Genomic DNA, 144179 nt, shown 5'->3' on the forward strand with positions numbered 1-144179 from the left:
CAAACTCTGATTGCTTCCATGAGATAGCCAGTTTGTTAGTGGCAAAGCTAAGATTGGAACCCAGCATGCTGAAATTTCTTTCACTATATATGGGGTTTTAAAATGAATATGATAATCTAAAAATTATCCCACTAGAATAGAATACAGTGACAGACTTAGCCTTATATGCCATTCTCTTATTTGGATAATGCAGTATTTTATTAACTTTTAGAATTACAGTGACACGCTGCTAACTCCTACTTAACTTGTGGTTTTTATTTGTCTGGATGGATTTTATGCCATACATTTGCAAAGTAAGTTCTGTCCTAGCATGCATTTGTATAGATTTCTTCTTTCGTGAGTTACTTCTTGTACTCTGCATGTGTCACTATTGAATTAGTTAAATTTGTAGTCCTCTTGGAGGCTGTTTAACATGAGAAGCTTTAAAACATCAAACCCGGGGACTAAATAAAAATTTTACTAAAGTTAATATGCATTATACCCATTCTATAAATATTTTAATTTACTATATTTATCACTACTGTAAAGAATACATTAAATCATCATTTATTCCTTTAGAAATTATATCATTTTCCATATTTTGCTATTTTGACTATGTATTCTAACATTTTCTCTGGAAGTACAGCTTGTTGGTCTACAATTCTAGACTTGTTCTCCTCTGAATGTGGTTCCTCTTTTCACTTTTAAGCTTTTTCATAAATACTTTTATCTTACATTTGTGTGTAGAAATATATTCTCAAAGCACTTCTGCAAAGTTTGTTGGTCCCCAAGACCACCCTCATTTCTGACATCAATTTCTGAGTTCCGGGGTCTCTAAGACCACCTTCAGTTCTGACACAACTATCATTTTGGGAGGCCCCCCAAGAAAACTCAGAAAAGCTGTCATATTCACAGTTTATCACAGGCAAAGGATACAGATTAACATAAGCCAAGGGAAGAGGAGCACAGGGCAGTGTTCAGGAGACATTAAGTGTTGAGCTTCAGTTGTTCTCTTCAGTGGGGTTGTGTGGACAGGTTCTATTTCTCCCAGTAATGATGTGTGACAATCTACACTGCGTAGGGGCAACTGGGGAAGCTCATCCAAACCTTGGCGTCCAGAGTTTTTACTAGAATTTTGTCTCGTAGACATGGTTGAACACTTGCATGGCTGACCTTCGTCTGCAGCCTCTCCAGAGGTACTGATACTGTATGATCCAAAGGCCCCAACATAAATCATATTGTTAGCATAAAATATCTGCCATGGTCCAAAGCCCCCAGGTAAACAAACTCACACTTAGCAAGTAGAACATTCCAAGGCCTTAGAAGTTATCTCCCAGGAGTCTGGGGCAAGGCCAAACCTCTGTTTGAACAATGTTAATATTTTTCTACACAACTTTCATGTCAATAATGTAAGCCTTGTAAATCCAGACATTCTCAGGGTTCAGTCCCATAACACTGCTACAATCAAGAAGGGTAGTTTGACTCCTGAAACATAATTAAAAAGAATTCCATCTTTTATAAGATACCTCTCAAAGGACAGTCAAGGGGATTCAAATACATACTCGACATCCACTCTTATTAAAATCCCCTTTCCTTTTCTACTCCTCTTAACTTCAACTCCAACACCCTACCCCTACAGGCCCCTTGCCTTCTCTTCTCTTTCTCTTCACATGATTTAGTAGATTGGCTTAGGTTTAAATTTAGCACAAAATTATATTTATCCTTTAAGAGGTGAGAGGAGGTGGGAAATTGGGCTTGTCAATGCAGACTTTCTTTGATGGGTAGGAAAAGGGGGAAAATCAAAGGTACGCCCATATTAATAATGTTTTGACATCATTGTAATTCTATTCACTGGGCACCAACTGTGTTACAGGCACTTTACATACTTGTGTTTCTGGTTCTAATATCACATTTTAGAGATGTTACAACCTGAGAAAATTTTTGACAATCATTAAGTGAAGGCAGAATTGTTCAAGAAATGCTAGAGAACTGATGCTAGAGTACCGATGAAGTGCCTAATTCCATGATATTTTAATATGGTAAAGGAAATGTATACCACACATGAAGAAAAATGAAAATGTATAAAGATCAAAATATTTAGCCTCAAAGATTCTTTTTTTCTTTGGGCTTTATTTTATTTTATTTTATTTTATTTTATTTTTTTATTTTCATGGTTTTCTTCAATACTGGATGGTTAATGTAGGTGAAAAAAGGGAAAAATCTAAAGGTTCTACTAAATTTCAACAAACATAAAATTCTAAAATGGAGGCATATGGATATATACACACACACACACATATATATCTTTTTCATAAGATATTGAGACTTCTGTCAATTCTAATATATGTTGAATACTTGAATTCATTATAAACTTTTCTCTTTTTTTTAAGACAGGGTCTCATTCTGTCACCCAGGCTGGAGTGCTGTAGCTTGATCTCAGCTCACTGCAGTCCTGACCTCCAGGGCTCAAGGGATCCTCCCACCTCATCCCCCAAGTAGCTGGGACTACAGGTGTGAACCACCACGCTTAGTTAATTTTTGTATTTTTTGTTTGTTTGTTTAAAGAGATGCGGTTTTCTCCATGTTGATCAGGCTGATCTTGGATTCCTGAGCTCAAGCAATCTGCCTGCCTCAGCCTCCCAAAGTGCTGGAATTACAGGATTACAGGTATGGGCCACCATGCCTAGCCACTATGAACTTTTAATGTACTTTGTTTAGTAGAGAAAAATGAGATAGAAAGAAACTTATTCAATGATCTTTATGCCTTAACAGGTCACCAATTCATTTGTTAAGCTGTTCGTATAGATGCTTCAAGTGAATTAAAACCAAATTTGACATGCACTTTATAATTTATTCTCTGGCTAAAGAAAACAACAAACGTTCATTTCCCACCTCCATCACCCTCCACTCTCCCATCCCTACTCTACTGCCACGGGAGACTGATGCAATGGCAGTTTATATATATATATATATATTTTCCATAGTATACTTACTATCTGTATGTTTTTAGAACAGGGCACAAATATCACCAATATGTCTCTTAAATTAGCCATCTTTCCTTAATCTCCTCAGATATCCAGATAGTGCTCACATTTCACAATTCATTTATGCTGCAAATGTTTTCTCCTTATTTAAGCTTATTTGAATTATGATTCAATCACTACACATTGTTGATATGTCATCTCTTTTAGTATATAGGTTCCTTCTCTGTCTATTTTTTTTCCTCTTGCAATTTTGTTGTTGTTGTTGCAGAAGAAAGAGGATGAGTGGAGGAGGAGGAGAAGGACGAAGAGAAGCAGGAGGAGCAGAAGGAAGTTGGGTCACTCGTCTTACACAGTTTTTGCTGATTGTATTTTTTGTTTTGTTTTACATATGTTTCTCAGTGCCTGTATTTCCATGTCATGAGATGTGATCAAATTCAGGTTTTGTGTTGGTGGTGGCGGTGTGTGTGTGAAGACCACTTAATCAGTGATATTGGGTACTTTCATTAGGGGTACATAATATCTACCATCATTTTGTGAGATTAGCAATTCATTAGATATTGCTAAATGTGCTGTTTTCATTTTATTTTTCCCTTTTCATTTATTAGCCAAAATACATCTATGAAAAGATACTTTCTTTCAAAATAATTAGGTTATCTTAAATTTTTATAGAAAAGGTAGAATAAGAGCTTTATCCTTCATCAGTTTTCAAAATCATAAGTCAAACTTTAGTATCCTCCAAAGGTGGTTTATGTATTTAAGTATCATTATAAACTATGGACTTAAATATATTTAAGTTTCCATCCATGACAGTTACTGTTCTTACTGATATTGAAATGGTCCCATCCCTGGACAGTTGGGAGCTTACTTAAGCTGGCTCCTCTGTCCTTTTGACATAATTCTACTAGTTTTTTATAATACTTTTCAGGGTCATCCGGTAAATTTTCTACCTTAGATCTCTAACAAGTGACGTTTACTTTTTTCAAGAACACTGTTCTTTTAGTGTAATAGTTAAAGGACCACAATATAACCACCAGGGTTGCTCACTGCTATTGGATTGATCAATATCTCTAGGCCATTTCAGTGGATAATAGTAAAAATATATTTTTTTTTCTTAAAAAAGATAAATGACCTTACACTGATATTCCAATTCAATTTATTTCAGGACTCTAAGGTCAAACTCATTGATCTTAGTGGATATCTGTTTTTTTCCATGCTATTAATACCAGTTGTCAATGACACAAACATAATGCTCATTTGCTTTATTCCACAGTGCACATATCAGCACATCAAAGTAACCACACCAACCCCACTATCGCCAATATATTTATGTACAAGTCAAAACCAAAATGAGATACCATTCATACCAGTTGGAATACCTATTCTTAAAAAGACAAAAAATAACAGATACTGGTAAGGTTGTGGAGAAAAAGGAATTCTTATACACTGTTGGTGGGAGTGTAAATTAGTTCAACGGTTGTGGAAGACAATGTGCTGATTTCTCGAAGACCTAAAGACACAAATACTGTTCTACCCAGCAATTCTATTACTGGGTATATATCCCCCAAAATAGAAATTGCTCTATTATAAAGACACATGCAAAAATTCAGTAGGGCATCACGGCAGACGGGAAGCAGTACTAGACTGCAGCTTCCCCTCAGATGGACAGAACAGTGTATGAAGGTTCGCATTGTTAATTTTAGCTCCAGAATGACGGCAAGAACAAACCAGGAACCCCAAGAAGACCCACAGACACTCTGAAGGAAGCAGATTGCTCCTGCAGGACCCAGGAGACACCTCAAATACTGTGAGTGCCCAAACTGTGGAAGTGGGAAAGGGAAATCCTCTGCTCCAAACACACACCCCCAACTAGGAAAACTGATGATCTAGTTTGTAGGAGAAGCTTTTGACCTTACCTGGAGCTGAGTCAATTTAGAGAGCTGAGTGAAATGCAGGGGTAGGGGAAGCAGTGGGAAAGGCCCTGGGAGATTGTTGCAGCCACAGCAAGACCCACCCAAGGAAAGTCTGAGATCAGACTTGCCTAGCTGTACCCCCTCCTGATGGTCCCGCTCTATCCACCCTGATTGCTGAAGACAAAGGACATATAATCTTGAGAGTTCTGGGACCCCACCCATGGCCGGCTCCTCTCCATCCTACCACAGCTGATGTTCTCTGAAAAGTGCCACCTCCCCACAAGAGACCAACCAGCACAAAAATAGAACATTAAACCACCAAAGCTAAGAACCCTCAGAGAGTCCATTTCACACCCACCATCTCCACCAGAACAGGTGTTGGTATCCATGGCTGAGAGACCCATAGACAGTTCACATCCCAGGACTCTGTGCAGACAATCCCCAGTAGCAGCCCAGAGCCAGGTAGACTCGCTGGATGGCTAGACCCAGAAGAGAGACAACAATCACTGCAGCTTGGCTCACAGGAAGCCACATCCACAGGAAAAGGGGGAGAGTACTACATCAAGGGAACACCCTGTAGGACAGAAGAATCTGAACAACAGCCTTCAGCCCTAGACTTCCCCTCTGACAGAGCCTACCCAAATGAGAAGGAACCAGAAAACCAACTCTGGTATTACGACAAAACAAGGCTCTTTAACACTCCCCAAAAAAATCACACTAACTCACCAGCAATGGATCCAAACCAAGAAGAAATCCCTGATTCACCTGAAAAACAATTCAGAAGGTTAGTAATTAAGCTAATTAGGGAGGCACCAAAGAAAGGTGAAGCCTAATTCAAGGAAATAAAAAAAGAAATTATGCAAGAACTGAAGGGAGAAATATTCAAGGAAATAAGATAATATAAAGAAAAAACAATCAAAGCCTCAGGAAACATTGGATGCACTTACAGAAATGTAAAATGCACTGGAACGTCTCAGCAATAGAACTGAACAAGTAGAAGAGAATTCAGAGCTCGAAGATAAGGTCTTCAAATTAACCCAATCCAACAAAGACAAAGGAAAAAGAAAAAGAAAATATGAACAAAGTCTACAAGAAGTCTGGGATTATGTTAAGCGACTAAACCTAAGAATAATCGGTGTTCCCGAGGAAGAAGAGAATCCTAAAAGCTTGGAAAACATATTTGAAGGAATAACTGAGGAAAAATTTCCTGGCCTTGCTAGAGACCTAGACATCCAAATACAAGAAGTACAAAGAACACCTGGGAAATTCATCACAAAGAGATCGTGGTCTAGGCACATTATCATCAGGTTATCTAAAGTTAAGGAGAAGGAAAGAGTCTTAAGAGATGTGAGGCAAAAGCACCAGGTAACCTATAAAGGAAAACCTACCAGCTTAACAGCATATTTCTCAGCAGAAACCCTACAAGCTAGAAGGAATTGAGGCCCTATCTTCAGCTTCCTCAAATACAACAATTATCAGTCACGAATTTTTTATCTAGAGAAACTAAGCATCATATATGAAGGAAAGATACAGTTTTTTTTTTCAGACAAACAAATGCTGAGAGAATTCGCCACTCTTAAGCCACTACTACCAGAACTGCTAAACGGAGCTCTAAATCTTGAAATAAATCCTGGAAACACATCAAAATGGAACCTCCTTAAAGTATAAATCACACAGGAGTTATAAAACACAAATACAAGTTAAAAAGCAGAAATGAAAAAACCAAAGTACACAGGAAGCAAAGAGCATGATGAACGCAATGGTACCTCACATCTCAATACTAACATTGAATATAAATGGCCTAAATGCTCCACTTAAAAGATACAGAATGGCAGAATGGATAAAAACTCACCAATGAACTATCTGCTGCCTTCAGGAGACTCACCTAACACATAAGGACTCACATAAACTTAAAATAAAGGGGTGGAAAAAGGCATTTCATGAAAATGGACACCAAAAGCAATCAGGAGTATCTGTTCCTATATCAGAAAAAACAAACTTTAAAACAACAGCAATTAAAAGAGACAAAGAGGGATATTGTATAATAGTAAAAGGCCTTGTCCAACAGGAAAATATATCCTAAACATATATGCACCTAACACTGGTGCTCCAAATTTATAAAACAATTACTAATAGCCCTACGAAATGAGGTAGACAGCAACACAGTAACAGTGCGGGACTTCGCTACTCCACTCACAGCACTAGACAGTTCATCAAGACAGACAGTCAATAAAGAAACAATGGATTTAAACTATACCTTGGAACAAATGGACTTAGCAGATATACACAGAACATTTCATCCAACACCCACAGAATACACATTCTATTCAACAACACACAGAACTTTCTCCAAGAGAGACCATATGATAGGCCATAAAACAAGCCTCCATAAATTTAAGAAAACTGAAATTTTATCAAGCATTCTCTCAGATCACAGTAGAATAAAACTGGAAATCAACTCCAAAAGGAACCTTCAAAACCATTCAAATACATGGAAATTAAATAACCTGCTCCTGAATGAGCATTGGGTCAAAAACGAAAGCAAGATGGAAATTTAAAAATTCTTTGAGCTGAATGATAATAATGGCACAATCTATCAAAACCTCTGGGATACAGCAAAGGCGGTGCTAAGAGGAAAGTTCATAGCCCTGAACACCTATATCAAAAAGACTAAAAGAGCACAAACTGACATTCTAAGGTCACACCTCAAACAACTAGAGAAACAAGAACAAACCAAACCCAAATCCAGCAGAAGAAAGGAAATAACCAAGATCAGAACTAAATGAAATCGAAACAAACAAACAAATGAAACAAAAAGCTGGTTCTTTGAAAAGATAAACAAAATTGATAGAGCATTGGCAAGATTAACCAAGAAAAGAAGAGAGAAAATCCAAATAACCTCATTAAGAAACAAAACAGGAGATATTACAACTGACACCACTGAAATATAAAAGATCGTTCAAGGCTACTATGAACACCTTTATGCACAGAAACTAGAAAACCTAGAAGAGATGGATAAATTCCTGGAACAATACAACCTTCCCAGCTTAAATCAGGAAGAATTAGATACCCCGAACAGACCAATAACAAGCAGCAAGGTTAAAATGGGAATTTTAAAATTACCAACAAAATAAGCCCAGGATCAGATGGATTCACAGCAGAATTCTACCAGACATTCAAAGAATTGGTACCAGTCCTTTTGACACTATTCCACAAGCTAAAGAGGGCACCCTCCCTTATTAATTCTATGAAGGCAGCATCGCCCTTATACCAAAATCAGGAAAGGATATAACCAAAAAAGAAAGCTACAGACCGATATCCCTGATGAACATATATGCTAAAATCCTTAAAAAAAAATGTTAGTTAACAGAATCCAACAACATATCAAAAAGATAATCTACCATGATCAAGTGGGTTTCAAACCAAGGATGCAGGGATGGTTTAGGATACACAAGTCAATAAATGTGATACACCACATAAACAGAATTAAAAACAAAGATTACACGATCATCTCAATATATGTGGAAAAAGCATTCGACAAAATCAAACATCCCTTTATGATTAACACTCTCAGCAAAATCAGCATACGAGGGACATACCTCAATGTAATAAAAGTCATCTATGACAAACCCACAGCCAACATAATACTGAATGGGGAAAAGTTGAAAGCATTTCCTCTGAAAACTGGAAAAAGACAAGGATCCCCACTCTCACCACTCCTCTTCAGCACGGTCCTGGAAGTCCTAGCCAGAGCAATCAGGCAAGAGAAAGAAATAAAGGGCATCCAAATCAGTAAAGACGAAGTCAAACTGTCACTGCTGACAATATGATCATTTAACTCAAAAATCCTAAAGACTCCTCCAGAAAGCTCCTAGAACTGATAAAAGAATTTAGCAAAGTTTCCAGACACAAGATTAACGTACACAAATTGGTAGCTCTTCTATACACCAAGAGTGGACAAGAGGAGAATCAAATCAAGAACTCAACCCCTTTTACAATAGCTGCAAAAATAAATAAACAAAATACTTACAAGTATACCTAACCAAGGAGGCAAAAGACCTCCACAAGAAAACCACAAAACACTGCTGAAAGAAATAATTGATGACACAAATGAATGGATACACATCCCATGCTCATGGATGGGTAGAATCAATGCTGTGAAAATAACCATACTTCCAAAAGCAACCTACAAGTTCAACAAAATCCCCATCAAAATACCACTATTATTCTTCACAGAATTAGAAAAAGCAATTCTAAAATTCATACGGAACCAAAAAAGAGCCTGTATAGCCAAAGCAAGATTAAGCAAAAAGAACAAATCTGGAGGCATCACAGTACCTCACACTACTGGTACTAGTATAAAAATAGACACATAGATCAATGGAACAGAACAGAGAACCCAGAAAGAAACCCAAATACTTACAGCCAACTAATCTTTGACAAAGCAAACAAAAACATAAAGTTGGGAAATAACACCCTTTTCAACAAATTGCTGGGATAATTGGCTAACCACATGTAGGAGAATGAAACTGAATCCTCATCTCTCACCTTATTCAAAAATCACCTCAAGATGGATTAAGGACTTAAACCTAAAACCTGAAACTATAAAAATTCCAGAAGATAACATAGGAAGAACCCTTCTAGACATTGGCTTAGTCAAGGATTTCATGACCAAGAACCCAAAAGAAAATGCAATTTAAAAGAAGATAAATAGGTGGGACTAGTTAAACTAAAGAGCTTTTGCATGACCAAAGGAGCAGTCAGCAGAGCAAACAGACAACCAACAGAGTGGGAGAAAATCTTCACAATCTATACAGCTGACAAAGGACTAATATCCAAAATCTAAAATGAACTCAAACAAGTAAGAAAAAAAACAAACAATCCCATCAAAAACTGGACTAAGAACATGAATAGACAATTCTCAAAAGAAGATATAAAAATGGTCAACAAACTTATTAAAAAATGCTGAACATCACTAATGATCAGGGACATGCAAATCAAAGCCACAGTGTGATACTATCTTACTCCTCCAAGAATGGCCATAATCAAAAAATAAAAAAAACAGTAGATGTCTACATGGATGCAGTGATCAGGGAACACTTCTACACTGCTGGTGGGAATGTAAACCAGTACAGCCATTATAGAAAACAGTGTGGAGATTCTTTAAAGAACTAAAAGTAGAACTACCATTTGATCCCACAATCCTACTACTCGATATCTACCCAGAGGAAAGGAAGTCATTACATGAAACAGATACTTGCACACACATTTATAGCAGCACAATGCACAATTGCAAAATCGTGGAACCAGCCCAAATGCCCATCAATCAATGAGTGGATAAAGAAACTGATATATACTCAGCCATAAAAATAAATGAATTAATGGCATTTGCAGTGACCTGGATGAGATTGGAGACTATTATTCTAAGTGAAATAACTCAGGAATGGAAAACTAAACATCATATGTTCTCACTGATGTGTGGGAACTAAGCTAGGAGAATGCAAAGGCATAAGAATCTACAATGGACTTTGAGGACCTGGGGAAGGATGGGGGGGCGTGGTGAGGAATAAAAGACTACAAATAGGGTACAGTGTATACTGCTCAGGTGTTGGATGCACCAAGATCTCACAAATCACCACTAAAGAACTTACTCATGTAACCGAATATGATTTGTACCCCAACAACCTATGGGAAAAAATTGAAAATTTTTAAAAAGACACATGCACATGTATGTTCACTGCAGTCCCATTCACAGTAGCAAAGACATGGAATCAACCTAAATGTCTGTCAATGATAGACTGGATAAAGAAAATGTGGTACATATACATTATGAAATACTATGCAGCCCTAAAAAAGAATGAGATCATGTCCTTTGCAGGGACATGAATGGAGCTGTGGGTCATTAACCTTAGCAAACTAATGCAGGAACAGAAAACCAAATACAGCATGTTCTCCCTTTTCAGTGGAAGCTAAATGATGAGAACACATGGACACATAGAGAGGAACAACACACACTGGGGTCTATTTGAGGGTGGAGGGTGGGAGGAAGGTGGTGGGAGGAGGGATCAGAAAAAATAACTAATGGATACCTAATACCTTGATGATGAAATAATCTGTACAACAAACTCCCATGACACACATTTACCTATGCAACAAACCTGTACATCCTGCACATGTAACTCTGAACTTAAAAGTTAAAAAAAAATCAATGTATTTCTGGTAATTTCTCCAACTCAAAAGTATCTCAAGAAAACAATGGAATCTGTGAACTGGATCATTCTTTCTTAATCAAAGACTAATTGTTTGACTTAAACGTATTTACTTGGTGTTATTTAAGACCTGCCATAAAATGTTGAAATACTGTAGTTTGCATGGAGGTTCACCTTAAGAGGTTGGTAGAATTTTCTTCTCAGAATTAGCACCTTGTAATTCAAATGGCTTACAAAAATGTCTATAGCTAATTCTTATCTCTGCTGTGCAGTAACCAGAAGGCTAACATATTTGCAGGGAAACTCCCTTTTAATGTGATGAGACTCACAATAAGTTGGTCTTCCTCCATGAGAAAGGCACAGTAGGGGTCAAGTCATACCCAATTACACCATGGTTCTGTCTGGTATCCCTGAACAGTTACCATAGACACTTTGAAGTATTGAAGTAACAGATGGTAAATTTAAAAGAACAGCTTCTTAAAATTTAAAACAAGTCCAAATGTAAACCTCCCTCATCTTCTCAATTCCATTCTTTGCCAAAAAAAGGGAGAACAACATCACAAGTATGATTCTAAGCTGTTTATTTTTAAAGTATCATTTATCTTAGATTTCAAAATCCATTATAGTTCCTATTAAACAGTGGGATTTTTAGTGGGGAGGAGGGTAAGCCAATGCTTTATTTTTATAGGCTTTTCCTAGCTGATGACCAGTATGTGGAAACAATAGTCACGAGGCTACAACTTTTAGGAGGCAGTAGCAGAGAGGCAAGCTGCAACCTCTGCCCAGTTCATTCTTCCAAATTGATTCAGGACATCAAACCACTATACCTGATTGAATGTGGAAAAATGTAATCTTTCTTTTATGTGAAAAATGTCTTATGTAATTTATCTTTTTGTTTTTGTATAAGAGGGAGAAGTTTAAAGCCATTGTAGCTTCCTTTTATTCTTTGAGTGAGGATGAGGCATGCTGATTAAGTAGTGTATGGTGTGCACTAGAGGCTAATGTTGAACTGAAGCTGTAACATGGAAGAAAACACATAGTCTGACCTCTGCTGTGGCATGGGGTTAGGATGCAATGTTTAGCTTGTTTAAAAACAGATAATAAAATAGTGTAGACTTCCCATCAAAATGACATTCAAAGTTTACACTTTGAATCACTCACAGACCCCATGTCCAAACGTAGAACTATGGGAGCAAAGCATAACATAAAATTTTAAAAAAGGATAATATGCTTTATAAATGAGGAACTTAAGAGAAATGTTGGACTGAAGCCCCAGGACGGCCATTCTCAGTATCAGAAGCAGCAGAAGCAGCAAGGATATCAGTTTCCAGGTCCGGGGAGAAGTAGGGTGGAGAGACAAGCCTCTTTCCTCCCTTCTTTCTTTCTCTCCTACCCCAGGAAGACAGGCAGAAACAAAAAGGTGTTGCCAGTTGCTGGCCAGAGGTATAGCTTGTAAGAATCGGAGTACTAGGAAAAACAGCAGGACAGACTCAACCTTCAAGACCAAGCCTAGCCAACATGTCATCTAGCTCCAAACTATCCCAGTATCATGGTGGATAAGACCACCGAGCCATTAGAAAAAGATCTGGTTTTGGACTACGAGTCCTAGGGGCTGGGTTGAGGCAACCACAAAAACTGTAAACAGAGAGGAGGAAAAGAGATAAGAGAAAAATATTACCGAGTCAAGGTGGATCTAAAAAGCAACATTCTAAAATACATAAACAAAATTAACACCAAGAAAGTTAGAAAGTAAAATAAAATCTTAGGAAATACAATAATTTTAGACAAAATAGAAATAAAAGTGCCATTTTAAAAATGCTTTAGAACATGTATGTTTAAAATTAACAAAGAGATACATAAAGTGATAGCATAATTCAAGGAAACAGGGGAAATCATACAAAAGTAATTTTTACAACTTAGTAGGCTGGACAAACTCTAAACTGGAATTATCAAAGTAATACAAATAGATCGAGTGGTAATACCAATGAATTCACCAAGACTTTAGCAGAGAGAATAAGAGGAAAAAAATTTGAAAGATTAATTAAAAGATATAAAGATATATTGATATAGAGATAGAAATAAATTAATGAATGAGTGAATAAACACAGACACAGCCATGAAATTCCACTCGCCTCCCAACTGCCACAGAAAAGAATGGAGAAAAAGGCAGAAGCAACAAGAAGTGAAATAAAAACTGAGAATTTTTAGAGTAGATGAAATATATCAGCAATCAGAAAATACACTCTGGAGTTTTGTTTTTGTTTTTGTTTTTCCAAGATGGTAGATTAGAGGCTTTTCTAGCATGCCTCACTCGGAAGAAGCTAAATAGTGTGTAGAGATTCATACTGTGAAATTTCATTCAAGAAGAAACATGGGAATTCAACAGAAAAGCGAAAGACAATTTCAGATGCTAGGAAAGAGAAAGTGGGCAGGCTGCCTGCATGGTGGGGTCTGGCTAAAAACTGTGAGTGAATCCCCATTACAGGAAAGGGTGACTGAGTGTTTCTCTGTGATTCATCTCTCCACTGGAGAACTGCACAACCCTGGCCATGGGAGAGGACCTTGACTCTCCTAAACTCTAGGTCTAACATGGGAAGCGGCCAGAAAATTGTGAGAAGAAATGGCCTTGGTACGCCTCCCAAGCATCTTCCCAGGCCTGGGTGCTGACAGGACAGTGCCATTCTTGATGCTAGCTCATAGCAAGCCACGCAGGATCCTGGAATTTAGCAGCAGTAGCAGCTGTTGGCATAAAAGTCTCAGTCAGGATATTGGAGTACTGGATTTCAAGCAGAGGAGGGGTCCCATGACCTGAACTGAGAGATGAGTGAAGTGTGGGCTCTAGCCATGGGCACTGCAATTGGGCACCCTCTCTTTATGGAACCAGAGCAGAGGGAGATTTGCCTGAGAGGCATGGTTTTGACTCAGATGATGAGTATTACAGCTTTGGATGGCCTTGAGGACTGAAGGCAGACTGCGTGTGACTAAATGTCCCAACTGGCTCCATTGGTAGGGAAAGGAGAGTAAGCCCGATTGGGTCTAGAGAGGGAGGGAGAGACCTGTCTCATTCCTGTTCATCTGACCTTGGTGGCAGCGTCACTCTCTGTTCCTGTGCCTGGGACCTTGGTGCAGCAGTGGTAGCTCTGCTCCTTGCCTAGGCATTTCTCCAGCAGCATATTGACTGTCCCTGGATACCCCCAGCAGGGCTAGTGCTTGCAACCATCACTGGGGCACCTGAGTGCAGACTTGCTAAGATCAGATCCATCCAGCATCAAACTCCCCACCATGGCGGAGACAGGACCCAGACCACTGAGTGTTGCATGCCCAGTCCATTGCCTGGGACACCCAAGTACTTCTCCTGGTTAACAAAAATCAAGCATAAACCATATTGCTACCACTTCAGCTGCTCTTACCTGCAAATACCCACTGCCTACTGGCTTGGAGGTTGACCTGCACGGCCCATCACAGCATGTGCTGACACAAATGCACAGCACTTGAGAAGGAGATAAGCTTCTTGTGACCTCTACTATCACCATTGCCCATGCCACCCTGGCTACTCAAGAGTCGGTGAGGCTGCTCACCTGTCTAGTACTCCATTACTACAACTAACATTTGATAAACCACCACACTGATAAGGCTATTTATAATCAAGGAAATAATACAGAATCTTCACCACTGAATACACCCAGAAGCAATGCCAAATGGCTCCTCTACTCAACATATATCATAATCACATCCTCAAGGAAAAAAGGTCCCACCCCAATAAAAGTCATTTCAAAAATAAGAAGCAACTGTTTAGATGAAGATAAATCATCATATTAAGAAGTAAGGTATCATGACATCCCTCAAAGGACACAGTAATTCTCCAGCAATAAATCCTAACCAAAAAGAAACCCTAAAAAATGCCAGATAAAGAATTCAAAATAGTGATTTTAAAGAAGTTCAGTGAGATGCAAGAGAAATCTGAAAAACCATTACAAAGAAATCAGAAAATCAATTCAAAATATGAACAAGAAATTTACCAAAGGGATAGATATCTTAAAAAACAAACAAAACTCCCGGAAATGAAAAATTCATTGAAGTAATTACAAAATACTTCTAAAAGCTTCGACAATAGACTAGACCAGGCAGGAGAAAGAGACACAGAACTTGAAGACAGGTCTTTTGAATTAATCCAGTCAAAGAAAAATACATAAAACAGTACTTCAAAGAATTTTTTAAAAACCTTCAAAAAGTATGAGACTACATAAAGTGACCAACTTACAATTCTTTGGTATTCCTGAGGGATTAAAAAAAAAAAAGCAAAAAGTTTAGAAAAACTACTTAAGGAAACAATTGATGAAAATTTCCCTAGTCTAGCATGAGATTTAAACATCCAGGTACAGGATGCCCAAAGATCACAAGCAAAATACATTGCAAAATAGACTTTGCCGGGACATACAGGCATCAGACTGTCTAAGTCAATGTGAAGAAAAAATTCTAAAATTGCAAAAGTGTCTAGTTACCTACAAAGTTTGTTACCATCAAACTAACAGCAGATTTCTCATTAGAAACCTTCCAAACCAGAAGAGAATGGTATGCTATTTTCAAAGTGCTAAAAGCAAAAGGTAAACAAAACAAAACTATCAGTCATGAATTTTATATCCAGCTAAAACAAGCTTCGTAAGTGAAGGAGAAAGAAGGTCGTTCCCAGATAAGCGAACACTGACAGAATTCATAACCATTAGAGTAGACCTACAAGAAATGCTAATGGAGTCCAATATATTGAAACAAAAAGGTGATATTTGCCATTATAAAAATACGCAAAAGTAAAAACTCTCAGGTCTTATACAACAATTACAAAGCACAGGAGGAAGACAGAGGAATCAAATGGCACCATGACAGAACTCCACCAAACCACTAAGCAAACAGAGAAAAAAAAATAGAATTTACCAGACAACTAGATAACGATGAACAACATGACAGGAATAAAACTTCACCTATCAATATTAACGTTGAATGCAAATGGATTAAATGCTCCACTTAAAAGATATATATTGGCAGAATGAATTTAAAAAATATGATCTAACTATATACTACTTATAAGAAACTCATCTTATTGGTAAAAATATAGAAACATTGAAAGTAGAGGGACGGAAAAATACTTTAATACATATGGAAACCAAAACTGAGCAGGAGTAACTATACTTATACAGATAAAACAGACTTTCAATCCAAAACAGTAAAAAACAAACAAACAAACAAAAAAGAAAGTCATTAGAAAATTATGAAGGATATATTAAATAAGAGAATAAAATAATCCTAAATATGTATGCTTCAAACACCATAGCACCCAGATTCATAAAACAAATATTACTAGACCTAAAGAATAAGGTACAATAATAGTGGGGGACTTTAATACCTCACTGACAGCACTAGACAGATCATTGAGACAGAAAATCAACACACACTCTATTTAAATTAGACTTTTGACCAAATTGACCTAATAGATATATACAGAACATTTTCCCCAACAAGTATAGAACATACATTTTTCTCATTGGCACATGGAACATTCCATATGTTAAGACAGACCATATATTAAGCCACAAAAGTCTCCATAAATTGAAAACATAAAATAAAATAATATCAAGTATCTTCCCAAACAACAGCAGAATAAAACTAGAAATCAATACCAAGAGGAACTCTAGAAACTATATGAATACATGAAAGTTAAACAACATACTCCTGAAGGAACTTTGGGTCAATGACGAAATTAAGACAGAAATTTAAAAAAAAATTTGAAATGAATGAAAATGGAGACACACAACATATCAATACCTCTAGGATACAGCAAAAGCAGTACTAAGATGCAAGTTTATAGTGTCAAATGTCTACATAAAAATAGAAAGATTACAAATTAACAACCTAATGTTGAACTTCAAGGAATTGGAAAACTAACACCAAACCAAACCTAAAGCTAGCAGAAGAAGAGAAATCACAAAGAACAGAGCAGAACTAAATGAAATTGAGACAAAAATTACAAAGGATAAAAAAACCAAAACAGAAGTTGGTTCTTTGAAAAGATAAACAAAATTGATATACCACTAGCTAGACTAACCAAGAAGAGAGAAGATCCAGATTAACACAATCAGAAATGAAAAAAGAGACATTACAACTAATACCCCAGAAATACAAAATATTATCAGTGACTACTATGCACAACTACATGCTCATAAACCAGAAAAGCTAGAGAAAATGGATAAATTCCTCCCAAGATTGAACCAGGAAAAAATACAAATTCTATACAGACCAATAATGAGTAGTGAGATTGAATTAGTAATAAAAAAAATCTCCCAACAAAAATGAAGCCCTGAACCAGATAGATTCACAACCAAATTCTATTACACATATAAGGAGAATTGGTACCAATCCTGCTGAAATTTTCCCCAAAAAATACATAAGAAGGGAATTTTCTCTAACTCATTCTATGAAGCCAGTATCATCCTGACACCAAAGCCAGGCAAGGATACAACAGAAAAAGAAAACTATAGACCAATATCTCCAATGAACACAGATGCAAAAATCCTCAGCAAAATACTAGCAAACTGAATCCAACAGCACATCAAAAGATAATACACCATGGTCAGGCAGGGTTTATTCCAGGGATGCAAGAATGGTTCGGCATACACAAATCAATAAATGTGATTCATCTCATAAACAGAATTAAGAACAAAAAGCATATGATCACCTCAATAGATGCAGAAAAAGCATTTGATAAAACTTGGTATCATTTTGACACCAAATTTCATGACTAAACTAGGCATAGAAGGAATATTCCTCAAAATAATAAAGGCCATATATGACAAACCCACAGCTAACATCATAATTAACAGGGAAAGGTTGAAAGCATTCCCCCTAAGAACAATAACAAGACAAGCATGTCCACTTTTACCACTCCTATTTAACATAGTACTAGAAGTCTGAGCCAGAGCACTCAGGCAAGAGAAAAAAAACAAAAGACATTCAAATAAGAAAAGAGGAAGTGAAGTTATCTCTTTTTGCTGACGATATAATCTTATATCTAAAAAACCTTAAGACTTTACTAAAAATCTCTTAGATTCGATAAGTGAATTCAGTAAAGTTTCAGGATAAAAAGTCAATGTACAAAAATCTATGCACATTTCTACACACCAATAATAAGTAGGATTTCTATACACTAATAATGATCAACCTGAGAAACCAAATGGGCAATTCCATTTTCAATAACTATTAAAAAAAAAAAAAAACGAAGAATATATTTAACCAAGGAGGCAAATGATCTCTACAAGGAAATCTACTGATGAAAGAAATTGTGGATGACACAAGCAAATGGAGAAACATCCCATGCTCATAGATTGGAAGAATTAATATTGTTAAAATATCCATACTGCAGAGAGCCATCTACAGATTCAATGCAATCCCTGTTAAAATACCAACATCATTTTCACAGAATTACTAACAGATAGTCTCACATTCATATAGAACCAAAAAAGAGCTTGAATAAAATCAAAGCAATCCTGAGCAAAAAGAACAAAGCTGGAGGCATCACATACCTGACTTAAATTATACTACATTGTTACAGTAATCAAAATGGCACGGTACGGGTATAAAAACAGACACACGGATTAATGGAACAGAATCAAGAACCTAGAAATAAACGCACATATCTAGAGCCAACTAATCTTTGACAAAGTTGACAAAAATACACACTGTGAAAAGATACTCTTTTTGATAAATAGTCCTGGGAAAATTGGATTGCTATATGCAGAAGAATGAAACCAGACCTCTATCTGTCACCGTACACAAAAATCAACTCAAGATGGATCAAAGTTTCCAATGTAAGACCTGAAACTATAAAAACAATAGAAGAAAACCAAGGAAAGAGTCTTCTGGACATTGGTCTCGGCAAAGAATTTATGACTAAGACCTAAGAAGTACAAGTAACTAAAACAGAAATAGGCAAACTGGACTTAATTAAACTAAAAAGCTTCTGCACAGCAGAGTAAATATTCAACAAGTGAACAGACGACCAGCAGAATGGCAGGAAATATTTGCAAATTATGCATCCAACAGGGGACTGTTATCCAGAATTTATAAGGAACCCCAAAAACTCAACAACAACAATAAAAATGACCCCATTAAAAAGTGGACAGAGAACGAGAATAGGCATTTTTCAAAAGAAGACATAGAAATTACCAATAAGCATATGAAACAAATGCTTAATATAACTAATCATCAAATAAATGCTAATTAAAATCACAATGAGATACTATCTTACATCAGTCAGAATGGCTATCATTAAAAAGTCAAAAATAAAAGATGCCAGCAAAAATGCAGAGAAAAAAATGCTTATACAAAGCTGGTGGAAATGTAAATTAGTAAAATCTCTACAGAAAACATTTTGGAGATTTCTCAAATAATTAAAAATAGAACTACCATTCAGTTCAGCAATCCTACTAGGTATCTACCCAAAGGAAAGAAATCTATCTATATGAAAAAGATAACAATCCTCACATGTTTATTGCAGTACTATTCACACTAGTAAAGATACGGAATCAACCTGAGTGTCCATCAACAGATGATTGGATTAAAATGTGGTGTACAGCTTTCCAACTTGGACCCGGCAGAATGGCTCCCGCAAAGAAGGGTGGCGAGAAGAAAAAGGGCCGTTCTGCCATCAACGAGGTGGTGACCCGAGAATACACCATCAACATTCACAAGCGCATCCATGGAGTGGGCTTTAAGAAGCCTGCCCCTCCGGCACTCAAAGAGATTCGGAAATTTGCCATGAAGGAGATGGGAACTCCAGAAGTGCGCATTGATACCACGCTCAACAAAGCTGTCTGGGCCAAAGCAATAAGGAATGTCCCATACCGAATCCGTGTGCGGCTGTCCAGAAAACGTAATGAGGATGAAGATTCACCTAATAAGCTCTATACTTTGGTTTCCTATGTACCTGTTAACACTTTCAAAAATCTACAGACAGTCAATGTGGATGAGAACTAATCGCTGATCGTCAAATACATCAAATAAAGTTGTAAAATTGAAAAAAAAATGTGGTGTACATATTTACAATGAAATACTATTTAGTCATAAAAAAGAATGAAATCATATCTTCTGTTGCAACGTGGATGGAACCAGAGGCCATTATCTTAAGTGAAGCAACTCAGAAACAAGTGGGAGCTAAATAATGTGTTCACATGGACATAGAGTGTGGAATGATAGAAAGTAGAGACTCAGAAGAGTAGGAGGCCAAAAGGGGGAAGGATGATTAAAAATTGCTTAATGGGTACAATGTACATTATTGGTGACATCACCACTGAACAAATATACACATGTAACAAAACTGCACGTATGCCCATTAAATTTACACACATAAAAAATGTATTCCAGATAAATAAAAGTAAATGCATAACTAGACACATTATGAGGAAATAACAAAACACAGAGATGTTGTTAAAATCTACCAGGGAGAAAATAGAGACTACAATTAAACTTATTATTACCAGTAGATGCCAGAAGAAATAAAATTATGTCTTTAAAATTCTTAGGGAAATACCTATCTATCCAGAATTTTATTTCTAGCTAAAGCACATTCAAGGATGAAGGTAGAATAAATACATTTTCCCACAGACCCTTCCTAAAAACAAACAAACAAACATAAAAATAATTTTTATAATAAGGAAATGGAAACACACCCAGAAGCAAGAAAGAGATAAAAGAAAAAGGCATTTATAAATTGATTTTTTAAACTAGTAATTTAACTACTTACTGTTAAAATAACTATTTGTGTGTGTATGAGTTTCACCTCAAAAGAGGTGAAAGTAAAAATCTAGGCAATAATAAGTATACAGAAAAAAAGTGCCAATGAATTCTAAAATCCCTGTTCTATTCATACAAGGAAATAAATTGAAAATTTGTTGGAAAATTTTAATTCTTGAACATGATTCTTAAAAAATGAAGGGTAGCTACAAATAACAGAAATAAAATTCATAGCATTTGGATGAGTAGAGGGAAAAAATGAAATATATAAATTTAAAAATCCAAGGAAAGGTAGAAAGGGGGACAAAGTGTAGTGAAGAGAAACAAAATATTCTGATAAAAATAAGTTCAGAAATAGCAATTATTACAATAAATGTAAATGCCTAATAACAGAGACATAAGATTGAATGATAAAATCCAATTATATGCACCTTATGCAAATCACTTCTAAAACAAAACAACTTAGAAAAATCCGAAGATTAAAATTACTACCTGAAAGAAAGCTGAAGTAGCAACATTAATATTATTAATATTAGATGGAATATATTTTAAGGTAAAAGTAATTGAACAAGAAACATTACATAAAAACAACTGGGATGCTTCAAAGAATATCTAAATCATGAACATCTATGCATAAAATATATAAAACAACAAATACATATTTTCACATATACATTACCATAATAGCACATTTAAATACTTTTCTTTCAGTAATTGATAGATAATGAGTAGGACTACAGAAGATTTGAATAAGGTAAGTAGGTAATTTGATTACAAACAAATATACCTAAGCTATGTATCTATATAAATATACATTTAGATACATATATTTATATTTATATGAATTATATATGTGTGTAGATACACTGCACCTAACAAATAGAATGTAGACATACTGCTGCTCCAGTACAAATGGAACATTTCCATATATTCATAATCTACTAAGCCACAAAGGAAGTCCCATCAATTTCAAGGAATCAAATTTATACAGACTGTAATCTCTAATTACAATGCAATTAAATTAGGAAACAATAGTAAAAGATTGATTTTTAAAATATCTACACACATATTATGCTGAGCCAAACACACAATAACAAAGAACTCATAGCCAAACAGCCACATAAAAACAGTACAAAATTTATGAGAATCATCCAAAATATTTTAGGTAAATCTTAGCCTTCAGTTTATTCCTTAACAAGAAATACTTATGTAAAAGACCTATTGTAGTAGGCAGTGCTATACACAAAATATTTCCAGTTCTTCTGGCCATATGGTACCATAGCATATCCCTGTTCCCTTGAGGTTAGTTGTAACCATGTCACTTGTTTTGGTAAATGAAATGTGAGTGGAGGAAACTTTTGCCACTTTTAGGCAGCATCTTTATGAGCTACAATACAGTTGGCCAGATCACTTTTTTTAACCTTAGCACTGTCAGAAGCATGGAGATGGAGCCTCTCTTAGCCACGCACAGGAGCAAAGATGAACCCTGAGTCTGTATCATCCTTCTGCCTGTCCACATGTGCAGTGTAGCAGCATCAAAGGGACTGATGTCACCACCTCATTTTCAAGTTAGGCTTCCACAGTAATTCTCTGGATTTCTGTCTTCTAAAAGCTGAATTAGTTTAGATTTTCTTCTTCCAATAGGCATCTACCATTTGTTGGCCTAATCACCAAACAAACATGTAAAAATAATTTTTATAAGGAAACAGACCCAGAGGTAAGAGAGATATAAGAAAAAATGCAGGTATAAATTGATTTTTAAGCTAGTAATTTAACTATTTACTGATTTTTGTTTGTTTGTTTATTTTTTCTGTTTCCAGTCTTCTAGTAGTATCAGAGCTTTCAGACACAGTTTCCATGTACTAATACAAATTGCTTATAAATACCATCAAGTAAAGCCCAGAGTCTGAAAACAGAGACTTTCAGCTGGTTACAAATCTGGAAAACTGTACTCTGTCTTAATTCTCCCTTATCCTACCAATTTGACCATCCCTTAGTTACCAGAACCTTTCATCTTTGAACGTTTTGCATTTTGATTTGAAGACAATGACAGCTTTCATAAAGTATTCTATGACAATTGACACATATCTTTTTTTCTGAAAATAAACAAAAAACATTCCTGAAGATTAAAAAAAAAATCTGTAATCACAATGACCCACTCCTTCTCTGACAGGATTATAATAATTGTTTCTGTGAAGGATCCAGGATGAGATATTGTAGTTGAAACACAGATCACCCCGCTATAATATCATTGTTACTCTTTTCTGAAAATTCATTATGTGCACAGACTATGAATATGCACTAATTGAAGGTTTGTTTTGAATAAACTTGCAGCAATTTCTCTGAAACTGACTTGTAACTTCCAGAATGTGAGGATTTGGCGAAGAGAATGGTGTACTATTTTCTGTGGGCTGCGTTCCATTGCAATTTACTTAGATTCCAAGAGTCATGTCCTTGCACCTGTGTCAGATTCTGTTATGAGAACAAAAAGATCCACTATCAGGAGGCCTTGTTGCGCTGCCATGTCACAGACTTACAAACGACTTCTAGCTTTTGTTTGTAACACTTAGGTGTGATGGCAATTTTTTTTTTTAGAGGAGTTTTATAAAACCTCTGTAAATTATCAAAGAAAACTAACCATTTTCAATTAAAGAAAAAAAAATCGACCACTTTGACTTTTATGATGAAAGAAACATTTGAGGAAAATGAGAAAATAAATAATTCAAATCCCAACAGTTTCAAAAGCTTTAGAATAGATAGCCAACGTGATGGTAGGATAAATTACCATATTTTTCCAGCTAGATTCAAATTATACCGAATTCATTCTTCTCTGTAAAGTTAAATTTTGAAAAATAAAGGTGCTTTTATGTAAGATGTTATTTTTCAAAGTTTAAGTAATCTTGGGCACTTATTTTTAAGAAAAGCAAATCTTGTTCAAAAATGTCTATTTGCTTTGGGTAAAAAAGTTTCAGATTTTTAAAAAAAGTCCCTGATGGGCTTTTTTTTTTTTTTTTTTTTTTTTTTTTTTTTTTTTTTTTTTTTTAATTTTTGAACTTCAAAACATTTCCAAAACCAGTATTGGATCTGTTTGGGTTTGATATAGTTCGTGGCATTGTTTCTTTTACGTATTCTTAAAAGTGGTATTGACATTTGAAGAATCCAAATGGCTAGAAATGCAAAATAGGACAGTGAGAATTTATGCTGTTTTAGTCATCTGCTCAGAAATGCACACTGAATGAATAGCCATTGTACTGTCAAAAATGTTGTACCAGCACTGGGAACTTTGTTGATCTTGGAAGCTTACTGTTTTCTAATCTGTGCTTGGTGACCTTTAAAGTTCCAGTAATATTTGCCTGTTAATGAATCAGACTTTGTTCAAGGCATTCCATTGACTGATTTTGCATTAGTCAATAGTTTTTATTTAAAAGCCACAAGGACCAGAGCAGAGTACTCTGCTTGGTGCTGCTTAAGACCTAAAAAGAGATACCACAGGTTAGGAGCTTGGACTCTGAAATCAGACTGCTTAGCTTCGAAACCTGGCTCTGCCACTTATGGCTGGGTAACTGTGGGCAAACTGACCACTCTGTGCCACAGTTTTCTCATTTATAAAATAAGTATCTCAAGGAGTTGTTTGATCATTAAATAACTTAATACATGTAAAGGGTTTAGAGCAATTCTTGGCATTTAGTAAGCACTAGATAGCTTCTAAGATAAATTGTAGAAAGTTTCTTTCTAATGGCAGTAGTACATATGTGAGCTATTCATAAAAACAAAACAAATCGACCACAGAGGAAAGGATATTAAGAATTAGAGCTGGGTACTATATCCTAGTTTTCATCCCATGCGGACTGATAAATGAATATCACACTTGCCCTGATGCCTTACCTAACAGCTTGATGAGGAGAACCAAATGAGATAATGAATTCTCTTAAATGAGGAGATCCAAATGAGATAATGGATTCCTTCCTTCCTTCCTTCCTTCCTTCCTTCCTTCCTTCCTTCCTTCCTTCCTTCCTTCCTTCCTTCTTTTCTTTTCTTTTTTCCCTCTCTTCCTCCCTTCCTGCCTTTGTTCCTCTCTCTTTCTTTTAGAGATAAAGTATTATCTTTATCTCTAAGGTGGCCTTGAATTCCTGGACTCTAGCAATCCTCCTTTCTCAGCCTCCTGAGTAGCTGGGACTACAGACACATGCCTCCGTGCCTGGTTGAAATAATGTTTACTTTCTACTCAAAGCCTTCCCAAAATTTTTAGCCGAATTGCTCCTTCTTGATCACTCCTTATGCTGTTCATTTATATTTTCATTATGATACATAACACTATTTTTTGTGTTATAATTAGTTGTTTATATGCTTTTTTCTTCAACTAGATAAGTTCTTGATGGTGGAGACACTGGTTTCTTACTCACTTCTTAAAACTCATCTAGCACCTGAAAATAATAGACATGTAATGAGCGTTTATTTAAAGGGGCTCTTACAGGTATAGCTTGACAAATCAACAGAATGATTATTATTACTATTATTATTCCTGTAACTACCACCACATGTGACTTTATAGGGTATAATTATGTGGGTTTGGGCATGAATATGAGTAGTAGAGTTGGGTGGGGTTAGAATGGAACAACTCATACAGGGATTTTTTAAAAATAAATTCTGACTTCTTGTATTTCTGTTTTGTCTTTCCATAATCTCCCTACATTAAAATATAACACATTAGGTGCAGCAAGTATTTTCCTGGCTATTAACGGGGTCAGATATAAAATAATTGATTATTATGGGATCTGCAAAAAGCCTCTAGTCTTCCCATGTTGTTACCTTATGATAAATGAGGTTTATGGAAATAGCTAATTATGTGTTTGTCTAAATTCCAGCTAGAACTTGGGGATTTATTTATTGATTCATTCATCCTTTAAAATTTTTTGAGTATTTCTTTGCCATGTGCTAGACACTATGCTAGGCACTGCACATGGGCAATGGGACCTGCAGTGTTCAAGTCTATTCTGTATGTGTAAACAGGAATCTCCATGAAGAGGCATAAGAATCACTCAAACTTGTGGTTCAAATCGACTTGAAAATACAGTTGGGGATCTTTGATCTTAGTTTAACACATTAGGTTATTTTCTTTTCTTGCAGTAAATGGATCTATAAACTTAAATTAATGTAGTACTCATATTAGGGTATGTCAGCTGTACTGATCACAAAATTTAAACATATGAATCTTACTCTAGGAGAAATTTTACTCTGGCCCACTAGCAACTGCTGAGAACCATCATTTTCATGACTGAACTTGGGCAGTAACATAACCTCGTAAGCTCATCTGTAAAACTGGGATAATAATAGGCTGTTTCTCAGTTTCCTTGCAGAATTATTTTTATATACTCAAGAAGAACCTACGGTGCTTTTGCGATTCTGTTGCTCAATCTATTTAATGTTCATAGACACTATTAGAAATATATGTGAAAAATACAAATTAAAATAAGTTCATGTTCTCTCTTAAAATTCACTAGAGTGATGGTAGTTGTGAAGTGTAATTAATAGAGAGAAATGTGCATTTCTTTATCCAGTTTTGAATGTGTGATATGTGGATGTTTCACATTACCTTATGGTGTATCAAATGTATGCTTAAAGCATAAACTTTTAAATGAGACATGCACTTTCATTTCTCATATCTTCTTTGTAAACCTCTGAAATCACCTACATATTTTATTTAAAATGAAAACACTACAATTGAGCAACTACAGCATGCAATCTCTTTCAAAACACAAAGCTTACTAATTTGCATCAAAATAAAAAATCAAGACTGCTTAATTAAAACCTTGACACCATCAACCTCTTTAATTATATGTTAAAGAGACTGGCAGCCTGGGGACACCAAGTTGAAATTAGTGTGCATTTTGAGTGACTCTGGTGTTTGTACATGTGCAATTCACAAAAGGGAAAAAAAGACGGGCATTAAGAGAAAGCAAAAACATTATTTAAATTTTGTTTGGACATAAATAATTTCACACTTTTAAAACAGGTAGGAAAAGGGCAAATTTGTCTTTTCAGAAGAATAATGCAGACTAGAATTGTTAAACGATGTTTCATCTCTTTTCTACATCTAAATTCCAATGCATGCTTTCTTTTTAAAGAACAAAGATTTTTATGATAATTATTACTTAGAAAACAGGGTTCAAAAGCTTGACTACTGCTTGTTGGATGTATATAGACCATATTGGGTAAATGAACGAGGAGAGGGCTGTCTGTTTCTCTCCTTCTTTAAGGTGTATATAAATTGTGCAGTAAAATGACTGCTTTTCTTTACATCTTAATTCTTGTTGTCTTCACTATTATGTGCCTTTTCCCAATTTCTTTCTCTAGTGTGGGACCCAGCAGCTCTTTGTTCTCATTGTGTCTGTCGTCTCCCTTTCTTTGTGTTGCAGCGATACTGCTACCCGCATCTGCCACTGAGCATGCGGGAAAAATCCTTCAGTAGATTCTTTACTTAGGACTTTCAGTAGTATAACTCCACTTTTCCAGGTTTTGGTAATAACCAAAAAAATCATAAAGATAGACCGAAACTTGGAAAGGTGATGGGTGATACAGGTGGTTAGGTGGTGGGCTAGCAAGCTGGGATACCGGGAAGGTTAAGGGAGTCATCACACACATTTATCTAATTTAGGGAAGGTATCACCAAGCATGTTAAATGCAAAACATCCACCCTGCACACAGAAGCTAGAGTTGTAGATTAACAATTGAGAAGATACAAGTGTTTCTGAGCAGGAAGACACAAAACCGTATCTAAAACCAATAGATACTATGCGTTAGCAGTTCCAGAGAAACGAGGTACATTGTCACAAAGACTGGTATGTAAAGTCCCTAGCAAGGACTTTCACTAGATAGTATATCATCTGAGGATGAGAACCAGTGGTGTAGAATTTTCTCATAATATAATCTCAGGTTTTCCTCTGATTGTGTTAAACACTCAAAATGCTAAGTCAGTATTCATTGAACACAACTCGATTAAATTCTTCTGCTTAAAACCTCTTTTAAAAAGGCAGATTTGCTCATGGTTTCCAAGTGGTAAGAAATAGCAGATTTGCAGGTGAGATTAAAGGGTATTGGGTAGAATTCTGAGGTTTTCTGCTTTCCGCTTTCCCCCCAGCAAGATTGCCTTTAGTAACTCATACATTATTTAACAGAAGGCGCACTAAATTTTACTCATATTTCTCTCCATAACCATTTTTGCCTATTGTACTCACTGCCCGCATCACGAGCTCTTAGAATGGTTCCTGGCACAGAGTAGGTGCTCAAAGATCTTTTGTTTGGAGAATGCGTGAATATACATAACATGAAAAAAAAAAAAAGCAGTTCTTCTTTTATTGTGGCAAACAATGGTGGTAACAGTTCAAATTTGACTATTTTAGAATAAATACTTAAGTAAACACTTGTCTCCTTAGCAGCTGGCCACTCTACCTCTTAGAGAGAGGGCTTTCTTCTCGGCCTCCTGTCTCCCACCATTTTGTTTCTCTATTACCCATGAGTACATGAGTGGCATCGTCCCAAAGCCTTTCTGTTCCCCCTATTCACTTGTCGATTTTCAGAATAAGGATCCCCAGCCTTTAAATTTTATAGGATTCGTTAGTCAGTGACTATTAAATGCTGTCATGGAGCCTAACAGAGAGCTGGGAAGGAAGCAAACCAGCGGGCCCTAGGTGCACTCCTCAAGGGCCAGCACCTGCAGCTGCTTTTTTGGGAACCCCCTGGCCCCCGCACCTGGCTCAGAGACCCGCGCAGTTCGCTGTCCCGGCAGCGGCAGGAGGTGCCTGTGGCGGGAAAGTTCAGGCCAGGTCCAATCAGGCACCTGGGATGAGGTAGCAAGGGTGGGTGCTGCTCCCCGGCCCCCACCAGGGCTGCCGGCCCCGCCCCCTGGGTGGGCTTCCCCACGGTTCTCCACCCCCCCCGGCCCGCCCCCTCGGAGCTCTCGCCCCGCCCCGCCCCGGGGCCGCGGCTAAAACCCGGAGCCGCGGCTAAAACCCGGAGCCGCCGCGACGCCCAGGGGACTGGAGGGACGCACTGAGCATGTGCAGATCAGCTCGGTGGTGGCTGCTGCGGCCGGAGGCGAGGGCCCGGTGCTGATGCGAACCGCCGGCTCGGCCTCAGCCCGCGCGTGGTCGGCCCCCCAGGCTGGGGCTGCAGGGAAGGAGCCGTAGCCTCCCTGTGGCCCGAGGAGCCGGCGCGGCGGCGCGCACTCCCCGGCGGCCGCGGCGCCCTCGGGGCCCACGATGATGGCGGAGCAGGTGAAATGCGCCTCGGCGGGGGTCAGCTCTGGAGCGGGCTCCGGGCCGGTGGTGAACGCGGAGCTGGAGGTGAAGAAGCTGCAGGAGCTGGTGCGCAAGCTGGAGAAGCAGAACGAGCAGCTGCGGAGTCGAGCGGCCAGCGCGGCCGCCGCCCCGCACCTGCTGCTGCTGCCGCCGCCGCCGCCCGCCGCGCCGCCCCCCGCCGGGGCCTGCAGCCCGTTGGGGCCTCGGAGCCCCCCGGCCGCCACGGTCACCACCGCGGCCTCAGGGGGCCTGGGGCTCGGGCTGGCGCTGGGCGCGGGGGGCGGTGGCGGTGGCGGCAGCGGCAGTGGCAGCGGCGGTGGCTCCAGTCCCGCGTTCCCGGGCACCTTCTGCCTGCCTAGCCCCGCGCCCTCCCTGCTTTGCAGCCTGGCGCAGCCACCCGAGGCGCCCTTCGTCTACTTCAAGCCGGCAGCGGGCTTCTTCGGCGCGGGCGGTGGCGGACCGGAGCCGGGGGGCGCAGGGACGCCGCCGGGGGGAGCTGCAGCGCCGCCCTCGCCAGCCCCCACGCTGCTGGACGAGGTGGAACTGCTGGATCTGGAGAGCATAGCCGCCTGGCGGGACGAGGACGACTACACCTGGTACTGCCTGGCTCCGCTCCCTCCCCGAGACCCTGGCCTCGGGGGCTGCGGGCACCGGGGAGCGGGGGCGGGGGCGGACGGGAGGTCCCCTGAGGCAGCCGGTGTGACTCCCCGCCGCTCCTGGAGGGGCCGATCCAGCAGGTGTCGAGCCAGGCGGTGACATTTCCCACGATGAGGCTTCTCACGAAGGCAGAAACCTGTTTTCTAATCGCTCCGACTGCGGATGAACCGCCCCCCCCACCCCGCCTCCCGCCCCCCGCCCCCGATCTTGGGTTCTGCTGTTTGCTGATTGTTGGGTCCCAAGCTCCTCGTTAGCATTAAGTGCAAAATCCATGTCATCTTGTCCTTTTGCTCAGTGCTGCTCTTTCCCCAGTGTTTTCGGAGGGATGACGGGGGATGGTAGGGGTTGGCCTCTGTCTGCGACTGTTACTGTTCTTTCGTTTTAAACGAACGATGGACAGGATTTGCGTGCTCTTCCTCCTCGGGTGGCATCGGAAGCGGCGCAGTGATGGATCTCTCTTTACAGAGAGTTTCGTTCTTACTGTTTGAATTTTGCAGTCGTGTGCCGTTTTGCGCTGCATTTTCATTGAAATCTTATTTTCAGAGACTGACTTGTTTTTTAAAATGGGGTGACCTCACTGGCTTTCCCATAAATAGTGCCAATAAAGAGGACTTTTCTTGGAGTGGAATGAACAGGTGGGAGGGACCTTTTTTTTTTTTTTTTTTTTTTTTTAAACCTAGGCACCAAGGAACTGTCTTTAAGTTTTAAAATTAAACTAGAAGAAAAGTGAGATTAGAGAAGCCTTATTTTCTTATTTCTTGGAAACTTTTTAGCTTGGTTATCAGAAAACTTGAGGCTGACAGCATTTATTCAGTTGACATCTGCTTAGCACTGTCTACTTTCCATGAATGGGTAACTTTAGGGGGAGGCATCCAATTCCTTTATGATGTATTTTTCTTGCTGCTTGCTCATGGGATAATAGTCATTTCACGACTGACTTCTTTTGGTTGGTTCCCATTTTCTGTGGTCACCAGATATATAGGATATGTTTCAGATAAGATGGAACTTGGGTTCCTGCAAGGAAAATGAGCAGCATTCACCTCTACATTGCAGAGGCATGAAGAATAGTTTTAGTCCTTCTTTACCGTAGGTCCTTTTTATGTAGGACCCTTTCCGTTTTTGCAAGCTAGGTTTTCATTACTTTCTTTGTGTCTCTGTTGTGTGATTGCATGGAAGGGATTGGGAAATGGAGATCCTTACTGGTTTCCTATTGGGAAGCTTGCCTTACACTCTATCATGTGAGAGCTCTAACTGTAAAGTGTATTAGTTAATTGGTTTGATTCAAGAATCAAAATATATGGAGCTATAGTAAGCCTTTCAGAGGTGTATTAATCATCCACCTTAACACTTTTTGGCAGCAGTGCAGGTAGCTCAAGGTGTAAAAAAAACCAAACAACTCATCACTTTCTGCAACTTTAAGCCATTCTTTCAAAGCTGCACCCTCATTTCCATAAAGCCCGGGGTGTATTATGATCTCAGTTTCAGCCTGAATGTGGTACTAGAAAATGCTCTCATGATGGTCCTTAGATTTCACTAATAACTCTCAGCCCTTTTGCCACTTTCAAATTATTTTAGGTTGATTTAGTCCTTATTTAGCCTTTTCTTATGGTATGTATGTGAACAGTGGAAGGAAACTTGTTTGTATTTTTGATGGGGAGATATATGGGATCAGTTTTATGCTTAAAATATTTGCATTTTAAAATTTATGATGGTATTGCTTGTATATTAGATTAGTAATCTATTAATAACTTTTCTTCTTTTGAATGGATTTATGTCATATGTAGTTAGCATCCTTCTATTGCTAGCATTTTGATACCTAGGCTTTTTTTTTATAGTTTAATTTTGTCCGAATAGCATTGAAATAACAAACTTTAACAGAAATCAGCTACTTAGTGGTATTAGTATATTAACTCTTCAGATGGTTTGAAGCAAATCAAAGTTGAAGCAGGCTGTATTTCATTCAACAAGTATACAGGTGAATAAATCAAAGCCTTGATGCTTTACAAATGTTACTAGAGACAAATGGCAGAAAATCTTCCTGAAAACAAGCCTGGGATTAGAATTCCAGGTGGAAAAACAAGGAGAGTTCATTAATCTTAGTGGGATGGACTTAAAAATTTTAAAGTTACCTGATTTACATAATTTTATTTTATTAGTACATTTTATGCATCAAGATTTTTTTTTGTATTGCAAATATTTTTGATGATGAAAATATCAACAGGGTTTAATTTTAAAAGTTTAACCCACTTGTTAATGCTTGCAAAGCACTCTGAAGTTCCTTTATCACTGTAGACTGTAGTTTCCCTGTCGTGTGGTCTCACAAATAGAGTGCTGTTCATTTGGATTCCCTGATATGTTTACAGGATGGCAACTTACTTTTATTTCCTGTGTTTATTAAGCAACAACTGGAGTGGGTATATAGTACCTTATTTTAAAAATACTTAAAACTACAAGTTTTACATGTTCGTTGTAAAAAAAACTAAAACATAGACGTAGGTATAAGGTCACAAAAATTCTCTTTCTTGTCCCCAATTTATTACCTGACTCAGAATTCACCCTGTTAATACTCTGTGGATCCTTCAAGATAAAAAATGTAATTACACAAATCAATATACAAACATACACACATCAGTTTTTTTTAACGCTTGCCTTTCATTGAACATACCTTGGATGTTTGTATGTTCATGTGACTTCACATCTCCCAGTAACAATGGCATCATTACTAGAGTAACAATATTAAGGAACAAGTTACTGTTAACTGTATGACCTACAGTTTTTCATGCATTTTTATTATAATTTCATCCTAATGGGTTAAACAAAATTTATTTGCTTATTTATTCAGAATAGTACTTCCTGCTAAAATGTCATGTGTTCAGGAAAGTTTACAAATGTAGATTAATCACTGAATATTTTAACTATTCTTTAAGTATATCTTTTCTAATAAAACCTTAGAATACATTATTTTCCTTTTATTAACAACTTGGACAAAATTTGGGTTAAGAATTACGTGTATAAGGAAAATCGTGACTAACAGAACCAATCTTTTTATGATAGTTCATTAGTTAATGATTAACCAGGTCTTTGAGATCTTTTTCTGAATAATTATTTAACCTATAAAGGAGTATCTTTAAAAAAAAAATCTTTAAAGACAATGGCATGTTATGCTTTCCCTTTTGACAAAAAACTTTGATGAAGCAATATTCTTATTTCTTTGAATATTTATCCTTTTTTTTTTTTTTTTTTGAAACGGAGTCTCGCTCTGTCACCCGGGCTGGAGTGCAGTGGCCAGATCTCAGCTCACTGCAAGCTCCGCCTCCCGGGTTCACGCCATTCTCCTGCCTCAGCCTCCCGAGTAGCTGGGACTACAGGCGCCCACCACCTCGCCCGGCTAGTTTTTGTATTTTTTAGTAGAGACGGGGTTTCACCGTGTTAGCCAGGATGGTCTCGATTTCCTGACCTCGTGATCCGCCGGTCTCGGCCTCCCAAAGTGCTGGGATTACAGGCTTGAGCCACCGTGCCCGGCCTGAATATTTATCTTAATTGAATTTTAAGTCTTGAATGTTGCCTTAATACTACCTGATTATCCTAGCACAGTACTGCTGGAATTAAGTGTCTCAGAAAGTTAAAGATGATGGCAATTCCAGAACCTGATTTCTTAAGTCCTCTTATGGCCCTGTAGTAAAACTCTCATCCTGCTATACTGATTTCTCAGTTATCTTACTAATTTGGTAGACTTAGCTCTCTGGAAGGCCATTGGCTAGAAAGGAAAAGGGAAAAGTCTCAATATCAGAAGCAAATAAAAAGCTCAAAGGGACTAAAATATCCATGCATACATGGGACACAGTGTAATTGGATGCTTTTTCTATCTTTATGGAATAAATGTTTTTAAGAATCATATTTGTCCCAATGTCACCAGACTGTGAAGCACCAGAGGACAAACAGAGTAAGTTAGAGTGGTCTGAAGTGGCAATGGGAGCCATTAGCTAACTGCATACTAGATCTTCCTATGACCTGTTTCAGCTCTCTTATTTCAGTGTCAAGGGACAGGAGCTCTGAGGCGAAATGGCTTATGTAAGCTCTTCTAGTTACTGATGGAGTTCAGACTAAAATTCAGATTATTTGTCCAGATTCAGAAGTGTTTACATCAATTGATATATTTTTTTCCTCCAGAGCAAGCTGTGTAACTCACTAGTAAATTTATAAAGTCAATTTAGTGGATTGACCAGCATTTTCAAGAAGTGAAGTGCAGTAGAATAGAAAATCAGAGTTTATCATATCTTATAATACAATGCTTGCTTTGATTAAATGTGTTTCAGTTTTACGGATGTGGAAATATTAAACGTATTTTTGCATTATGATCAAAGTTAACAAAACTCTCTACTGTTTGAAAGCAAAATGGAGAAAACAGGTGGAAAAGCACTGAAGATAGTATAGTACTCTGAAGGGAAGTTAGGTCTTGCACACCTCAACCAGGAAGATGGTTCTATATGAGAAAATGCCACGATGAAAATAAGCCAGCCAATATAAAATACAGCCATGTAAGAAGGCTTTATTTTAGTAGAATGACAATTAGCAGAACATTGAGACTACATAAACAGGATGTGGCAAGGATTTTAAACTTTCCCAACTGGGAAAGACAATAGAAAAGTTGTTAATTATAAAAGGAAAATGGTGACTTGTACAAATTAAGGGAAATTTAATGAATGAGATATTCATCTTCCACATGTAATACCAAGACCCCAGACAGCTGGCTAACATCATTGCCAATTTTTCATCAAAGCTGTTGAACACCTTGTAGTATACATATGGCACAGCTAAATTAGACCACCTAAACTGTTTTTTGCATAATTGATTTTCAGTGAAAAGACCAGAGGGTGCTTCCCTTTCTGACAGTGCTAATTGAAAATGTACAATGTTTTGTAGGAGCAAATGGAATTGACTGAAGTGTATGACATGTGTTTGAGATACGTAACTTTTAAATGTTGAAGTGAGGTGCTGAAATAGTTTAGTTCTAACTGGGTGAGTCAGGGTTGGGGGTGGAGGGAAAGTTTGTTATAGGACAGCTTAGTAAGTAAAGCTTGAACTTCATGTATCTTTTTAAGAGACTGTTGGAACTAAGTATTGTAGCGGCTATCTAGATTGATCCTAGCAGGTGCCAGTGACTCAAACATTGTTAGAGAGAACTAAAGATTTGTTGATTGTGCTTATTAGTGTTGATGTTTCAGCTTTCCTTAAAATAAAACTTGCACTGATTGAAGGCTCTTAAAATTATTTGTCTGAAAATTACCACATATTACTTTTCAGTGGCAGGTCTAAATATACATATATATACACACACACACAAAATATATACTTGTACATATGTATGGCTATACCATTTGTTGTTTGTACTATCTGCAAAAGGATGACTTTGGAACCAAATATTTTGAGAATAACTGAGACTTTGTTTTCCAGACAATTGTCATACTTCATTGGAAACATTCAGGGTTATCATGGGCTTTGTGTTATTTTTGGTCTCCCAGCGTAGAATGTGATGTGTATGGAAAAGAAGGGGTTCTTTGAGAAGGATAGTAGTTTCTGGTGTGTGTGGTTTGGAAGCAATTGAAGAAAAGTTAAAGAAAATTAGAATGACATTCCAAATAGTAGTTTGAAATGTATATTTCAAACATAATTTGAGGAATTCTGAAAATTTAGATTAGGAGTTTTCAGATATTCTTGCCAGAATTCAATATACCCTTAATGAAACTACTGAAGTTGAAAAAGTCTTTATAAGTCACTAGAATGTATGATGCACTAATGATGGCAAGATAGGATATTGTAAATGTTACTTGCATTCTAATGACAATGAATAAAGTGATTTTTAAAATGACTCTTTAGAAGGTTAGAACTATATAGGAGAAATACAGATTTTTTTTTTTTTTAAAACCTTGCCTATCTAATTTTGGAGCTGTGTTGTACTCAAGGAGTTTTTAGCCACATGATCTGTATAACTAGTTTTTTTGTATTATCTGCAAAAAGATGACTTTAGAACCAAATATTTTGAGAATAACTGAGACTTTTTTTTTCTAGACAATTGTTATACTTCATTGGAAACCTTCAGGGTTATTGTGGACTTTTTCTGTCTTTAAATCCTGCTCTAGGCCAAGCCATAGAAACACTAGGCTCAAAGCTATCCTGCCCACTGGCATTAAGACAGAAGTGAAAATGATCACCTCAACAGTTTTATCACAATAATATAATAAATAACATGTAAGTGGTTTTCAAAACTCCTTTCGTTAGGCTTATTACAGGAAGCAGTCCTCTACTCCCTTCTCCTGCTGAGTCCTTCACATAGGCATCACTTTATACTCTTTTAGCAGTTTCTTTTTCCTAAACAGTCTTTATGCTATTATGATCTTAGACATCTGTGGACTTATTATGAAAAATGAAAACTTAGCTCTCTTCCTCTCACCCTCGACTACCATATCCATATTATTTTTCCTTCTCATGATGGTTTTTATGGTTTTTCTTTTATATTTAATGTCTGCATTATGATTATAATTTACTAGCTGAGTCCTGTTAATTGCATGTTAAACATGTATTTTCTCTGACACCTTTGTTCCTCCAACAGTTAGTAATGGCCCTTCTTCTCCCCTCTTCACTTTCTTTAATTAAGCGTCAGAAATTATTTCCCTAAACACACTAAAGGAGCCATAAAATCCCTCATTAAGGTCATACACATTTGGCAATTTGTTAAATCTGCTTTTTAAAAAATTTATATTGTAGTGCTATCCCCTCTGAAACTCTCATTGCTCTATTTTTTACTGTTTGCCCCCTAGGCTGGATGCATACTGCTATTGCCATGGGAATGCTTTCCGTTTCTTGGCTAATGTGGATTCCCTTCTTCTTAAGTCCTTTTCCTTTGTATTTCACTTATTCTTTTAGGTGGAGCACAGCCTTCAATAGCTTTTTGAGAAAGGAGATCTGCATGAGAGGCACACTTTGAGATCCTGCATATTTGAAAATGTCGTCGTTCTGCCCTTACATAAGATTCATAGTTGGACTGGCTATAAAAGTCTAAGTTAACCTTTCCCTCATGTTTGAAGGCATTTTTCCATTTTGTTCTAGCTTCTGTTATGTTCTAGTTATTGAGTGTACTATGTTTGGGTATCTAATCCTTTTTGACTTTTTCTTTTGCTTCTTTTATCTCTTGTATTCTAAAATGTCATGTTGTACCTTGGTATGGGTTATTTTATTTGGTATACCAGACATTTGTGCACACTTTCACTCTACAATTGCATGGCCTGACTTCCACTCTGGATATTTTCTTGCTTTTTTTTTTTTCTCTTCAGAATAACTTTCCAGTTTCTTTCTTTTCTTTCTTTCTTTCTTTCTTTCTTTCTTTCTTTCTTTCTTTCTTTCTTTCTTTCTTTCTTTCTTTCTTTTTTTTTTTTTGTAGAACTTGTAACAGACAGATGTAGGTCATTCTATCTGGCTTAATCACTTGATTTTCTTATCTGTCTTATCCCATTGCTAATCTGTCTTTATTTTCTTTTCAGGAGACTTCTTCAACTTGATATTCCAAACTCATTTATTGACTCTTTTGTTTTTGCTATGATAGTCTCATTTCCCAAGGATGAATAAACTGTTCTTTTTTCAATATCCATGTGTATGTGTGTGCTTGTGTGTGTGTGTGTGTGTGTGAGAATGTAACATTTTCTCTTAGATGATATAAATTATACTTGTCTTGAAATTTCCATCTGTTCCCTGCATTGTTTTTCTCTTTGGTTCTCTTTACCCCCTCTACTTTTAGTCTCAGTGTTTCATGTAAAAGGAATGTTTCACATATTTGGTGTCACTGGTTGTCTGTTCATACCCAAAGGAGGTATTGAAGCCGATCTAAAGCTCTCCATGGATGGAGCTCCTTGGTGCAGTTTACTAGTGATTGGATGGGTAGCCAGCCCATATTCAAGTATCTCTAGGTCTTCTCTTGGATTCATCTTTTTCTCTAGGCATAAACCTTCTATACTTCTAGGAGATGTAAGCAAGGCAGTCATTTCTAGGAATATAAAGAGAGAAATGGGACCAGAATTCTAACGAGTCAGCATGTGGACTTCCATTTAATGTTTGGTTAAGTAAGGTACCTCATTTCTCCTTCAGCTAAGTTTGGTGTGCCTGAAGTTAGGGCTTCTCTGGATCAGCTTATTCACACAGCAGAGTCTCTGGTCTCAGGTTAAGGTGAAGACGGGGGGTAGGACTGGCTGTATGGAAGGGGATTTGGGATTCCAGTTGCCCCTAGGTAGACTTTCAACTGGATTCACTGCTTTTAGTGTGATGATCATCCCTACCTTCTATGAAATGCAGAGTAGGAATGAGATATAGTACCAGACAATAGGAATTGGACTATGGAGTATGAAAGAGAACATGGCATAGTGGGTCACTTAGAAACTGAATGTGCCTGTAGAAATGAGCAGCTTTTGAATATGGTGTGAGACTATGTGGACAAAGGAAATATTTGTATCACATAGACCCTAAGTAATTGAAGACTCCTTACTGTGGTGTTCTCCTACAAACAAAAAAAGTATTCTATCAAAAAAAAGTGAATGGGAGTATCTGGAATTCAGGGTCAAGCTGGTTGGAGGAAGCTTCCTAGCAGCAGAAGAGATCAGCAGTTCTCCCATAGGATGCTGGAGGTAACAGGCAGAGCAGTGCTTTAGGTAGCAGCTTCAGGTGGTAGCTGAGAGGGATTTAAAAACAACAGGCACAAGCTCAGACAGAAACATGAATTTTCCCAGCAGGAGTTGACAGACACCTCATACAGGAGAGCTCTGGCTTGGCATCTGGCAGATACCCCTCTGGAACAAAGCTTCCAGATGAAGGAACAGGCAGCAATCTTTGCTGTTCTGCAGCTGCTGCTGTTGATACCCAGGCATACAGAGTCTGGAGTGGACCTCAGGAAAACCCCAGAAGACCTGCAGCAGAGGGGCCTGACTGTTAGAAGGAAAACTAACTAACAGAAAGAAATGGCCTCAACATCAACAAAAAGGACGTCCACACAGAAACCCCATCCAAAGGTCACCAATATCAAAGACAAAACGTAGATAAATCCATGAAGATGAGGAATAAACAGTGCAAAAGGGCTGAAAATTCAAAAAATCAGAACACCTCTTCTCTTCCAAAGGATCACAACTCCTCGTCAGCAAGGGAACAAAACTGGACAGAGAATGAATTTGATGAATTGTCAGAAATAGACTTCAGAAGGTGGGTAGTAACAAACTCCTCCGAGCTAAAGGAGCATGTTCTAACACAATGCAAGGAAGCTAAATACCTTGATTAAAGGTTGGAGGAATTGCTAACTAGAACAACCAGTTCAGGGAAGAACATAAATGACCTGATGGAGCTGGTAAACACAGCACAGGAACTTCGTGAAGCATACACAAGTATCAGTAGCCAAATCAGTCAAGTAGAAGAAAGTATATAAGAGATTGAAGATCACCTTAATGAAATAAAGCATGAAGACAATATTAGAGAAAAATGAATGAAAGGGAATTAACAAAGCCTCCAAGAAATATAGGACTATGTGAAAAGACCAAACTTACATTTGATTGGTGTACCTGAAAGTGACTGGGAGAATGGAACCAAGTTGGAAAACACTCTTCAGGATATTTTCCAGGAGACCTTTCCCAACCTAGCAAGACAGGCCAGCATTCAAATGTAGAAAATACACAGAACACCACAAAGATACTCCTCGAGAAGAGCAACCCCAAGACATGTAATCATCAGATTCACCGAGGTGGAAATGAAGGAAAGAATGTTAAGGGCAGCTGAAGAGGGGTTACCCACAAAGGGAAACCCATCAGACTAGCAGCAGATCTCTCTGCAGAAACCCTACAAGCCAGAAAAAAGTGAGGGCTAATATTCAACATTCTTAAAGAAAAGAATTTTCAACCCGGAATTTCATATCCAGTCAAACCAAGCTTCAAAAGTGAAGGAGAAATAAAATCCTTTACAGACAAGCTAATGCTGAGAGATTTTGTCACCAGCAGGCCTGCCTTACAAGAGCTCCTGAAGAAAGCACTAAATACATTGTTGTTGTTGTTGCTGTTGTTTTTGAGACAGAGTCTCGCTCTGTCACCCAGGCTGGAGTGCAATGGCACCATCTAAGTTCACTGCAGCCTCTGCTTCCCAGGTTCAAGTGATTCTCATGTCTTTGCCTCCTGAGTAGTTGGGATTACAGGCGCCCACTACCACGCCTGGGTAATTTTTGTATTTTTAGTAGAGGCGGGGTTTTGCCACGTTGGTCAGGCTGGTCTTGAACTCCTGACCTCAGGTGATCCACCAGCGTTGGCCTCCCAAAGTGCTGGGATTACAGGTGTGAGCCACCACACCTGGCCTCAGAAGCAGTAAATATGGAAAGGAAAAACTGGTACCAGCCACTGCAAAAACATACCAAATTGTAAAGACCATCAACACTATGAAGAAACTGCATCAACTAATAGGCAAAATAACCAGCTGGCATCATAATAACAGGATCAAATTCACACAGAACAATATTAACCTGGGATAAATGCCCCAGTTAAAACACACAGACTGGTAAGTTGGATAAAGAGTCAAGACCCATTGGTGTGCTGTATTCAGGAGACCCATCTCACATGCAAAGACACACATAGGCTCAAAATAAAGGGATGGAGGAATATTTACCAAGCAAATGGAAAGCCAAAAAAAAAAAAAAAAAAAAACAGGGGTTGCATCCTAGTCTCTGATAAAACAGACTTTAAACCAACAAAGATCAAGAGACAAAGAAGGGCATCACATAATGGTAAAGGGATCAATGCAACAAGAAGAGCTAACTATCCTAAATATATATCCACCCAATACAGAAGCCCCCAGATTCATAAAGCAAGTTCTCAGAGACCTACAAGGAGACTTAGACTTCCACACAATAATAGTAGGAGACTTTAACACCCCACTGTCAATATTAGATCAACGAGACAGAAAATTATAAGGATATTCAGGACTTGAACTCAGCTCTGGATCAAGTGGACCTAATAGATATCTACATAGCTTTCCACCCCAAATCAACAGAATATACTTTCTTTTCAGCACCATGTCACACTTATTCTAAAATTGACCACATAATTGGAAGTAAAATTCAACAAAGGCAAAAGAATGGAAATCATAACAATCTCTCAGACCACAGTGCATCAAATTAGAACTCAGGGTTAAGAAACTCGCTGAAAACCGCACAATTACATGGAAACTAAACAACCTGCTCCTGAATGACTACTGGGTAAACAATGAAATTAAGGCAGAAATAAATAAGTTCTTTAAACCAATGAGAACAAAGACACAATGTACCAGAATCTATGGGACAAAGCTAAAGCAGTGTTCAGAGGGAAATTTATAGCACTAATTGCTCACTGGAGAAAGCAGGAAAGATCTAACATCAACACCCTAATGTCACAATTAAAAGAACTAGAGAAGCAAGAGCAAACAAATTCAAAAGCCAGCAGAAGACAAGAAATAACTAAGATTAGAACAGAACGGAAGGAAATAGAGACACGAAAAACCCTTCAAAAAATCAATGAATCCAGGAGCTGGGTTTTTGAAAACATTAACAAAATAGACCACTAGACAGACTATTAAAGAAGAGAAGAATCAAACAGACACAATAACAAATGATAAAAGGGATATCACCACTGATCCCACAGAAGTACAAACTACCATCAGGGAATACTATAAATACCTCTATGGAAGTAAACTAGAAAATCTAGAAGAAATGGATAAATTCCTGGACACATACACCCTCCCAAGACTAAACCAGGAAGAAGTCAAGTCCCTGAATAGTTCAATAACAAGTTCTGAAATTGAGGCAGTAATTAATAGCCTACCAACCAAAAAAAGCCCAGGACCAGATGGATTCAGAACCAAATTCTACCAGAGGTACAAAGAGGAGCTGGTACTATTCCTTCTGAAACTATTCCAAACAATAGAAAGACAGGGGCCCCTCCCTAACTCATTTTATGAGGCCAGCATCATCCTGATACCAAAACCTGGCAGAGACACAATAACAAAAAAGAAATACAGAACCAAAGACAAAAACCACATGATTATCTCAATAGATGCAGAAAAGGCCTTTGACAAAATTCAACAGCCCTTCATGCTAAAAACTCTCAATAAATTAGGTACTGATGGAATGCATCTCAAAATAATAAGAACTATTTATGACAAACCCACAGCCAATATCATACTGAATTGGCAAAAGCTGGAAGCATTCCCTTTGAAAACTGGCACAAGACAAAGATGCTCTCTCTCTCACCACTCCTATTCAACATAGTATCGGAAGTTCTGGCCAGGGCAATCAGGCAAGAGAAAGAAAGAAACAGTATTCAGATAGGAAGAGAGGAAGTCAAATTGTCTCTGTTTGCAGATAACATGATTGTATATTGAGAAAACCCCATCGTCTCAGCCCCAAATCTTAAGCTGATGAGCAACTTTAGCAAAGTCTCAGGATACAAAATCAATGTGCAATAATCACAAGTATTTCTACACACTAATAGTAGACAGCCAAATCATGAGTGAACTCCCATTCGCAATTGCTACAAAGAGAATAAAATACCTAGAAATACAAGAGATGTGAAAGACCTTTTCAAGGAGAACTGCAAACCACTGCTCAAGGAAATCAGAGAGGACACAAACAAATGGAAGAACATTCCATGCTCATGGATAGGAAGAATCAATATCAAAATGGCCATACTGCCCAAAGTAATGTGTAGATTAAATGCTATCCCCATCAAGCTACCATTGACTTTCTTCACAGAATTAGAAAAAACTACTTTAAATTTCATATGGAACCGAAAAAGAGCCCATATAGCCCAGACAATCCTAAGCAAAAATAACAAAGCTGGAGGCATCATGCCACCTGACTTCAAACTACACCACAAGGCTACAGTAACCAAAACAGCATGGTACTGGTACCAAAACAGATATATAGGCCAATGGAACAGAACAGAGGCCTCAGAAATAATCTACACATTTACAACCATCTGGTCTTTGACAAATCTGACAAATACAAGTAATGGGGAAAGGATTCCCTATTTAATAAATGGTGCTGGGAAAACTGGCTAGCCATATACAGAAAACTGAAACAACCCCTTCCTTACACCTTATACAAAAATTAACTCAAGATGGGTTACAGATGGATTAAAGATTTAAATGTAAGACCTAAAACCATAAATAGCCTAAAAGAAAACCTGGACAATACCATTCAGGACATAGGCATGGGCAAAGACTTCATTAGTAAAACACCAAAAGCAATGGCAGGAAAACCCAAAATTGACAAATGGGATCTAATTAAAGAGCTTAGGCAGCCTACTGAATGGGATAAAATTTTTGCAATCTATCCACCTGACAAAGGGCTAATATCCAGAATCTACAAGGAACTTTAACCAATTTACAAGAAAAAAAACCCCATCAAAAAGTGGGCGAAGGATATGAACAGACACTTCTCAAAAGAAGATATTTATGTGGCCAAGAAACATGAAAAAAAACTCATCATCACTGGTCATTAGAGAAATGCAAAACCACATCAAAACCACAAGGAGATACCATCTCACACCAGTTAGAATAGTGATCATTAAAAAGTCAGGAAACAACAGGTACTGGAGAGGATGTGGAGAAATAGGAAAAGCTTTTACACTGTTGGTGGAAGTGTAATTAGCTCAACCATTGTAGAAGACAGTGTGGCGATTCCTCAGGGATCTAGAATCAGAAATACCATTTGACCCAGTAATCCCATTACTGGGGATGTACCCAAAGGATTATAAATTACTATAAATATACATGCACATATACATTTATTGTGGTACTGTTCACAACAGTGAAGACTTGGCACCAACCCAAATGCCCATCAATGATAGACTGGATAAAGAAAAAGTGGCACATATACACCATGGAATACTATGCAGCCATAAGAAAAGGATGAGTTCATGTCCTTTGCAGGGACATGGATGAAGCTGAAAACCATCATTCTCAGCAAACTAACACAGGAACAGAAAACCAAACACTGCATGTTCTCACTCATAAGTGGGAGTTGAACAATGAGAACACATGGACAGGGAGGGGAACATCACACACCGGGGCCTGTCAAGGGGTGGGGGGCTAGGGGAGGGATAGCATTAGGAGAAATACCTAATGTAGATGAGAGGTGATGGGTGCAGCAAACCACTATGGCACGTGTATACCTATGTAACAAATCCTGCACGTTCTACACATATATCCCAGAACTTAAAGTATAGTAACAAAAAAAAAAAAAAAATAAGGAAAATTGGTGAAAAAAGTGTTGAGATAGGGAAACTCCACAGTTGACTAACTAGTGGCTCATTTCTGTCGGGGCTGTGGTGTTCATGGCTTTTTACATACATGGTAGATGGCAGCTATGAGTTTCTCATCTTAAGAACACTGAGGGCTGGTCATGGTGGCTCATGCCTGTAATCCCAACACCTTGAGAGGCTGAGGCAGGAAGATCACTTGAGCCCAGGATTTTGAGACCAGCCTGGACAACATAGGGAGACCCCATCTCTACAAAAAAACTTAAAAAATAAAATAGCTGGGTGTGGTGGTGCATGCCTGTGGTCCTAGCAACTCAGGAGGCTTAGGTGGGAGGATTACTTGAGCTCAGAAGGTCAAAGTTGCAGTGAGGTGTGTTTGTCCCACTGCACTCCAGCCTGGGTGACACAGCAAGACCATGGCTCAAAACAAAACAAACAAAACCACAAAACAATGATTCTTTATCTTGTGACTTTTAAAAAATTGCTTTATTGGAATATAATTAATATGTAAACTGCACTTAAAATGTACAATTTGATAGACTTTAACATGTATATATACCCAGGAAATCATGACCACCATTAATGTGTAGTGAACAGATTTCGACACTTGAGGTTTCCTGTGGCCCCTTGTTTTCCTTATTCTTTCCTTCCTGATCCTTGCTGCCTCCAACCCAGGCAACCCCTGATCTGTTTTCTGTCAGTTTAGATTAGTCACCCAGACTGGAGTTCAGTGGCGCAATCTCAGCTCACTGCAACCTCCGCCTCTTGGGTTCAAATGGTTCTCTTGCCTCAGCGTCCTAAGTAGCTGGGATTACAGGTGCGTGCCACCACGTGCAGCTAATTTTCATATTTTTAGTAGAGACGGGATTTCACCCTGTTGGCCAGGATGGTCTCGATCTCCTGACCTCGTGATCTGCCCGCCTTGGTCTCTAAAAGTGCTGGGATTACAGGCATAGTACATTTTTTATAATTTTATATCAATAAAGTCACAGAATATATACTCTTCTATTTGTTTTTGTCTGGCTTCTTTCAAGCTAGATAGTTATTTTGAAATTTGTGTTATTACATGAATCAGTAGTTCATTTTTATTGTGGGAGCTGTTAGATTTCATCATTGTAACCATGGCTTGTTTATCCAGCCATCTTTTGATGAGCACTTGGGTTGCTTTTAGTTATGACAAATAAAACTGCTGTGGGCATTTATGTTTAAGTCTTCATATGAACATGCTTTCCTTTCTCTTGGGTAAATACTTACAACTTGAGTGTCTGGACCAGAGAGTAGGTGCAGGTTAACTTTTTAAGAAGCTGCCAAACTCTTTTCCAAAGTGGTTTCACCATTTTTCATTTCCATCACCAGTGTATGAAGTTTTCAGTGGCACCAAATCTTCCTTAACACTTGCTATGGCTAGTATTATTCATTTTAGCCATTCTAATAGGTATGTGGTAGTATCTCATTGTGGTTTTAGCTATTTTCCTAATGACTAATGATGAACATCTTTTCATATAGCTGTTTGCCGTAATAGGTCTTCTTTGGTGAAATGTGTAATCGAACCTTTTGTCTATTTTTAAAATTGAGTTGTTTACTATTTGTAGTTTCATGTTTTCTGCATAAAAGTTCTTTGGTAGATAGATGATTTGCAAATATGTCTTTCCCAATTTGTGGTTTATCACTCATTGTTTCAGCAATGTCTTTCAAACAGAAAAGTTTTTAGTTTTGATAAAGTCCAATTGATATTTTTTTCTTTTATGGATCATATTTTCAGTCTTATAAATTGTATCTAAGAAGCATTTTCCAACTCAAGGACACAAATACTTTTACCTTTGGTTTCTTATAAAAGTGTTATAGTTTCAAGTTTTACATTTGTCTGTGCTCTATTTTGAGTTAGTTTTGGATATTGTTTGTTCTGTGGATCAGAGGTTTTTTTTTTTTTTTTTTTTTTTTTTTTAATCCCCGCATATAGATACCCATTTTGTTCCAGCACTATTTATTTAAAAGACTATCCTTTAAATTGTATTTTACTAAAAATCCTCCATATATGTGTGGTTTTATTTCTGGGCTATTTTTTTCCACTGATCCGTTTATTTTTATGCTACACTAAACTGTTTTCATTACTGTCATGAGCTTCAGTCAGTGGTATAGCTCTCCATTTCTTTTTTAACATTTGTTTGGCTATTCTAAGATCTTTGCATTTCCATATGAATTTTAGATCATCTACATTTCTACAAAAAACACCTGCTGGAATTTCGATTGAGATTTTGCAAATTATGTGGACCAATTTAAGGAGAATTGACATCTTAATATTTAGTTTTCTTAGGAAAATGGCATGTCTCTCCAGTTATGTCCTCTTTAATTCTCAGAATATTTTGTAGTCTTCAGTGTTCAGGTCCTACGCATCTTTTGTCAGATTTCTCCTTAAGCATCTTATGGTTTTTTAAAAAAATGCTATCGCAAATGAAAAGTGAAATTTCAAAAATATGAATTTGTTTGTTGTTAATATATATAAGTATACGATTGACTTTCCTACATCAATCTGGTATCTTATAATCTTGCTACTAAACTCACTTATGCTATTATCATTTTTGTAGATTCTTCAGATTTTTTTTACATAGATGATCATGTCATCTGTGAATAAAGACAGATTTACTTCTTTCTTTCCAATGTAAATGTTTTTGATGTATTGCCTGATTGCATTGGCTAGGATCTTCAGCAGAGTGTTAAATAGAAGCAATGAGAGCCAATGTCTGTGTCTGTTTTCTGATATCACAGGCAAAGCGTTCACCCTTTTACCATTCACTATGCTGTTTTTGTAGATGCCTTCAATCAGGTTGAGGATGTTTCTTTCTGTTTCTGATTTGATGAGAATTTTTTATCAGGAGTGGATGTCAAATGCTTTTTTTTTTTTCTATTGATATTATATACTTTTTCTATTTTAGTTAATCTGGTAAGTTATATTGATGCTTGAATTTGTACTGACTTTTTATTTCTGATATAAACCCCACTTATTAATGGTGAAGTATGCTAATGGTGAAGTTAGACTCAATTTACTGAAATATTTAGACTTTTTACATCTGTGTTCATGTGTGATACTGGCTGTTAGTTTCTTAATTTGTAGTGTCTGATTTTGGTATCAGGGTAGAACTGCCCTAATAGGATGTGTTAGGATGTATTCCCTCTTCTTCTGTTTCTTTGGAAGAGTTTGTGAAGAACTGATGTTTTCTTTAAATATTTGGTAGAGTTTAGCAGGAAAATCTTCTGGTCCCAGACTTTTCTTTGTGGGTAGTTTTTTATTTTTATTTTTAATTACTTTTCTAGCTATTTACTTTAACTTACTTGTATGCCCATGTTTAAGGTGCATTTCCCGTAGGAAGCATATACTTGAGTCTTTTGTGACACTCCCCGCTCCCGTTAAATATAAGGAAAAACTTGCCTGCAAGTCCATCAGATGATTTTCCCTCAGTTTCTTTTGGCTAGGATTGTATGTGGGGCTTGGGCCTAAACCAGTCATAGGCAAAGGGGAACAATGAAAATACCATGATTGGCTTAGCCCAGTGCTTCTCAAGATGTGGTCTCCAGACCAGTAATACTAGCTTTACCTGGAAACTTCTTAGAAATTCAGATTCGTTGACCCTATGCATCAAATTTAAGGGATGTGGTTTAGCAATTTGTCTTAACAAGATGTTTGAGTAATTTTGAGACATGAGACATTGAGAATAACTGGCCTAGACTAGCCTATACTTGTGAGCAGGGAGAAGTAGCCTGTACCCGATAGTTTAGGGTATGTTCCTAGGAAGTGGAAGGGATTATTACCTACATAGGTAGGTGATAATTTTGCCATAGTAGGACTGAGGTGGGGCCCAAGAATATGAATTTTTAACTGATATACTCTTGATGGAGTCACGACTGTGCAACACACTCTAAGGAAACAAAATAATATATTGGACTTAGAATTAAATCCATTGAGATCTGTATTTTAGAGTCCTCATCTGTAACTGGAGTGAGCAAACTGTCCCAAGGGCAAATCAGAGCTGTTGCATGTTTGTATGGTGGGTAAGATACGTTTTTACATTTTTAAATGATGAAAAAAAAATAAAAAGAATGGAAAACTATGGGAAATCCAACTTTCAGTGTCTATAAATCAATTTTAAAGGAACACAGCCATGTTTATTCGCTTATATATTGTCTAGGATGCCTTTGGACTGGAATGGCAGTGCTGAGTAGTTGTGACAGAGATCATGTGGCTTACAAAGCCTGAAATATTTACTTGCTGGCCCTTTACAGAAAACATTTGGCAATCCCTGATCTCTAAGAATAATTTACCAAAGAATAGTACATTCCCCAACTGTCTTGGATAACTGATAAATGAATAGGTGAACGTTTTGTCTAGAACAGTAAAAGTGTGAATAATGAAGTATGTTATTTCAAGAATATATGCATATTAGAATTGTGGTAGCTTTGTTGGAAGGAAGATTACTTTAGATTTATAATTACTGTAAGCTTATAATAGTGAGGTGTCATGTATTAGAGCCAGCAGTTTCAGGGAGGTAATTCACCCTTCCCCCTTTTTTAGTTAACTTGCTTATTCCTCAAGAAAAACCTTTTCGTATAGTCCTATCACTGAAAATATTCTAAAATCTACATTAATATGGCATATTAATGAGAGAAGCTTTTTATAACCTGCAGTGCTTCTGGGTAGTTATTTTGCATACTACTCATTATTGTGTAATGGTGTAGGTGCTAAAAGTACTCTTCCTAAAACATATCTTTTAAAGCTCTTTGTTTGGCTTTAATGAAAAAGAAGCATGTACCAAGGTTAGTATAGATTTGAGACAGGAGAAATATGTGATTATGTAAGGGTTCAAAGAATCAACTGACTGGCTTTTACGGGTGTTTAGACTTATTTTTAAAAAATACACAAGATTTGCCTTGTTTGTCACATCATGTTTACCTTCATTAGCCCAAGTTTACCAAAGATTCTGTTGCCAAAGAGAAAGATGAAAATGTTTATTTCTTGACATGTCAATAGAGATAGTAAGATCATGATAGTGCCTTTTTAGGGCTTGTTTAGTAAAAAAAAAAAAAAAAAAAAAAAGAAAAGCCCTTGATCTCTGATGCTGAAACACACAGTTAGGGGAAAAATTGTTAGACCTTTTTTTGGAAGTTTTTCTCACCAGGCTACAGGAAGTGTCATCTTCTATTTGGGGATATTTGCCTGTTAAAAACTATTTCTGATACTTTGAAGTGATCAAATATGAGTTGTGTTTCTATGGAAATTGTTAAATACATGTTGCTTTCCCCAGAGAGAGGTACTCTCTGTGTACCTATATCATACCTATAATGTAGATTTCTTTTTTTAAGGTTATACGTTGGCTCTTCAAAGACGTTCACCTCATCAGAGAAATCCCTGACTCCTTTGCAATGGTGTAGACATGTCCTAGATAACCCAACTCCTGAGATGGAAGCAGCAAGACGTTCCCTGTGCTTTAGACTGGAGCAAGGTAATTGTGAATGTGTGCATTTACATTCTCCAACTCTTGTCACTCTCTGTGCTACTTTTGTTGCTGGTTTTGAAATAAACATTTCAATTGAAAATTCTTACCCTGAGGTGCAGCTGTTGCATGCAATTAGCTTCACATGTATTACACATCAAGCTTTCTCAATGTAGGATGTGTTTAGTTTTGTGCTTATTTTTAGCCATATTTTTAGTTTGCTTTGGTTTATATTGCAGTGTAGGAACACACATTTTATTTTATTTTATTTTTCTGTTGGCAAATATACCAGTCAATAAAATGGTCAGTTTTCAGTGCTCTGGGGTCAGTAACAAGGTTGTGTGGCTGGCTTCTAAGGCAGAAAACAGGGTTTCCTGGGGATCTGAGTACTGACCTTATTGAATGCCTTTAACATTTAGTTGGATGTATAACTGGAAGTGCTAACCTTTAAAAACTAAGAAATCTTCATATTATCTGTAACATTAATTAACTTATGGAGCCTAACAGAAGTTTAAATTTTAAAAAAGGGCATTTGGAAAAACAACAAAAATGAGTGAGTGGTACCTTGCTGTTTGATGTAGGGAACTACTTGAAGCTGTAATTATGTAGGCTTTTGACTTGTCTGTTAACCTCTGGGCATCTGTTTCATCCTCTGGGAACACTGTTTCTATTCCATGGACCACTTGCCTCCAAATCATACATGAGCTTGAAAGTACAGATTCCGGAGCCTCTAGATTAAAGAATCATACTGTCTGAGGGTAGGGTTGGGGAGTCTGCATTGACAAGTTCACCAGTGCGATTCTCATGTACACTGATATTTGAGTACACTGCCCATGAAGCCATTCGAGGATAATGAATAACATATTTGGACATAAGAAAAAGTAGAATAGATAATGCTTCTAGAGCTCTTAATTCTGTAACATTCATTACCTTTACATTCTTGACATCCTTCATCTTATTCAGTCTAACTGAACTCACCTTTAGAGGTGAGAAATAGTTTAGAGAAGTTCCCAGTGTTACAAGGCAGAATGATACTTGGGGACGGAGTCAAAGCCAGGGTCTCTCCATAGACTCCAGGTGTCTTAAGTATGGAGACACCAGAGACTCCATACTTAACCAGTATTCTGTACTGCCGTATTGGCATGGTCATAAGTAAATATCAACAGAAATCTGCTTTAAATACTTGGAAGGTGGGATGAAATAGTGTATCTTATTAACATTTTAACTAAAATGAAACGGGTGGCTTAATAATGGAAAGTTGAAGAGCAGTGTAGGGACAAAGGCATGTTAGGGTTAAAACTTTGGTGATAGATGCTTATCTAACAGAGCAGCCATCTCAGAGTTGGGGGCTCTAGTATTCATTCTGTTCCCGTTTACCTCAGTGACTCTAAGAAAACGGATACGGTTTGGCTCTGTGTTCCCAGCCAAATCTCATCTCCATTACATTGTAATCCTTACATGTAGAGGGAGGCACCTGGTGGAAGGTGACTGGATCATGGGGGCACTTTCTCCCATGCTGTTCTCGAGATAGGGAGTCCTCATGAGAGCTGATCGTATTAAGTGTGGCACTTCCTCACCCTTTCACTTTCTCCCTCTCCTGCCACCATATAAGGACATACTTTGCTTCCCCTTTACCTTCCACCATAATTGCAAGTTTCCTGAGGCCTCCCCAGCCATGTGGCACTGGGAATCAATTAAGCCTCCTTTCTTTATAAATTACCCAGTCTCAGGTAGTATCTTTATAGCAGTGTAAGAACAGACTAATACACAAACCATTAAATCCCTTTGTGCTTAACTCTTTGAAGGGTTATATAGACCATTCCTAAGCCTCCTTACTTAATCCTTGGCTCAGTGACTTATATCTGTATTTTAATATAAGAATTTGGCTCAATAGGCCGGGCGTGGTGGCTCAAGCCTGTAATCCCAGCACTTTGGGAGGCCGAGACGGGCGGATCACTAGGTCAGGAGATCGAGACCATCCTGGCTAACACGGTGAAACCCCATCTCTACTAAAAAATACAAAAAACTAGCCGGGCGAGGTGGCGGGCGCCTGTAGTCCCAGCTACTCCGGAGGCTGAGGCAGGAGAATGGCATAAACCCGGGAGGCGGAGCTTGCGGTGAGCAGAGATCCGGCCCCTGCACTCCAGCCTGGGTGACAGAGCCAGACTCCGTCTCAAAAAAAAAAAAAAAAAAAAAAAAAAGAATTTGGCTCAATAATTTGAAGTAAAATTCAAATTGAATTCAGAATTACAGTCCTTTATGTCAGGGGTTAACAAACTTTTTTTGAAAGAAGACAGTTAATATTTTAGATTTTGTGGGCTACATAATCTCTGTCATGACTGTTCAACTTAGCCATGCCCAGAAAACAATGATCAATGCAGAAATTAATGAGTGAAGATGTGTTCCAATATAACTTTATTTACAAGCACTGACATTTGAATTTTGTGTGGTTTTTCACATGTCACAAAATGTATGTATCTTTCCCAATTATTAAAAAAATACAAAAACCTTTCTTAGCTGGTGAATTATTACAAAAGCAGGAGTGGGCTGGATTTGGGGTACCTTTGGCCTTATCTACCCCGGCCTTACGTCATTTGCACACTAGATGGATTTACATATAAGGTTAGATTCTTTTTTTCTAAAAATAGAAGAGAAACTTTTAAAAAGTATAAATAATCCTAATTGGTGGTTGCTATTAAGATATTAGACTAAGTGCTTCATTATCCGATTTTCCTTTCATTGATGTGGAGCTCAGGCAGGATCGTGAGGTCATGAGGATGTGAACTGGCATACTGCAGTTTTGTTCATGATGTAATTTATTTAAACGACCTGTAAAAGTTTAGAGAACGAGTTTTTCAAAACCAAAATTAGTCTTTTACTTAATTTGTATATAAACTCACAGCTTCTTTTGCTGTGAGACTAAATGTTTTTATTCCAGAGATCCATAATCCATAATCCTGTTGAGATGAGAAGTAACCAATTAGGCTGTTTACTGGAGAAAATTCTCTTTTTTAAAAAATTCAACTTATATTTTATAAAATATGTCTATAGTTTAAAAAATAGTCTTACAACTGTTATAAGACAAATATCAAATTGCTGCCCTAATCTCTCATGCCCCTTTTATTTCCCAGAGGTACTTAAGAAAAGCTCTTTGTTTTGGTTTTACTGTTTACTTCTCTTTTTAAATTCCATGTTTATATGGCTGTTTGCTTTGAATTTTTCATTTTAAACATTATCCATTGGCTTTTGACTTTGGATGGTGAAGATTTAATTCCTTTACACCTTACTCCTATATTTTTTCTCTGCATGTCCTTTCTATGTTACCTTTTACCAACTTTAGGGGACATCAGTATTTATTATGATAGAAAGTTATATTCAAGCCATGCAATATTTTATCATTCCTTTTTCTATCTAACTTTTTTGTTTTTGAGACAGATTCTTGCTCTGTGCCCAGGCTGGAGTGCAGTGGTGCAATTTCAGCACATTGCAACATCTGCCTCCTGGTTTCAAGGGGTTCTCTGGCCTCAACCTCCTGAGTAGCTGGGATTACAGGTACATGCAACCATGCCTGGCTAATTTTTGTATTTTTAATAGAGATGTGGTTTCACCATGTTGGCCAGGCTGGTCTTGAATGCCTGAGCTCAGGTAATCCACCCACCTTGGCCTCCCAAAGTGCTGAGATTACAGGCGTGAGCCACTGTGCCCAGCCCATCTAGCATTTTTTTAAAGAATTAATTGGAAAAAGACGCTTAGTTTTGTTGTTGTTGTTGTTGTTGCTGTTATAATTTATAAGACAAGGTCCTTGTCATTAATTTATCCCCAAACTCCCCTCATGAACCATCCGCAGTATGAGACACATAAATCCAAGAATTTTGTTAGGCAGCGCCCTGCTCTCTTACTCTAACTGGAACTAGTCATCTTTAGCCTCTGAAGAGCCATCATGGTGGGACTTTACTTTCCTTATCCTGGGAATTCCTCTGGCCCCTCTTCAGTGCTATAGTACCTGCTTCTGAGATACAAATACTCTCCTTTCTATTCCATTAAAAGAAAGGAATATTTCTGCATTTGCTTTTTTGGGAGAGTAGAGGGAAAAAGGATATGTGGGAGGTAAATTTTGAGAACCTCCTGTGTTTGAAAACGTTTTTATTCCTACTTTCACCCTTATGCAGGATTGTTCTTTGGGCTAGGTATAGAATTCTAGGTTAAAAACCATTTCCCACAGAGTTTAGAAGGCATTATTCCATTATATTTTAGCTTCGGGGTTGCTTTTGAAGTCCAGCACCGTTCTCATTTCTGATTCTTATTTGTGACCTTTCTACCTAAAATAACATGAATATTTTAGAATATTGTCTTTTATTCTTGGTATTCTGAAATTTCATTTATTTTGTGTGTGCTAGAAACTTTAGTTCTGCAAAATTTCTTGCATTATTTCTTTGTATTCATACCCCTCTGCCCTTGTTTTCTCTATTCTTTCCAGATACTCCTGTGGATCAGAGTTGCCTGGATTGATGTTCAAATTTTATATTTTTCTCTCTCGCTTTCTATTCTTGATTTTGTTGTTGTTGTTGCTCTACTTTCTTGGAGATTTAAAAAAAACACATCTTCTAAACTCTTCTGCTGCATATTGAGTGACTTCTATGTACCAGGTACCATTGTAGGTGACGGAGATGCATCAGTGAACAGCACAGATATTAAGTCTCTGCCCTCATTAAGCTCACCTTCTAGTATTCAGATTTTCACTTAGTCCTCCAGATCTGTAAGGTACTTTTATTTGTGTTTGTATCCTTTCTGTTTCAGTTTATTCAGGTAATGAAGCCTGTCTTTGATAAAAGTAGGAGAGGAGCAGTTGCCTGAGCAGGCAGGGTGGGGAGCTGGAGGGTTTTAGTGCTTTCCTGCAGATTTTCAGTTATCTGGTTTTTTTCACTTCACCACAGAACTCCCTACCCGCTGTGGTACTTCGCACCTGTGATTCCAGAACCTTGCCAGGTCCTTATTAGTTTCTTTTTGCTGTAAGGCCATAGAGCGGAGGATGTCAAAACCCAAGTCTGTTTCCGCTGTTCATTCTAAGATGTTGTGACCATCCCCAGTGTGATAATTGTCTCCTGTCCTGTTCAGTCTTCCTATGGGCTTACACGAGTTTGAGTTTAACTCTTACTGTAGTGTGGTTTTATAAGAGAATAGGGAGGAATTCATAGTTAATCCCCCATATTGAAGAAGACTTATTGGCTTCCAACTAAGGAGGTCCTTTGTCAATGATGGTTAATTGACAGACACCAAAAATTATGGTTTTGTCCCACACTTTATTCATAACATAGTATAAAGATTTAATTGGAATAATACGAGCTTTCTATATTTTTGAAGTTTTAATAATTCTCTAATAAAGCATTTTTCTTTTTGTTTAGACTTAATTTCTCCCTTGGGCAGTCAGCACTTTTGAGTAACAGATATTACTGAGTGTTTTCTTTGAGACTAGGGTTGTTTCTTTTCATTTGAATATAAATTGCCCAAGGGAATGGACTTTGTGTTGTTGAGCACCAGTTCTCTAACTCCTAGAAGGGTACCTGACACAAAATAGATGCTGTTGCTAAAGTAAATGAATGTTTTAATTTTTTTTTTTGAACACAATGTCAGTATTACTTCTGTTTCAGTTTTGGTTTTGAATAATTAAAATGGGTTTGGGTCCTTGCAACATTTCCTTATTAGCCACCTCTTACATTCAGGGCATAGACTAGCATTGGTTGAAGTATCAGCTTGCAATATTGCTTTCCCATTCACAAGCATGTTTACTTTAAAACAATCAGTTTCTATTTATCTTACACATTTTGTTCCAAGGTGATTAATTGAAGTCCTTAGGAGTTATACATCTCCCTCTATATACACAGAAATTAAAGACACTTCACCAAGAAATTCACAGCCATGAGTAGGAGTGATGAGAGGTAAACAAAGAATACAACTACCCTCTCCTTTTTACCCTCTTCCTCTCTTCATTGTGCCTTTGTCTCATACTCTTAACTCTTTCATTGACAGATAGGTAGAAGTTCCTTAATGTGAGCCTGGAGCTTCAGACGAGATGCTGCTTATGTAATATTTGAGCAAATATTTTTGAAACTTGGTTCCTCTTTTTTGACCTTCATGTTTTGAGAAGAAAATTCTTCAAAAAGTAAAGATTAATTCCCTTCTAGGAAATGTGAAGAGGGGCATAGCTGAGAGGAGCCAGAATGTTTCTGGTGGGCAGAGCTGGTCTTAAACCCTCTTCTACCTTATTTCCTCTTTACCCTAGGCCATTAGCCCAGGCTGTTTTCTTGGCTGCAAGTTAGCCACGGTGGCAGGTTAACCATCCCTCCTTGTTTATGGAGTAAGCATCCCCAGGAAGCCATCTGGGTAAGGGTTTGTCAAGGTTGGTTTCTGTAGGTCCATCTGGCTGCATTTCTCCCAAGATTGTCTCTAACTGCACAATTGCTAATGAGCTCATCTGGATTGTAACTTCTTGCAGGTCCCAGGCCTATTTCTCTTCTTACTGCCTACCTTTGTGATTTCATAGAGTCCTCAAAAAGCTTTCATGATGTATCTGATAACTTTTGACCCTGGATCTAGATAACAAAACTTGCTAAATTACGAGAGAATGTATGGGACATAGTTAAACCTTGTCTTGAGGTTGTGAGAACAAGCTTATTAGAATTATGCCCTTCTGCAGAAAGTTTTTTTCTGAAGAAAATGAAGGAAAGGGATTTTTATAAGATTTAATTTTGTAGGAAGACAGCACCTGCATTATCACTGTTTTCAAAATACTGCTAAAAAATACGTTGTCGGCCAGGCGCGGTGGCTCATGCCAGTAATCCCAGCACTTTGGGAGGCCGAGACAGGCGGATCACGAGGTCAGGAGATCGAGACCATCCTGGCTAACATGGTGAAACCCCGTCTCTACTAAAAAATACAAAAAACTAGCCGGGCGAGGTGACGGGCGCCTGTAGTCTCAGCTACACAGGAGACTGAGGCAGGAGAATGGTGTCAACCTGGGAGGCAGAGTTTGCAGGCTTGCAGTGAGCTGAGATCCGGCCACTGCACTCCAGCCTGGACGACAGAGCGAGACTCCGTCTCAAAAAAACAAAAAACAAAAAACGTTGTCTTCACATCCACAGTTTTGCAAATTGTTAAATATTTTTTAAAAGATACAATAAGATAATTATTTTTAGTGTATATAATATATTACTACATATGACTAATATGTATCTAATGCCCCTAATTCTTATAGGGAATATTAATTGACTTGGATATAAGAAACTTTTTTTTTTTTTTTTTTTTTTTTGAGACAGGGTTTTACTCTGTTGCCTAGGCTGGAGTGCAGTGGCGCAATCACGGCTCACTGCAGCCTTGACCTCCCTGGGCTCAGGTGACCCTTCCATCTTAACTTCCTAAGTACCTGGGACTGCAGATGTGTGCCACCATACCTGGCAGATTTTTTGTAGGGTCGGGATTTTGCCATGTTGCCCAGGCTGGTATTGAATTCCTGGGCTCAAGCAATCTGCCCACCTTGGCCTCTCTGTGCTGGGATTATAGGCATGAGCCACTGTGCTTGGCCCTAAGAAACTTTTTATTATAAATTGCAAAACTTATTATCCTCTTTTCCAAGCTGATCTTTTAATACTCAAATTTTACAATTTGTAAAGTCTTATGTATCATGTAGTCAGTACAGTCAAGTTACTTAAGTTTTCTCAGCCTCTTTTACATTTGTATTTATTTTGTAGTGTTGTTATAAGGAAATAGATATTTGTAAATTAGATTAGATAATGGCTCAGATATTAGGTCTCTCCCCCTTGTATGTGAAGAGTGTAAATGGCTTTTTTGGATAATCTACAGAAAGTCATGTTAAAAGTGAAATAACATTGCTAGAAGTTAAATCTCCTGGCATCTCTAAATCTGCAGTCTGCTAGTATAAAGTTAACTAATAAAGTCTAAAACACAGTAATCTCTCTTTTTTTCCCCCCAAAACACTGGCCACTTATTTGAATATGCAGTCTCCAACAAAGCTCAGTATCTTGGTTGGTTTTCCTCTTTTGAAGATGGTCCTAACGATGTTTGCTTTCCATTTCGAGGCACCCTGTTTTGTGAACTTTTTTAGTTGTTAATGTGTGTGCCTTTTTCGAAGTAGATTAAGCATCTGAAGATGGAGGTCTGTACCTAAAATTGTTTTTTGAATCACCAGTGCTTAATACATTTTTCAACATGTTTTAAATACTGAATTTTTTTTTTTTTTTTGTAATTGACTAATTTGAGTATGTTTAAATTTTTTAAGTTGGCCAAAACAAAACAAAACAAGCCAAAAATTTTCATTGAACATTTGGTGTTGTAAATGGCATCCTACTAGCCAAGCCAAAAAAACCCTGAAAAAACCAAAACAGAGTGGTGTTCATTAAAGTGTTAGTTCTGAGCGTGGGGGTTTCAGTCTGTTTTGTTCATTGCTGTGACCCTTTCTGTGCCTGGAATAACTCCCGTCACACGGTAGGTGTTGCGTGCTAATTGTTGAAGGAGTGAATATGGCGGAAGTTTTCACCTTAATAGTTATGCCTCATCCTTGCTCCACTGTGATTGAGAGGGTGGCCCTTATTTCTAGGGCCTTGCCTAGTAAGTGGGGACATTTAGCAGATTTCACAGGGCTATTTTAGAAAGATTTCTGGAAATATTGAATGAGAAATTACTTCAGAAATGTGGAGTACTACATAGATATACCGAAACATTCCTAATGTACAGATTTTCATTTAGAAATTGAACCTAAAATACAGGGAATCCTCTTTGCCTGGCTACTTATACTTCATAGAAAACTAAGTATTTCTTTTGGCAGAGGGTGGGTATCTGTTTTCTATACCTACAAATAAAGGTATTTGTTAGGGATCTTACACTGAGAAGTTTTGTAAGTGTAGTTTATTCAACAATCATAGAAAATCCAAGACAATCTCTTTAGTTGGTTGTTTTTATTTTATTTTTTATTAGATCTGTATGTATTCCATTTCGAACTTGCCCATCTTTCTACCCCCCTCAACCCCTTTAGAATAAAAATAACAAAACTGCATAGAACTTTCATGGGTAGGATTAGCTCACTTGATATCCTAAATTGAAATAAGGCTAATCTAGGGTCTTTGGTAAGTTCATTCATGAGACTGGGATGTTAAATAACCAAATAATGATCAAAAGCTTATCTAAGTAATTTGAAACGCCAGTTTATTAACTGGGGCCAGTTAATAAAAGCTTATCTTGGCTTAACGTACTTGAATGTCTGTAACTATTGAATCAGGACAGGTCACATTTGAGCAGAGTAGGTGTACTTTTCACAGATAGTGGAGGCCTACATAATTACTATCCTTGGCTCATGTTTCGCTATGACCATCTGTCATTTCCTCTGGGATTGTATACTAAGGAAATGTGAATAGAAATTACCCCGTTCATTGAGTTTTTCTTTTATCTTCGTATGGTACCAGTTCCCAATCTTATTTTAGTTGTTATAAAAGAGTGTTAATGTCCAAATTTAGCCGATGAAGAAGAAAGTTGTAGACTAATCCACAGTTCTGCAAGTGACCCTTTCTTTTGTTAAAATCCACACAGATTGAAGTGAGACATTAAGCTTATCAAATGTCTGTCTTTGGAATCTGTCCAGTCTCTCCTTGCTTGGCCCAAGATGTTATCTCCACCAGCTCATATTTCTAGTCTCGAGATGCTCTGTCAAACTTGGAACACAAAATTAAAACTTAGTCTGTAGGGTTCATTTTGGGTAAGCTTTGTAAAGAATTTCTTTTCTCACTGGAAAAACAATCTGGAATCATGTTGGAATTTTTGTGCAGAGACAGGGTCTCCTGATATGTGCTGTCATTCCTGTGTGCTGAAAATGGAAAATGCATTGTCATCGCTGTGGGATTTCATTACATCTTTATGTTGCTTTGCTCTTATGTTCAGAATAGCCCCAATGCATTTACTTCGGTATTGGCAGTGATTTAGTACAGTAACAGATAATCAGGGATTGTGCTTCTATGAAATTTGCAGGGTCAGTCCATTATACCCTGTAACCTGATGTGTGTTTGCTTGATTTCCTTAAATAATCCCTTTTTCTTTTGCTAATTTGTACTTGTGTTTCCATGTGGTTTTGTTCTTTGGATTCACTTGGTATTTCCACCATGATTCGAAAAGTGTTTATCAAAATAAACAACAGTGGTTGTTCTGGTGAATTTATTATTGACATGCTATTTTGTTACCTATCTTCACCAAGGAAAAAATAAAACAATGGAGATTCTCCCAAGGTAGTTGTCTGCTGCTTTCATACTACTGTGATGGTTGATTAAATTTGACTCTATGGTAGTGAAATTCGTTTTGTTTTTTTTTTTTTTGGTAGGTGTTGGTACCTGTTTCTTGAGACCTCTACAGAATAGTTGGGTTTAAAGGAAGACTTTCTAGACTCTTTTTTTCTGAAACACTGGGGCTTGATCAGATGATTACAATACATGAAATGTGTTGAGTACTTACTAGGTACAGTCGTAGTGCTAAATACAGGGTGCAGTTTCAAGCAAGATGAGCTCAGTGCCTGGCCTTGGGAACATGCATTCTGGTGCGAAAAACAGATGACACAGATAGCAGCTCTTTGTTCTTCCTGTCCCATAAAAGAAGCATAATGATGCAAATGGCAGCCTAACCCAGGAGTGTGGTCAGAAAATGATTTCCCAAAGATGTGAGACATCAGCTGGGACCTGAGAGTCAGTGGGAGTTAAGCCAGTAACTCTTGTGTGTGTGTATGTGTGTGTGTGTGTCTGTCTGTCTCCATGTGTCCATCTGTTCATCCATCCAGCGGGAGGAGGGGGTGAGGAAGTGTGTCCCAGGCCTTTTCTGTCACTGGGATAAGCCATAACTTAATAAAGAGTGTTTTACTCTCGGAGACACTGGGGAGGAAGGATAGCAATAGCATGTGGAAAGGCCCTGCAATGGGACATGATGTGAGGAAATGGCAGGCTGTTGTGGTGGGGGTGTAATGGAGGGAAATGACTCTAAATGAAACTAGAAACTAGACATGGGTGCAGCGTCTTCAGGGCAGTTAAGGATTCTGTATTTTATCTTAAAATGGCTGAAAAACATTTGAATAATTTTTATTAAAGGAGTGACATAACTGAACAGGTAAGCTACGGGATGTTACTTGAATTGTCTCAGAAGGCAGAGCCTTTTTTGGAAATATGGTGAACTGTGGAGAGTGAAATAGTGGTTTTAGAAATTCTTTGGAACATGGGTAGGTTTAGGCTTTAGCATTTTTTTAAAGGGAGAGTCTTAGATAAACTTGGGAATGTTTTCTTCTTTTTCATTAATATCCCAAATTTCTTGTGTGACTACATGTGAGAAATGGTAGTTGAAAATGTGGCCAAGTTCTTGTGACACTTAATTTACTTTGGAAACATAAAGGTTTGATTTGTTGATATTCTCAGTTATTTATAATATTTGGGAGCTTTAAATTTTTATATAGTAATAACTTTCATATATTTGAGTTTTGGAGCTCTTTTCAATTTGTGAGTTTAATTTTTTTCTGCTGTCATAGTTGTAAGGTTGTATTTCAAGGAACAGTGTGTTTAAATGTACTAGTCTTTTGAAATGCGGATTTGCTGTCATTGGATGTGTCCTGTACTTGTATAAATGTGCATGCATATGCATGCTCAGTCTTGTCCCCTATTTTTATAGTATTTTCAGATAAATGAAGTTAGATCAGTAAAAGGATAGTTGCAGGGAAAACAAGCAATTAAATCATACTTTTTTTGGTCATTTTTAATTTCTTAGAAGTGCTAAAGGAAGAATGGACAGGGCTAAGAACCAACCTGCTTCTCTGAAAGTTGGCCAAAGGCATCTACCAAAATGAGATGGAAAATATGAGAGAAGTGAGGGGACAGAAGAAGAAAGACCCAGAACCTCTCATGTCTTAACAGAAGTTCTAGAAGCAGGAACATACTGAACAAAGGAAATAATCAGTAAATAATAGAAGAACATTTCTTTGACAGATCCTCAGGATGAACTAAGATAGATGAAAAAAAGCCATGCACTTAGATCTCCTGGTTATTGAATTTCAGATTCTCCAGAATTAAACTATTCCTTCGTTTGAACATTATTAGGAGTTTATCTATAGTATAACAAACTTCAGATATTTTATAAGTAATATTGGATGCTAGATAAAAATTAATATTATCTTTAAAGTTTTAAGGAAGAAAGTTATTTTCAAACTATAATCCTGTACCAAAGCGAATAAGTGTAGCAGCAAAAGAAACTTTTGGTTGTGCAAAGTCTGGATTTTACCTTAAAATGGTTGAAAGCGTTACCCTTTGTGCACACTATTTTAACAGTGGGAAAAGTACAAGTATAAAAGATCACATGAGATGTAGAAAACAGTGACCTTGGAGATGACCTAGGAGAAGCTGAGAAAGATGAAGATGAAATAAGACAGTGATTGACTCTCAGGCTTGTGATATTCTTCACCTGGTGGTTGTGTTCTAGAGCAAAATAATTACTTTCTTTACCTTGGTCTTGTCATATCTAGTGATCACCTTATAGCTATCCCAATCACAGCTATAAAACAGAATGAAAATCCAATAAACCTTGACAATGTAAAAATAGAACTATCAGATCTGGAGATGGATACGGAGAAGGTGCATATATACTAAATACTAAATAACATTTCATGGTAGGAAATCAGATACCAACAAGGTGATGATTGGTTTGTCTATTGTCTATTTAAAGTTATATACTAATTATGTAATTGTATTTGAAGTATGAAAAACAAAGTGGAAAGTGGGCCTGGGTGGGGAAGGAAAAGAGACTCCTGATTTAGGCCTTTAATGTATATTTTAGTGTTGTTTTATGAGCAGATATTTTAATAAAATCATGAATGGGTTAGTTTTAGGGCCAAAGATAGTTTTCCCTTGGTCAGAACTCTGAAATCATTTATTTACTTTCTGTCGTCTCTTAAGATTAGTGGGTCAGAGGCCTTTGCTGTTACTGGGATAAGCTGTAATTCAATGAAGAGTCTTTTAGTCTCGGAGACACCGGGGAGGAAGGATTATTCAAATTCTCTTCTCATCACTCTTCCATTCAATAACCGACAGTGCTTTCTAAAAGCCTACTTTTAGATTTGACTGGGTAAAGTGTGGTGGCAAATCCAAGCCATAGGCGTGAAGACTCTTAGTAAAAATCTAGTCTGTCCTTTCAGAGGGAGGGCCCTCTATTTTCAGACATGAGATTATTTAGCCTATTTCTTCATATAATTAGATTCTGTAACATATTGCTTACCTTACCTCATGATTGCAGTGTAGAACCTGGAAGTTATTCTAGCTGGTTGCCAGCTTGCATTGTGGCTGTAGTCTAAATTAGAAGCAGCTGTCTGTAATCTGCTTGACAACATCTCATCGTTGACAAATTATTAGATCACTCTTCTTCCTTGTTCTTTTCGGATTAAATTATTACTTTTCCACAAGCCCTCTTCTCACAGTCTGTGTCCATTTTTATTGTCCTTAAGTTTGACTTAAACTATAGCAGACACACAGACCTAAAGAGAAAATGGCTTCTATAAAAGGGAATTTTTAAACATGTCTTTGAAGTATAATTACTACTACATTTGTTTTAAAATCTCCCCTATTAATTGCAGATGGGAAGTTGGAGGATGACTTGTGAAGTTGCAGCGGTCACTCTGGTCCTGGATAATACTGGATTTGGTCTGGTGTGCTTAAAGCTGTTGTCTTATCTTCAGTTTTGACCAGTGGTTAAGTGGAAACAAGTTGATAGTTGAGATAACTTCCCCTTTCTGACCTTTATTTTTCAGCTCCACTTTGAGACCGTTGTCCTGTTTAGAGAAGTCCCACAGAAGGATCCAATAATAGTCGTGAGGGAAGAGCATTAAATGTGCGATTGTGCAGTGGGTTAAGATCTGAGAAGTAGATAAGGTCTAATCCTTTAATTATGATTAGATGCTTTATCCATTGAGATTATGTTTCCTGTTAAAACCTAAGAAACATTTGACCTATTAAACTTAGTGTCAAGAATAATTATAAAACTCTGATTTCTGTGGAATAAATGTTATTCAATAGTACTCCTTTTGTGACATGGTGGAATTTGTAACGCTCATTCAACAAATATTTATGAAACATTTACATCCCAATCGTCAGGGGTGTACAACTGCTTTGCTACTTTTGAACTAAATATATTTTAAACCTTAATCCTAATATCAAAAGTGATTTTCTTCATTAACTCTAGATATTAGTTACATATGAACTAATGAACTCTTGCATTGGGTATTTCTTAAAGATGGCATATAAATCATGTTTTAAAAATGTTACATTTTGAGTACAATTGGAAATTTAAAGATTGAGTATCTGTAGTGTCCTGGGATCATAGGTACTCATACATATATATGATGGTTAATGATTTTTAAATCATTACATTCATTGTCATAGTTTGAATGAATGGGAACTGCAGGAAAAGATACAAAGTAACTTTCTGATAAGTTTTTCTTAGCTAAATTTGAAGACTGTGAGACTTGGGTATAATGACTGACTGACTTTGATTGAATAGTCCCTAAGACTACCAATTAGGTGCATTTAGTAGTTCTTCAACCCTTCTTATGTACATACACTGACAAATACATTACAGTTGAATTCTCTGTATTTCATGCATGTCTGGGAAAGAGTACTGTGAACATCTGCTTCAAAGTAGTAGGACTTCCTAGACCCCATATGCTTGTTTATCAGGTCGTCAAGCTCTGTGGAGAAACTAATGCTACTCAAGTTTACCCAATAAAAAATACTGGATCAGATAAGCTGCAAGCCATATGTTACTGCTCCAGAAGGGTTGCTCAGGTTGGAGCCAAGTCAGCAGCACTTACCTACTGTGAACTTACAGCCTTTCCAGAAAGCTTGTATCGCAGTCTGTGCAGACAGAGTTTATAAGAGTGAACCAGTAAATTGCTGTCTTCACCTAGGTTTTTGAATTCTTTTGTTAAAGTTTAGTGCAAACATTTGAGTGCATCTGTGTGCCAAGAATTTCTATAGGCTCAAGGTATGTAAAGATATAATATCACCTAAGAAGTTCATACCTGGGAGGATGGTTTATGGAAATGGAGATTTTCCTGCCCTGGTGGTTTATGGGTTTGGGTCAGAATGCTGTGTTCTGGGTAAAACTTCCTGCCAACTTAAGGGAGAATAAAAAATACTTAGAGGAGCTGATGTTTCCTGTACCTTCACTGATCTTAGGCCATTCAGTAACTGGTATTTATAAAGGACTAGAAGTTAAATTCCTCTGTTTGGCTTGGAACTGAGGCTTGCATGCCTATTATATAAAGAAAGAAAAAAGCAAAAGGCTTGAAAGTCTGTTAACCTTGCCTCACTTACTTTTTCCTTATTTTCCAGAACTCTGGTAATGAACATCATTATTTAAGAGTCAAGATAAATAAGTAAGAACTGTTGACCTATCCTGACCAAGCTCTTGAAGGTCAGACAGTTCAGTTTTGCTTCTGAGGTGGTAACAACTGAGGAAAGACGAAGTCTCCATAGTTATCTAGGTAGATACAGCGTAAGAAGCCGGTGCATTGTTTCGAGAGGACTAGGTTAAACTTCTTTAGAATTTAGAATTAGGAAAAGTGAAAAGTAGAAAATTCCTACAGACTCTTTTCTCCTACTTAGCTTCTAGAACATTTTCTTACAGAATGTAGAATGTTGGCCGGGCAGTGGCTCACACTTGTAATCCCAGCACTTCTGGAGGCTGAGGCAGATGGATCCCCTGAGGTCAGAAGTTTGAGACCAGCCTGACCAATATGGTGAAACCCCCTCTCTGCTAAAAATACATAAAACAGCCAGGTGTGGTGGCACATGTCTTTAGTCCCAGCTATTTAGGAGGCTGAGACAGGAGAATTGCTTGAACCTGGGAGGCGGAGGTTTCAGTGAGCTGAGATCATGCCATTGCACTCCAGCCTGAGTAACAGAATGAGACTCCATCTCAAAATAAAATAAAAATAACTAACTAACTAAATAAATAAGAATGTAGAATGTTTTTGCTACAACTTGCTGTAACTTTTCATTAAAAAAGGTATTACCGTTTGCGAATGCTTGCTGCAGGCTTTCATCCTGTACTCATGAAAAGCCTGTTTATTTCTTCCTACAAACATAACTTGTTTTCAAATGAGAACACTGCAACATTTAAGATGTTATGATTTGCTCCAAATTTCAAAACTAGCATGTGGCAGGATAAAGACTGGAACTCAGGCATCTGGATTCTTACTCAAGTGTCCTTTCAGTCTTTTCTTGGTCTTTATTACAGTATGTTATGGAAAACTGTAGTGAAGAGGTATCCTGTCAGCCATCCCTGCTGTGTCTCAGCACCGGATGCTATGGTTACAGCCCTGCACATTTTTCTGAGTGACCATTATAAAACTGGTAATGTACGTTAGCCCAGGGGTTGGCACACTATGGCCATATCTGGTTTTCTGCCTGTTCCTGTGTGGCGTATGAGCTAAAACGTAAAATGTCAAATGCCTTTTATGCTTTTTAATGGTTGAAAAGAAATCAAGAATATTTCTTAACCCATGCATATTAAATTCAACTCTCAGTATATATAAATTAAGTGTAGCTATGCTGCTATAAAACCTTTTCATTGTTTTCAATGGCTGCTTTCATACCATAATGTCAGCATTGAGCTGGTGTGACAGAAACCCTGTGGCCAGCAAAATCTATAACACTATCAGCCATCCCTTTACAGAAAATGTTTGACCACTGTTAGTCTGTGGCCGTGCTCTGATTTTGGATACAGCCTTCCAGACCCCATCTAACTCTTCTTCTCAGGACCTTCCCAGTGGTTTCTAAAATTCCCAGTGGAAGATGATCTTCAGTCACTGGGGTGGTTTTTTTCCTCTTAATTATGGTAAATTCGTTTATTTTGACATCACCGTGAACAATATGGCTCTCACACAGCCACTCTAAACCTGAACCTGTAAGACATAAATACCGTTTACAGAATGATAGAGCAGGCATATGCTAACGTTTTCAATCTCAGCTCTTGTGTTGAGATTAGAATTGTTCCAGAGATATGCTTTTCAGACTCACTCAGGCAGTCACTTTCATGGTTAACCATTTTCCTTGTTTCCAGTGGTGGCCATCCCAGCATTTTACTACATGAGGTTCTTTATTCTAGCCTCTGGAATAAATTTTCTCAGCATATTTATTGCCTGTAACTTACAGATTAAAAAGCCTTAAACTCACCTTCCTCTCCCTCATTCTCTGTATTCTGGCTTTACCTCCCTGTTTCAGAGGAAGTGAGAACCCTCCCTTTCCAAAGCTGTTCTCCTAGCTAATCTCTGTCCCATTCATCTGATCTCCAGGAACTTTTTTCTGTGTTTTTCTTTTTCCTTAGACTCTTCTCTATTGTTTCTATTCTCCAGTTTCCTTGATCCTAAAAGCCATCCTCCCTTGAACCTTATACTCCTCAAGCCACAACCCCCCTCTTAAAAAACAAAACAAAACAAAACATTTATAGCCAAATCTCTCTTCAAAGACTTCTTCCTCACTTTATATCTGCCTGACGTGCTAACACTGATTTTTCCTTATGTCTTCTGCTGAATCTACTCTCATCAGTGGTCTGGTGTTCTAGCCAGTAGGCTCTTTTTAGTCCTCATCCTACAGGCCCTCCCTGAGTAGTTGCCACTATTAACTATTAGTGCCCATGTTGCAACTCTTCTGCAGTAGTCTTTTTTTTTTTTTTTTTTTTTTTAGGTTGGAACTCGATGCATCTTTGAGCCTCCTGAATTCTCCCCAAATGCCTTTTTTTGGTTTCCTTTACTCATTCTCCGTCTGTCTACTCTAAATTGTTTCTTCCAGTCCCTTCTGTATGTTCTCCTTGGGTGATTTCATTCATGCTTCATCTAACACCTATTTGTTGATGTACCCTGAATCTCTTTTTCTCTCCAGCCCTCTTCCCTGAACTCCAGCTCCATACTGGACACAAGCACATAGGCATTTCCAATAACCATCTTGGCTTCAACTCACTTTTTTTTTCAAACTAAGCATGATTATCTCATGCTCTCCATCTAAGTGATGGCATCAGTATCTCAAGAACTATAGCATTAGCTTTGGTCTCCTTTTTTCCCACTCCCTATATTCATTGGGTCACCAGATAGCTGCACTTTAGCTCAGATGTGGCTCATCGAACCTGTTCTCACCAAATGTTCTGCTTGTGCTTTTGTTCAGGACCTTGTCATGTCTCACCAGGTCTATTTTACAAGCCTCTTAACTGGTCTCCCAGACGTCAGTCTCCATGCCCATTTAGTTCATCATTTCTATGGCTACTTAGGTCATCATCATAAAACATAGTCTGATTATGTCTTTCACCTTCTCACAGTCAAAACACTAACTGTTCATTAAAGTGTAAACTGTTCATTAAAGTATATAGATATAAGACAGTACAAAACCCAAACATGCCAACCTCTCCAGCCCTAACTCTTCTCTTATACCCCTATGCTTATTCCAAAAGTTTGCCATCCCCTGAATGTACAGTGCTGTTTCATGTGTTCAGGGTTTCATATGCATTACTTCTATTTAGAATGGTATCATATCCTGTGAGATAAGCTCCTCAACCTTCAAGGGCCACATTAAACATAATGACTTCTGAAGTATTTGGATTCCTCCAGAAAGTTAATCATTGCCTTTACTTTGCTCTGAGTGTACTCCTCATGGTGCTTTTACTGCACTTACAATATGGCATCATATTCCACCTTACTTGCCTGTCATCTGTAGTAGCCGGTCTTTAGAAATTGGAGTGGGAAGGAGAGGAGAACAGTCACCATGTCTTATTCATGTCAGCACCTGGGGCATCTGGTATGCTATAGCCACAATAGTTAGTGCCTACTCAAATGAATAGAGAAATGAATTTTAAAAAGCGGGTGGGAGTCTAGGGGCCAGGCAGACTTCTCGGAATGACTGTGGAGCAGGGAAATGCCACATACTGTATGTGTCTGTGGAAGATATTTAGGTAACTGGAGACTGACCTTTAAAGTTTTTTAGTATCTGTTGCCAAATGTTGAATAAAGGAATGACTCTAGATGTTGTAAATGTTGGGCATCTGAATCATTCTGGAGCACTACACATACACACCCACACATGCACACACACATACACACATATATACATATACATATACATATTTTGTTCTCAGGTACACGGCGTTACTTATGAAGATTTAAATGAAAAGTTGGCCAGTTCCACAAGGCAGAACCTGGATTAGGGAATGAGGGAGAATATAAATTTGGCTAGCTGGGAAGAGAGCCATGAGCATGGATATAAAACCATGACTTATTTAGAAAATAGGCTGTGAATTTTAGTAAAACAGACCTGAAGTTTGCTGCTAATGCGTTTTTATTAGGTTTGCTAGGTATTAGGCCTAGGTATTAAGCCCAGCATGCATTAACTATTTTTCCTAATGCTGTCCCTCCCCCTACCATGGATGGAGCTGGAAGCCATTATCCTCAGCAAACTAACACAGAACAGAAAACCAAACACTGCATGTTCTCACTTATAAGTGGGAGCTGAACAGTGAGAAGACATGGACACAGGGGAGGGCTTGTTTTCTAGAATAACTTCTGCCCAATGAGAAATGTGACCCTCCTGTTAGAACTCACTAGAAAGAGTGAGGGTCCTGACCTCCAGGGCTTCCTCACCTAACTGAAACCAACCCAGATGCCATCCTATTGGCAGTAGAATGTATCGAAATTCTACCAAACAGCCCAAATAGAATTGCAACCATTTTGTAACTCTTTCTTTGATTGCAAGAAGTGGTAGCATTTCCAGATTTCAAAGGCAGCTTTGTTGCCTTCTTGCATGGTTTTCCACCAGTTAGCATGCTTGGCATGATCCTTCCTTTTAACTGTGTGATGCAGTGCTATAGGAACTAACTCATCTTAATGTCACCTGTTTAACTGCTTTTCAGTGTTTGTCACCCCAGTCACAGATCCTAGGCCTTAGTAATATAACATCCTTTAGTTGGAAACCAGAAGATTGATATAAAATTCAGCAACTTAGTAGTTACTAGGAAGTATTAATGAAGTGCTCCTCCAGGTTTATTTTTCACTGAGATTTTAGCTGATTTGAAACATCTAATTAGACTATTATTTGTCTTCAGAGTTAACAATTATAATGAAGTTTAAAAAATTGGGCAAAGTAATTTATATGTCAGGATGGAGTGGTAGAATGGTTTGAGATAAAGAAATATTAGCCAACTTACCAAAATTTTGATCACATTTAGCATTTATTGAGTGCATACTGTGTTCCAAGTCTTGTATTAGGTACTGAAATGACTGTAGTGAGAGGAGTGAAAAGGATTGTTGCCAGAATATGTTATGGTGTTGCTTTATTTTTGAACTCTTTAGTTTAATGCAGCACTGACCTTTTGAATCTTCTAAGATATTAAATCAGTTTTTTATTGTATGTGAATTAAGGACTTTCTTAAATTTGATTTTGATTATGTGTAGAGACATATATATTTAACAACAACTTAAATATGATCAAGCAATGGTAGGAATGTCATTGTTTCTGGGAACTTTTTGTTGGTCACAGAATAATTTTCAGTGTGAAAAATTGAAGAAACTTAGGTTGTTTCTTAAACCCATTTTGTCATCTGCCTTTTTATGATTTTCTTGATTTTATCGCTGGAGGATTTATCAAATCTAGTTTTTTTGGTCATACTTTGCTTAATGATGTATAAAAGTAACTACACAGATGTGTTATAATTTATCTTTTCAGTCAGGCAACTTTGAAAATGTACAAAACATAATAGACCATTAGTCACACTCAACTTACCTTTTTGCAAAAAAATGAGGTATCAGTCTACAACGTAGTACTTTTTCACATTCATTCAGTAGAAGGTGATTATCAGACAAGGGAGGTGAAGTAGAAAGTTTAACCAGTAAGGGTGCATCCTTTAGGCAGCTTCAGAGACACTGTAGAGATGGGCATGAGATAAATGGCAGTCTGTAAGCGTGGTAGTGAAATGAGCTGAAGTACCTTGAAGGTCTTGCATTTGATGGAAAGCCACTGCGGTATTTTAATTGATGAAAGTAATACAGTTAAAGTACAAGACGTTCAGAACAGGTTTACTCAGGGCAGTGTTGGTGGCTGGAAGGTTGTTGAAGAGCGGGTTGCAGTAATCTGATGAGAGGTGGTGAGTGGTTAAGGAAGTGGCAGTAGAACTACAGAGAGCATACAGAAAGAAGTGTCCTGGGAGGCAGTTTAGCTTAAGGCATTTGGGAAAGAAAACTGTGCCAAGTATCGTACATTGATTCAATGTGTAGTCCTGTTTGGGGCCAATTCGATGCTATTCTAGGGACTGGAATTAAATGAAAACATGCATAGTCCATGCCACCTCCAAGTTTGTGACCCTCCCTTTTTTTTTTTTTTTTTTTTTTTTAATAAATAGAACTTTGGAGTAGGAGTATAGGGAAATTTAACTGTTGTTCAAAAATGTATCACCCATTTTTTCTCCTTTGGCAAAATTGCCTCACTCCTTTCTTTAGAGCTATTTTGCTCATCACCGAGCCTCTCAAATCATTTAACATCATTTTATAAACCAAAAATCCATTGAGATAATTGATTGAAAAAGATAAAATTGCTCTTCTTTACAAGCTCTTTTTGTTTGTTTTATTCTTTATAAAAATGCTTCCTGTTACAATTCTTTAGCTGTGTACTAAAGAACAAGTAGGATGTGATAGCTTCCACTCCTGTCCTCCTCCTCCTCCACTGTAACGTTGGGCCTTAGTGGAGCATTATTGTTTTGTTAGCTTGCCTCTACAATAATTTTCCTAAGCTTTCTGAAAAGCTTCAGTGCTAAACAACAATGTAGAGCATTCTTTCTTGCAATAGACGCTAATTGTGTTCTTAGTTGGGATCTTGCTGTCATAGCCACAATAACTGTGTCAATTGTGCGGGGAGGCTGGGTCACAGTGGTTATTGTGTAGAGTGATGAATGCTGCTTACTTGTGATGTGCTGCCGCCCGCATCTGTGGGTGAGAACACGCAGTTACTGTAATTTGCCTGGCAAGTGATCAAACTGGTATAAAATAACATCATCTGTTAAGCAAGATAGCAGTCACAAAGAACTATTGACCTTTTAAAATATAGAATTTTTAATGAGAAACTTTGAATAATAGAGATTGAACATGTGAGAACAGCTACCTAGTGTGTGTTGCATTATTAACCCCTAGTTTGTAGTGTAATCCAGAGTCAAGTTGACCTACATAGAAGAGAAGGAACTGGGAGTGCATGTCTGTGTTCTGGCTCCGATTGGGAAGAGCTGCTTAACCACTGTAAGTTACAGGTTGGATAAGTGACATATATGGTGTCAGTTGGGAACCAGGCTTCACAGTTTCACAAAATGTGTGGATTCTGAAAGTGTTGTCATTGCGAATGTAGTTTCCTTGCCTAGTTCTTCCATATACTTAAGGAAAAGATATTTTTAATGTAATTGTTAGAATATGTTGGTACATAATGATTCTGAAGTAAAAGGAAATATATACATATATTTTTTAAGTAAACTTGATGGTGTTTTGCAAGGATCTGAAGAGTCCCAGTATGGAGCTGAGCTGATTATTTTCTTGACTGTCCACAACCCCCTGGTTTTTTTTTTTTTTTTTCCTCTCCATCCCATTGCCCATTTTAAAGCACTTTTCAGCTGTCTGTTTGCTCATTAGCATTGCTCATTAAAAGTGGTCTGGGGGCATACATTTCAAAGCAGTCCTTTTAATACTTAGTTTTTCAAGTTTTGTCAAATTTCCAGTGAATACAAACCAAGTTATTTCTTGATGTTTAGCCTTGTTTATATTTTTTATATCATTCCTTCTGCTTAGTACATGTCTAAATGATTACTTTTCAGAAAAGTGAATTTTGCCTAGCACATTGATTTGTATCTGGTGACAGGAGAGTAAACCATGTTTGGTGTGACTTAAGCTTTTGTGATTTGGGATTTGTGTGAGTGTGTGTGTGACCCCAAGAACATGGAGATACAAGGGGTGGTAATTTTGGAGGGGAGAAGTACGTTAATTAGACAAGTGAGGTAATGTAAGAATGAGATCATCTGCCCATGGCTGGTATGATTCCGTTTTGTTCATTATTTTAATTTAAAGCATAGTATTAAAGTAATAACATGTATATTCCTACCTTGAAAAGCTAGTTATATAAATAATATGTATGTTTAATGCAGATAATTTGCAAGATTTTTTTAAAAGAAAAAATCCAAGTGATCGCCAATAGTCTCTGTACCGGCTACCTAAGATAGTCATTGTTAAGTTCTGGTATAGATACCCCTCTGTTACTTTGTATACCGTTTTTCCTTTAAACCTTGTTTTGGTCTCAAGGCCATTCGGAAACACAATAGTCATTCTAAGTCCTCCCAAAATCCGATAATGAATTTACATAAAATATTTTTTATCAACGTATTCTGATACTGAGTAGAAAAATATAGAATTACATATAGTTAATATTAACATTTCCCTTAATTCCTAAAGATTAGGAAGATTATACATTTGAGCTTTTCTTTTGACACTAATCCTTTTTTATATTGCAAAACACTAAATCTTTATATGGAAATAGAAAATTGAAAACATTTCTAACATAGAAACTCAAAATAAATTTTCATTATTATACGGGCATGTTGGCTTTAATCAAAGTAAGATTGATTTACTTTTTTAAAATGGATGTATAAATAGGACCCTAATTCACAAATCGTTTATTTTGTATATATTTTGTATTTAGACAAGTGGAGGTCAGTTAAGATAGTCTTATGAAAAGTTGCTTTGTCTCTCTCTTTTTTTTTTAAATCTCTTCCTTTTCTCCTTCTGACAAGTAAACATCTGCTTGCATATAGCTAACTGCTGCTGTTTTCTGCTTCTGTGACAGCTAGCCGATGGCGGAGTCTCTTCTCTTCAGCTGCCTCACTGACTTTTCCTTATAGTCCTGTTGCAAGACTCAGCCCTTATAGCAATGGCATTAATACTCCCAGCTTCTCTAAAACCTCAAATAAAGCAATACTAACACCTGAAAAAACAGGTAATGTTTTAACTTCTTGACTAGCTGCTTGCATTGTAATTCAGTTACTAAACACAGCTGAAATATTCATCTTTCATTGGAAAGCTTCAGAATAATCTTAGAATGGAGAGTTGGTGCTGCACACTTACTTTGGGTACAAAAGGCCTAGCACTCATTTGTACTCTAACACCATTGATCTACTGCTGTCAGATGTATGTAGCAGACAGTCTTACCTCTTTAGCAAAAGTATATGCCTGCAGCTCTGTATTTCCAAATGCTTATGTGTTTTTAAAATTAAATGTCAAACACAATGTAGGTAGTTTTTATTATTCAAGATTGTAAGTCTTTATTTTTTAAATTTTTTTTCTGGTAGCTTTTAAATCTAGCTAAGGCTATGTAGAAGAAAATAGTCATAGTGGCTTTTTATGAATGAGGATCTCACCATTTTCTTATTTTTCTCAGCATTGGTGTGGTTCCCTTCCTATAGCCTTCTTCTATTTGTCCTTTGGCTCTTTTATCTGAAACCATCGATTTTTTTACTCTCATGGGTGGCTATAAGTCTCCTGTGACTACTCTCTGGCCTATATTATGTGGGTGTTGCATATGTTTCTGCATATGTACGTGTGCCTTTTAGATGCGATATTCTTACCCATTTGTAGCACTGCTGTTTGTACTCATTAACAAATGGACCAGGTTAAAATTTAATTTAAAAGTATATAATCAGTTACTGTCAATGTCTTATTACTATACTAAAGTATACATGAATATATATTCTTATACCATGCCTTTAGATATGTACATATCTAATAGGATGTAGATTTTAGCAGTAGTGAATTTTACATTGTGATAAAAAATATAATGTGAAATCTACCCTCTTAACAATTTAAATATATAGCACATAGTGACTTTTTAAATTGTGAAAATTGAATTTGAAAACAATGAACAAGTGGTTTTGTATGTATGAATTGTATACACTTCATGTGCACATTGACCATTAAATGGTGACATGTTGGTGATTTTTGTAACATGAAAACATGAGACAAATTGCTGACTGTTTATATATGAATTGTAAAGCATATATAGATATCAGTCCTGCAGATGAAAGAACACACATTTCCTTTGTGTTTCAGGTTACACTTCCAGGGGCTCCCCACTCAGTCCCCAGTCATCTATCGACAGTGAGCTGAGTACTTCAGAATTGGAGGATGATTCTATCTCCATGGGATATAAATTACAGGACCTCACTGATGTTCAGATCATGGCTCGTCTGCAAGAAGAAAGTATGTGTTCTTTCTAAACTAGAAAAATGAGGCTTCTACTTGGAATATACAGGCAGAGGGGGAGGTTCAGGCATTTCTCTCCAGGTAATGGGCAAACAATTAGATTCTTTCTCTCATACTGTCCTACTTTTTAGGTGGAGCCAGTTATATGCTTCTCACACTATCATGAGGTGGTAGGAACTTAGTCTGATCAAAACACATTGATACATCGACATTGCTGGTATTGCCACTGTGGAAACAGATGGACAGTTTCCTAAAAAACTAAAGGTGCAACTTACAAGTGGCCCAGCAAACTGCACTCTTGGATATTTATCCCAGAATAGTGGAAATTTGGGTTCACACAAAAACTTGTACATGAATGTTCTGAGCACCTTTATAGCCCAAAACTAGAATTAGCTTAGATGACCTTCAGTCCGTAAATGATTAAACCAATCATGCTACATCTATACCATGGAGTACAACTCAGCAATAAAGAGGAACAAACTACTGATATGCACAACATCTTGCTTGAAGCTCCGGGGAATCATGGTGAATAAAAAAAATTGATCATAGAGAGTGCATACTATATCATTCCACTCATACAACATTTCGAGATGACAAAAGTGTTAGGAACGGAGGACAGACTAGTGGTTGGTGGAGTTTTAGGGATAGGGCTTAGGGTCTCAAGAGGGTCTCGAAGCTGGATGTAGTTATAAAAGGGCAACACAGGATTTTTGCAGTGTTGGTACTATTCATTGGTGGATCTTTGAACCTGTAGGCAATAAAATTGCATACAGCTTAATACTCTATCTCTCTCTGACACACACGCGCGTGCACACACACACACACCCCTACCTCTGCAAAAATCTGAATAAAATGAGTGGATTATATCACTGCCAATACCCTGGCTGTCATATTATTCTAAAATTTTGCAAATTGTTACCACTGGGAGAAACTGGGCAAAGGGCACAGTTTTTTTTTTAAGCACTTCATGTGAGTCTACAGTTATCTTAAAATTTCAATTAAAATGCATTGACATACTTCTCCAGGTAAATAATTGTGAAAGAGTAGATAAGTAGAAATAGGACAGTTTGTCACTGGTTCTGCAATAAAGTTACAAAAAATAATCTGAGAGTGAACTAGTTGAAGGGCATTAATGATATCAAAAGGCACAGAACTGGAGTGTTTGTTTTGGAGTTATCTTTTCAGCCAACATAAGTAGAAATAATCAAGTATTTAAGCATAATAATTTCCTGCTTTCAGAAATTAGTCAAGGCTTCTATGAGAAATATGGTAATGCTTATGCAGGATTTAATAAGATACATTTTTAAGGGGAAAAGTGGTTATTTTATATCATTATTTAGTAAAAGCAAATTTAAATACTCTTTCTAAAAATATATATGGCTAAAATATTGTATGTCAGTTTCAGAAGTTAAGTAGTCAGGGTTAGGCCACTTAAAAAAAAAATTGTAGTACTGGCAATGGGTTAAATAATGAGAACCTTGTAGTTTGACTATTTTTAGATGATTACCATATAGGATGACCTAAAACTATTAGAAGTTTTGAGGTGTCAGTGTGCTTTGAAAGAGGTAACATTAGTAACATAAGAGAACAATAGAGAGATGACCTTGGGGGAAAATATTTGTCCCTCGGCTTTTAAACTTTCCCTTTGACTTTATAAGTCGGGGGTGGGGAGCAGAGTGACTTCCTACTTGGGCAGAGATCTTAATATTTTAATTGTTTTAACTCATAGCAAACTATTCATAATGAGATGAATATTTCTTCCTAAGTTCCCCTTCTAAAATATCTCTTGACTTGAAAAGGGATCATTTGGGGAAATTGATAGATATTAATGAATGAGCTGTGGCAGGTATATATAATCTTCACTGGAATTGGGGCAATCTTTTTGCAAAACAGAATTGTCCAATATTAGATATCTGTTTCATAGGTAAATGTGATTATCATCTTGGTAAACCTAACTTGTCAATTTAGCAAACTTGAGAACAAGATAATAAGTCTCTGTGAGTAATTTGCTTGGCACAATTTTTCATCTACTACTTGGTTAATTATAACTAAATGTTAGCTAGATCAAAAGACATTAGAGTACTATTTGTTATTTTATAGGTCTCAGGCAAGATTATGCTTCTACTTCAGCATCTGTATCAAGACATAGTTCCAGTGTGTCATTGAGTTCAGGAAAAAAAGGGACATGTAGTGATCAAGAATATGACCGATACAGTCTGGAGGATGAAGAGGAATTTGATCATTTGCCACCACCTCAGCCTCGTCTTCCAAGATGTTCCCCTTTCCAAAGAGGAATTCCCCATTCACAGACTTTCTCCAGCATTCGGGATTGTAGGAGGAGTCCCAGTTCCCAGTATTTTCCTTCAAATAATTACCAGCAGCAACAGTATTATTCACCTCAAGCCCAAACTCCAGATCAGCAACCAAATAGGACCAATGGAGGTAGGTTGTATGCTTTTTTGGTATTTGATATGCTTTGATTTTTTTATATGTGGTCAAGAAATGGTTTTTGTGTTTTTGTTTTTGTTTTTGAGACAGAGTCTGGCTCTGTCCCCTAAGTTGGAGTGCAGTGGCACAATCTCGGCTCACTGCAACCTTCACCTCCCAGGTTCAAGTGATTCTCCTACCTCAGCCTCCCAAGTAGCTGGGGTACAGGCACATGCCATTATGCCTGGCTAATTTTTTTTTAATTTTTATTTTTAGTAGAGACAGGGTTTCACCATGTTGACCAGGCTGGTCTTGAACCGCTAACCTCTAGTAATCTGCCCGCCTTGGTCTCCCAAAGTGCTGGGATGACAGCCACCATGCCCAGCCAAAAAACAGTTTTAAGAGAAATATAGATAATTGATCAATGTTTCTCAGATTTAAAATCATCCTGCAGACCTTCTCAGTTTGGTCTAAATTTGCATCTCTAGTTAACTGGCTTCTGATTATGTGTCCCAGATTTATAAACTCACAGCTTCAAGAAAACCTCCATGACATAGCTGGCTCAGAATGAGTTATAAATGTGCAGTATCTCTGCATTGTTGCTGGTGCATTGTGTTGTTGCTGGTGCATCTCTGCATTGTTGCTGGTGCCTGTGGCACAGGCAGCGTGGTACAAGCTGAGAAGTTTGTGGTCAAGCCTGTGGAGGCAAAGGCTGTGAGTTGTCATTCCTTACCTTGTGCACAACCTTCAGTCTGTTACTGTCTGTTCCTAGCACAGAGTAAGGTTGTAAGCATGAATGATGATGCTTGCAGAGGATGCTGCTCTTACACAGCCAGATCTAGGGGAGTTTGGGATGTGTCTTTCCCTTTAATCTCCTGACATCTAGAATTAAGATCTGTGTAGCAGCAGGAACATGGAGGCTGCTGTCCATTAGCATGTGGCATGGTAATGGGAAATTGATCTGTCTTGTCAACGTGGTGGGTTGCTGTATGTGTCAGTCTTTCATACTTTTTCTATCTTTTCATTTATCTTTCTTCCACACTCCCAGGAGTTAGACTCTGACTTCTAAGAACTATGGGGGAAGCAATCATGTAATATTCTGGCCTGGTGTGTTTTTGTACTAATGATCACCTGGACCCTCACACACAAATTCTATATATTATGGAGAAACAAACCAATTAAAAATAATTTATAATTATACAATTACAATTCTTAATTATAAAGCACTATTACTCAAAACTGGGCCCAGAAGTGATCAAATGGTCTCTAAAAATATTTATAGGCCAAGTACAAATTTTGTATTAGTGATCAGCCATTACCCTGTATTTAGTTTTTACCCTTTCTTCCTTTGTACTTGTATCATTCATACTGATGCTAATTAAGAGATCATTTGAAAATATTTAAAATTTTATGTTCACAATTTTTCTTACTACCTTGAGATTTCAAGTTTAGAGGAGTGGTGGCTAAAAAAAGTCATAGTGACTAACATGTTAAAGCTGATAGCATCAGAAAGACAATGTATTCCATGTGCTTAGTGGAAGTCATAGCATCTTATTAAAATTGAGAAGGCACCTAGAGTTATTTCTCTAAAGCTTTTTGTTTTTCCTTAAGTGTTTTAGAACATCATAGTCAAGTTGCCAAGCAGATGCTAGCTCTGCATCTTGATTGATATTGTCAATAAGATCATTCTCCTCCACTTAGCTGTTTGTTGCACCTCAGAAAAGTGGTATTCACTTCCATCAAACACTGTTTGAAAAACATTGGGTTTCTGTGAATCCTATGCTGGGATATTCTTCACAGGAAAGTGGAGACATACCACGGTTTAGGTCCCTTTGTGGTAGTTTTATTTTGCCTAAAATGTCTAGTTTTCACAATACAAGAAAAATGGAATACAAAGGCAATTTTCTGGATATGACTTCTGACTAGTTAGCTTAATGGTTGAGAGCAGAGGCTCTGAAGTCCAGCAGATCCTGAGTTTCTCAACTCTCTGAGGTTTGGTTTCCTTAACTAAAATGTGGACAAGATAATATCTATCTCTTAGGAAACTCAGATATAATTTCACACCAAACCATCTGGTACACATTTTTTCTACCTAAATATATTATAAGGAGTAAATGAAAATAATGAATGTTACATTGCCTGGAGCCTGGAGTGGATGTGCTAAATAAAGGTTGTCTTCTCCCCTTTTGTTTTTAAACTTTTATTAGCATATGATTCAGATGTCCTAGCCTGCATTTGTTACTATAGAATATTGAGCAAAACTGTGAAATAAGAATAGTAACTTTGAAACTAATCTATTTTTTTCTAAATTATCAATATAGATAGGAGAAAATAATTGTTAAACTGTTGATTCATTTTAAAATAATTGAGAATAAACTAGAAATGTATATTAATATTTACTGCTTTCATAGTTCCTACACTGCTTAGATTTAAAGAGATGGCTCATAAAACTTTCTGGGATATTTCTGGGATTCATAGAATTAAAAGAAGTGTATCTGGAATAACTTGCTAAATTTCAAAATGACTAAACTTGTAGAATCTTTACCAACTTTCTTATAATTTCTACGGTATGGCAGGGGTTACTGGTGCCATGATGTAGTCCTTATTATCATGAGGATCTCCCCTGGAGCCTGTGTTGCCTGGATGCCTAGATCTAGCTGTTTGGTAGATAATGAGCGTCTCCTTTAGTCGTAAAGATTGCTGAGTCTTTGTTCATAGAGTGGTGAGTCTTGCTGCCTCTTTAATGTGAGCAAACTCATTTGAATTCTTTACTTGTTCTGTTCTTCCAGTTTACTGCTGCATCTCAGTCCTTGAAGATTAAACTGCTGATTTCTTGTTAAGATAGAAATAGAACATTACTTTTGGTTCCCTGAACTTTAAAGTATATGTGGTTATTAAAACATTCCACATTGTGGCCGGGCGCGGGGGCTCACGCCTGTAATCCCAGCACTTTGGGAGGCCGAGGCGGGTGGATCACGAGGTCAGGAAATCGAGACCATCCTGGCTAACAAGGTGAAACCCCGTCTCTACTAAAAATACAAAAAATTAGCCAAGCGCGGTGGCGGGCGCCTGTGTTCCCAGCTACTCGGGAGGCTGAGGCAAGAGAATGGCGTGAACCCGGGAGGTGGAGGTTGCGGTGAGCCAAGATCGAACCACTGCACTCCAGCCTGGGCGACAGAGCCAGACTCCATCTTTAAAAAAAAAAAAAAAAAAAAAAAATTCACATTGTTTGACAGGAAATGTACATCATTTCCAGATGGTCTGATACAAGTTGGAGATCACAGCTTTGTTCCAAGGGGAATACTGTCCTAAATATTTACACTTGGAAGACCTTATTTTTAAGAGCATATTTCAAGATTAAAACTTTGTGAAACTGACTTGTTGCTTAAATATGAGTAAAGATTGGTTTTAAAGACTAACACAGATTAGAGACATAACCAAGTGTAATGTATGGACCTTGATTGGATCGTGGTTTAGAGGAAAAAACTTATGAAAGATATTCTTGGGATGTCTGAAAAATTTTGTATGCAGATTATCATATGATATTGTTAATTTGTTGACATGTGTTTACAATATTGTGATTCTATAGAATTACAGTGTACATTTAAAGTGTCAAGATGTCTGAAGTTTTATCTCCTTTAGCAAAGCAAACAAATGTATATGTGGAGATGAATTAAATATGGCAAAATGGAAACAACTAGTATAGCCAGGTGGAAAAACAGGTGTTTATGATACTAGTTTTAAACATTTCTATATGTATGAAAACTATTACAGTAAATAGTTGGAGAGAGATTTTAAAAAGAAATATAGAAGCTCAATTAATTTTCTCAATAGCATATAATTATGTTCCTGTGCCTCCCTGCTGCTTTTATATATATATATATATGAAATATATATAGTGAAAATAGTCTAGTACTGATAGAGGCTGACTTTTTTACACTAGATTTTGTGATATTCAGAAGATCTAGATGTGGCCACTAAGAGTATGTAGAGATGAATCCTTCTAATTCCTCCCTTCTTACTACACACTGTCTGCCAAATCATACACATAGTATTTGCTGATATATGAAGTACCTGCTGTTTGAGGCTGGGAACTTTAATAGGAATTTGGGAATATGAGACATAACGATTGTTAAAAATAGGCCTCAAGAAGATAATGAGGAAAAGTGCCTAGGAATCTAACAGTCAGTGGCAGTATTTGAGCATCCTTACTCTAGAACTACACACAGAAAGTAAAGAAATGTGTAAGAGGTAGATAGCTCAGCTGGGAAGTCCATAGAAAAGCTTCTCTATGCTGGGGATAATTGTGCCAATTCTTAAAGTATTAGTAAGAGCCACATGAGTAAAATATTCTTTTGTGCTTTCTACTGTAGCACTCTCTGCAATTTCTTATGCTTATTATATTTCTTATTATACATATTATCTAAGTATACTTATTGTGCTTGTTTAATCTTCTGTCTTTTCCACTCCAAGGGGGCAAAAATTGCTGGACATAGCAACATTTAATAGATATTAGTAATGTCAAAGGAGCAGTGTATGAAGGGGGAATAAGAAGACCTGAGTTTGATTTTGACTTGAATGCCTTTTGGATTAGTATTCAAGTATATCATTATTTTCTGGTTTTGCTTGAAAGAAAATGACCACAAGATTGAATGCTCTGATATGTGCACTTTAGTGTTTGGGAGTATATATCAATACAGATAAAAAGATCTTGTAAGTTGGAGGGGTGAAAAAATTTTTAGATATTGCAGTGATTTATGATCTTCCATGGTTTACCCCTATCAAAAATGTTCATCTTTAGTATTTACTCTGTTTGGGAGAAAAATTAATTTTAAGTTTAATTAAATTTGTTTTACATTTTCTCTTTAGGATCAACAATGGGTGGGGAAGGATTGAGAAGCACTGGTATAGACTATAAACCTAGACCATCAATCTTGACTATAAACTCAATGAGACTCGGGGCTGTATCTGCCTAATACACTGTGATATCCCCAACAGCTCACAGAGTGCCTGGTATTTAGTGTAAACACAGTAACTGTTCCCTCCTTCATTTGTTCCTTCTCCAAAGTGAGGATGGGTGTCCACATGGAGGGACCAGCCTGCTCACAGGTATAAGAGTTCTCCCCTGTGGTTGGGGAGCAGGCTGAGAGGTCAGGCCGGAGAAGTATAAAGAGCCTGTGCCTTGAAGGCTTCATCTAGAGTGTGCTCAGGAGCTTGACCTTTCAGTAGAAGGAGCAGGGGAGGAATTGGAATTGGAGGGATTTCAGCAAGTGGGTGACTAGATGTGTGCTGTGCTCCAGGAAGAGTGGAATCGGCTGTATGGGAGATGGATGGGAGAAACAAGATACAAGGGTACAGGGAGACCAATTAAGAGAATTTTGTGAAAATGTAGGTGATAAATAGTGAGGTAAGAACTAGGTGGTAGTGGAAGATTCACTAAATGTTTATGAGGCAGAATTAACAGGACTTGGAAAGTATGGTGCAAAGAGAAGGTGAATCTTGAGAGACTCCCAGACTTTTAGATTAGGTGATGTGCTGGACAGGGCTACAGTTTGTGGATCTAAGTAATGCAGAAGGAGTAGTGTGAAGGGGAGAAAGAAATGAATTCAGTACTTGTCCTTGAATTAGTTATGGCTTAGTACTCGTATATATGCTTTTTTCCCCCAGCTTAAATGACCTGACATAGGTACTTTAGTTTTTTGGGGAATGTGTATTGATCAAGGAAAAAGTGTATCATAGACTTGTGGTCTTGTGGCTGGCTTATTTCACATGTGTTATTTCACACATCTCAACGTTGAGATCTGTATGTGACTCTCTGCTGCCTCTTGGTGGCAGAAGATGAACTTAGCAAGGCAAAAAAAATTGAAGCTATTCTCTTGGTCTTTTTCTTTTCGAAACATTTGGTGGCGTACTCATCAAAGTTAAAACTTTCCAGAGATTAATGTGGTCATGTTAATGTCATGAGTGGATATTTCAAGACATCTGAAGTTTTAATTTTATTAATTTGTTCCATTTTGATATGGTAGCAAAAGATTCAGTAAATGTTGGTTTTGATTCTTCTAGGTTTTTTTTTTTTTAAAAGAAGCATGTAACAGTTTCTAGGGTTGTTTTGGTAAATTAAATGGCTGTAAGATTATTTTCTAACTTTTTAAATATAATTTTAGCCATTTATTGAATAGGAACAGATAGCTAACTGCTTAGCTAGTCCCTGTGTCTTTTTATAGAAGTCTTGTTCTTCTTTAACACATTGTATTAGTCAGGGTTCTCTAGAGGGACAGAACTAATAGAATAAATGTATATATGAAGGGGCATTTATTAAGGAGCATTGACTCACACAATCACAAGGTGAGGTCCCATGATAGGCTGTCTGCAATCTGAGGAGCAAGGAAGACAGTTGGACTCCCAAATCCTCAAAAGTAGGGAAGCCGACAGTGCAGCTTTCAGTCTGTGGCCAAAGGCCTGCGAGCCCCTGGCAACCACTGATGTAAGCCTGAGAGTCCACAAGCTGAAGAACTTGGAGTGTGATGCTCAAGGACAGGAAGCCTCCAGCACTGGAGAAAAGTGATGTCTGCTCCTTCCACGTTCTTCTGTGCTTTTATCCTAGCCATGCCAGCAGCTGATTAGATGGTGCCTACCCAGATGGAGGGTGGGTCTGCCCCAACCAGTCCACTGACTCAAATGTTAATCTCCTTTGGCAACACCCCTTACAGACACACCCAGGAACAGTGCTTTACATCCTTCAATCCAATCAAGTTGGCGCTCAGTATTAACCATCACACATGTTTATTTGATGGAACCCTTCTGGTTGGGGAGTGTGTTTTCCTGTACAATAGGTTAGAAAGCTTGATCAGGCCGGGCGCGGTGGCTCAAGCCTGTAATCCTAGCACTTTGGGAGGCCAAGACAGGCGGATCATGAGGTCAGGAGATCGAGACCATCCTGGCTAACACGGTGAAACCCCGTCTCTACTGAAAAATACAAAAAAACTAGCTGGGCGTGGTGGCGGGCGCCTGTGGTCCCAGCTACTCGGGAGGCTGAGGCAGGAGAATGGCCTGAATCCAGGAGGCGAAGCTTGCAGTGAGCTGAGATCTGGCCATTGCACTCCAGCCTGGGCGACAGAGCAAGACTCCGTCTCAAAAAAAAAAAAAAGAAAGCTTGATCATCAGCATATAATACTTTTTATTTATTATTGACCACAATATGACTTTTGTTATTTGCTTTTGAATGCTAGTATTTTGGCTGCATAACATCTGTCATTTTTAACTTAGTAAATTCTTTTCCAGATAAACTCCGAAGAAGTATGCCTAACCTAGCCCGGATGCCAAGTACAACTGCCATTAGTAGCAATGTTAGTTCTCCAGTCACCGTGCGAAATAGTCAGAGTTTTGACTCAAGCTTGCATGGAGCTGGCAATGGAATTTCAAGAATACAGTCTTGTAGTGAGTATAATTATTTGATATAATTATATGTTGTATAATTGTATAATTATTTTTTATAATTTTTAATTGTAAGGAAAAGAACTTACTGTTCCATTTCTTTATATTTACTTACAGGAACACTAAACTTTTCTCCCTGCCCTGTAACTTTTTTTTTTATTTCACCATTAGAGTTGAATAATATTTTTACCAGTGCCTGTGGTATCCATTAATAGTAGTAAATTGTTAATTGTATAATAATAGTAAATTATTTGTAGTCCTTTGTATCCTAAGATAGTAGAAGTACTAGATGGTGATTGATTTATCCACTCATCATACAAAAATTTTTTTCCTTGCAGATCCTCCCCTTTCTAGCTGTCTACTTGAATAAGCACACTTAATTCTGTCTAGCCATTCCTTTTGTCTTGGTTTTCACCTGTGCATACTTTTGTCCTTTTTCCCCCTAAATAAAGTTATATTTTAGTGTGTCTAAAGTAGTTTTTATCCACTCTATTTTAGCTTACCCCACATTCTGTTACTTACTTTCTATGGTTCACCCAGCAGTGAGCGACACAGTGAGCATTAGGCCTAGTGCTGTGTGTCTTCACTTTATGTGGGGATGTGCTGTTTTGGCATCCCCCCCGATTCCTACTCATGCTGTCTATATGGGTTATTGCAGTTAAGTCTTACACTGACCTCTAGGAGGAAGGCACAAGGTCATATTACCAGCATTCATAAAAATGCCCAAACTTGGGAGGCTGAGTGTGTTCTGAGTGTACTGGCCAAGAGTCATCAAGCAGATGTCTTAAGTCTGCATCTAAAATGGTTTGTAGCTCTTCTCCCTCAAACTTAGTTTTGGGTGTCAAATTGTATCTCCCTAACATGCAGTGGTCTTTCATTTCTTTGTTTTAGTTCCTAACAACCAAGTGACATCATTTACTCTGTACAAGGAACAGTGCTAACTAGTTTATATTCATTATCATATTTAGTTCTACCAACAACTCTATGAATTAGTTTCTACTGCCATTCTTATTTTGTGGAAGAGGGAACAGTTCTGACAGGTTAAGGAACAGTTTGTCCAAGGCCATGCAGGTAGAAGAGCAGAGGCAGACCTAGGTCTGGTTACTCCCAGAGCTTATGCTTTTAACTGTTAGGATATTCTAGCTCCACGTATTGTTCTTCTCTGCTTAGCATTCTTCCTTTTCCTTCTTCGTTCAGTTTACTCCTATTTACTTTTATAATACAGTCCAAATACCATGCCCTTGGAAGTTTTCATTGCTTACTTGATCACCCTAACACACTTTCTCAAATACCCCGCAAACAATGCTAGAGTGGATTAGATTTTTGGTGCTTACCTCTGTTATTCAGTGTACCATGTTTTATCATTAATGTATTTGTCTTTCTTACTAGATTGTAAGCTCCCTCTGGGCTTGGACCATCATTTATTTGATTTTCTGTTCCCAGTGCCTGACATGTTACCTGAACATAAGGAACTCAGTGAATGCTTGAATGAATGCCACAGGATTCTATGTTGAGGCTTGACCTATTAAATATTTGAACCAATGACTTGTATAAGGACACGGAAACAACCTATGAAATTTGCTAATGGTGGAAACTGAGAGAACTAATAACTGATTTTATGTCAGGAGGTTACAGCAATGGGCCAAATGTATCATGAAGAAACTTAGCTGATAGAAATATACAATTCTGTATCTAAGTTACAAAAATCAGTAGTGTACCAGCCTAGACCACATGATGAAACCCCGTCTCTACAAAAAATACAAAAATTAGCCAGGTGTGGTGGCCAATGTCTGTAGTGCTAGCTACTTGGAAGGCCAAGCTAGGAGGATCACTTGAACCCAGGAGGTTGAGGCTACAGTGAGCTGAGATTGCACCACTGCACTCCAGCCTGGGCAATAGATAGAATAAGACCCTGTCTTGGAAAAAGAAAAAAAAAAAATCAATAGTGTAAATAGTGTAAATGTAGGATGAGAGAAACACAGTTTTGAGAATAGCAAATATGGTAACAATTAGGAATTTTTGTTGACTCCAACTCAGTGTGTATTAATAGCAGATTTGAGTGCCAGAAAAATGTATGTAACCCAAAATAGAATGTACACTGCAAAGAATGTTCAGTTTTGATTGAAGTGCCCCCAAAATGACGGGAAATGTCAAAAGGATACAGGAACCAAGTTGAGGGAATCTCCTAATGGCCAAATATGGGACAGTTTGAGCCACAGAGTAAATAATTGTAGTAATGGATTATAACTGATGGAATAAAATAAATATGCATGGATTCATACTTAATTGGATAAATAGAAAGAGGGGAACATCTTCTTTGTAGTAGATTCCAATTCATGCATGTAAAAGAAATGAGGAAATTATAAAAATCATCATTTCTAAGTCAAGCATAATACTGAGAGAACGCCCCCAAGAAGAATAATAATGTGTAGGAGAAAGAGGACTCTCATAACTTTTGTTTCAAATCTTAAGATTATGCTCTCATTTACTTTCATTTCTGAGCATTCTAAGCCACTGTTATTTATGCATTCTAAATTCTTATCATGACAATTTCTGGTTCTGGGCCATTTTGCTTTCAGGAAAGAACAGAGGTAGGATAGAGAGTTGGAAAGGCTGCAAGTATAGAAGGAGGAACACAGTTGTAGTCAAAGACCCGGTTTTGGGTCTTTTCTTAATAATAAACTTTTTGGAAAGTTAAACATTCTTTATCAGTCTCGTTTTCTCATTTGTAAAATTAGGATTATGCCTATTAATTTTAACTAGTTTCTCTTATGTTTTTTTTAAATCAAGGGTGGTGATATATGTTATATGTAGGAGAGATAGTAGGATTGTATTCCTGAATAAACTGTTCTGGAATTTCATTGACTCTGTAGATCAATTTTTGGAATATCTTAACAATATTAAGTCTTTGCATCCATTAATGTGGAATAGTCCTTCATTGACTTAGGTCTTTAAAATCAGTGAAGTTTTGTAGCTTTCTATATAGAGGTTTTGTGTTTCTATAGTTAAATTAATTTCTAGGTATTGTGATTTTTATTAAGTAGTGTTTTTGTAAATAGTATTTCCTCAGGTTTCTTTCAGTTTCTACTAGTTTGCTGGTATTTTGAATAGAATTGATTTTTGTGTTTTGATATTGAATACAGCAACTTTGCTAAATTAATATCTCCTAATAGTTACCTAACATAATGAGTGCATATGATCACCAAAACATGTTCAAGAAGGTTCATAAAACCCCAAATTAGAAATAGCCTAGCTTTCTGTCATCAGGGGAATAATCACATTCATACAATGGAATACTGCTTAGTAACACAGCAACACAGGTGAATCTCACAGACAAAGTGTCTAGTGAAAGAAGCCAGATTAAAAGGTTAACATACTAGTAAGTCTGTTGCTAGGAATTTCCTCAAAATAGGAAAAAACAGTCTGTTGTAATAAAAGTGGGAATAACACTTACCTTTGGAGGAGTTTTGACTAGGAAGAGGCATGAGAGAGCCTTATAAGGTGCTGGTGATGCTTTTTATCTTGATAGGAGGAGTGGTTGCATGAACATATTCACTTTGAACATTCACTGAGCTTAGACTTAAGATGTATGTATTTTATGTATATTATGCTTCAGAAGAAATTGAGCCAAATTCATATATTGAAGGTTTTTAAAAAAATTAACACTTTTTTAAAGCAGTTTTCAGCTTATAGAAAAATTGAACAGGAAGTACAGAGAATTCCCATATAATCCCTCACCCTCTGTATCCTCTTAGTTTCCCCTATTATTAACATCTTGTGTTAGTGCAGTAGACTTGTTACAGTTGCTGAACGAGCATATTAAAAAATTGCATGGTTAAAAACTAGCAAATTAAGGCATTACAGAATTGGTTAGAAAGAATCTTAGAGATGATTTGTCAACCAAGAGAACTTTGCTGTGTTATGAAGCTAAATGGGAATACACCTAAGGGAGGATCTTGTATAGACCTTATTTTTTATAAAGTTTTTTGACTACTATACACATATGTCGGCATTTCTTTTCTTTTTTTTTTTTTTCTTATTTCAGTAGTTTTTGGGGTATAGCTGGTTTTTGGTTACATGGATGAGTTCTTTAGTGGTGATTTCTGAGATTTTGATGCACCTGTTACTGAAGCAGTGTACACTGTACCCAGCATGTAGTTTTTATCCCTCAGCACCCTCCCAAACTTCCCCACAAGTCCCCAGAGTCCATTATCTCCTTCTTATGCCTTTGCATCCTCATAGTAAGCTCCCACTGACACGTGAGAACATACGATATTTACTTTTCCATTCCTGAGTTATTTGACTTAGAATAATGGCCTCTAGCTCCATCCAAGTTGCTGCAAAATATTACTTTGTTTCTTTTTATGGGTGAGTAGTATTCCTTGATGTATATATACCACATTTTCTTTATCCACCCGTTGGTTGATGGGCACTTAGGTTGGTTCCATATCTAAGTCATTGCAAATGGTGCTGCTATAAACATGCACGTGAATGTGTCTTTTTTTTCATATAATGACATCTTTTCCTTTGGGTAGATACCCAGGAGTGGGATTGCTGGATCAAATAGTAATTCTACTTTTAGTTCTTTAAGGAATCTTCATACTGTTTTTCATAGTGGTTCTACTAATTTACACTCCCATCAGCAGTGTAAAAGTGTTCCCTTTTGCCATGTCCACACCAACATCTATTGTTTTTGACTTTTTAATTATGGCCATTCTTGCAGGGTAAGGTGGTGTCTCATTGTGGTTTTAATTTGCATTTCCCTAATGATTAGTGGTGTTGAGCATTTTTTCATTTGTCTGTTGGCTGTGTATCTTTTTTTGAGAAATATCAATTCATGCCCTTTGCCTACTTTTTGATGGGATTACTTGTTTTTGTTTTTTTTTCCTTGCTGATTTATTTGAGTTCCTTGTAGATTCTGGCTGTTAGTCCTTTGTCAGATGCATAGTTTGCAGATATTTTTTTCTACTCTGTGAGTTGTCTGTTTACTCACTGATTATTTATTTTGGTGTGCAGAAGCTTTTTAGTTTAATTAGGTACTGTTTGTTTATTTTTGTTTGAGTTGCCTTTGCTTTTGGGATTTTAGTCATGATTTTTTTTGTCTAAGCCAATGTCCAAAAGAATTTTTCCAATATTATCTTCTAGAATTTTTATGGTTTCAGGTCTTAGATTTAAGTCTTTGATCCATTTTGAGTGGATTTTTGTGTAAGGTGAGAGATGAGGATTCCGTTTCATTTTTCTATATGTGACTTGCCAGTTTTCCCAGCACCGTTTACTGAATAGGGTGTCCTTTCCCCAGTGTATGTTTTTGTATGCTTTGTTGAAGATCAGTTGGCTGTAAATATTAGGGTATATTTCTGGATTCTTTATTGTTTGGTCTATGTGCCTATTTTTATAGCAGTACCATGCTGTTTTGGTAACTGTAGCCTTGTAGTATAATTTGAAGTTGGTTAATGTGGTGCCTCCAGATATATTCTTTTTGCTTAGTCTTGCTTTGGCTATGTGGGCTGTTTTTTGGTTCCATATGAATTTTAGGATTGTTTTTTCTGGTTCCACGAAGAATGATGGTGGTATTTTGATAGAATTGCATTGAATCTGTAGATTGCTTTGAGCAGTATGATCATTTTACAATATTGATTCTTCCAATTCATGAGCATGGGAAGTGTTTTTGTTTGTGTCATTTGTGATTTCTTTCAACAGTGTTTTGTAGTTTTCCTTGTAGAGATTTTTCACCTCCTTGGTTAAGTATATTTCTAAGTATTTTATTTTGTATTTTACAGATGTTGTAAAAGGGATTGAGTTCCTGATTTAATTTTCAGCTTGGTGGTTGTTGGTATATAGCAGTGCTACTGATGTGTGTACATTGATTTTGTATCCTGAGACTTTACCGAATCCATTTATCAGATCTAGGAGCTTTCTGGATGAGTCTCCAGGGTTTTCTAGATATACAATCATATCATTGGCAAACAGTGACAGTTTGACTTCCTCTTTTCCAATTTCGATGCCCTTTATTTCCTTCTCTCCTGTAAGTACTCTGGCTAGGACTTCCTGTGTTATGTTGACTAGAAATGGCGAAAGTGGACATCCTTGTGAAGGATGTTTTGTTCCAGTTCTCAGGGGGAATGCTTTCAACTTTTCCCCATTCAATATGATGTTGACTATGGGTTTGTCATATATCGCTTTTATTACTTTGAAGTAAGTCCCTTCTATGCCTATTTTGTTTTTATCATAAAGGGATGCTGGATTTTATCAGATGCTTTTTTTGTATCTATTGAGATGATCATATAGTTTTTGTTTTTAATTCTGTTTATGTGATGTATCACATTTACTGATTTGCCTATGTTAAACCATTTCTGTATCCCTGGGATGAAACCTGCTTGATCATGATGTGTTATCTTTTTGATAACACACGTATCAGTATGTCTGTATATAGATTTTGCCTTGTATAGTTGCGCAAATTTTTTTAAGGAAAAACTAAATTTAAGGAAATATTTTCAAGAGATGATAAATAAAACCATAGATACTTTTTTGGGTTTTTTCTCCCTTATATTTATTTCAAAAAAGTATTTATCATATATTTTATGATTAAGTAAATTCAACTGTTTTAGAAAACAGGGTATGTCCATGTTTAACCATGTGGCAAGTACTAGGCAGCAAAGGCTTGGGTAGTTAGTAAGTAGGCAGAATCTGTGCATAAGTTTCTATTAAATTTGATTGTTTTCCTTGGAGAAAGGGATTAAAAAATTTAAAAACTTCTGCCTACCAGTTTGTTACCTTTTAATGTGAAATGATACACAAAGTTGGGTCAGTATATAGATGAAATTTTTAAGGGTTCTTACCCAGAGAGTTCCCAGTTCCCTTCATTTTATAGGTTTTGCTACTATTATATATGTGATAATGCCCAACAACTCAAAGACAGATAAATGACGTATGAATATTATTTAAGGAACATATCTGTAATAAACTGTTTGTACCTACAGATACCACCTCTGTCCTCTTTCCTATAATTACAACTATTAAAGTATCTCCCCTTTTTTTTTTTTCATGGAACCACCACCAAAGCAAGCATCAAGAAATCCTAATTTCTAGCAAGCAAGCAGGGAAGACTTTGTCTTGTAAGAACTCAGAGATCATCACATTTGTAAAGGAAAGGAGGCTGTGCTTAGAACTGGCTTCTGCATATAGCCAGGCACTTCAAAATGTGGCTCATGGACAGACCAGGAGATCCGTGTCAAGGATTAGAATTTTCCATGACTCAGTGCCATCTGGAGCCTGTATTCCATTTATCTCCTCCTGTGTATATTGTACTCTCAGGCATAATTGGCTCTTCTGAAAATAGCACACATTTCCTAAGTTGGATAGTGGTAGAAGCTCGCTCACATGAATATCATTTTCTCTTCTAGTTCCATCACCAGGACAGCTTCAACACAGAGTCCACAGCGTGGGGCATTTCCCAGTGTCTATCCGACAACCTCTTAAAGCCACAGCCTATGTGAGTCCAACCGTTCAAGGCAGCAGTAACATGCCTTTATCAAACGGCTTACAGCTGTATTCCAACACAGGAATCCCCACACCGAACAAAGCTGCAGCTTCTGGGATAATGGGTCGCAGTGCACTCCCAAGACCTTCGTTGGCAATAAATGGGAGTAACCTGCCTCGAAGCAAAATTGCACAACCTGTTAGAAGGTAAGAATCTTTATTTGCATAATTTCATTTGCAGTTTGGAACTAGAAACTGCTCCAGACACATGCTGACCTTTCCTTTGGCTCACTTTAACCTTAGTAAGTCACTACCCTTTGTGGCCTGACTTGTGCTCTCCTCCCTTTGAAAAGTGATGGATATCCCTGTGTGGGTCAGGTCCCTTTCTCTCTGATGTCATTTTCTTCCCTTACTCCCTCATCACTATCACTCCCAACACTTTTGCTTTTACCAGATAAACTCTGTCTCCAGAGCTTTTGTAGCTTTCTTCTCCCAAGTTACTTACACGGCTTGCTCCGTACCTCCTTCAGGTCTTTGCTCAGACGGCAGCTCTATCCAAAAATTGTAGGGCAGGGGGAGTTGACTCTTTGGTTCATTGCTGTGTGTCCCCAATGCCAAGAACTATGCCCAGTATGGGTAGGATCTCAAATATTTGTTGAATCAGTCATTTTTAATCAAAATATGGAAAAATGTGTCAGGCATATATGCACATGCACACCCTCCTCCCACACATTTATGGTTTGAAAAGCATCTTAATGACATTCACCTGGGGCTTTATCAGCTTCTGTTGGTAAGTTCAGTATGGTTCAGGTGGAAATTTTTTTTTTCCCCTTCAAAGTTTCAGAGTACTTCAAAGGACATTTTAGTCCAGCTCCTGGTCATGATGTACCCTTCTTGAACTGAATATCATGGAGTGTCTTATATTAAAAATCCATAGAAGTGGTTTGAGGAAAGATTGGTAGATGAGGAAATAAAGACAGTAAATACAGACAGCTCTTTCAAGAAATTAGGATATGAAGGAGGAGAAGGAGGAAACATAGTAAAAATGTGAAAGAGGTGGAACAAGCAATTTTTTCTGTCTTTATGCATTTATGGATATATAAATAGTTCTGTTTTTTGTTTAGAAGTAATGGATGCTCAGATCAAGAACAAATTTCGAAAAACAGAAACTGTTGAAAAATAGAAAAGTAAAGACTGACCCATAATCCTACTACCAGATAGAAACAATTTTGGTACATGTTTATTTATTCAGTAAGTTTTGGCTTATTCTGCTTTGTAAATGCCGAGCTGCGTTATCATGCTGATGGCTGACTAGAATCGCATTATTTGATATATATGGTTATTATAGACCATACATTTGTCCTTGAATTTGTGTCTCCAAACTAAACACTTGGAAAGGTCACTGCTAGACAATATAAGATGGTCTGTTTCCCCAAACTTAAGCAAATACTAGGTATTATTCCTTTTAATTTTTTTTAACTTAAATTTTTTATTTTATGTATTTTTTCAGAGATAGGGTCTTGCTCTTTTGCCCAGGCTGGAGTGCAGTGGTGTGGTCATAGCTTGTTGTAACCTCAAACTCCTGGGCTCAAGTGATCCTCCTGCCTTGCTAGGACTATAGTGCATGCCACCATTCCCAGATAATTTGAAAAAAAAAAATTGTAGAGATAAAGGTCTTGCTGTGTTGCCCAAGCTGGTCTTGAATGCCTGGCCTCAAGTGTTCCTGTTGCCTTGGCCTACTAAAGTGTTGGGATTATAGGTGTGAGCCACTGCACTCAGCCGAAGGTTCTTTTTAAATGTTTTGCCAACATGATAGGCAAATCTTTAATTACTAATACGGTTTTGAAAGTTTCTTCATATTCATTTGCTGTTTGTATTCAACAGAGTAACCATTTATGTTTTTAGGCCATTTTTCTAGCCAGGAGTCTATATTTTCTTATTTTAAAATATGTTTTATACATTAAGGGTATTGGCCCCTTTATGTTGGAAATTTACTTGTGCAAATACAACACGCATGACACTCTGCCATGAACTGGGGCTCTGGGAGATAAGCATGCAGGGAAGACCCGTAAGTGTGAACCACAAGGTACACTTGAGATACTGCCAGTGGCTTCTCATTACTGCAGTGGAGGAGCATAGATGGGAGAGTAGGTCAAAGTAAGTGATGTGACTCACAGGATTATTAACAATCTCTCTGTGTTTTTCTTGTCTCTTTTTAGTTTTCTTCAGCCTCCAAAGCCTCTGTCTTCACTCAGCACTCTGAGGGATGGAAATTGGAGAGATGGTTGCTACTGATGCAGTTTTATGTACCCTTGAGAAATGGGAAAGAAGTAAAAATGAGGGTTGTGTTACCTAGCTGGCTGGGTAGCAGTGGATGTTGGGATATTCTTTCCCTTTTGTGTTTTAATATATTTACTGCATTGTTTCTCAATGGACCAGTCACCAGAGACTAATTATTGCACTTAAATATTTGCCTGAGATACTGCAACAGTCTCAAACCCATGGTTGCAGTATTGTGACACTTAGATCTAGGAAGTTTTTGTAGAACTGCTCTGTACCTGAATACTTTTTGAGAGAATTGAGATGTATCAATAATGCTTTGCCATATGAGTTTTTTAAAGTAACTTGTTCAATTTACTTACGTGTTCTAAACATCTTTCCATTACATGTTCTGTATTTTAATACATTGCATATTGACAACTAGGTTCTATAATGTATGCTTTGAAATTTACTTTTTTATAGTTTACAGGAATTTTATTTTTTGTGCCTATTTCTTTTTACACCTATGTGAACCACTATGGAACAACTTAAATTTTGTGCCATAAAAATATTTTTGTGGTAAGGTACTATTTTTTTAGCTCTAGGGATATATCAGCAAAAACACATCATGCAATTTGAGAGACATAATTTTGTGTTGAATGAGCACAACATAATTTGAAGCATTGCAAGGAGATAGCCAGACAGCAGAATTAAATGGTCCTGTCTTTTTCATTGTTAATTTATTGTCGTACATGGGTTTCATATTTATAACGGCATCATGAGCTCATTGCACTTAATACCTGCAATGTTTGCTACTGTACCACAATTGATTTTCAATACTTTATTACAAAGGATGAAACTGTAATGTTTTATTAACAATGCTTCTGGAAATGAATGCATTTTAAAGCAAATAAATCTTTTTGATAGACCTTTTACAAAATCCATTTGCACTAATGAATGCTTTCTTATGGCATATAACTTAATATTTGTTACTGTGTACACTGCTGTTTTGGAATGTTCAGAAATAAAGACTCTATTTCAGCAATACCAGGTCATGCATGAATGTGCAGCATAAACAGTATAACTACACATGTGTTTCACTACAGTTGTGAAAATGGTTATTGTTACCCTGTTCTCGTGCAGGGCATTTATATCTCAAGCAGGTAGACTTAGAATATTCACATTCATAAAATTATTTTTCTTTTCCCAAATATTCCTGACAAGAAATGTGTGATTTTCTTACATTAGTTAGGTAGATTTACAGTGAGGTTTAGGTTCATTTAAAGAGGTCACTAAAACTCACACAGCATGTTGCTGAGAAACACATTTACAGATGAACATTGTCAGTGGAGATTTTATTTTATTTTGTAGGAGTTGAATTTGAAATACTTTCTCAGTGTCAGTAAAATAGCAAAGTGCTAGCCTTATTCTACATTATATTTCATAAATGTTGGAAAACTTTACTTGAAGGTACTGTGGGAAGTTTAGGCAAAGTTTTTATGTTAGGTTTTAAAATGGAGTTCTACCTATAGTCATTAGAGGTTTTTAGTTTTTTTAAAGTATACCTTTGTATGTAATTCTGTCTAGAACTAAAAGGAATGTTTGTTTAAATAACTTGCACTTTAAGTGGAATGTGACCTAGAGGAGTTGAGATATGAAAAGGGAAGTAATATTTATTAAGCACCCCTTCAGTCAAAAGAACTGTGCAAGATGTTTTATATACATTTATCTAGGTCTAACTTTCACCTACTGTTATCACCATTTTAAAGATGAAGACACAAGTCCCACAGAGGTGACTATTTGTCAGTTTTTTGCATCACTATAAAGGAATACCTGAGGTTGGATAATTTATAAAGAAAAGAGGTTTAATTGGCTCATGGTTCTGCAGGGTGTACAGGAAGCATGGTGCCAGCATCTGCTTGGCTTCTGGTGAGGCCTCAGAGAGCTCATAGTCATGGCAGAAGGCAAAGGGGGAGCTGGTGCATCACATGGCGAGAGTGACAGCAAGGGGTGGGACGGGGTTTCCACACTTTTTAAAAAACAACCAGATTTGTGCGAACTCAGAGTCAGAGCTCACTTATCACCCGGGAGATGGCACTGAGCCATTTATGAGGGATCTGGCCCCATGATCCAATCACCTTCCACCAGGCCCCACCTCCAACATTGGGGGTCACATTTCAACATGAGATTTGGAGGGGACAGATATCCAAACCATATCGTTGTGCCCCGGCCCCCAAGTCTCATGCCCTCCTTGGATTGCAAAATGTAATCTTCTCTTCCCAACGGTTGCCCAAAATTTTAATTCATTCCAACAACAAGTCCAAAGTCCTGAGTCTCATCTGAGACTCATCTTCTTCCACCTATGAACCTGTATTATCAAAACAAGTTATTTACTTCCAAGATACAATGGTGGTACAGGCATTGGGCAAACATTTCCATTCCAAAAGGGAGAAATTGGCCAAAAGAAAGGGGCAACAGGCCACACATAAGTCTGAAACCCAGCATGGTAGTCATTAAATCTTAAAGCTCCAAAATAATTTCCTTTGACCCCATGTCCTCCATTCAGGACACAATGGTGCAAGGGGTGGGCTCCCAAGGCTTTGGGCAGCTCTGCCTCTGTGGTTTTGCTGGGTGCAGCTCATGTGGCTGTCCTCACAGGCTGGAGTTGAGTGCATGCAGTTTTTGCAGTCTCAGGATGTAAACTGCCAGTGGCTTTACCATTCTGGGGTCTGAAGGGCAGCAACCCCCTTCCCACAGCTCCACTAGGCCATCCCCAGCGGCAACTCTGCAGGGGGCCTCCAACTCCACATTTCCCCTTAGCACTACCCTGGTAGAGGCTGCTGTGAGGGCTTTGCCTCTGTGGCAGGCTTCTGCCTGGACACCCAGGCTTTCTGATACATCCACTGAAACTACATGAAAGCTGCCAGGCCTCCTTCACTCTTGCATTCTGTGTATTTTCAGACTTAACACCATGTAGGAGCCACCAAGGCTTATGAGTTGCCCTCTAAAGAGGCAGCCCAAGATGTGTTTGTGGCCCTTTGAGCCAAGGCAGGGGCCAGATTAGCTGGGATGCAGGGAACAAAACCCTGAGGCTGCACTATGCAGTGGGCCTGGCCTCTTAAACCATTCTTCCGCCATAGGGCTCCTGAGCCTGTGATGCAATGGACTGCCTCAGAGATTTCTGAAATACCTTTGAGGCCTTTTCCCCATTCTCTTGGATATTCGCATTTGGCTGTTTTTCTGTCATGCTAATCTCTCACGTGGTTGCTCCACAGGCCACTTGGATTCCTTCTCCGCTACAGGGCCAGGTTGTGACTTTTCCAGTTTTTTTTTTTTTTTTTTCCTAGACAGATCTTGCTCTGTTGCCCAGGCTAGAGTGCAGTGCCATGATCTCAGCTCACTGTAACCTCCACCTCCTGGGTTCAAGTTATTCTCCTGTCTTAGCCTCCAGAGTAGAGTAGCTGGGACTAGAGACATGCACCACCACACCAGCTAATTTTTGTATTTTTAGTAGAGACTGGGTTTTGCCATGTTGGCCAGGCTATTCTCGAACTCCTGACCTCAGGTTGATCTGCCTACCTCAGCCTCCCAAAGTGCTGGGATTACAAGGTGTGAGCCACTGCACCTGGCTGACTTTTCCAAATTTTATGATCTGCTTCCCTTTTATATATTCTGACTTTTAAGTCATCTCTTTGCTTCTGTATCTGATTATAGGCTGTTAGCAGCAGCCATAGCACTTCTTGAACACTTTGCTGCTTAGAAACTTCTGCCAGATACCCCAAGTCATCTTAAGTTCAACCTTCCACAGATTCCTAGGACATGGGCACAATGCAGCAAGCTCTTTGCTAAGGAGCAACAAGGGGAACCTTTACTCCAATTCCCAATAAGTTCCTCATTTGCATTTGAGGCCTCTTCAGCCTGGCCTTCACTGTCCATATCTCTATCAGCATTTTGGTCACAACCATTCAAACAGTTTCTAAGAAGTTCCAAACTTTCCCTCATCTTCCTATCTTTAGCCCTCCAAACTAACCTCTGTCTTTACCCTGTTCTAAAGCCACTTCCACATCTTCAGGTATCTTTATAGCAATGCCCTACTCCTCAGTACTAATTGTCTGTGTTTATTTTTTGCATTGCTATAAAGAAATACCTGAGTCTGGGTGATTTATAAAGAAAAGATGTTTAATTGACCCACAGTTTTGCAGAGTGTACAGGAAGCATGGTGCCAACATTTGCTCAGCTTCCTGTGAGGAGTCAGGAAGTTTACAGTAATGGCAGAAGGCAAATGGGGGCGTCAGTGTATCACATGGTGGGAGGGAACAAGAGAGAGGGAGGAGGTGCCAGGCTCTTTAGAGCTCTCGTGTGAACATACTAACCTGGGGAGGACACCAAGCCATTCAAGAGGGAATCTGCCCCATGAACCAGAAACCTCCCACAAACCCGCTTTCAACACTGGGGATTACATTTCAACATGAGATTTGGAGGGGACAAAATATCCAGACCATATTAGTGACATTCGCCTTGGGTAAACATTTAGCTAGTGAATAGTGAAGCTAATCTTTGAATCCAGGTTTATCTGACTCAAAAGTCTTATTTTTCCCCACAACTGTGCTCTCTTCCAATGAACGCATGTAGCTGGTATATTTTTTTAAAAAATCACTTTTTATTCTGCAGAGAAAATTAAAGGATTCAATTCATTTTCCATTCAAATGTTTGATTTATATTCAAAAAAGTCTGCTTAGCCCTTGCAATAAAATAACAAAGATCCCTTCATCTTGGCTTTTACATTCTTGTTGGGGAGAGAACATAAACCATAAACAGGTAAGAAAATCACTGCAGGTTAGGTCATAAGTTCTGTGGGAGAAAAAAGGAGATCAAGGCAAGAGGAGTTAAGAGAAAATAGGGGTGGGGAGAGATCACACTATTAAAAGGGTCACCTTAGTAGATATTAATATAGGAGTTAAAAAGAAACTAGGCAGTTAGTGAGGGTACAGGAGTCTTTGGTAAGGTTTTTCTTTTAATGAAAGGCAGCCCCCAAATCATTTCTTTTCTAACAAAAAGCAGCCTGAAAAATCAAGCTGCAGGCCTAGATAAGCAAGCCGGAAGCTTGCATACGTGAATGCTGGCAGCTGTGCCAGAAGCATTCAACGTGAAGGTTTTCTCTTCCCTTTTCCTTGTCACCACATGTGCAAGTGTCATGGCGTTGGCCAGGTAGAAACCCCATCTGGATAACAAAAGATTGGGGTGGGATGGCCAGCGTCTTCGAGGACCATGTAAATGTCACACCTTGTCCAATCATTCCCTTGGGCCTTGTGTAAATCAGACACCGCTTCCTCAAGCCCCTCTATAAAACCAACCGCATGCCGCTGCTAACAGGGAGATCCATTCGGAATCCCCCTCCCTCTACATGGGGGAGCTTTTCTTTTGTTTATTTCACCTATTAAACTTTCCACTCTTAAACCCGCACCTTGTGGTCTTCATTTTTCTTAGTGTGAGACAACGAACCTCGGGTGTTGCCCCAGACAAATGATGCCGCTTCAATATCATTAAGGAGCTAGTATGAGCAGAGGCTTGACGATGGAGAGTTAATCCTGAAGATGTTTCACAACCTTTTTCACCTGGAGTTCTATAGAACATGAAATAGTTGAAGTGACTATTTTCACAGTTCTTCCCAGGAGGGTTTATAACTATTATTATTCTAAATGCACGGGAAAGAATTTAATACATTATAGAGAGTGGATGTCCCAGGGCAGTGGTTCCAAAGTGTAGTTCTCACACCAGCAGCATCTTTTGAGAACTTGTTAGAAACTCATGTTCTCAAGCATCATCCCAGATCTATTGAATGAGCCCTCTGGATGATTTGCAGAATTCCCTTTGAGAAAAGCTGCTAAAAAAGAGGGAATAGCCTGTGTGAAGGCTGTAAGGTGGAGCATGCCTGTGTGTTTGAGGAATAGCAAGGAGGCCGATGTGTCTACAAACAGGGAACAAAGAGTAAAGCCGTAGAGATGAGTTCAGAAAGGTGATGGGGCAAGGCCAGGTAGGACATGGTGGGCTACAAATGGACTTTGACTTTACTCTGAAACAGGAAGCAGTTGCATGGGTTTGGGCAGCAGAGTATGGGATTTGACTTATTTTTAAAAGCATTAACCTGGCACTTGGTGAGGATGGATTGTAGGAGGCCAAATGTAGAGGCCAGCAAAACGAATTCAAGTATTTCAGTCTTTCAAATGAGATGATGAAGAATTGAACCAGTGTGGTAACCAGTGTGGTAGCATTTGAGATGGTAAAGTGATCAGATTTTTAGATATATTCTAGAAATAAAACCATAAGATTTCTTTGGTTTGGATGAACCATTGCATTGGATGAGCTGTGTTAACAATTGAGGAAAAACTCCAAGGATTTTAGGCTGATCAACTAGGAGGATAACAGATATGGGGAAGGCTATGGCTGGGAGAAGGTTCAAAAAGCCATGGTTCTGGCAGAGATCACCAAAGTGAGTTCAGGTAGATAGGAGAGGACACAGGACTGAGATCTAGGGCACTTAGGCCCTTTATCTCATGTGAGTTGCTCACAGGAGATACCATGGATAACAACCTGGAACTCATACAGGAGAGAGGATGCTTTGTTCTCTTATGTGGAGGGTAGTTGTTGTGTTGGGTTAATACAGACAATCTAGCATGGTTTACACTTGTACTAGTTAGCTAATGCTGTGTAACAAGTTAGCACAATACTTAGTCATTTAAAACAATATTATCTCAGTTTCTGTGGGTCCAGCATCTGGCAATGGCTTAGCTGGGTTCTCTGGCTTAGGGTTTCTTACAAGGATGCAGTCATCTCAAGCTTGCTTGTGGAAGAATCTGCTTCCAAGTTTACTTTTGTGGTTGTTGGCAGAACCCATTTCCTTGTGTGCTGTCAACAGAAGCTGCTCTCACAGTCTTTTGTCATGTGGACCTCTCCTTGGGCAGGTCAAAAACTAGCACCTGGCTTCATCAGAATGATCCAGCAAGATGGAAATTAAGGCCTTTTAAACGTAATCTTGAAAGTGAGGTCTCATCACTTTTGCCATAATCTGTTCATTAGAAGCCAGCCACTATGTCCAGCCCTTGTTCATGGGGAGAGAATGACACAAAAATGTGAATGCTGGAGGTGAGGATGATTGGGACCATCTTAATTATAAAAGCTTCCTGTAAAACATTTCCATTAACTTTATCAGATAATCCCAGCCAATTTCCAAAATAACTGTATGATATTACGTTTTTGCCAGCAGTGTATGAGAATTCCAGTATATGCTTGCTGTTCATCCTTGATATTGTTAGTCTTTAACTTTTTAAACTGTGGGTGTGTAGCAATGTCTCATTGTGGTTTTAATTTGCATTTCCCTGGTTGCCAGTAAGACCAGTACCTTTTCCTTTTCATTCATTTATTGGATGGATTTCTGTTCGGATCTTTTGCTTATTTTTCTATTGGGGTTTTCTTGCTAATTGCAGTAGTTCTTCATATATTCTGCTGTAGTCCTTCTTTCAGTTATATGTGTTATAAAAATATCTTCCCACTATGTAGCATGACTTTCATTTCCCTTAATAGAGTGTTTTAATAAATAGAATTATTTTAGTATAGTACAATTTGCCATTTTTTAAGGTTACTCTTTTGTGTCTTGTTTAAGGAGTATTTCCTTACCCTAGGATCATGAATACATTCTCCTATATTCTAGAAGTTTTGTTATTTTACTTTTCTCCTATAAGTTTGTAATCTGCCTGGATTTGATCTTTGCATATTGTATAAAGTATGGTTACAGTTGTATTTTATATTTTCCATGTGCATGTTTAATTGTCCCAGTAACACTGACAAACTTCATCCTTACCCCCACTGCTCTTTGTCGTAGCTTTATATTTGTCTGTTTGGGACTTGTCTATTTTTGCACCAGAGCCATATTGTTTTAATCACCGTAGCCTTATATAAGATTTTCTAAATAGCAGAGCAATCCTGCTCCCTTGTTTTTGCTTAAGAGTGTTTTGACTATTCTTGTCTCTTTGCATTTCCATATACATTTTTGAGCAAGCAGGTCAAGTTCAAGAAAAATATCCTGTTGGAATTTTGATTGGGTTTGCATTCAATTGGGGAAAATTGAGTCTTTACAATTTCAAGTCTTATAATTTGTGAATATGGTCTACCTCTTACTGATTCAAGTATTCTTAAATGTAGTATTAAAATTGTATAGGTTTTCTATGGAGAAATCTTGCCAGATTAATTTCTAAGTATTTGATTTTTATGCTATTGTAAATGATATTTTTAAAAATTTTATCTCTAGTGGTTTCTTTTTAATGTTTTATTCAACAACCTTAAATTTATGTTGGTTTATATTAACTTGTCTTGAGAATACATAGAAACTGTATCTGTACATACAGTCAAACGTATGGATGTTAGATTATTTCTTCCTTTCCTATTTGTATATTTTTTTCTTTCTTGCCTATGGTCTTTGATGCAATATTAAATATATAATAAAAGGTATCTTTCTCTCTTTGCTATTTTCAGAAAAAAAGTTTTCTATTTTGCCCTTAGTTTTAAATTTGTTAATAGTATTATTTTATTGTAAAAGAATGTGAATTTTAACAGATTTTTTCTGCATCTATAAAATATGATTCTATTAATAATCTATTATTAGTAGTAGATTAAAACGATTATCTCATTTAATCTGGTAATATGCTGACTTTGACATAGATTTTTCAAATGTTGAATCCACTTTGAATTATTGAGATATACCCAATTTAGTTATGATTGTGTTTTTTTAAAAGAGAGATGTATTTGATTTTCTAATGCTTAGGATTTTTGTCCAATTTTATGAATAAAATTGGTCTATAATTTTTTTAAAAACCATCTCTATTAAGCTTTGGAATGACGATAGCATTAATCTCACAGAGTGCGTTGGGGATATTTTGTCTTTTTCTATCTGGAAGAATTTGTGTAATATTGGAATTATTTTTCCCTTAAATATGTGATAAATCTCTGGTGAAGCCTTCAGGAAGTAGAGGTCAGATCATGTCATGTTTTACAATCCAATGTTGTAATACTTATTCTATTTCCAAGAGTTGTGATAAAACCTCCCTCTATAATGACGAATGTAACTGTTTCCCCTTACAGTTCTGTCAAATTTGCTTTATGTTTTTTGACATACACCGTATGACTTTGATGTATGCATATTTAACATGTTTTATCTTCATGGCAAAGTAGACCTATTATCAATGGAACTATTCTTTATCTTTTTTTAATGTCTTGAAATCTACTTTTCTGATATCAAGACTATGTTAAGGACTTTGAATTTTAAACACATCAGATTTCTTTTCGTGCTTATATAATGCATATTTTTAAAACTTTTACTTTCAAACTATTAGAATTCTTATGTTAAGCATCATATAGTTTGTTGATTTTTAAAAAAAATCTAATATGAAAATTGTAGACTCAACTTCATCATTTAAACCATTAGTATTTAAAGTAATCAATAATATATTTAGATTTCAATCTGTCACCTTTTTATGAGCTTTCTGTTTGTTGTATCTGTTCCTTTGGTTTCCATTTTGGTCTTACTTTAGATGGCTTTATCATTCTGTTTTAATTTCCTACTAATTTGAAAATTATACCCTAATTGTCTTTTGCTATTCTTTTAGTGGTTACCCAAGAAATTACAATTTGCATCTGCATTAATCTTTACCTTTACCATTCTTCTAGGCAGTATAAGGACCCCTGGTGTTATACCTGATCTATGTATGTGCAATTCAAGTCTAAGCCTGGGACTGGGGAGAAGAGATCATATACAGACTTTTAGGCTCTCTGAAATTCAGAGAAAACAGTCATATAAACAATGCGGCATTGTGTCGACAAAAGATAGAAAAAGATACACAGAGTGGTTTTGGGACAGAGGAAATGATCAACTTTGATGGGATAAGAAGGTTTTCCAGGTAACTTAAGTGTTATTATTTTACACTAGGCCCTGAGTTTATCCATTCAACAAATATTTATTGAGGGTCTACTATTCGTTAGGTTTTGTGCTAGATGCAGAGGGTGTAATAGCCAATTAGTCAGGCATGATTCCTATCCTCATGGAAATTACATTCCTGATTCTAGTGAGAAAGGTTCAAATCAAATAAGCAAAATACTATTTCCTTTCTACAAAGGAAAAAGTAAGGGCTGAGATATAGAATGGTAGGGAATGAGAGGAAGAGAAAAAGGATTATTTCAATGGGGGTTCTCTGAAGGCATCCCATTTAAATAATCATCCTTGGGACCTCTTCTTCTGAGAAAAGGATATTCAAGCTGAAAATGTACCGGAGTTAATCAAGTGAAGAGAAGGAGAAAGGCACAGATGGGGAAGATTTTGGGGTATTTGAGGGATCAACAGAAGGCTGGGATGGTGGGACCTCAGTGTGCTGGTGTCAGCATTGGTGACATCATTTGTAGGACCTAGCACAAAATGAAAAGGCAGGGCCCCTTGTTGAAAACATATTAAGAATTTCAGGATGGTGACAGTGGAGTATTAAACCAAGCCTGGGACTCTCCTAAGCATGGGCCCCTGCGTACCGTGTAGGTGGCACACCAGTGAAGCCAGCCCTGGCTAAGGGGAAAGAAGTAAGAGCTGAGTTGGAGGAAGAAGCAGAGGGAAAATCCTGTGGAACCTCAAGGCTACATGAAGCACTTTGAACTTTATTTCAAATTCAATGGGAAATGATTTCTTAATAATATCGGCACATAATGCTTTTGCTATGTGCCAGTTACTCTGTATAGCTCTTTAGAACGTCTTACTTATGTGATCCTCACACAGCCTGCTGGAAGTAAATACTATTATTATCTCCATTTTAAAGATGGAGAGACCCAGGTGCAGAAAGGTTAACTTATGCCAGGGCGCAGAGCTCTTAAGTGGCAGAAGTTGGATTTGAACCCAGTTCAAAAGGAGTGAGTTGAGCAAATTAAAAAACTTACTCTACCTTTATATGAGAATAAATTAAAGAGAGCCAAGAGTGGAAGCAGGCACAAGGCTGGTGGGCATTTCTCGCAGAGAGAGCAGTATGTACAAAGGAATGGTGTGTGCAAGGAACTGAAGTTACACTGCTAGGTCAATCAGGGATTGGTTTAATTTAGCTGCACTGTAGGTTATAAGGAAGTGGTATAAGAAACGAAGCCGAAGGCTGGGCAGGAGCCAATTTGGGGAGGGCCTCGTAGCTCATGCAAAGTAAGAGTGGGGAGCTAGATCTCTCTAAGCGAAGATGTGAAGGCAAGAATGATATCTAATTCTATGTTAGCCAGGCTCAGTGCCAGTTAACCCTAGCACTAATTAGGGTTTTTAAGGCAGAATTTTTTCAATTTTTTTTTTTTCATTTATATTATTTTTTAGAGAGAGGATCTTACTCTGTCACTCCAGGATGGAGGGCAGTAATACAATCGTGGCTCACTGCAGCCTCAACCTCCTGGGCTTAAGTGATCCTGCCTCCTCAGCCTTTTGAGTGGCTGGGACTAAAGGCACACTCCACCATATCCATTAATTTAACTTTTTTTTTGTAGAGACAATGTGTGGCTATGTTATCCAGGTTGGTCTTGAACTCCTGACCTCAAGTGATCCTACCACCTCCACCTCCCAAAGTGCTGGGATTACAGGCATGAGCCACCTTGCCTGCCCTATTTTTATTTTTATGAGTGATAAATAAATGTACATATTCAGGGGGTATATGGTGGTGTTTCAGTACCTATCAGATCAGGGTAATTAGCATATCCATCATCTCAAACATTTATCATTTCTTTGTGTTACAAAACATTCACTATCCTCCTTCTATTTGAAACTATATAAAAATGTATTATTGTTAACTGTAGTTATCCTACAGTGTTACAGAACACCAGAACTGATTCCTTCTATCTAGCTATAATTTTGCATCCTTTACATAAGCAGAATTTGGTAGAGGAATTTAGTGCCTACAAGATCACTGGGAGGACTGGCGGGCCCAATTAGAGTGGGCCTCTGAGAATAGCCCCTAGCAAAGCAGCACAGACCTGGCCTGCCAGTGGATCTGCTAACGTGACCAGAGACAGGGATGTGGGGAATCTGAAGCTACCACTGGAACTGTTGGCCCCACTAACACACTGCACTAACTGTGGTCCAGGGATCAGGAAGCAGCATCGTGGCTGTGGCGTCATGCCTGCCACATTTGCACCAACAGAAAGTGGATAGTCATAGACCATATGTGGGGACCTCTGCCTAGGCTGCCACACAGTAAAGGCAATGTCTTCATGGCTGCGCTTGCCAACAGAAACACCATAAACTGCGGAACTGTCACCTTTCCTGCAATAGTGATGGGTGCGCCCTAAGTCACATCTGGAATCCTTGCAGCAAGGAAGTTTGATAGATGTGATTTTTAGCTTTGTCCCTGTGCTATGCAGAGAGACATGTTCAGAGAAGCACCATATCCACTATGGAGATGATTGTATTCACCTCATAAACAGTAGATAGACTGGAAAGAAAATATAGGAGGGGCACAAAGATGGGAATATAGATGAAAGACTTGGTTCTAACAGAGCTAAGCCAATTTGGTGGTTTGTGCTTGGCAGATTCTTTTTAGTGCACATCACATCCAAAGGTTAGAGTGAGTGAGGGCTGTGGTCCGCTCTCCCACAGTCTCGCAGACTAAGATGTTACAGGCTTTACCAGATGCTTACCATGGCAGAACATGAATCACTGCTTTCTGCTTTTGATACCATTTTCCTAAAGCCCTCCTGCTTGACTGCCAAGTAGCACACATTTTACATTTTCGTCATAGAAACACTCAATTTCCTGCACTAATGGTATGTTCCTAAGTATAGGTATGTTAGTTTGGTTTGCCCCAAAGCAGATCCTGAGACAAGGTAAGTAGCTTAATTGGAAGGTGCAGGAAATATCATAGGTAGGTGGGGACTTGAGCAAGAACTGGGAAAACTGGCAATAAAGAAGACCTATTAAGTAAGTTAGCACTGTGGGCAACTGAAAAATTCTACAAGAAAATTCTGAGACATAAATGCACACCTCAGGGCTAGCCTGCTCAGGAGCTGAGGTATGTGTACACCTCCTCCCATCAGTCGAGGTTGAGGATGTTCCTGAGGGGTGTGAATTCCCAGCCCTCCTGTGTTGAAGCTGCCATCTCAGGTTTTGAGAAAGCTGTCAGCCCCCAATAGTCCCCTCCACCGTTGTCTAGAACTTGGTCACAAACTATGGTCCATGGGCCAGATTCCACCCACAGCCTACTCTTTTGTTACAAGCTAAGGGTGATTTTTATATTTGTATAGAGTTGTTGAAAAAAATCATATGTAACAGAGACTGTGGCCTGCAAAGCCTAAAATATTCACTTATGGTTTTCAGAAAGAGTTTGCCAATTCCTGGTGTACATGGTCTTGCAGTAAGAAATAATCCCCAAATCTCAGGTTAAAAACAACTATCTCTCGGTTGTAGTCTACGTTCGATAGAGGGCAGAAGCAGGCTTGCTTTATGTAGTCACTCTACCTTATAATGCTTCCCTATAGTAAATCCTGGTAGCAACACAAGGTGCCAGGGTTTATAACAGCAGGGAGAAAGAAGATGTAAAATAGAGCACCAACTAGGTCCCTCGTGCTTCAGACTAAAAGGGACACATGTCATCTCCTAAAACTGTCTATTACCACCACCAGTCACGTGACCGCAAAGGAAGCAGGGAAACATATTATCCTGTGTCCAGGAAGGAGGAGAGACCTGGAAATACTGGTGACCAGTACTTACGTCTACTATCGCTCTCTTGTATGACGTTCCCTTCACTTTCCCAATATAAACAAGATTTTGGTCAAAACATCATTCATTGATTTCATATATTTCCCTGGAGTTAATAACTGCTTCATTTAACAAAAATGTCTTAGATTTCTTTGAGCTTGCAGGTATGGTTTTTACGTTCTGCATGACTGTAAAACATTTCTCTTCCATGTAGTCATGCTTATCAGATAATCAATCTCTCAGTCCTATTTTAATATGACACTTGCTAATAGTTGTAGAAAGACTACAAAATAGTGCTAAGCTTCACTATTTTTCTTTTTCAATTATATTCAAGGGACTTATTAATAAATTCAACATTTTGTATTTTCGGGTATCTCAATTTTGAAGTGTGCAAGTTTTAATTTGAAGAAGAGTTTAAAAAGTATATGTGCCTAGGTCTGTCATCACATTGCATAATCAATAAAACAAATATAACATTATAAAATCTTGCCCTTTTTAAAGGATGGTGCTCAGATGAATTAAAAGTTTGATGAGTAGAGTCAACACTTTTCTTAATACACTATTTGCACTTTTGGATCCAGTAGTTAAATTTGAACTTGATCATACCTTTGCATTTTGCATGTCATTTTTCTTTTTCCTTCTAATAACAAAGTCATTTTGAAAGATGATTTAACTATTATAATGAAAAAGTAACAATTGTCAAGAACTTAGGAAATACTGAAAGAGGCATCCTGCAGTATTACTGAAAGTTCATCACTCAAACTAGTGGAAAGTCTCAACGTTTTTGCAAAAGATAAAGTTACGCTGCATTTTGTTTCACAGTTAATTGTAAAATACAAAATTACATTGTGGAACATTAATTGCGTTAGTTTCCTATGGCTGCATAACAAGTTACCACAAATGTAGGGGCTTAGAACAACAAATTTATGATCTCACAGTGTCTATGGGCCAAAAGTCCAGTTTTGGCTGGACAGGGTTTTCTACTTTGGGTCACAAGGCTGAAATCAAAATGTCAGATGAACTGCCTTCCTTTTTGAAGCTGGGAATCGTCTTCCAAGTTCATTCCTACTGTTGGCAGAATTCAGTTCCTTGAGCTGAGGCCCTTGTTCTGTGAGGAGTCAGCCCGGGGTCCAGCTCAGTTGCTAACCATCACCAACAGTACCTTTTCCTGTGGCCTCTCCTAATGCCCTCTATGCTTCACAACTGTCTTTCTGGAGAGACCCAGGCCTTTTTAAAATCTGACTTGTCGCTGGGTGTGGTGGCTTACGCCTGTAATCTCAGCACTTTGGGAGGTTAAGGCGGGTGGATAACGAGGTCAAGAGATTGAGACCATCCTGGCCAACTTGGTGAAACCCCATCTCTACTAAAAAATACAAAAATTAGCCGGGCGTGGGGCATGCAACTGTAGCCCCAACTACTTGGGAGGCTGAGGCAGGAGAATCTCTTGAACCAAGGAGGTAGAGGTTGCAGCGAGCAGAGATTGTCCCACTGCACTCCAGCCTGGCGACAGAGCGAGACTCTGTCTCAAAAATAAAAAAATAAAATAAATCTGACTTTAGATTTGGTCCACCGGGATACTCTCCTTTTTGGTTGACCAAAAAGTCAGCAGATTAGTAACTCAATCATGGGAGTCAAATTCTATCCTATGCACCCATTCAGCCTGCACTTAGGAGGGAGTTACACAAAATGTGCACACTAAGGGGCAGTGATCTTGGGAGCCACCTTAGAATCCTGCCTACCACACTGTTCCATTCTGTTGATGGTTGAATTAACTATCACAGGCCAGCAAATCAAATGAGATACTAGTGAGGAAAGGATCACATGCCACTTCCTAGCTAAGGCATGCATTCACATGATCCCATCAGTCAAGTCTTACATTCCTTATACTTCATGATGACCATATCCTGGTGCACACAGGTCATGTTAAGGGTCTGTGGGACCCCTTCTAATGTTTTCTACTTACTCTTTTCTGTTTTATTTGATATCTTTTTTTTTTAAAAAAAAAAATCTGATTATGACTCACGGAATAGATTTCACAAAATGGATTTTATGATTTATGACAGGAAAAACAGTCTTAATCGACGCATGTTTTAATTAGTAATCTGGAAACATTTTTCTTTACAGAAAAAAACACTAAAATATATTTATGGAAAAAAGTTTTTTTCTGAATAAATCAATATGGATTAACTTATAGATGCAAATGGGTACACACCTGGGTAGTCTTCAGAGGTTTATTTAAAATTATTACAAGACAATCAGCAATATCACTACAGTCCTCAGGAGGGCAGTATCTGCTCTAGGTATATTCGAAACTTAAATGTGCTCAGAAGTTTTCCAGTGACTAGGAATTCCGGTAAGTAAATTACTTATAGTGTATAAATCTAAGCAAACATTGGTTTATGCTTGGCAATTGAGAATCAGTCCTGTCAAAACCATAAGTGCTATGATTAATTTTTTTTTTTTTTGTCTGAACCAAGAGGATTAGTTGAATTCTTTTATTCATTGCTTCTTCCTGCTTGCATTTTTCCTCTTTGTCCTGTCTGTCGTGCTCTGGTTTATAGTCTTGCATATGTGGTCCAAATAAGGCCCAGTAACCATGGCGGCTGAGGACATGGCAATCAAGAATATTTTCTGCTGATTCAGAGTTGTTGTAAAGTTCCTCTCTTAATTTCCACACTGATGTTGGCTTCCTGACCTCCTGCTGCATATGCCAACTGGTGGCTCCCTCAGTGCCTCTTTTGTGAACAGACAGGACTCTCTTAACCAGTGTACAAGAGGAAGTGCTGCCCTGCAGATAAGACAGCATGCTCTCTTATCTTCAAACTCTCAGGTGCTTGAGAGAGGCTTTTTCTGATCCACAAACACAACAAAATCAAGCTGTCTAATCTGATGTTCTTAGACAATTAATACTTTCTAGGCTTAAATCTAAGTGTGACTCTAGAAGGAAATATAGTATATTGAATCTGTTCTTCCCACCTCTGTTCTGGACCCACCACAGTCTCACCCTACAGTCATGGTCTGGATTGACACCACTCTGTGACTAATCAACAGAAAATAGTCAGGAGGGTCCACATACTCTAGTTAGACAGGGAGCAAATGTCCTTCCCTCTGTTTTACTTACATCCCTATTGTCACAGTTTATAATACTGGCCCTAAGTGTGTATTTGCTTCAAATAATTATATTTTGGGAGACATTGGGTTGACTGTATCATGTTTATAACTTTTTTTTTTTTTTTTTTGAGACGGAGTTTCACTCTTGCATAGGCTGGAGTACGGTGGCGCGATCTCAGCTCACTGCAACCTCTGCCCCCCGGGTTCAGGTGATTCTCATGCCTCAGCCTCCCGAGTAGCTGGGATTATAGGTGCCCACCACCACACCTGGCCAATTTTTATATTTTCAGTAGAGACGGGGTTTCATTATGTTGGCCAGGCTGGTCTCAAACTCCTGACCTCAGGCGATCCACCTGCCTTGGCCTCCCAAAGTGCTAGGATTATAGGCATGAGCCACTGCACCCGGCCATGTTTCTCCATTTTTAAAGGGCCTGAAGTCTGTTAAGTAGAGCTGCCTATGTGAATTTCATATTTTTTCTTTTTACCCATGTGCTACTTATAGAGTGGTGACACTTGATCTGCCTTCTCTTGCCTTTGGTCCTCTGCATTTGTTGCTTGCTCTACTCAAAATGCACTTCCCACAACCCTTTTCTTGTCTCCATTCCCTACTTCCAGAGCCACCTGATACCTTTTCTGGGATGTCTTGGCTGTGACTGCTATGTCTTATAGCACCTCGACATGGTAGATGCCTATAGATTCGTCTGTCTCCGTCAACAGACTGTGCCCCTTCAAGACCAGGGCTATGTCCTCTTCCTAGAATCTGTCATGGTAATTGACACCTAGTAGACATGCAACAAAACTTTGTGTATGAATTAAATCATAAGTAACTGCTGATGCTATTTTTGACCTTGAGTTGATCGACAAGGTACTTGATATAATAGACAAGCTGTTGGTCGACAATATAGGTCTAATATAGGACCAATAGAGTTGGAAAGAGGCCAGTATGATGGTAATGATAGACACATGTAGAATCTGAAGAGGTTTAGGGGGGTGTGGGTTGCAAATACAGCCCAATGCTTTGGTTCTGGGAGGGACAGGTGACAGGTCTTCAGCTTGGCATGATTTTTTTCTGGTTTCTGGGACTACTAGGAAGGGACAATAGCCCTGTTGGCTACTTGAGTATGGGAGGAAGTGTGGACTCAGTAGAATGGCACTGGAAAATGAGAGAGAACATGCACTCTGTAGCATGGGCTTGACTTGAACCCTGAGTGAAATTTGAAGAGAAGGAGCCTCATATTTGGAAGGAGAGGAGGATTAACACACTGCCTGGTGGACAAAGCCCCAAATACAAGTTTGCTAGAGCTCTTTACTTCTGGTTTGGGCTTTACTCCAAAATGCATGCTCCTTTTTTTCTTCTTCCTTTTTTAAAAAAAATCTCATTACAAAAAACCCCAAATCCTCTTAGAAAGTTATTATAACTATTCAGCACCACATCCTTCCCTTCTCACACATGCTGTCAGGTCCCTTAACCTTAAGAGGCAACCCCAAACACTCATCTCCCCCACTGCTCAGGGACTGGCTTCCAGCAGCCCAGCTGGACCAAGCTCATTATCACTTCTTTCCCAGAAGTGACCCCTGCCAACAGGGTTGCTGTGCTTGAGTGCCTGAGCAACTCCAGAAGCAAGACTGTCATTTCAGTGCTTGAAAAGGAAATAGGCCTATGTGTAGAGAAAAGCAGTTTAGGATTTCACAGATCAGAAACACAGAACGGCAAGTTTCTGTATTTTCAAATCCCAGAATCAACCATTTTAAATCACAGTTTGGAGATAACTTCAAAACCTCTCTTATTTCTAAATACCAGAAATGAGCCACATTGTATAACTTGTACAGCTTCTCTCCTGTGAATGCAGATCTTCCCCCTTTGGTTATGGAATAGCAAACCCTTAGAGAATAAAAAACCTCAGATAGCTAACAGATGAAAGCTGAGTTGCTTTCCTGATACTATAGAGGATACTGCAGTTGATGAAAATACAAAGTTTTTGTAATTCAGAACCAGTGTTTGAGGAATGTTGTTCATTTTGGGTGTATATGTACACATGAGCACAAGGGGCTAGTTGAACATTTCTCCTGTAAAAAAATTTTTTTTAAGTTGATAAGTGGATCCTAATTAAGCTAAAGAGCTTCTACAGAGAAAGAGAAGCTATCAAAGATATAAATAGACAACCTAAAGATTGGGAGAAAATATTCACAAACTATGCATCCAGCTAAGGTCTAATATCCAGAATCTATAAGGAACTTAAATCAGGAAGCAAAACCAAATAATCCCATTAAAAAGTGGGCAAAGAACATGAACAGACACTTCTCAAAAAAAGATGTGTAAGTGGTCAACAAACATGAAAAAATGCTCATCATCACTAGTCCTCAGAGAAATGCAAATCGAAACCACGAGAAACATCTCATACCAATAAGAATAGCTGTTATTTAAAAGTCACAAAATAATAGATGCTGGCCAATGAGGCTGCAGAGAAAAGGGAATGCTTATAACACTGTTGGTGGGAATGTAAATTAGTTTAACTGCTGTGGACGGTGATCTAGGGATTTCTCAGATAACTAAGAATTGAACTGCCATTTGACCTAGCAATCTCATTACTGGGTATATATCCAAAGGAAAATAAATTGCTCTACCAAAAGGACACATACACCCATGTGTTCATCACAGTGCTATTCACAATAGTGAAAACATGGAATCAACCCAAATGCCCATCAATGGTGGACTGAAAAAAGAAAACATATACACCAGGGAATACTATGCAGTCATAAAAAACCATAAAATCATGTCTTTTGTACAACATGTTGCAGCTAGAAGCCATTATTCTAAGTGAACTAATGCAGAAACAGAAAATAAAATATCGCATGGTCTTACTTAAAAGTGAGAGCTTAACATTGGGTACTCATGGACATAAAGATGGCATCTATGGACACTGAGGAGTATTAGAGGGGAAGGAGAGGGAGGAGGGCAAGGGCTGAAAAATCTACCTCTTGCATACTGTGCTCATTACCAGGGTGACGGGTTCATTCATACCCCAAACTTTAACTTCATTCAATATGCCCATGTTATAAACCTGCACCTTCCTGATCCTAAAACAAAAGTTGGAAAAAAAATTTTTTTAATTTGTTTTTCATTAATATTCCCCAAAAGAAGAGAGCATCAAAATAAGTACCTAAAATGCAAAACATATGTATGATGTATGAAAAGATAAAAGAGGTATTTTTTATAATAGCAAACAATAGGAAATAAGCCAGATAAGAATCAAAATTATTCTCAAAATTATCAAAATAAATCAAATGAAAATCAAAAGGAATACAGGTAAAGAAACCATGGTACCTAGTGGAAGACCATGTGGTAATTAAACTGAATGAGCTAAATTACGTGGAACAGCATAGAAAAATCTTGAAAACATAATTCTAAATGAAGAAAACAAGTGACAAAGGATATGTTCAAAATGATAGCACTTATGCAAATGTTAATATGGAAACAAAATAAAAAATCATATAAACTGTATGCAATTATAGTACAACTGAAAAATCCAAGAAAACTAAACCTCAAATTTAGAACAATGATTTTTCAGGGAGTGGGCACAGGGGAGATGAGGGATTGGGCTTGTAGTTGCAACTACAATATCATCTTTTTTTAAAAAAGTTCTGAAGTCAATAGGGAAAGATATTATTAAAGTGTATTGAATTTTTGTAACAGTACACAGATGTCTGTTTTATTATATTTTGCATTTTATGGTGGTTTTGAAACGTAAAGATAAAATAAAGGAGAGACATAAATGTAAGCATCTAAAAATATGTGTCACATAGAGTGGTTGTCAAAAGACTCAGCTCATCTGTTCTTAGCCTTTTCAAACAGAAACCCTATTTTATTAAATTTGCCAACCAAAGCTGTGCCTCTGTGAAATCATTAGAGGAAAGGGAGAGGCTGCGGGAAGGAGAAGAAATGCAAACAAATACAAGTCTTTGGCTACCAGGAGGTTTTTATTTTCTCCCAAATGGGAGCTCTTTGAAGGAAAAGATTGTCTTTGATCTTCTTGTGCCAATCTAGTGCATCCAGCCAAGTCCTAGGAACACAAAGATAGCTAAAAATATCAATAACAAAATGTTGAGTTGTTCTTATGAACAGCTCAAAGCAGGTTCACATGAATTCCCTCCTGTCGCCTCACTGGGGTCCTGGGAATCCCATTCAGATCATGTTACCAGCGACACTCTGCCTAATTGCAATGGTCTCATCCTTTTCAGTGTGGAAGCAGAAGTGCTTTGTTCTAAGAAAGATGACCTGGGAAATCCTGCTGAGATAGATGAGTCTGGATTGCATCAGGCTCATTACTGGATTGATAAATGTCGAGAACAACGACAATGTGTTATCTACTGGGTTTTATTCAATACTTTAATTCAAGGAACTTGCATTCAATACTCCTGACTGTGACAGAGCCCGAGCACATTTTCTCTCAGTGCCTGCCATAACATTTCTGAGGGTTTGAGCACTGTCTGTCTATAAACTAGTGTTTTGAGGGTTCTCTGTGGGAAAGATGTAGTGAGAGTTGTGCCAAGGTGATTCGGGAACACTGGAAGTTTTCCTTTCATTCTTCTGTATCTGTGCTCATGGGTCCTAGTTAGTCATCCTCTCTAGGCGAGAGAAGACAAGTATACATGCTAAGCTCTGTTCCAAAAGGGTTGATTATTCACACCACAGGTTAGCTACTAAAGTAGAGAGCTGGAGAGCACCTGCACGTGCTGATTGTTTTTTCACTCTGTAGAGAGCTTTCTGTCATTCACCTCCTATTTAGTAAATTAGGATAAGATAGTAAATAACTATAATCTTTTGATTCACAGCAAATAGTTTGATTGCTTCCAAAACATAAAGGAAAAGCCCCGGATACAACAAATTTTATAGTTTTCTCAGGTTGTTGAGTGGTGGTCAAGCAGATGTTTCATGCTAGGTCTAGGTATCTCAACAAAAAAACAATTCTAAAGAATGCAGAGAAGAGAAGTTGATTAATGGATACAAATATACTGTTAGAAAAAGTAAAAACTAGTGTTGGATAGATCAGTAGAGTGGCTATAGTTAACAATAATCTTTTGTACAGTTCAAAAGAGCTAGAAGAGAATAATTCAAATGTTCTTAACATAAAGAAAAGATAAATATTTAAGGGGACAATATTCTAATTACCTCGATTTGATCTTTCCACATTATATGAATGTATCAAATTATCACGTGTTCTCCCAAATATGTATATCTATTATATATTAATTAAAACATTTAGGTAACAGAAAATGAACCTTATAATTAGGAAAAAATACAAAATAACATTGTAAGTAGAAAAAAAAGAACACAGAGAAATTATAGATATCAATCATATCTGTAATGATTATATCTATAATATAATCTTTGTGGATTGTAAGTAGCAAATTATGATGTGAGGAACTATCAACAAATTACAGCCCATGGACCAAATCCAGCCCATTACCTGACTTTGTAAATAAAGTTTTAAGGCAACATAGCCATGCTCATCCATTCACTTGTTGTCTACAACTGAGAAGAGTAGTTGCAACAGAGACCATATGGACCACAAAGCCTAAAATATTTTCCATGTGGCTTTTTATAGAAAAAGTTTGTCAACCCCTGAAGTACACAATACAAGTTTTGAAACAAATTCTTTGACTATAAACATAAATTGATATTTAATCACCATCTGTCTGGAAGCTAAGTGGAGCCTAATAGAAAAGGATAGAACCCAAATTCTCATCAAATCATCATGTCAACTTTTTAGTCAGTGCTTGATATCTTGTTACCTAAAGTCCTGCATCTTATCAGCCTATTCTGTCAAACAGGTCATGATGAGCAGAGAAGAGTTCGCATAGAAAAGCTAAAGGGAAATATGTGATATTGAATAAAGAGGTACTTTCTATAAAAACCAGTGTCAATCTACCTGCTGGAGATGTTGCTCTTGGGCATATGTTATTCAGCTTCAGGGATTTCAGAATTTCAGCTGTCAGCTGAGTCTTAGTTGGTTCCTTAGTCAATCCTGACCAACTCAGCTTCATTCCCATCAACAGGTGGTTCCTGAAGTGATGCTAGGATTTGGTTGGCCTGAGGTCCAGATTGTTCTCAACTCTCTCCATGGGGATAAAGCCTCAAGAATGATCTACATGCCCAGGACTGCGACCACTTTTTAACCCCTACCTGCTGTTATACCCGCTAATACCCTGTCCCAATTTTATACTTTTCCTCCCTTCCTTAGTCAAAGCTCTCCAGGACCATGATTCTACTATGTAAGGATTTGAGACAAGTCAGACCTCTTAGCAGTTAAAGCAGCTTGGATCATAGCTGGATTTACATTTGCCCTCAGACAAACTCATCAGCAGTTAAACCATCCTGGATCTGCTGTCAGACACTGTGCTTCAAGCTGCTGGCCATTCCAGCAAAACCCTACCTTGTAGCTGAGTTAGCCTCTCTGGCTCATTCTGTAAAATTCCATGCTCGCTTCTCTTTCTCTGACAGCTTATTGTTGAAGGCTGGGGAAGCCTTTCAAATAAAAACATAAGGATTTTGTCCACAGTCTTCCTAAGCTACGAAATATGAGCTTCAAATATTTGAAATAAACAGTGTAACTGAACAAGTCTGTTAAGAGATAAACCAGTCAAACTAAGATATTTATCTAATGATTAAGCATCTTGCCTGTGAGCTCAGTTCCTCGTGTGAGTTTCAGACAGCTTTCTCAACTCCCTTCAGGGAAGAGGAATTAGTAAGAGGTCTGAATCCTACTATCATCGAGTAATGGGAGGACTCATATTTCCCTCCAGCAGTGACTCCTGTACTCACTGGAGCCTGTGGCCTTGCAATACCATTCCAGACTTCACAGGTGCTCACCAGAGTCCCCATATGAGGGAATGCCCACTTACACTGCCCAATTCATTTATCAAAACCCAGCATTGGTGCCCCATTATTACCCAGCAATATATGAGGGTAAAGCCAACCCAGCAGCCACTACTTAGTCAGATGTCTGCATATAGTTACCTTATGTTTTGTTTAGACAACCTCAAGAGAAAGGTAACCATTCCCCAAAGTCCTCCGGGACCTAGTCATTTATAATGCCTGTGAAGATACATCCTTCAAGGAAGTTGCCTTCAAGAAGGCTAATTTTGTGGCTGGTCTTACTCTTCCCACTCTTGACCCTTTAAGCCAGACAGATCCTTCAACACATAAGTCAGATTATATTTTTTCCCTGATTAATTAATTTTTAAATTTTCCTTTTTTTTTTTTTTTTTTTTTTTTTTTTTTAAAGAGACAGGATCTTGCTTTGTCACCCAGGCTGGAGTACAGTGACACTACTGTAGCTCACTGTGGCTTCCAACTCCTGGGCTCAAGTAATCCTCGTGCCTCAACCTCCCTAGTAGTTGGACTATAGGCATATACCACCATGCCTGGCTAATTTTCTTTCTTTCTGTTTTTGGGGACTGGGGGTGTACAGATGGGGTCTTACTATGCTACCCAGACTGGCCTCCAACTCCTGGCCGCAGGCAATCTCCTGTCTTCACCTCCAATGTGCTGGATCACAGACTTGAGCCACTGTGCCTGGCCTCTTTCCTGAGTAAAATGTCTTGTAACCATAGCAATTATTAAGTCTCATGAGGCCCCATACAATCTGGCCTGTGCCTGCCTCTCCACACTCTTCACTCTCCCCGTGTTTTTGCCACGTTGATGTGCATTTTGTATTTTGCATTTGCTTGTCCCTCTGCCTGGAATTCTCTTCCCCAAGATCTTTGTGTAACCAAGCTTAATCTTATCATCCATGTCTTAACACAAATGTTACCTTCTCAGAGAAGTCTTCCTGACCATTCTAGCTAAACTAGGCACCCCAAGACTCACTCACTCTCTACTCCATTACTCTGTTTATTGTCTTCATTAGTACTTATGACTCTATAGATTTATGTTTATTTATATTATTTATTTTATTTTATCTGTTCATCCATTTATTCATTTATTTATGTCTACATCCCAATGAGAATACTTCCAATGAAGGCAGAATTTCATTTGTCTTGTTCACTACTTTATTTTCAGAGAATAGTATAGGCTCTCAATAAGTATTTTTGGACAAAAGATTGAATGAATTAATGAAGTGGTGCCTAGTTTTCTCTACTTCTGCTTTCATCACTTATTCATCTTTCAGAAAGTGTCTCATCCCTATTAGATCTTTAGGCACACACTGTCCATCAGGACTCATATTTTATATATACTTTCCAGATAGCCCCTAAATTGATATTGAAAAGGGCCTGCCATATCTTGATGGACAAATAGGAAACTCAATTGAACACCTCTACTATTACAGAATGCTAAAAAAGTTTGTTTCTCTAACTTTTGTACCATTAAGCTTGCTCACAACATTCTCTGCTAAATACTTATATATTTCTACAAGTTTATCATATTAAATAATGGAGATAAGCAGGCTATGAAAAACTTAAAATGTACAAATTGAGGTTACATGTGCATTTCAGTGACATCACTTATGGATTTTCAGAGATGCATGCTCTTAACAGAAACTATTTAGATGGAAAATAGTAGCCAATAGTTTGAAATGTTTCTAAGCCATACGTTTGTAACTGATTTCAGTACAATTTTTCATGCAGGTTTATCAGCAAGGATTCAATTATAGAAGCAGAACCACATTGAGTAATAAAGGGGATTTATTACAGGGACTTACTTTCTGCAATTCCGGGAGCTGGGTAGGTTGTTATGTAAGTTTGTTACTCCTAGTGCTGGTCTAAGTCAGCTGGGTGAGAAGTTGTAAAGGGAAGAAGCACATGAAGTACAGGAGATCAAGAACAAACTACAACCCATGAGAATAAACTAGAACCTGTGTTTGTCTCTCACTGGGACTCATGGTGATCTCTGACTGCTTCTAAGTTTCCTGCTTGGATGATGTGAATGACTGCAAAAGAGCCGGTACCTGTGCCACTGAGAAGCTAAAGAAGATCTAGGAGGAGCTGGATACTGAGGCCTGGATACTGCCCCATGCCAACAAGGTGACTCAGCTGATCTGAGACAATCTGCATGATGTGAATTACAACAGTACCTGACTCTCAACTGATCTTCCCAGTGTGAGCATGACTGCTGCTTTTCTTCTACCATATAAATCTCATACAAGTTTCTCTCATAGTTAATTCTAACTTAAACCATGCAGGGAAGGATATTTTGGGAAGCATAGTTCCAGTTTAGCTGACTTTACGCAATACTAAGTCATCAAAGTAGATGGCATATGCTACTACAGTTTACAGTTTATACAGCCATAAATATATAAATTTCTTTGAAACTAATTCATTCTAGGAGTCAGTAGACCTGCGTACTAGTCTAAACTACCTCCCACCAGAACTCTACCTTTAGAAAGTCTCTTAAATACCCTGACTTTAAGACATTACATTGATTAACTAAAGGCATTTAGATGATATCTTTAAGTGGCTTTTCAATGCCGTCAGGTCCTGGCTGCAATATTTATCCTCTCATTTTAAAAAATATTTAAACAAAAAACATAAAGAAAACTCAAACTCAACCTATTAGCATGATCTTTCATAAATACATAAATCTGTATGTGGGTTCCAAATCTCAGTTTGGAAATACTTATTTTAGAGATATACACTGAACTCTGTAGATAAAATGATGCAACGTGTGGACGTTTGCTTCAAAATAAAATTTTTCCCCCCAAGACAGTGGATTCAAGGCTTTTAGCGTGACTCAGCCACTTGGAAACAACAAGATAGTGCATAAACATCAATTCTGTGACCTTTCATTCAAGAAGGAAAATGAGAATCTACTGAAATTGTGAAGGCCACTCCAGATCTCAGGGAGGAGAATGCAGGAAAACAGCCTCTGTGACAGTGCCTGGCTGATAACAGTGAATGAAGCCTCAGTACATGAGAGAGGCAGAGAGCCTCCCTCTGTGACTCACCTTTCCACTGGGGATTTAAGGAACTCAGGCTGAGGGAGAGGACTTTGTTTCTCCCAATCACTGGAACTAGCTTGGGGAGAGGCTTGGAGCTGCTGTGGGGGAAAGACACGGGAAAAGGCTGCAGGCATTTTCCCAGCCCTGGGACCAAGAGTAGGTTTCCACTTTTAATCCAGGTGCATACAAAGTCAGCCATCCTTTGGCAACCCAGCAGGGTAACCATGTGTGCATTTTAGTCTCAGTTCAGGGATTGGAGCACTTTCTCTGGAGTGTAGTAGGGTCTGCACAGCCACAACTGTGGAAAGCTCCTTAGAAGTAGGTGCTAGAATTGTGCTTTCCCCTGTTGCAAGCTTGGGGTGGGAGGAGAGCTTCCACAGCTGCAGTTTCTCCTGGGTGATGAGACTTATAGCTGGGGCCAGCTTGATGACCTGGAACTGGTCTATGTGTGTCATTTCTGGGTGCCCCAGTCTGCTAACCTGAGATCATGGTGCAGTAGGGCCCTCTCTGCACCATCCCCAAGCAGAAATCCAGGTATTTGGAGCAACCACTTGCCTGAATCAGCAGCCTGAGCCACCTCACCCTTCATGGATGTAAATCATGGTGCAGTAGGGCCCTCTCCGCTCCATCTCCAGGCAGCTCTCCAGGTATTCAGAGCACCCCCTCACCTGGATCAGCAGCCTGAGACAGCCTGTCCTTCCTGTACAGAGATCCTGGTGCAGGTGTGACCTCTCTGTTGCATGCTCTGGCAGATCTCCAGACATCTGAAGCACTCACTCTCCTGTGGCACTCTGAGCCATCACACCTCCCCTGTGCAGAGACTGTGGTGCAAGGAAGACTTCTCTGCTACATACCCAGGCATATCTCCAGTCATTCTGAGTTCCAGCTTGCTTGAAACAACAGCCTGAGCTGCCACACCCTTTCTGTGCAGAGATCTTGCAGCAGGGAGGGCCGGCCCTCTTTACTCAAAACCCAGGCAGATCTCCAGGTATCTAGAACACTCACTCTCTTGGATTAAGAGTTTAGACTGCCCCCTATCCCAGTCTAGATGGGGACACTGGGGCCAAAGAAGTTTCCCATCTCCACACCCAGACAAACTGCTAGTGTTTGGTGGCTGCCCACTGGATTCTCCTTTGGCACTGGTGCTTGTTCCTGCCATTGGAGGACCTATAGGCAGACCTGCCCAGTCTGGCCCTGCCCATCTGATTCCCTGCCAGCCTGGGGCTGAGCAGGATTCTCAGAGAACTGTGCACTCCATGAATCAGCCCATTGCCTGAGGCAACAGAGAGCTTCTGCCAGTAAACAAGGATCAAGTATATACCCAGCCACATTGACTGCAGCTGGCTCTTACCCATAAGCACCATCAATTGGCTTGTAGGTTAAACTGGACAGCCCAATATAAAAGCCTACCAACAAAAGTGCATAGGGCTATAGAAGCAAAGTCAAAAGATGCCACCCAGGATTCTCTACCATCAATTTCCCTAGGCAGGGGGGATAGGGAAAGGGAAATAAAAAAATCCCAATAATATTATAGGGAAACAAAAAGAAAATCCGCTTGCATGAAAATAATTACAAAAATTTTAAGCGCCAGCACCTTCAGATGAATCAGTGCAAGAATCCTGGCACCATGAAAAATCTGAATGTAGCGACACCACCAAAGGATCACACTAGCTCTTCAGCAATGGTTCCTAACCAAATTGGAAACTCAGAAATGACAGATAAAGAATTTGAAACACAGATTGAAAGGAAGCTCAATGAGATTCCAGAGAAGGTTGAAAATTAACACAAAGAAACTTCTAAAGCAATCCAGGAAAAGAAAGAAGAGAGAAGTATTTTAAAAATAAATAAATCAGAGCTTCTTGAATTGAAAAATTCACTTAATGAATTTCAAGACTGGGCATGGTGGCTCATGCCTATAGTCACAGCATTTTGGAAGGCCAACGTGGGTGGATCACTTGAGGTCAGGAGTTTGAGACCAGCCTGGCCAACATGGTGAAACCCCATCTCTATTACAAATACAAAAATTAGCTGGACATGATAGCACATGCCCATAGTCCCAGCTACTTGGGAGGCTGAGGCAGGAGAATCACTTGAACCCACAGAGCTGCAGTGAGCTGAGATTGTACCACTGCACTCAAGCCTGAGTGACAGAGAGAAACTCTGACTGAAAATAAAAAACAAAAAAGAATTTCAAAATACAATTGAAAGCTTTATCAATTGATTGGAATTAGCAGAAGAAAGAATTTTAGAGCTTCATGATTGGTCTTTCAAATTAACCCAGTCAGACAAAAATTAAGAAAAAATAATTTTAAAAAATGAACAAAGCTTTGAGAAATATAGGGTTATGTTAAATGACCAAAACTATGAAATATTGGCAGTCCTGAGAGAGAAAGAAAGAGAAAAAGTAAACAGCCTGTAAAATAAATTTGAGGGAATAATTCCAGAAAATTTTCCTAATTCTGCTAGACAAGGTTAGACTTGGCACCATGTCTAATCTGGAGACATAGACATCTAGATACAAGAAATCCAGAGAACAACTGCAATATACTGTACAAAATGAACATCACTAAGGCATATAATCACCAGACTGTTCAAGGTCAATGCTAAAGAAAAAATCTTAAAGGCAATATCAAGAAAGCAGTCAGATCACATACAAAGAGAACCCCATCAGTCTATCAGCAGACTTCTTGGCAGAAAGGTAATAATCCAGGAGAGAGTGGGGGTTTATTTTTAGTATACTTAAAGTAAGGAAATTCCAACCAAGAATTTTATATCCTGCTAAACTAAGCTTAAGGAGCTAAGAATAAATAAAATCTTTTCAAGACAAACAAATGCTAAGGGAATTCATTACCACTAGACTGGCCTTTCAAGAGATCCTTAGGAGAATTCTAAACAGAGAAATGAAAGAACAATACCTGCTGCTACAAAAACAAGCAAATAAACAAACAAACAAAAAACCACTTAAGTACGTAGCTGGTAGACTCTATAAAGCAACCACACCATAGTAACTACAAAGCAACCAGCTAATAACTTCATGAGAGGATTATAACCTCATATTATATCAATATTAATATTAAAAGCAAATGGTCTAAATGCCATTTAGACTTAAAAGGCACAGAGTGGCAAGTTTGATTTTAAAAAATTAAGAAAAAAAACACAAGACCTATTTGTCTGTTGTCTTCAAGAAACCCTATCTCCCACATAATGACACCTATAGGCTTAAACAAAAGGGTTGGAGAAAGATCATGCAAACAGAAAACAAAAAAGAGCAGAGGTTACTATTCTTTTATCAGACCAAACAGACTTTAAACCAACAGTAGTGAAAAAGGACAAAGAAGGGGATAACATAATGATAAAGCATTTAATTCAACAAGAAGATCTAACTATCCTAAATATATGTCTCCAGCATTTGAGCACACAGGTTCATAAACAGGTACTCTAGGCCTATGAAAAGAGTTAGATAGCTGAACAGTAATAGTGGGGGACTTCAACACCCCTGTTCCCCACCAACATCAGACAGATCATTGAGGCAGAAAATAAACAAAAACATTATAAGGCTAAGTTTAACACTTGACCAACTGGATCCAATAGACATCTACAGAATATTCCACTTATCAACTATAGAATATATATTCTTCTCATCTGCACATGGACATACTCCAGATTAATCACATACTTGGTTATAAAGTAAGTCTCAATAAATTCAAAATAATTGAAATCATAGCAACTATACTCTCAGACCGCAGTGGACCAAAAATAGAAATCAATACCAAGATTCCTCAAAATCACATGATTACATGGAAAATTGAACAACTTGCTGCTGCGTGACTTTTGGGTAACAACAAATAAAGGGAGAAATAAAAAATTATTTGAAATAAATGAAAGCAGAGAAATAATATACCCAAATCTCTGGAAAGCAGCAAAAACAGTGCTAAGAGTGGTGTTTATGGTGCTAACATTTACCTCGAAATGTTAGAAAGATCTCAAATCAATAATCAACATCACACCTAGAGGAACTAGAAAAACATGAACAAACTGACTCCAAAGTTAGCAGAAGAAAATAAATAATTAAAATGAGAGAAGGACTGAATGAAATTGAGACAAAAACATCTATATAAGGAATCAACCAAACCAAAAGTTAGTTGTTTTTTTTCTGAAAGGATAAAGAAAATCGATAGACTACTCACTAGATAAACAAAGATAGAAGATACAAATAAGCACAATCAGAAATGATAAAGATGATATTACAAATAATCCCACAGAAATACCAAAGATCCTTAGAGACCATTATGAAGAACTTTGATTTACACAAACTAGAAAATCTCAAGGAAATGGATACATTCCTGGAAGCACACAATCTTCTAAGATTGAATCAGGAAGAAATGGAAACCCTGAACAGACCAGTACTGAGTTCTGAAATTGAATTAGCAATAAAAAACCTACCAACCAAAACCCAAACAATAAAACCACAGAGTAGATGAATTCACAGTCAGGTTCTATTAGACATACAAAGAAGAACTAGTATCGATTCTACTGAAACCTTTCCAAAATATCCAGGAGGAGGGACTCCTCCCAAACTCATTCTATGAAGCCAGTATTGCCTTGATACTAAAACCTGTCAAAGACACAACAAAAAAAGGAAACTACAGATCAATATCCCTGCTAAACATAGAGGCAAAAGTCCTCAACAAAATACTAGGAAAACAAATCCAGCAGCACATCACCAAGTTAATTCACTACGATGAATTAGGCTTCATTCCTGGGATTCAAGATTGGTTTAATATAGACAAATCAATAAAGGTGATTTGCCATATAAACAAAGTTAACAACAAAAAACATATGATCATCTCAATAGATGTATAAAAAAATTTTTGACAAAATCCAACATGTCTCCAGGATTAAGAAAAACTCTCAAGAAATTAGGCATACAAGGAACATGCTTCAAAATAGTAAGGGTTATCTATGTCAGACACACAGCCAACATCATACTGGATGGGCAATAACTGAAAGAATTCACCTTGAGAACTGGAAAAAGACAAGGATGTTCACTCTCACCACTCCTATTCAATATAGTACTGGAATTTCCAGCCAAAGTAATCAGGACAAGAGAAAGAAATTAAAAGCATCCAGATAGGAAAAGAAAAAGTTAAAGTGTCTCTTCTTCACTAACAATTTGATTCTATACCTAGAAAACCCTAAAGACTCCACCAAAAGACTCCTGGAACTGACCAATAACTTCAGTAAAGTTTCAGGATACAAAATTAGCAGCATTTCTATACACCAATAATGTTCAAGCTGAGACGCAAATTAGGCACATAATCCAATTTACAATGGCTGCAAAAAGAAAAAACAACCTAGAAATATAAATAATCAAGGAGGTAAAAGAGCTCTACAAGAATTATGAAACACTGCGGAAAGAAATAATAGATGACACAAGCAAATGGAGAAACATTCCATGCTCATGGATTGGAAGAATTAATATTGTTAAAATGGCCAAACTGCCCAAAGCAATCTACAGATTCATTGCTATTCCTATCAAGCTACAAACTTCATTTTTCACAAATGAAAAACTAGAAAAAACTACTCTAAAGTGTATATGGAGAGAGAGAGAGAGAGAGAGAGAGAGAGAGAGAGAGAGAGAGAGAGAGAAGAGAGAGAGCCTGAATAGCCAAAGCAATTCTAAGCAAAAAGAACAAAGCCAGAGGCACCACATTACAAAACTTCAAACTATACTGTAGGGCTGCAGTAACCAAACAGCTTGGTACTGGTATAAAAACAGGCACATAGACCAATAGAACAGACTAGAGAACCCACTAATAAAGTCACACATCTATCCATCTGATCTTTGACAGAGGTGACAAAAATAAGCAATGGGAAAGGACTCCCTATTTAATAAGTGGTGTCGGGATAGCTGGGTATGCAGAAGAATGAAACTGGACCACTACATTTCACCATATATAAAAATTAACTCAAAATGGATTAAATACTTACATGTAAGAACTCAAATTATATAAATCCTAGAATAAAATCTCAGAAACAGTATTTGGAACATAAGCCTTGGAAAAGAATTTATGACTAGGTCCTCAAATGCAATTGCAACAACAACAAAAAAGATTGGCACATGGGACCTAATTAAACTAAAGAGCTTCTGCACAGCAAAAGAAACTATTATATCAACAGAGTAAATAGATAACCTACAGAATGGGATAAAATACTTGAACACCTATGTATTTGAGAAAGGTCTGATATTCAGAATCTATAAAGAACTTAAATAACTCATCAAACAAAAGACAACCCCATGAAAAAATGGGTAAAATACATGAACAGACAATTCTCAAAAGAAGACATATAAGCAGCCAACAAACATAAGAAAAATGCTCAACATTACTAATCATTAGAGAAATGCAAATCAAAACCACAATGAGATACAATCTCACACCAGTCAGAATGGCTATTATTAAAATGTCAAAAAAAATAAGATACAGGCTAGGCTGTGAAGAAAAAGGAATGCATATATATTGTTAGTGAGAATGTAAATTAGTTCAGCCACTATGGAAAGCAATTTGGAGATTTTTCAAAGAACTTAGAAGTACCATTCGATAGTAGCAATCTCATTACTGGGTATATATCCAAAAGAAAATTAATTATTTTACCAAAAAGACACATGCATGAATTATGTTCATTGCAGCACTATTCACAATAGCAAAGACATGCAATCATCCTGGGTGTCCACCAGTGATGGATTGGATAAAGAAAATCTGGTATATATACACCATGGAATACTACACAGTCGTTAAAATGAATAAAATCATGTCTCTTGCAGCAACATGGATGCAGATGAAGGCCATCATACTAGGTGAATTAATGCAAGAACAGAAACCAAATACCGCATGTTCTCACATATAAGTGGGAGCTAAACATCGGGTAATCATGGACATAAATATGGCAACAATAGATACTGCGGACTACTAGAGGTTGGAAGGAGGGGGGAGAATAGGGGCTGAAAAATTAACTATTGGGTACTATGCCCCATACCTGGGTGATGGGATCAGTCATACCCCCAATCTCAGCATCACGCAATATACCCAGTAAACAAACCTGCCATCTTTCCCCTCTGAATTTAAAATGAAAGTTTAAGTTATAAAAAATATCCATATATACTTCAGCAAGACTAATTATTAACATTTTGCTGTGCTTGCTTTCCCTTCTTCTCTATATCTATACATCTCTTATCTTTCATTCTCTCTTTAGCTAGATCTGACTCTTTGCCTCTCTTTCTGTCTTTATATAGAGCAATTTGATTGTTTGCTGAGCAATTTGAAAGTAATGTACAGATATCATGACACTTGCTGTATGCATATTTCTACCATCAGACATTTGACTACATAAGCACAATACTATCATCACACCTGCAATAATTTCTATTTACTTAATAATATTGAAAGTTCTCTCGTGCCCCCTTTGAAGCATAATGTAGGTACTGGTGTTTTGATTTCCATTACTCTAGATTAGTTTTTGTCTATTCATATAAATGAAATTATGTATATATATATTATTTTTTCCTTGTCTTCTTTCATTTAATATAATGTTTTTGAAATTTATCCATATTGCTCTATATATGTATAATTGTATTAGAAACTACTGGACAGTTTTACACAGCAGTTGTTCCATCAGCAATGAGCTTCATTCAGTTCACATCTTTACCAATATTAAGAGGGGACATTCACGTTTGTAGCCCAGAGAGACCATGGAAAAGTTCATCTACCTTGAAGACTCAATACTACGAGAAATCTCAGGCTACATGGAGAAGCCATGTGTAGATGTTCTGTTCAATGATCCTGATGAGCTGAGCCTGTGGTCATCTAAGCCCAGGTGCCGAACATGTCAGTGAAGATGCCACTCAACAATTCCAGCCATAGTCATTGGGTTGCCTCAGCTGTTGCAGCCTTCCCAGTTGAAGACCAGATATTGTGGAGGGGAGACATGTCATCCCCATGTGCTCTGTCTGAATTCCTGAGCCATAGAGTCCATGAGTTTAATAAAACTAAAACATTAAAACATTCAATGTGCAAAATACAATTCAATCCCCCTGTTTCCAGAGAAGTTCACCGTTGCCCCCAGCAGATACTTTCTGGTCCACCTTCACCAGAGAATAAACCTCCTGTTTTGTGTTTGTGTTGGAGGGGATGGTTACCCAGCTGTAAGGGCAGATGAGTGGCTTTGGAAGTCTGCTTCTTTTAAAGACTTGAATGAGTTCTGTTGTATCAGCCCCAGTCCACATCTGAGCTCAGCTGGGAACTGATGTCAGGCAGGTAGGACTCTGTTTTATGGACTCCATTAAATCAGTTGTAACTCCTCTTTGACTGGAATTTCCATCTTCCAAAACGCTACTGACATATATTGTTTCCTTTAGTCTCATCTACAGTTCTTTTTGTTCTTATTAATTGGTATCATTTTTATCCTTCATTCTAAATTTTAGAGCTTGAGGAGTGCTAGAGATAAATGCATTTGTTTAATCTAGCCCTTTTAGCTTGAAATCCCTGCTTGAGTGTGTCAACCTAGTTTATTCATCCCCTTGTTTTCATAGAACTCATTTCAGGTGTCACACATGGATCTATGATGTTTCCTTTCTTCCTCATATATTAACTGGCAATATATCTCAATCCATGCCCCACTGGACTTGCAAGATCTGTGAGGCTCTTCTGCTGAAACAGATTTCTACTTTTAGAATCTTTTGATCAGCCCTGTGTCTCCTGACACGGGTAATGCTTTATTGAATATAATTATTATTCTAGCTTAACCAAATCACTCAGAATAATTATTACCATCAAAAGCACCAAAACACACTGGGTAAGGGTGCACTTATCTGTGTTTAAAAACAGAACCCAAACTGTGCCTACTTTCTGGAAGGTTACAATGCCAAATCTTCTTTAAACTACAGATCAGCAACAGTGATTTCAGTTGTGTTCATTCGTGGATCCAGAGAAAGAGGATTTTCTGCTTCTTGCAGAGGTCAAAAGTTCCTGTGGATCATTTTGTAAGTAGTGAGGAAAGCATATTTGGAAGAGTGAAAAGCTTACAGAGCTGATGATCACAGCCCTTCTGTTCACTTTACAGAAATTCGGTGGACAGAGAAGGCCAGGAAACGTGGGAGTCAGGGCATTAGTGGGGGACTTTGGGAAGTTAAGCAGGGTCCAGGGCAATTGGGCTTCCTCCTCCTACCTTTACGTAGGTCTGCAAGCTCTGAACACAATCCAAATTATCTTGAGTAGGAACTGTGACTTTGTGCCAATGCACAAAGCTGCGCTCGAAATGTGTACTTTAAAACCTCTGCTCTGATTTACACAGCTGTCTTCATGACAGAGAGAGTGGTTTTGACTTAGGATTAAGGCCAAATACTTAAACAAAGGGAGTCCCCAAGCTCTGCGGACCCTCATTTTTGCCCATTTACTCCTTTTGCAAGATCAGAAATAAGGCCTCTTATAAAAACCTTGCTCTTTTTCTTCCCTTTCTTTTTTGTTTCTGCCTCCTTCTAAGCTCCTCCTCTGTATTATGTAGTATTCATTGAATTTCTGGTATTAGAACTTTTTTTAAAGGTGACAAGACACAGTTCTTGTCTTCAAGACTCTTATAATCAATGCAATAACTTTTAATGTCGAGATTATTGTTCAGTGAAGAAGAGGAGGGATAGTTCAAAAAGAACACAATTTTCATTTTCCTCTTCATTTAAAATTGCATTCTCTATTCTCTAGTGTGCTTTGTCTTTGAGCAGAAACATGGTCATCATCCAAATTCATCATTTTTTATAACTCACATACCACCCACACTGCTCAACTCCCTTTCTTTTTCTCACAGAGGGATGTGTCATCTTTAGTTTGGGTTTGTTAGCCCTTAATTAGGAAGTCTGCTTAAACCCACACAACCTTTCTCTTGAAATACAACTGACTGCAAATGAACTCATCTGTTTTGTGTTTCTATATACGTGATTCATGGGGTTAGAGTTGGTTTCATCTATTATCTTAATTGAATCCATCTTCTACATGTGAATGTTGTTAAAGGAAATGTGAATTGTGCAAGCGTAGGCAAAGACCTTGCGTTTGAGACCTCTTTTTGTTATTAATTGACTGGATAGCCCATGATATTCAGGCATGTTTTTGCCTCAGTTTCCCAATCCTGGTAATTCCTCTAGAACGTTGGCTCTGTTTATTTTATAGATGTTGTAAATAAGAAAAGAGCAACATAAAAAGGGCATGTAATGTTACCATTATTACTTAAAACACTTTGAGATTGTGGAATATCGTAAAATATGACTTCCCATTGCCATGATACTGACAAAAACAAGCAATGTTTTATATTTCTTTAGCGAACTTCATTTTCTGTTTTGGATTTATTAGTCAGTTACATGATTTCATTTTTACTCTGGAAAGGGGAAGGTTATATTGTTCTGATGAGATAACAAGACTTAAATGAATTCAGCTTGTGAAGGTAACTTCCTTTGGCTTATAACTCCCTTTTGTGGCCTTTTCACACTATGCCTTGCTCCTATATCCATATATTATTTTCTATCTGCTTAAGGGGAAAGTAACTTTTAAAAGTCTGACAGTAAGGTTAAGTTTTTCTGCTTGTTCAAACCAGCAATAAAAAGGATCAAGGTCGATAAATTTACAGGAGATGAAAATAAGGGGCAACATTTATTCTTCTACATTAAGATTTTTTTCTTTAAATCTACTTAGTGATGTTTCTTGTCTTTTTTTCACAAAACCTCATTATAACAGGTTTACATATACATGTTTGAGAGCTAAATCTAAATATACTTCTTTAGAGATGCATTATGTGCTATTTTCTTTCAGTGAATGGAACTGTTTAACAAAGAACTCTAAACAATTGTTAGGAACATGTTATTAAAGGATGTTTCTTAAAAATAAAATAAATCTATTTAGTTCATAGGTATCAGCTATTTTTCCACTTTAAGAGGAAAATCTGTCTTCATAAAATAGAAAGCAGTTCCACTGCCTATGGTTTTTGAATTTTGTAAAATTAAAGGTCACTATAATGCCTTAAGAACATTATTTGATTTACTGAAAATCTGATTTGCACATTGGCTTTCAAGCAATTACCTGAAATCATACATATCATTCTCCACAAAGCAGATAGTCATCTTTTCTTAAGATTCTGTGTGGCTGTCTTATATTTAAAGTAGATTATCATAAACATAAAGTATCACAAACTACTTATCATAACATATAAGCGCCAATGTCATTTGGTTTGGGCCACTTCTGTGATGTTCTCTCTCACCAGTTTCCTTTTGCTATCTATATCCTCCTACACTAACTCACTGATTCATCTATTCCCTTGACAAATACTTTTTGGGGACTTAATATGTATCAGGCACTGTTCCATACACTGTATATACCACTGGAAGCAAAGGCAGCAAAGTCCTTGCCTGTGTGGAGCTTACATCCTACTGGAACACAGGTAATAAACTAAACAATAGGTAACACATTAGTGATAGATACAGTGAACCCTCATATAGCATGCAGTGCAGGGGAAAGATGAAGGGAAATATTGAAAGGTGTGGATGAAATGAGAGGATTGGCCAGGCATGGTGGCTCACACCTGTAATCCCAGCACTTTGGGAGGCAGAGGCGGGTGGATCACTTGAGGTCAGGAGTTTGAGACCAGTCTGGCCAACACGGTGAAACCCTGTCTCTACTTAAAATATATAAAAATTAGCCAGGAGGTGGCTTACGCCTGTAATCCCAGCTACTTGGGAGGCTGAGGCAGGAGAATCACTTGAACCTGGGAGGTGGAGGTTGTGGTGAGCTGAGATTGTGCCACTGCACTCCAGCCTGGGCAACAGAGTGAGACTCTATCTCACATACAAAAAAAGAGAGGATAAATTATGAAATTTGGTGGAGGAGAAGTCAAGGCAGAGAGAATAGCAAGTGCAAAGGCCCTGAGGTAGAAATGAGTTTGTGAGCTTGATAGAAAATGGGAAGATATTGTTACTGGAGGGATTTGAGGGTGGGAAGAATGGGAGGAGGTTCACGAGTTATAGAGATGGGCCAGGCAAGATCATGTAGGAGCTTGCAGGCCATGGCAAGGGGTTGGATTTTATTAATAGTGTGCTTGGAATAGACTCTAAAACTGTAAGAGAGGAAGCTGGAGGTGAGTATGGGCATTGTTGAAGTTGAATATGTGAGAAATGATGGTATCTGAGATTAAGACAATGGCAGTAGAGGCTGGAGACATATTTGGATGTTAGAAATGTTTTTTAAGGTTGAGATGAAGTAATATAATTGAATTCAATATAGTGTGTCAGGAAAAAAAAAGAACTTAAAGATGACTCCTGAAATTTTAACTGATGCACCTGAATAAATTGTGGTCCCATTGACAAAAATTGTAAAGATTGAAGGAGGACTAGAAATTCAGGGGAGATCAAAGGTTTTGTTTTGGATATGTGGACTTTGAGCTGATGATTAGACATCGATTGGAAGATGTCTAGAAAGTTCAAAATGTAAGTCTGGAGCTCATGGGAGAGCTAGCAACTGGTGCATATGGATGATATTTGATGCTGAGGCAGCAGATACAATGAATTAGGGAGTTGATGTGGATAAAGAAGCAGACAGGAAGCTGAGTCCTGGAGTGCTACAATGTTTAGAGGTCAGGAAGAGAAATTGCCCACATAGGAGACTGTAGAGGAACATCTACTAAGGCAGAAGGAAAACCATGCCATATAGTGTTCTGAAAACAAAGTGAATAAAGACTTTCAAAATGGTGAATATAACCAACAGTTTATCAAATGTTATCAAGCATGTTAAATGAGATAAGGACTCCCTTAATAACTGGATTTGGCAAGATGGAACCACTGGCCACCTGGGCAAGGGTGACTGAAGTACAGTGGTGGGGTTGAATTGAGCGAACATATTATTTAGCAACTTAGCAGCTGGCTAACAAATACGTTGATGCCAAACCCCCATGACACAAGTTTACCTATGTAACAAACCTGCACTTGTACTGCTGAACTTAAAATAAAAGTTAAAAAAATGCATTGATTCAAAAAATCACAAAAACAAAAACCCAACAATATTCTTATTAAGCTTAACAACATACTAATGTTAACATTAAAATAGCTGAGTTGCCAGACTTTAAGGTCTCAGTTAGGTTGCATGAAGCTTGAGTTCCTAAAATAAATGAATCCTGGAGATGGTTCTTGAATAAGATGGTCAGACCCACAGGTAGCAAGGGGATAAAGAGATTACCCAGTTTCCAAGTTTATATGGTCTGAGTCCAAATCCTTGCTCTTCCAGCTGTGCTACCTTCACCAAATCAACCTCTTGAATTTTGGTTTATTTGTATATGAAGTAGAAATATTAATGACTGTGTGAAGAAATTGCTGCTAGAATTTACTGAAATTGCACATGCAAAGGGACTGGTAAATAGTATTGTCACTTGGCTTCCTTCTCTAGAATGTTATCAGAAAGTTGTATGGACACATATGTCATTGAACACTGAAGCTCATGCCAAAGGGATGGACTTCTATCTCCTTGGATTTCTTTTATCCTGGAGAAATAAAAAGTAGCTCAATTTTAAAATGTTGACTTCTGCTTCATCCAAGTTGAGTGAGGTTAACAGTCACTGTGCTCAGAACTCTTTTCCTGGAAGGAACTGTTTGATTGTTTTCTTTTTAAAGAGATACAATCTCTCTCTCTCTCTCTCTCTCTCTCTCTCTCTCTCTCTCTCTCTGTCTCTGTCTCTTTCTCTCTCTGTTTCTCTCTCTCTCCCTCTCTTTTACTCTGTTTGTCTTTTTCTTTTTAAATTTTATTTCAATAGTCTTTGAGGAACAGGTGGTTTTGGTTATATGGATAAGTTCCTTAGTGGCAATTTCTGAGATTTTGGTGTACCCATCAACTGAAGACTGTACACAGTACCGAATGTGTAGTCTTTTATCCCTCATCCCCCTCACATCCTACTCTTGGGTCCCCAAAGTCCATTATCTCATTCTTATGCCTTTGCATCCTCATTGCTTAGCTCCCACTTACAAGTGAGACATGATATTTGGTTTTCCATTCCTGAGTTACTTCGCTTATAATAATGGCATCCAACTCCATGTAGGTTGCTGCAAATGCCATTATTTCATTCCTTTTCCAGGCTGAGTATTATTCCACAGTGTATATATACACCACATTTTCTTTATCCACTCATTGGTTGGTGGGCATTTAGACTGGTTCCATATTTTTGTAATTATGAATTGTGCTGCTACAAACATATGTGTGCAAGTGTCTTTTTCATATAAAGACTTCTTTTCCTTTGGGTAGATAGCCAGTAGTGGGATTGCTGGATCAAATTGTAGTTCTGCTTTTAGTTCTGTAAGGAATCTCCATAGTGTTTTCCATAATGGTTATGCTAGTTTACATTCCCACTAGCAGTATCAAAGAGTTCCCTTTTCACCACATCCATGCCAACATTTATTTATTTATTTATTTATTAAAATAATGGCCATTCTTGCAGGAGAAAGGTGGTATCTCATTGTGGTTTTAATTTGCGTTTTCCCAATGATTAGTGATGTTGACCATTTTTTTCATATGTCTGTTGGTTATTTGTATATCTTCTTTTGAGAATTGTCTATTCATGTCCTTTGCCTACTTTTTGATGGGATTCTTTGATTTTTTTCTTGCTGATTTGTTTGAGTTCCCTGCAGATTCTGGATGTTAGTCCTATGTCAGATGCATAGTTTGTGAATATTTTCTCCCACACAGTGGATTGTCTGTTTTCTCTGCTGATTATTTCTTTTGCTGTGCAGAACCTTTTTAGTTTAAGTGCCATCTATTTGTCTTTGTTTTTGTTGCATTTGCCTTTGGGTTCTTGGTCATGAACTTCTTGCCTAAGCCAATGGCTAGAAAAGTTTTTTCAATGTTATCTTCTAGAGTTTGTATGGTTTCAGATCTTAGATTTAAGTCTTTGATGTATCTTGAGCCAATTGGCTTGCGAATTATTCCAGCACCATTTGTTGAATAGGGTGTCCTTTCTTCATTTTATGTTTTTGTTTGCTTTGTCAATGATCAGTTGGCCATAAGTATTTGGCTTTATTTCTGGGTTTTTTATTTTATTACATCGGTCTACATGCCTATTTTTATACCAGTACTATGCTGTTTTGGTAACTATAACCCTGTAGTATAGTTTGAAGTCAAATAATATGGTGCCTCCAGATTTGTTCTTTTTGCTTAGTCTTGCTTTGTCTATGTGGGCTCTTTTTTGATTCCATATAAATTTTAGGACTGTTTTTTCTAGTTCTGTGAAGAATGATATTCATCTTTCTCTTAATCTTTCTGTATATTTCTCCTTTCTTCTTCCTATTTCCTTTTATTTTCTGATTTTACAAATAATACTTCTTTATTTTAGAGGGAAAGGAGAAGGACACTTTTAATTCTCAAAGACAATTTCCTACTAGGTAACTTCTTGACTCACTTCTGGATGCCGTAGCTTCCATCTAGTTGAGGGAAGGGAGGACTCATTCCTATTCTCATTTACCAGTGTGTAAACAAAGTGAAAGACCTCTGTGGAGACTATGGATCTGAACTTTGAGATCTCTTTTGAGGTTCTCCATTTTCCCCATTGCTCTTTTCTTTCTGCACAGTATCTTTTTAGCTGAGGAATTCAAGTCCTCACCAACTTTTGGAGTGACTGAGCTCCAACCCTTTTGCCTGATTGACCAGGATGTGATTGAGCCTTCACTGTTCTCCATAACCAGCTCTGAGACTCTTTCCAGCAGCTGGCCCTGTTGTGGAGCACTGTTCCTCCAGGGCCATTACTCAGGAGGACTTCTGTGCCCAGTGACAAACGATGAGCTTTTAGGAAGCTACTTCCCTGAGCTCTTGTGGAAGCAATTTCTCTCCTGAGATAGTTGTTGGTTGGGCTGCTTCTTTTGCTTATTGTTTCGTGGAGGTACATGAATCTGTAGACACAAGATGTGCTCCAAGGCATCCCTTGAACAATGTTACTACCTATTTTTGCCTAAATTGTGTTTGTTACATTCAGCTAACTTTCTGTGAAGAGGAAGAAGGCAAGCTTTGCTTAGAATTGTCTGAGTTGTATAGAAGGGAACCAGACCTACACTGACTGGAGCTGGGCTCTTTTTCTGCTCCTGGAATTAGGCAGGTTTTCTCTGCATGAGCTCCTGGGGAGCCTTCAACTGCTTACATGAACTTGACAGGTACCTGTGATTTATATTTTGAATCTTGCCCAAGTTTGTGAAGCAAAGTTTTAGTTTAGTCTGTAGGGAAGATTTTGAGCTTACAATGAGAAGACTACTTGAAAACCAAGTGATGCAAATTCATATGCAATTGCTCTAAGTTGTTTTTACATGAAGAAAATATGAAGTTCTAGAAACACATGTTCAGAGCCAGTATTGACATTCTTGGCTAAGGAGCAGAGAGGGATGGAAAAAACTTGTGAACTCTGAAAAAGCCTGTCTACCTACTTTTCATTTTTTGTCTGTGCTTTGAAAAGAAGTTATCCATCATATAAACTATGCAAGTTCATCATGTTACTAAATCCTGGAGCTCAGATCACATTGAGGTGCAGGGGCAAATTCAGTGGCAAATGCTAAGTCTTAATATCAATCAAGTCCTATTCAAAGCATTAATCTTTACAAAGCATATTGTGTGTTTGGAAGAGAATCACATATTGCGCATTTGGAAGAAAAAACTCTGTTTTTTTCCCCATGGCAAATTATAACTAAAGAAAATATTTGGAATTTTTGAACATTTGCAGGCTTTTACAAATATTAATTTGCTGATGTTAGCTTCTCGACATTTTATTATAAGAGTCAACTAAATGTATTTGCTGTTCTAGGTGAATCAATGAATCACGTGAAATTTTTAAAGTCTAGTTTTGGTCTTCATTTCATTTGCTCTTCAGCTTTAAATGACCAAAGCAATTTCACCAAGCTCTCTACAGAATGCTAATCAACAAAAGTTTGTTTTCAAAACCTCATGATAAATCAGTTTTACGTCCTCCATGTGAAAGTTCTAAGGTTTTAGAGGAGAATATTGAAAGCAAGTTATCAAGGGCCACTCTAACTGCTTTTATTCTACATAAAACGAACAAAAATAACAACAGAGAAACAAGACCCAAATGCCAAGCCCAACTGTCCGACAAATGCCAGATGGTTTTTATCACCTAAAAAGTCACGTAGATATCAGGAAGTCACATAAGCAGAGAGGCCTGTTGGTTTTGTTTTTTGTCCTGTCTCCGCTACTTATCTTTTCTCTAAATTTTCCTTAGAGTGGAAAATAAATAAAATTCTTTTTTCCACATTTGTATCTACTCTAGGAATTGAGGGGAATCCTGCTGTCTTTTCTGATGAGCTTGTGAAGCATGATGGCTGGTTAAAAGAACTCAGCTGCAGAGCATCAGATTCCACTAAACATTGGCAAGACATGCTTTTGGGGCTCTTGAAACACTGTTGAGGGAAGAGTGTTGGGACTGCACTCTGCTCTGAAGTTCCTGGGGCTATCAGAGAGCTACAAGCTTCTGTAGCCTGAAGTGTAACCATATGTGAGCAGTGACAGTTTAATTGTTGCTTTGCTTTTCTGGGTTGAGATCAGAAGTCTTCCATCAGTAGAGCATACTGATCCTTGGGAAAACCCACCCTCTAGATATCAGAAAGAAAGAATCTGACCTAATTCTAGTTGTTGCTGACAGTTCAGCCACATGGACTTGGTCACTGTACTGTTCTCATTGAGCAAATGCTGCTTGAGAATTTGAGGCTATTTAGGATGATGGCTATAGTTGAAATGGTTAGAAATGATCAGAAGACTATGTATTCTCTAAAAGTTCCATTGTGATTATGGTAATTAATGTAATAAATAACTATTGCCTTTCTAAAAGATGATTATATACACAGTTAGTGAGGGGGTAGTACACCATGGCATGATGCAACATATAATAACATGTTCAGCCTTTGCAGAGGGTAGTGAGTTTTCCCATTGCGCAGTAGTAATTTTTCATTTTTTCTTGTGCATATGTTCTTGTCTCCTTAGTAGTTATCAAATACCTCAAAAGGAAAGGCTGTATTATAGTTCCTTTCTATCGCTTTTTCCAGAAGGAGAAATTGAGTTCAGTTGACTCCATGTTGATGAAGCAGCTTCTACTGAACGAGTGGACTGAGGATGAACCCACTTCAGTCCTAGTTTTGTATCCTGATTAAGAGTCTGGCTCTTTGGAATGTCAGGGCTTTGGTGTGGGCTCTGGAGGTGTGTTGATGACACCTTTAGGTACTTTGGTCACAGCCCCTGCTTTACGCTCATGCTCAGAGAACAAATCCCGGCTGCCTCTTTAGGGAGTTAACATTGCCTCACTTTCTTGCTTTCTGCTTTATATGCTGGCTCATGGCAGAACTTAGGAATTTTAAGGTTTTTTTTCCCCCCCGCTAAGAGTGGTAAACATAACTTTATGCAATCTTTTTCCAGTCTTTACTTAAAAATAGTACAACACAGTGATTGATATCTACCGCTTATGACAACTGACTATATGCTGAACACAGAGCAAGTGCCATATATGTCTTCTCTTTCTCAAGCCTTCTGTCCCCACTCAACATAATCAGCCTCAGTGGCCTTCTTTCTGTTGTTTGATGGTAATAAGTGTGTTTCCATCTCATAACCATTGTATTTGCTAATGCCTTTACCTAAACCACTCTTCCCTCTCCTTCATATAACTGATGCTACTCAGCACTTAGGTCTTAGCTCAATGTTACCTTCTCAACAAGACTCATGCAACCAATTTATCTATCACAGCATTCATAGCATTTACTACTATTTGAAATTATCTTGTTTGTTTATTGGTTACTTGTTTATTTTTTTCTACCCCCATAAGAAAGTACATTCAGAAGAATAGAGACCTTTCCTGTTTTGTCTTCTGCCCTATGCTCAGCATGTAGAATAGTTTGTTACACATAGTATAGTACCTACTCTACTAGTAGGATAAATGAATGAATTATCTCATCTAATATTTACAAAAAATATTTTTTTCTCACTTAAAAATGTGGAAATGGGGACTCAGGAAAGTTAAGTAATTTCCTTGTCATTGCAGAGTCAGTGAATGAAGGAATTTTGTGTCATTGACTTTATCAGGTCTTCATAAGGCTCAGAATCTGTTTCTTCATATTCATCCTCATCCTTGTCATACCTTCATGAGAATCACCTTGGAGTGTGACTGACAGATAGGCTTAACCCTAGGACATTTAGCCATTCATTTGTTTATACCCTGACATGCTCTATAGAAATTTCATGGATACTATCGTTGGTTGAATCAGTGGAAGAGTAGAAACATCCCAAGAGTAGATCAGATTAAAAATGTTGTGTGAAGCCAGGCACAACATCAGATGACACAAAATGCCCATCAGAATCTTTGTTGCCTTGTCTAGGGGTGAGCCGCAATTTTGGCTTTCCACTGTCTAGAAGAGGAAGAATAATTATACCCTTCACAGTATTCACAAGACAAGAACTAATCAGAGATTCAAAAGCAGAATAGTGTTGGGACCCCAGAAAAGTATTCTTGGCTTTTCTCAGAAGGAAGATACTATGTAATGTGAGGAACAGATATCCGCTACAGCATCTATATGGTAAATATCATCAAAATTTTCATGTTTTCCCTTATAATATTATAGCACATGTAAGCCAGAGTGAGTAAAACAAACTTCTGGGGACCCTGAAAATAATGTTATGGGAACCACCAAGAACAATTCTACAAGGACCCCAAAATGATGCTGTTTGGTCGTCTAGCTTGGTGCTGGGATGCCTTAGTCCAAAGGCTATATTTCAAATCATTTTTTGAAGGATCGCATTTATATCAGGTCATAAATATTTTCTTTAACCAGGCTGATCAGTACTGATCAATATTTGATGTAAAAATTATACACACACACACACATACACAGAGAGAGAGAGAGAGAGAGAGAGAGAGAGAGAGAGAGCCTTGAGCAACTACTGGAATGCAAAGACTCCAATAGTGGTTAGATATGTCACCATAAGCTTTGACAGTTAACCTCAGAATAAGCTAGTATACCTGGCATAGACCATATTTTAAATAGGACACATTTTTTAAAAATCATACTACCACCTCGTGGCAGACTTGAGGCACTGAGCTGTCCCCTTGGCTTTCCATTTATGAATGGTGGCTTATTCCTGCCATGGTTTACAGAAAGTGAGACATTTAATTGTAACACTTCATTCAATCTCATGTAAGTAATGACTTAATTTTGTCTAAATTTATTGAATCACCTGGATGGCTTAAAGTATTAAATGGCCCTAATAATATTTCCACACACAAGCAAGTCATTTTCAACAGTAGATTGATTGTACAAGATGGAAAACCTTTGGCTTGTCAAGCATATGTACAGTTGCCGGAAAACAAGTCAACGAAACACTAATCACTTCATTTAGGAACTAATAACATCAGCCCCAAGGCTACAAGAGCCATTCCAATGGGGCTTCCTCTGTGAGGGGCACATGGTCTCTCTGAACTGGTAGTAGAGTAGATTTCATCAGATAAGCTGTCAAATGCTTCATGGAACATGCCTTGGAGAATTAAGCTTCTACTGTTCATACAATTTTATCAGACACTAGCAAAGTAGATTTTCCAGTAAAACAGGAAATTGCCCTAAGGCTACGCTTTTGAACATTTATTCAAGATGTACTTTAAATGCTGTTTCAGCTGTCACTTCTTGCTATCGGCAGAAATGTTTTTGCTTTTGTTGCAGATGAACAGTTCTCTTTAATCACCAAAATCAACTAAAGTGTGGGGAAAACAAGAGCTGTAAAATTAGAGCATTTGCAAAACAGGGTGAGGGTAGGTACATTTTGACACAAAAGCAATTCAAGCTCATTTGGAACTATGCTTTGGACTCTGAATTGGCAACAAAGAAACTTATGTTTCTTTTAATAACTTAATAAATATACTATATTATCACATTTAAGAGGCAGTGCATAACACAGCGATTAAAAGCATATACTCTGAAGCCAGGCTACTTACTTTCAGATGCCAGTTTCAACAATTCAACTTTCGGGCTTTGGACAAATTACTTCACTGCTTTTTTCCTGCATCTCCTCATCTGTAAAACAGGAAAAAATACATAACCCATAGGGCTGTTGAGAAGAGTAGCTATAACACTTAGCAAGCATTATCTAATTATATATACCTTACATATTATTGTTATTATAGTACTCTATAAAATCAGTAAGGGATCACGTGAAAAATAGAATATAAACATATTGATTCTATATAGTAAAGTATCAGAATTACTAACTTTTGAAAGGAATATCAATATAACACTTTAAGAACTAATAAAAAATTTTCAATTTTGTTTAGGAAGCACAGAATGTGTATCTCAGAAATATGGAATGAATGAACACATGGCAAATGAAACAGTCAATTTTCAATGAGTAGAATGCAGGACAATGATAACCGTCACATCTTTCACTAAGAAATAACCTCCTAGTAGATGGTACATACATATAAAATATCTTATTATCCAAATATCTTTATCATAACCAATAAATGAAAAAATACAGTTATTTCCCATTTTATTATTTGTGAATCCAAACCAGAGTCTTAGGAAATGACTAGTTGATCTCATGTGGTACTCATGTGGTCCTCTACTTTCTTCTAATCTGAGAATAGAAGAACTATTAATATCTTTTGCCTCAAGTCATTTTTGAGGAGCATTAATTTCATTTCCTCAGTATAGGAAAAGAAAATGAAGTTGGCTCCTTGACACTTGTCTTAAAAGGCAAACCTAATGTTAAATTGTAGTCCAAATCTTTAAGTTTTTTCTTGCTGAAGAAGCAAACTGCTTTAGAGCACTTCACTGACCAGTATGAACAACACTAGCAACACTGACTTCTAAATGGCTGGCTATTGGCGTGAAGTAATTGATGTTACAAAGTTATAATAAAAGGAAATGTATGGAGACACTAAAGAGATACATTGTGTGAAGTGTCATTATCTCAAAAAATGCTTTCCATTTTGTTAATTACACATAACTTTAAACTAGCCATTAATACAATTAATTGAAGGAGACTATTAATACAATACAATTATAATTAAAAATTTGAATACTTTCTTATTTTACTAAGCTGTTATAGTTATTTTGATACTTGTTACCAAGCACTACAAATTATACATGCAATGAAGAGTGAACCAATGAATAATTGATGTTTATTAAGCTTGAGCTTTGGGTCATTTTAGTCTCAGTGGCCCCATGAACTTCACATAATGCTCCTTGTAAAATGAGAAATCAGGAATTGATTTTGATAATGCTACAATGTATGGAGGAAATTAAATGGACTAAAAATATATATAACAGATGGTTAGATGATTCCCAATCTCATTCCCTCTTCTTGGGCTGGTAGGAAGACTACATTTCTCAGCCCCTGTGGTAGCTAGGCTGGACCATGTGACTATATTATGGTCACTTGGTGATCACATGTGACATGTCTTCGTGCTGGGCCTTTTCATAAACCTCCCTCCATATCCCCCATGTTCTCATTTCCTCTTCTTGTGCTGACTATGGAGACCCTGTGTTGGGAGGCCGAGGCGGGGGTGGATTACGAGGTCAGGAGTTCGAGACCAGTCTAGTCAACATGGTGAAACCCTATCTCTACTATAAAAAGTACAAAAAATTAGCTGGGTGTGGTGCTGCACGCCTGTAGTCCCAGCTACGCGGGAGGCTAAGGCAGAAGAATTGCTTGAACCCGGGAGGTGAGGTTGCAATGAGCTGAGATCGTGCCACTGCACTCCAGCCTGGGTACCAGCCTGGGTGACA

General features: G+C 37.8%; 2 protein-coding genes across 6 annotated transcripts; both read left to right on the top strand.

The window, feature by feature from the left end:
* Nucleotides 1–19690: 19690 nt before the first annotated feature.
* On the top strand, nucleotides 19691–20122 carry LOC103214600 (large ribosomal subunit protein eL31-like). Its single transcript, XM_038007723.2, has one exon. It carries the CDS (start codon nucleotides 19693–19695, stop codon nucleotides 20104–20106), a length of 414 nt encoding a protein of 137 aa, XP_037863651.2. The 5' UTR covers nucleotides 19691–19692; the 3' UTR covers nucleotides 20107–20122.
* Nucleotides 20123–28868: 8746 nt separating this feature from the next.
* On the top strand, nucleotides 28869–101510 carry SLAIN1 (SLAIN motif family member 1). 5 transcript variants are annotated; one of them, XM_007960638.3, is made up of 8 exons: nucleotides 28869–29755; nucleotides 49481–49620; nucleotides 73545–73694; nucleotides 74804–74953; nucleotides 77057–77398; nucleotides 84665–84820; nucleotides 92221–92503; nucleotides 94516–101510. In XM_007960638.3, exons 1-8 carry the CDS (start codon nucleotides 29121–29123, stop codon nucleotides 94589–94591), a joined length of 1932 nt encoding a protein of 643 aa, XP_007958829.1. In that variant the 5' UTR covers nucleotides 28869–29120; the 3' UTR covers nucleotides 94592–101510. The 5 variants fall into 5 exon arrangements, with proteins under 5 accessions (XP_007958829.1, XP_007958830.1, XP_037863702.1 ...); XM_038007774.2 differs by lacking the exon at nucleotides 28869–29755 and adding an exon at nucleotides 30054–30282 and having other exon boundaries at nucleotides 49478–49620; XM_007960639.3 differs by lacking the exon at nucleotides 73545–73694 and having other exon boundaries at nucleotides 28870–29755.
* Nucleotides 101511–144179: the final 42669 nt, after the last annotated feature.

Source organism: Chlorocebus sabaeus, chromosome 3 (genome assembly GCF_047675955.1).
Source record: "Chlorocebus sabaeus isolate Y175 chromosome 3, mChlSab1.0.hap1, whole genome shotgun sequence".
Classification (NCBI taxonomy): domain Eukaryota; kingdom Metazoa; phylum Chordata; class Mammalia; order Primates; family Cercopithecidae; genus Chlorocebus; species Chlorocebus sabaeus.

Bases quoted from the DNA above. Each gene is read 5' to 3' on its own strand.
- LOC103214600 (XM_038007723.2), top strand. From the start codon at position 19,693: ATGTGGTGTACAGCTTTCCAACTTGGACCCGGCAGAATGGCTCCCGCA.
- SLAIN1 (XM_007960638.3), top strand. From the start codon at position 29,121: ATGATGGCGGAGCAGGTGAAATGCGCCTCGGCGGGGGTCAGCTCTGGA. The intron at 73,695-74,803 runs GTAATGTTTTAA...TTTGTGTTTCAG, and splicing joins ACTAACACCTGAAAAAACAG to GTTACACTTCCAGGGGCTCC. The intron at 74,954-77,056 runs GTATGTGTTCTT...GTTATTTTATAG, and splicing joins GGCTCGTCTGCAAGAAGAAA to GTCTCAGGCAAGATTATGCT.